The sequence below is a fragment of the Hemiscyllium ocellatum genome, chromosome 22 (assembly GCF_020745735.1).
Source record: "Hemiscyllium ocellatum isolate sHemOce1 chromosome 22, sHemOce1.pat.X.cur, whole genome shotgun sequence".
Classification (NCBI taxonomy): Eukaryota; Metazoa; Chordata; class Chondrichthyes; order Orectolobiformes; family Hemiscylliidae; genus Hemiscyllium; species Hemiscyllium ocellatum.
In genome coordinates this window covers 17,737,531-17,881,709 of record NC_083422.1, presented here as the reverse complement: position 1 = coordinate 17,881,709, position 144,179 = coordinate 17,737,531, and the positions used below count along the sequence as shown (strand labels likewise).

The following is a 144,179-nucleotide window of genomic DNA, read 5'->3' as shown; positions in this document are numbered from 1 at the left end:
TTCCCAGGATTCTTCCATCAACAACAAGATCTTCCACCCCCAACCTGATCTTCCGCCTAACTACTCACTTACCCATCTAACCACCTACCAACCCAGTCATCCATCATCCCTGCCACACTACCACACACCCTGCCACACACCCCACCACACCCCACCAACACACAACCCCCCACACGCACAACCCCCCACACGCACCACCACGCACCCACCACACACACACGCACACACACACAAAACCTTCAAAACTTAAACACACATGGAACGTTTCGCATTAAAAGTGAGCATTCCTTCTGTGCAGCTCAATATTAAATCTTGTTTTGATCATTATTCATAAGGGAAAAGGTCATTGGCAGTTGGCAAAAATGAGAAAGAAAAGCAAAAATAGAGCAAATAAATACATTTTAATAATGAGATGCGAGGAAGCCCCCACTATAAATGTATACAATAAGTGATGTGCAGGAGTAGGCTTGAGAAAGCTGTGTGAGCAGGGGAGGGAGGGGGGAAGTCAAGTTAGATACACATCAAGCTATACTTGAATATGCCATTCACTTTTCTTAATTGGGTCATTAAAGCTCTTCCAACAGAGTCTCAAAGACTTGGCACCACATTCTGATGCTCATTTCCTTGGGAATTGCAAACTTTGACTTGTTCTCCATGGTAGGATTCTTTCTCCTGTCAGCAGGCAATAGAATCTGCCTGTAGTCCTTTATAGCTGAGCATTATCACCAGGGAGACAGCAATGAAGCAAGGCACTGCCTTGCAACTGTGTAAGACTGCGGCAGAAAGTATTTGCTGTTTGAACACCTGTATAATCCTTTGAATTTTATCCAATCAGAATAATAACTATACTGACGAGGATTGTTTTCGTGTCTGCTTCAATTAATTATTTGAGAAGCTGGGAAATCTGAGATAAATGTAGTGGCTGAATTAAATGGGTCCCTGTGAGTAAAGTAGTTACCCTGCTGTGAGCATGTTGGACAGTTAAAATCCAGACCACATGCTTTAATAACTACATAGCTGGCAAAATGTTTTTCACTTCAGAAATAAAATTTGGCAAAATTTGGACAACTTACTAACACAGTTTTGAATGTCATTGCGCAATTAACCTCGGAATGTGTATGGGCTAGTCCACATGATACAGGCCCCATTTCAGTCAAGCTTCTGGCAAATTTAAAACTTTTTTCTAAATGGAGGGGAAATCGGAAACAAACATTGTTCTGTACCATTTTCATTCAGTGTTTAATTGTACGTTGCAGATTGGGTGTGATCTAAGCATCATTCACCTTCCCACATAATATTATATCATGAATGTATAATGAATAAACGTTTCAATTTGACTGTCCAACAGCATGATAACACCACTTTAAGACATTGTGGTGTATTTTTGCTGCAAATTATATTTTTTTCAACTGAAGAACAAATCATGGAACTAAAGCCCGTGGTGCAGGATATCAGTTAAATTGGAAACAATAAACGAGCAACAAACATCGGCAACATGTAACATAGCCACGTGATGGCGCTATCTTCCTCGCCGAGCAACAGTCCCATGGAGGAATTTACATAATGTTTTATATGAGAAAAAAGTATCCCAAATTTGTGTTGAGTTTATGCTATTTTTACTCCCTCATTTGCATACATTAATCAGGCGTTGAAGTGTTTGCATACTAAAAGTAATTCCAATGTTAAGTGTGAAAATGGAATTTAATTTGTCTGAGTTTAATCATAAAATGATTGAAAATGTAAATGTCATCTGCATTTAAGAATGACTGAAATTAAATTAAATGCTGATTTCCAATTAAACATTACATTGACTTTAAAATAATATTTATAGGATAATCTGAAGCCGCTTAGTTGGACAGTGTATCCAGTATTTATCTTGACAGGACTGACCACCCCTGAGACAGGTTGCTCAATTTGGGAAATTTGTGAACACAGCAAAATAACCTAATTTAAAAGACCCCATCATGCCCAATCTTTGCTCTTGGGAGCTGCGGGTACAGGACAGAGTTGGGCTCTGGCTTTCAGGAGCAGAATGTAAGTGGTCAGGCGATTGCTGATGTGACCTGGTCATAAGATTCGGTTCTCTGGGACTTTGTCACAGTTGTTTTGGAAGTTGTTCACCCCCTTTAGCCCTCATTCTCCCACCCACTGGCTCTTCTATGTCCTTCATACATCTTCCAAGTCAACCGATGCTCTGCCCCTATGCCACCTCATACACCTGCACACTGGCTCCACAGGCACTCATAAGGGAAGGCTATGGCCCAGTACTGCTATCACTAGACAATTAATCCAGACACCCAGGTCAGGTTCAGGGGACATGGCTTTGAAAAGCACCGTGGCATTTTGAATTCAATAAAATTCTGGAATAAAAAATCTAATGACGACCATGAATTGCTGTTAATTGTTGGAAGATCCCATGTTATTCACTCATGTCCTTTCAGTAAGGAAACTACCATCCTTCCTTGGTCTGGCCAACAATGACTTCAGACCCACAGCAATATAGTTGACTTGTAACTGCCTTCTGGGCAATTAGGGTTGGGCAATAAATGCTGGCCCAGCTCCATCCTATAAATGAATATAAAACCTCACCCAGCACAGACCATGGAAAGTCTTCAAGAGCCATTCAGAAATGAAACCAATAATGAAACTTCTGAAAATGTAATACAGGCCTTGTTTATGCCCTTAGCTTTCCCCACTAAGATTTTGAAACTCAGTAAAACATTCCTAATCGTCTCAATTATAAACAGCCTTTGGAAAATGCTTACAAAGAACTCAGTTAAAACAGCAAGAACAATGTAACTTTTTTTTTCTACTTTACCCAGATGATCTGTTAATTAAAGAAATCCAGCAGAGGGTGCTTTTTAAACTGATAGTTTTAGCCAATTGTTTTTGTTAAAAGGCCAAGCAGTTTAATGACAAAAACGTCAGTTGGTAACACCAATCGGACCTTAGCCAGCCTCCAAGAGTAGTTACATCTCCATTCATAACTCCCCCGTTCCCAGTAATGAGCCTTCAAACAGTCAAAGTGGACCTGTTTGAACTCAGTGTTAATTTCAAATAGCCTTGTTGAATTCAGCTTCCCGCGATTCATGTCCTTCTCCCTGTGCCTCACCAGCAAAAATGAGACAAATCAGAAATGTAGGCAATCGTTGTACATACAGGTTCTGTGTGCTATTTTTAAAGGTCCATTGGATCTTCTCAACTCTGTAAAAATCCAGCCATTGATTCTAAGCACTCAATCTGATCATTCAGTCCGTCAAATCTATATCATATTGTTAGACTCCATAGGTAACCCCTCTTACTCTATTCCATTACCTCTCTATTCCCTTCACCCTCACAAGTGTATCCAGCTTCCCGTAACACATTAATACTGCCCACTTCAATTCCTCCATGTGCCAGTGAGTTCCACATTCTCATCACATTCATTGGAATTTCTCCAAAACATTATATTGGAACAATTGGTGGCTATCTCATACTTCTGCCAGTTGAATTCTGGGTCACTGACAAAGGGAAGCCCTTTTGAGGTATCCAGTCTATTGAGCACCTTCATTACTTTAAATATGATCAGTGACCATATGTTAGTCTTCCCTTTTCCAGAGAAAAGAATGGCGGCCTTTCAATTCTTCCTGATATCTGCATCCTCCCAATTTTGGTGACTTTTCTTTCTCTTTAAGCTTTTTCCATCACCCATGGAGTCTTGTCAATGCTGGTTAATCAACCTTCTTCATCAGCCATTATGTCCTGGATGATGCTGAGTGCCCTTCCTGTCACTAACCATTCCCCTTTGTTTGGGGCTTGGAACAACATACACAATGGCCTGATTGTAGCAGTGCCTGGGTAAAAACAATGACTGCAGATGCTGGAAACCAGAGTCTAGATTAGAGTGGTGCTGGAAAAGCACAGCAGTTCAGGCAGCATCCGAGGAGCAAAAGCCCTTCATCAGGAATGTTCTTGATGGCCAACAAGTCGTGGAGTGAGACCTGAGCCTGGAGTATTCTATCTTAAAGACAGAAGTGCTAGTACCTGAGCTGTGAGGCCTTCCCCTCGCAGTTCTAGCAGCAGTAGATTAGATTAGATTACTCACAGTGTGGAAACAGGCCCTTCAGCCCATCAAGTCCACACCGACCCGCTGAAGCGCAACCCACCCATACAATTGCCCCTTACCTAACACTACGGGCAATTTAGCATGGCCAATTCACCTGACCCGCACATCTTTGGACTGTGGGAGGAAACCGGAGCACCCGGAGGAAGCCCACGCAGACATAGGGAGAACGTGCAAACTCCACACAGTCACTCGCCTGAGGCGGGAATTGAACCCGGGTCTCTGGTGCTGTAAGGCAGCAGGGCTAACCACTGTGCCACGTATTGAGAAGCTTTTCCATTAGTAACCATTTGTACTGGTGTCACCTTGGAGACTTTTGATTCTCCTTATTCTTTGTACCAAACTCTAAATTACTGAGCTTGATCTACACTGGTGGACTCTATTATTCAAGCATGACCGCGTGATTATTCTCTTCTGTGGGTTTATCAGAGTCCGATACAGGATCAGTGTGGATGCCCACAGATCAGACAGTTCACATTATTGTTGGGGGGTTACTTGGGGAACTTCTGCAGCTGCCACTTCTGGCTTTCCTCTGAGTTCAAAGCTTACAAGGCAACTCTGATGTTGATTACCAGGTAGGCCCCAGCTAACGCCTCATCAGCAAAAAGGAGGCTGAATTCTGACAGTGAGTCTCCTGTTGATTTACAGCTTCTCACTTCACCTCCTATCCACTCCTTTTCACGGTGAACCCTGGTAACCTCGATCTCTACCACTACAGATTCTGAAAAGATGAAACAAAAGCTATTCGACCACGAAGAGTGTATTGTTACTTTCAGCGAAAAGGTCACAGTGGCAGTGTAATGTGAAGGGCTGCACATTTCAGCCAGCCTGAAGCAGTGTGTTCAGAATTGATACTTGTTTAAAGTAGATTTTCAAAATGTTACAGCTGGTCATCAGTTATAGAGCAGCAAACACTGAGCAGAATAAAATAAGACGAGGATAAAGAAAGATACCACTTGAAGACTTTTCACTTTCAGAGTTATGAAGTTTTCATGCTCACATTCTTGCCTGAGAAATTTAAGAGCTAAGGAAGGTGTTGGAATTTTCTGGAAAGACAGGGTGGAATGGAATGCCCCCATCCATTACCTTACTAGGCAGATTCCAAGGAAGGAGGTGGGGGCAAGGCTTGAGACGGAGCAAAGTGAAAAGCCTATGGCCTCCCTCCAATCAAGCCCAGAGAAGGAAAGCTTGCAGACAGCCCTGCTGGAGATGGGCACTCTGAGTCAAATCGAGGGACCCTGCACTACGAAGGGAATCCCCACAGGAAGACCCTGCCATGCCTTTAGACCCACGCTCTGCTCACGTTTGACACTGTCCCACAGCATCCCATTTGCTTACACTCACTTCTATCTAGGAATCCATGGTGACTTTTCCGCAAGGGTGGAGTTCCTAACCAAAACCTCCACTCACTCCTGGCAGCTCCCAGTCTTGGGATGCCTCACCTACCCAGGCAAAGGTCTGAATAGGAGAGGAGACCTGACTCTGCTGGTCTGAATGTAACAGCTTTGAGCTTTGTGGAGAAAAGTAACAGTGTTCCTACCAACTCTCCTACCAGTGAGTGAGACACCCCCACCCACACCCCTGTCAATACATCTTACCTTAATTTGTCATTATATCCTGCTATCATGTTTAAATGGACAGCTGTACTTTAGAAAGGTTTTAAGGATTTAAAATACTCTGAGTCCAAAACCTCTGCTGTAATTCAGCACTTGATGATTGGACACTTCATGTTGGAGCAGTACCGTGTGATCAGTGGAGCAGGAAAGTTCAAGGATTGTATCTTTTATTCAGAGTGCTCCCAGTTTTGTAGAAATAAAACATATTCTTCCCAAATATTTCTACCATCCTTAAAAAAAAAAGGTTTGATAGATGCGTTGAGTTGTGTCTATGGATTCTACAAACAGTCCCCGAAGTTTGGATAAACACTCAGCTTCCTTGTCACGTCTGGTGTTCCCTGAAACATCCTGCCTTCTGCTGTCCTCTGTCCCAGCAGCTTCAGCAGTGCACACAGCTCCCAGGGCATAACATCCACGAAGAAAGTCGAATTTCTGGTAAGACATATTTACATCTAAAACCAGAGGGACACAGAACGTACCCCGCTTAACACTCATTCAGCAATCAAGGCTTTTTGTTCAGTAATTAACAACAAATACTCTGTGTCCCATCTGTATATAACTGTGTACGCTAGTTCCCGTGCAGCTTGTGGTGGACAAGTGTCTATACAAAATTCGGGGTTTGTTTAAAACAAACAAAGCAAAGCAGAGATTGCTGGGATAACTCAGCAGGTCTGGCAGCATCTGTGGAGGAAAAGCTGATTCACCTTCCGGGCCAGTCACCCTTCCTCATGGACCCCAAACGTTAATTCTGATTTCTCTCGACAGATGCTGCCAGACCTGCTGAGTTTTCCCAGCTGTTTCTGTTCCTGATTTCCACCACTTTGGGTGGTTTTGTTCTTGTTTCGGGGTTAGCATGGTAGCACGGTGCCTGAAGTGAATATTTCAAATCAGCCCTCACGTTTATTGTTCCTCTTTGAATATGTTTTCAGAGGAATGTACAATGGCCCCATTGTATCTCCTCGCTTATAAAATTACACACTCCCTGCAGAAATGGAAGGTGAGAGAAAAATGACAACATGGCAACATTTTAGGAGACAAAATGTTTTCTCAGACTTGGGGAAGGACCACCGCAATGTGCACTCGAAAGGAGGGAGAGATGGGCGGCACATTGATTCCTTTGTAGCTCTTTCCAAAACTTTGACTCCTCTGTATTATACATTCGCGTTAGTATGTGGGTTAGTGCGTCTTTTATCACGAGCAGATATACGGGAGAGGAGTGACAACCCGGGATTTATATCCTGCAAGTGAACACCAGTTAATGGGGGCTGGCTCTTTTATGGAGAAAATTTTCTCAGGCATCAGTTTTGTTTCAGTTGGTGCGCAAAAAGATTGAGTGGCCGGGAGAATCTGATCAATGGGACCTAGTCATGATTATCGGGGTGTTCCATTATCAGCGGGTTTAAAGTGGCATTTTACCGCGGACTGTCAACAATTCCCGACTTTCACACGCTGTATCAGAGCCCGGGGCTTTGAAGATAAACGGGGAGATTTTGTTCTGTAGATGAAACAATAAATAGGATCGGGATGTTCAGCAATTTAGCGACAAGTGCTACTCGCTGGTTTATATTCTGCTGGGTTGCTTTCAAAGCGCGGCCAAGTACAACACTGTTAGAGTGATGCTTTGGAGAAAGACAGTAATTCTGCAAGAAAATAGTGAATGGAAAGAAGCCATTTGGCTCTCGCGGGATCTGCTGATCTGTGTGAAAATGTGTTAACCTGCAAAGCTGCCTCATATCATTTGCGCCTTAACATTTCAGTCGCTAAGGGTAAATTTGTATTTAACTTCCATATTTGACAAACTAACATTTTTGGATGTCTTCAGAGAGAGAGTGAGTGAGAGAGAGAGAAAACCACTTCGGGCTGAATTCTTTCAAATGCTCACCCTACGGGGGTAAATGGTGTTTAAACTCAGCAAATCGTCTCACACACCTTCCAGCATTTCTTTCCGTTGGGCAAAGCGTTGACTCTTGCATGTGGAGGTGGTGTGGGGAAGTTGAGGTTGACGGGTTTGGCTGAGGGGGTGGGGGGTGTGGGGAGGGGGTGGTGCGGCTGGTGTATTTTCACTGGAAAGTTGTCCTATCAGCAATGCATTGAGGGGCAGTTCTGATACCGCCTGCACTGAGTGGGAGCGTGACTCATTCACAGTCCCATTCACAGTCTCACCTCCTACCCAGCCGGGGGTAAGTGAACACACATCCGAAAGACCTCGTTTGCAAGGATTCCTTTCCAGATTGGCGATTGTCTGCGGGATTTTGCTTCAACCCTTCTCGCTGCTGAGGAAATAAAGTGGTCACTCCATTTGTGAGCCTGATCCTCACAGGGAAAAGTTGAGAGAGTTGGGTTTCTTTGGCAAATCCTCACCCGTTACTTTTCGGGATCGCTGATGGTGCCGGAATAGTTTCCCCTGAAGAATTGACTTGTTTTAATTGCAGGAGTTTTGATGGATTTTTTTCTGTTTGAACTTTCCTGAGAAGTAAGGCGCTGGGGTCAGAGACTCTAAGGTGATGTCTCCTAACACATTTACATGTGTCCGCTTTCAAACTGAAATGTACTTCTGGGTTCCGTGTACATTGTCCTGGATTGAGAGAGTGACAGTTTATGCAAAATTTGCCCTCCCCCTATACTTAAAAAAAAACAGTTCAAGAGGGGTTTGGGTGGGCAATGGAGTTCTTTCAGATCTTCAGGTAGCTAAGTGGAATATAACCAGTATACCGGAGCTAACTGGGCAGGTACAAAACCTTTACTCAATACTTTGTCAGCTCTGAAGAAGGGTCACTGTCCTCGAAATGTGAACTCCGCTTTCTCTCTCTCTCTCTGAAGAGATACTGCCAGACCTGATCAGTTTCTCCAGCTATTTCTGTGACATGCTGTTTAAAAATTGCCGCCACCCCAGACAGTAAATCACTTCGAAATAATCCCCGACTCAATTGGGAGACAGGTTAGATTGGAACTGAATAAATGTGCACTGGATTAACGATCTATCCTTTACATTTCAGGTTGAAGTACCGTTTTGTTTTGCTCGACTGCTTTTTGTGGGGGAGGGAAAGACCGTGAAATTCGCATTCGGGGCTCAGGAGATGAGATGCTTTTGGGAACTCGCTGTGTTGCTGTTGGTGCTCTACCTCATATACCCCCCAGGGGCAGGAGCCAAAGGTGGAGATGGGAAGGAGCAGGTCAGTCGCCCCCGGAGGAAGGGGAAAGGCAAGCCCGTGCCCAGCAAAGGAGCTCTGACCACCAGGCAGGGTCATGAGTGTTCCTGGGAGGTGCAGGGGCAGGAGGAGTTGACCCTCCAGCTGAGTTGCACCCACCAAGGCAGGAGCTACTGGTGTCAGTACAGCGGGGTGCCCCACAGCTGCCTGACCTATAACAGCAGGGCGGCTCAGTACTGGAAACAGGTCCTCAGCAAAGTCAAGAAGAAGAGACACGCCTGCCAGGGAGACTCCACCCTCAAGGCGAAGGTCTGCAAGCAGGGCCCGCCAGAGTCGCAGCTGAGACTGCAGGGCGAGGGCCAGGGAAGGCGCCGCCTCAGCGGGAGTGCCCGCCAGAAGGAGCCGCCCAGTGCGTCCCCAGAGCGGGCTGTGCCCACACCGAGAGCCCGGGGAACGGCCGGCGACAAACCCAAAGGCTGGGATCCTGCGGGGAGCCAGGCACTGAGCGAGATGAACGACGACCGTCCCGGGTTACACGGGGACCTGGCTCAGGTTTACTGCACCGAGAAGTGGCATTCTCTCTGCTCCTTCTTCGTCGGCTTGTGGAATGGCTAGGTGTGCACTCTTTCCACCTTCCACCGAAATAGTCTTAGGTACAGCCATGCGACCCCCCACCCAGCTCCCCTCCCCTTTCCCGCTTCTGTGATCTCCATTAACACAGCCTCTGCCGAGTTAGAACTGACTCACATACTAAAGTCTCACATTTGCCAAGGGAGACGCTGTGAACGCTATCTCTGTTAATTTAACATTTCAATAACTTGTTTGTTAGTGCTTTGTATTTTTGTTTAACCCGACCCTGTAAGACGTGACATTAAAGTCAGTGAAACTTGTTTTGAGTTGTGCCGTTTGTCTTATGTTGCCCGGAGCAGTTACTGTGAGAGAGAGTGTAATCCCCCCACCCCCGGGTTAATCAGTAACTGAGATGGGTTGGATTGGGGGAGGTAGGGGTGGGGGTGGGGGTGAGATAGTTTGGATGGGGGGAGGGGTTCTCATTTGTTAAATCACATTCCGCCCCTGTCCATTTACACATTTGATGATTGTGCTCAGTGCCGTATTGGAAAATCTCCACTGATAGTTAGTCCACGGCTGGGAGAAAGTGAGGTCTGCAGATGCTGGGGATCAGAGCTGAAAAATGTGTTGCTGGAAAAGCGCAGCAGGTCAGGCAGCATCCAAGGAGCAGGAGAGTCGACGTTTCGGGCCAGAGCCCTTCATCAGGAATGAGGAGAGTGTGCCAGGCAGGCTAAGATAAAAGGAAGGGAGGAGGGACTTGGGGGAGGGGCGATGGAGATGTGATAGGTGGAAGGAGGTCAAGGTGAGGGTGATAGGCCGGAGTGGGGTGGGGGCGGAGAGGTCGGGAAGAAGATTGCAGGTCAAGAGGGCGGTGCTGAGTCTAGGGTTAGGACTGAGATAAGGTGGGGGGGAGGGGAAATGAGGAAGCTGGAGAAATCTGAGTTCATCCCTTGTGGTTGGAGGGTTCCTAGGCGGAAGATGAGGCGTTCATCCTCCAGGCGTCGTGTTGCTATGGTCTGGCGATGGAGGAGGCCAAGGACCTGCATGTCCTTGGTGGAGTGGGAGGGGGAGTTAAAGTGTTCCGCCACGGGGTGGTTGGGTTGGTTGGTCCGGGTGTCCCAGAGGTGTTCTCTGAAACTTTCTGCAAGTAGGCAGCCTGTCTCCCCGTGTCACGGCTGACTGAGTGCGCAGCTCAGATGACTGGTTGCTGTGTTGGAGAGCTGTCACTGTGGCACCATTAGCACTGGAGGATCAGCAACCGAGCAGAAACATGGCAAGATGTCCCCTCGCCCAGCCTGAGCACTCGCTGCCTAGATAGACAGTGGCTGCACATTTAACCCCAAGTCAGCAGGGCAGTTGGGAACTGAGGTCAATTCATTCTGACAGAAAACCTGTCCTGGATCAAATGTAACTCCCCACTTTAAAGTGATCAGAATGCAGTATTCCTTATGACAGCTAAAAAAAACCTTCTCAATATTCCTGTGGAACATTTGGAAATCTTACAAGGCGCTATCTGAGAGGGAGCAGGGAATCATTTCTTACCCGCAAACATCAGCAAATCATCAACCTGAAACATGAACTCGGTTTGTCTGATTGTCCTAGGTTTAATATTTTCAATTATTTTTGTTTCAGATTTCTAGCATCGTTCTTATTTTTTAAAAATTGTTTAGGTGTTCTGAGAGTGGCTAGGGAGGCCTACATTTATTGGCCATCCCTAATTTTGTATTCAAGATGTCCCTTGATAAAAGGAAGAGACAGGAAAAAGAAAACAAACCTCTTTACAGTCAACAAGTGTTTTTGAGAGCTATCATTGATGTAAGGCGGGGGTAGGGAGACACCCAATTTGTACACAGAAAGCTCTCGCAAGCAGCAGTTGAATAAATAACCAAAAATCTGTTTAAACTGATGACTGCACGGTAAACATTAGCTCAGATACAGGAAGAGGGTCTTGCTCTTCTTCAGAGAGTGCGATGGGATCTTTTACATACACCCAAAAGGGTCTTGGTTAAACCAGGAGAGTGTGTGAGAGACTAAAGCACGGAGTATAGGCACAGCCCTGTGTGCGGGCAGCAGCTTTATCAGCAAATATGCAATTGGTAATGTAATTCAGACCTCAGAGTTACTCATCCCTCTGGTACAGATCAACAAGCAAAGCAATGTATAAATAATCTGCAAATAATCTTCAAAAACACCTTGACAAACTCCATACTCAGCATCTACACCTTGAGGATATTTTGGCAGTGACACTAGGAATGTGCATTATAAATAGCACGCCTGCTTTCATCGCTCAATTCTTTGAGTATAGGAGTTGGGATGTTATGTTGAGGTTGTACAGAACATCGGTGAGGTCTATTCTGGAATGCTGGTTCCAGTTCTGATCTCCCTCTTAAAGGAAGGATATTATTAAGCTTGAGAGGGTTCAGAAGAAATTAACTTGGGTGTTGCCGGGCTTGGAAAGTTTGAGTTATAAAGAAAGGCTGGATAGGCTGGGACTTCTTTCATTGGAACATAGAAGGACCTTATAGAGGCTTATAACATCATGAGGGATATAGATAGGATTAATGGTAGGTGTGTCTTCTCCCTGGGATGGGGTATTTCAAGATTACAGGGCATAATTTTAAGGTGCAAGGAAAGAGATTTAAAAGAGACATGAGAGGCAAATGTTTTACAGAGGATAGTTCAAGTGTGGAATGAATGGCCTGAAGAAGTGTTGAATGCGGGTACTGTTACAACATTGAAAAGACACTTAGATAAGTACATGAATAGGAAAGGTTTGGAGGGATAAGGGCCAGGAGCAGGCAGGTGGCACTAGTTTAGTTTGGGACCATGGTCAGCATGGATTGGTTTTACTGAAGGTGTGGTTCCATGCTGAATGACTCTAGAAGGTAATAACAAGCAGCTTTATATCCCTTAGGTGGACTGTGTTTCCTAACGGTCACCTTTTGTACCATGGAGCAAAACAGAGGCTATGGTCAGACTTAGTTGGAAATTTAATACATTGTTATCAAACACAAATTGGCCCACATCATTACCACACAAATTGCAAGCCACAACTAGCTGTTGCTCCACCTTTAGTTTTGTCAAAGTGACACTTCACCCATAACTTTCGCATCCTTTCATGTCTAATAATTATCAGCACAAGTACCCTTTTTATTTGATAATTGTTAATGACAGCTAGTCTATAACAATCTTTAATATTAACAAAACATCCCAGAAGTGCAAGCAGGCAGTTTGACACCTACTGAGGTTTCAGGTCAGGTGAGTACTGGTGTAGGTTTGAAGAAATATTTTTAAGGGCAAAAAGAAGAAGTAAAGTATAGAAGCTTACGGAAGTAATTCTCGAACCTAGTGCCTGACAGCTAAAGCATGCTTGCCTTTGGTTGAATTATTATAATGAGGAATTCACAAAAGATCAGAATTGTAATATAGCACATTTTGAAAACCTGGGTGAGAATTTGAAAGTCAAAGAGATGCCAGAATATATCAGTGATAGGTGGACAAGCTTAGTGCAAATTAACATGCCATCAACTAATGCATAGAGTTTATGGAAGGTTGAAGGCTGGAGGATGGGTAGGAAATTGGAACAGTCAAGTCTGAAGGGAACAAAGGCATAGAGATAGATTTCTGCAGCAGATGCACTGAGGCAGAGATGGAGATAGATAATGGCTGAATCTTCACTGGATCACAATTTTAATTAGACAATATCTAATATATTTATGTACCCAAAATAAAACAAAGATCTGTGGATGCTGGAGAGCTGAACCAAACAAAAATAAGAATGGCTGGAGAAACTCAGCAGGTCTGGCAGCATCTGTGAAGAGAGAAACAGAGTTAATGTTTCAAGTTCAGTACGTCTTTTCTTCTTATTTGCTTGACCCCAATCTTCCATTGTCCACTGGAGGATCTTGCAAAACTCAACAAGCACAGGAATCATCACAAACATAAATGGAAATACAAAATTTTAACTCAGGCCAGGAAAAAACTAATCAATTACTATAATCAACCTGCTCAGACACATTGCAATACATATCCAAGATAGATGGGACTTGAACCCTTGACAATCTGGTTCAGAGACAGGAACACTACCTTTGCACCACAAGGCTCTGACTACATGCTAATACATATCTCACAAGAGAGAAGCATGAGTTCATTATCAGCATTGCCACATCGTTGTTATGTGGTCTCAAAGGATCACAGAGAAGAATGGTGGACTAGATAGAGAGCAAATTAATGGCAGCACCACAGCTGTTCAACACAACAGTGAATCTGAGAAACATTATTTGAAATTGGAACCAGACATTTGGCTTTATAAAAGTCCCACCTAAGAAAAACCAGTCTTATGCTGTACATACAAATGTGTCACAATTCCGCTGAATAGTGTAGTAGTTATTGTAGCTGAAAATGTGTTGGAAAAGCGCAGCAGGTTAGGCAGCATCCAAGGAACAGGAAATTCGACGTTTTGGGCATAAGCCCTTCTTCAGGAATAGGAAATTCGACGTTTCAGGCATAAGCCTGAAGAAGGGCTTATGCCCGAAACGTCGAATTTCCTGTACCTTGGATGCTGCCTGACCTGCTGCGCTTTTCCAGCAACACATTTTCAGCTCTGATCTCCAGCATCTGCAGTCCTCACTTTCTCCTCCTAGTAGTTATTGTACACAGGACTGACACATAAGTTAAAGGGCCACTATGTGTGAGATAGCAGCTTTTCTGTTAAATGACATTCTACATGTGAGTGACATTGAAGGACAAAAAACTGAAACCATTGCCCAATGATATTGAGACACAGATTAGAGCTGCGCAAAAAGTTAAACAGACTCCTACTAAAGAAAACAAAAACCTATAACAGTGCTGACCAAAATGTTCATAATAGACAGAAAATCTGAGAGGGTACAAAGTTAACTTTTAATATTGCTTTGTTTCCAGGCTTTATGACATTATGCGATTCATTCAGAAAAACTGAATTGCATTTATTGCCTTAGCGTGAAAGGTACATTTAATATTTGTATTACAGTTATTTTTGGGAAGCAAAAATAAAGACAATGCAAATTTTCAATACTCATTCACTGGTTTTGATAAAAATTTAAATAAAACTTAACTACCAAATTAAAGGAAGAATTTCCATTTACATGGTAACCATTATCAGGATGTTCTGAAACACTTTGCAACCTGTATTAATTAATTAGTTTTGAAATGCCAAGAGATTTTGCACATTAACTTGAACAAGCTGGCAAATTCTTGGTTTAAAATCTCATCTAAAATACACCTCTAACAGCACATCTATCTCTCAATATTCCACTGAAGTGTCAGTTTAGATTATGCACTCAAGTCCTGCAATGGGAGTTCTGACTTAACTGGGTAAAGTTGTAAATTGTTTTACATTTATTAATCTAAAGGCATTCATTGTACAGTGCATAAACACCTTTCATTTATGCCATGGTTTTAAGTAGAAAAAGTCCCATATTTCAGATTGGAGATTGTTATCATGGACAGAACCTTGAAGGACTGCTTTCCATAAACATACAGATGTAAGGATCAGGGGTGGGTGTTGGCCCATCTGCCCCTTCAATCCACCTCCACCATTCAATAAGATTGTGGCTGATCTGCTAACTCCACATTCCCACCCACCCCCGATAAGCTTTCACCCCTTGTTTATCATGAATCTATCTACCCCTGCCTTAAACCACCAACCAACAGAGTTCCAAAGACTCACATTCCTCTGTGAGAAAAAAAAACTCTGTATCTTAAATGGGTGACCTCATTCTTATACAGTGTTTTTTTTATTTCAAAAATTAACTTTATTCATAAAATTATTTGGATCTCTATACATTTGGTCGTGCCATTCTTATGCACACATTACATTGCTTTACATACAGACATCAAATTTATTTTTCCTATATACAAGTCTGTACATTTACTATCCAGCTCCTCTGCTGAGGTGTCAGCGGAGCCCAAATGACTGGGTGAGCCCCCTGTTCTTCTTAGGCAGGCAGATGTTACACGGTGGTCTTTCCCCACTGGGCCTTGGCGGCAGCTGCCACAAGCTTCAACACATCCCTCAGCACGTAGTCCTGGATTTTGGAATGTGCCATTCTGCAACACTCAGTCGGGGTCAACTCCTTCACAGCTGGAAGATCAACAGGTTTCGGACCGCCCAGAGAGCGTCCTTCACCGAGTTGATGATCCTCCAGGCACAGCTGATGTTTGTCTCGGTGTGCGTCCCGGGGAACAGGCCGTAGAGCACGGAGTCCGGCGTCACGGCGCCGCTCGGGATGAACCTCGACAAACACCACTGCATTCCTCTCCAGACTTCTTCTGCATAGGCACATTCCAGAAGGAGGTGTGTGACAGTCTCGTACCCCCCGCAGCTGCTTCAAGGGCAGCGTGCGGTGCGGCAAAGAGTCCGGGCGTGCATAAAGGATCTCACAGGCAGAGCCCTTCTCACCACCAGCCAAGCCATGTCTTGGTGCTTGTTGGAAAGTTCTAGCGATGAGGCATTCTGCCAAATTGCTTTGACAGTCTGCTCAGGGAACCCGCCCTCTCCTTTTCCCGAAGGGTTTCAAGGACACTACGTGCTGACAACTTCCTGATGGACTTGTGCTCAAAGGTGTTTTTCTGCATAAACCTCTCCACGAAGGACAGGTGGTACGGAATGGTCCAACTACTCGGAGCGTTCCGCGGCAGCGAGGCCAGGCCCATCCTTCGCAACACCGGGGACAGATAGAACCTCAGTACGTAGTGACACTTGGTGTTTGGGTACTAGAGATCCATGCACAACTAGATGCAGCCACACACAAAGGTGGCCATCAGGGTGAGGGTGGCATTGGGTGTGTTTTTCTCCCGGTTGCCCAGATCTTTATACACCGAATCCCTTCAGACCCGATCCATCTTTGATCTCCATATAAACTGGAAGATGGCCCGGGTGACTGCAGCAGCACAGGTTCTGGGAATAGGCCAGACCTGTGCCATGTATAACAGCAATGACAGTGCCTCACGCCTGATGAGCAGGTTTTTTTCCCGCGATGGAGAGCGACCGTAGCTTCCATCTGCCCAGTTTCTGCCTCACTTTGCTAATACGCTCCTCCCAACACTTGGTGCATGCCCCAGCCCCCCCGAACCAAATACCCAGCACCTTCAGGTGGTCGGTCCTGACGGTGAAGGGGATCGAGGATTGGTCACCCCAGTTCCCGAAGAGCATGGCCTCGCTCTTGCCTCAGTTTACCTTGGCCCCTGAGGTCCATTCGAACTGGTCACAAATGCACATGAGTCTGTGCATGGACAGCGGATCTGAGCAGAAAACGGTGACGTCATCCATGTACAGGGAGGCCTTAACTTGTAGGCCCCTGCTGCCAGGAATAGTCACCCCTCTCAAGCTCGCATCCTTCCTGATGGACTCGGCAAATGGCTCTATGCAGCACACAAACAAGGCAGGAGAGAGAGGGCAGCCCTGCCTGACTCCAGATCTGACTGGGAAGCTATCTGATTCCCACCCATTGATTAAGACTGCACTGACAATGTTGGGGTAGAGCAGTCTAATCCAATTGCAGATTCCCTCCCCAAAGCCCATTTCGGAGAGAACATCTCTCATATACCTGTGTGATATCCTGTCAAAGGCTTTGTCCTGGTCCAGGCTGATCAGGCAGGTGTCCAACCCTCTGTCCTGCACGTAGGTGATCGTATCCCTGAGGAGTGCAAGACTCTCAGCGATCTTCCTGCCTGATACAGCACAGGTTTGGTCAGGGTGACTCACCGACCCCAGAGCAGACCTTACCGGTTTGGTGATAACCTTTGACAAAATTTTGTAATCCACATTCAACAGTGAGATTAGTCTCCAATTTCTGATTTCTTCCCTCTCCCCCTTCCGCTTGTAGATGAGGGCAATGATGCCTTTCCTCATGGATTCACTCATGGTACCTGCCCGAAGCATACTGACATACACCTCCAGCAGGTCCTGGCCAATCAAGTCCCACAGAGCAGAATAGAGCTTGACCGGTAAGCCGTCACTTCCGGGAGTTTTATTCTTTTCGAAGGACTCGAGGGCCTTGGTCAGCTCGTCCAGAGATAGCAGCTGGTCCAGCCTCTCCCCTGTTCTGTCGTCTAAGACCTCCGTGATAGAGGACAGGAACAACTGGGAGGCCACGCTGTCGGTTGGCTTCACATCATACAGACTGGCATAGAAGAATTTGCTGATCCTCATGATGTCAGCCTGAGGTGACGTTATCGAACCATCTTCTTCCTTCAGGCTGCTGAGCACGGAGCTCTCTTTGTGCACCTTCTGGAAAAATAAACGTGAGCACGTCTCATCCTGCTCCACGGACCGGACCCTGGACTGAAACATTATCTTGGAGGCCTCCGAGGCAAAGAGTGAGGCTTGTTGGCCCTTCACCTCCTGGAGGTCCTCCGTGACATTGACCCCCATCGTCTGCAGCAGGAGCAGGTTCTGCATACTTTCCTGGAGCTGGGACAGTTTTCCCCACCTCTCTCTTGCCTCCTGAACACCTTTGAGGATGAAGAACCTCTTGATGTTCCCTTTTACTGTTTCCCACCAGTCCGCTGGGGACTCAAAGAGGGGCTTCATAGTTCTCCTACCTGCGTAGTCCCTCTTGAGCTCCTCAATGTTTCCCAGGCTCAACAGCTTTGTGTTCATCCTTACGCAGTGATACCTTAATCTAGAATGTCCCATAAGACAGAACATCTTTTCCGCTTGCAGCCTGTCAAGGTACCGCTGGATCTTATAGATTCCAATCAAATCACTTATTACTCTTCTACACTCCAGCAGATACAAGTCCAGATTGTTAACGCTGTCTCACAAGGCAACCTGCCTACTCCAGGTTTTATCCTTCTCTGAACTGCTTCCAAGACATTTATGTCCTTTCCCAAATAAGAGCCCAACACTGTATGCAGTACATGCAGATGTGATCTCACTAATGCCCAGTAAAACTGAACCATAGACTCCAGAATTCTGTATTCAATTTCTCTCATTATAAATTACAACACTCTATTAACTTTCCCAGTTGTTGTATCTGCATGCTAACCTTTTGCAACTTATGCACCAGGACACTCTGATCCCATTATATCGGAGCTCTGCAATCTCCTACTATTTAGATAATGTGTACTGATCAGTAAGGGACTGCAAAGAAGGAACAGTAAAGAGTAGAAAAGCAGTTGTTAGAGATTCCATAATTAAGGTGTCAGAATGGTATTTCTGAAACCATCATCCTAAGATCAACATGGTGTGCTGCGTCCCTGGTACCAGGGTAAAGAATATCATGAAGAAAGTACAAAATATTTTGCTAGGGAAAGAAGGAAGCAATAAGTTGTGACACATATCAGTACCAATCAAATAGAGAGAGTAGAAATTGATCTCCTTCAGACTGAAGACGTTGAGAACTAGAAATTCATAAGTAGTAGCCTCTGAATCATTTCCAGTGCCATACATGAATGAATATAAATATAGGAAGATAGGGAGGATACAACGTGAAGCAGGATCCAAGAGGGAGGGCTTGAAATTTTGGGAGTATTTGGATTGGGGAAGTTCTGGGGAAGAAAGCACCTACTCAAAGAGACAAGTTTTACCTCAACTGAATTAGGAGCAATGTCCTTGCAGTTATATTCATTTGTACGGTTGGAGAGGGTTTATGCTAAATTGGTAGGAGAGATACTAATTTAGACAAAGAAGTAGAAAAAAGAAAGTAAGTGCATCAGATGAGAATGTTGGATAGCACTAGAGAAGGAACTCATACCATTTTAGATAGGAACAACTAAACAGCAGCATGGAGAATAGACACACAGGTTTAGAATGCATGCGTGTCAAAATAGAGATTGTGGTGAATAAAGTTAGTGAGCTCCAAAGACTAAATACCATGTGGGAATATGAGATAGTAATAACAATGAAAATCTGACTTAAAAACAAAGGGAACTAGGTGCTTATTCTTTAAGGATGCAAAACATTTATAAGGATAGGAAGGGTTGAAGGAAGGCGGGTAAGGGAGGATGGTGGTACTGAAATGAGGAAATATTGTAGCTTTGGAAGGAAGGGATGTCCTTGAGATGGAAAGGCAGAATCCACTGGATTAGAGTTGACATGCAAGGAAGGTATGACCATGCTATAGGGAAGGATTCTACAGGCCTCCAAATAGTGAGTAAATGAGAGACATGGAGCAGTCGATCAGTACAATAGGGAAATTATAGAGATATGCATGAACTATCGGGTGGTGATATTGGGACACTTTAATTACACAAATATCAGTTAGGATAATTAGAATAGAGAGTAAAAATTGGGTGTAACCTCTGAAAAGTGTTGAAGAGATCTTCCATGGAAAGTATGTTCTCTGCCTAAATAGGAAGTAGGTGTTGCTGGAACTGATGCTGTGGAATGAGGTCAACCAAGTGTCTGTGAGGGAGCTGTAGAGTAAGTGAAGTTATCATAATGTTAGGTTTATATTAGAGATGGAGAAGAACAAGAACTAATCTAAACTAGAACTTCTACATTAGAGGATGGATAACTTCAATGGGATGGAAGAGGATCCAGCCAGGGTGAAATGGAACCAATATTTCACATGAGATACATATCAAAACAATGAGTGAACTTTAAGGAGAGTATGTTATAGATACTGGCTAGGTACATTCCAACAAGACTGAAAGATAGGGAACCAAAGCCAGAGTTTACATAGACTCAGAGTCACACAGCATGGAAACAGACTCTTTGGTCTAACCTCCTGACCATTCTGACCATAATCCTGAACTAAACTAGTCCCATCTGCCTGTACCTGGGCCATATCCCTCCAAACATTTCTTATTCATGTACTTATCCAAATATTTTTTATTGTAAATGTACCTGCAACCACCATTTCCTTAGGAAGTCCATTCCACACGCAAACCGCGCTCTGTGTAAAAAGGTTGCCACTTATGTCTTTTTAAAATCTTCCTCATCTCACATTAAAAATATGCCCCCAGACTTGAAATCCCCCACCCTAGGGAAAGGATACCTGCCATTCACCTTATTTCTACCCCTCATGATTTTATAAACCTCTTTAAGATCACCCCTCAACCTCCTACGCTCCAGTGAAAAAAGCCCCAGCCTGTCCAGCCTCTCCCTATAAGTCAAGCCCTCCATTCTAATATCCTAATAAATCTTTTCTGAATACTTTCTAGCTAAGTGATATCCTTTTTATGACAGCGAGACCAGAACTGGACACAATATTCCAGAAGAGGCCTCACCAACATCTTATATATCCTCAACATGACACCCCAACTCCAAACTCAAAGGTCTGAGCAATGAAGGCAAGTATGTACTTGAAAATTATGTACATGAAGCCCTAGGTCTCTTCGTTTGACAGCACTTTCCAAGGCCATACCTTTAATTGAATAGGTCCTTGCCTGGTTTGCATTTATCTAAATTAAACTCCTTTAGCCACTCCTCAGCCCATTGACCCAAATGATCAAGATCTCTTTGCAATCTTAGATATCCTCCTTCACAGTCCACTAAACCACCAACTTTGTTGTCAGTCACAAACTTATTAACCATGCCTTCTATTTTCTTTGTAAATGAAAAAGGAATAAAAAATATTATTAAAGCAGCCAGTGCAGTGCCAGAAGGCTAAAACAGTCTATTCCTGACATTTAATATAGGAGTTCCTGGATTAGTGGTGCTGGAAGAGCACAGCAGTTCAGGCAGCATCCAAAGTGCAGCGAAATCGACGTTTCAGGCAAAAGCCCTTCATCAGGAATAAAGGCAGTGAGCCTGAAGCGTGGAGAGATAAGCTAGAGGAGGGTGGGGGTGGGGAGAAAGTAGCATAGAGTACAATGGGTGAGTGGGGGAGGGGATGAAGGTGATAGGTCAGGGAGGAGAGGGTGGAGTGGATAGGTGGAAATGACCTGGGAGTTGCAGTGGGAGAGGGACTCCCTGAGATTCTTGTAGAGAGAGGAGGAAAACTTCTTCAAGGCAGGCATCCTTGCAAGAGGATTCACAGTAAGGTTAAAATCAACAAGGTAAAAACAATGACTGCAGATGCTGGAAACCAGATTCTGGATTAGTGGTGCTGGAAGAGCACAGCAGTTCAGGCAGCATCCAACGAGCAGCGAAATCGACGTTTCGGGCAAAAGCCCTTCATCAGGAATAAAGGCAGTGAGCCTGAAGCGTGGAGAGATAAGCTAGAGGAGGGTGGGGGTGAGGAGAGAGTAGCATAGAGGCTAGAGGAGAGTCAAAACTAAGTCAGAGGCACAAGGCTTTAGGTAGTACACTATAACGTTTTTTTAAAGTAAAATAGAGTCATAGATAACCAAAGCTTTATAATGGATATGGCATCCAGTGGCAATCTTTCTGAATTGCAACTGTTCAAACAACCTACGTAGTTCTATTTTACAGATCAAGTTATAGATAATCCAAAGAAAATAGCCTAAAAAATCCGGCTTGCCATTGGCAAGGAGGGTCTTCACAGGACTAACATATCTAGCCTTTCCATGGTTGATCAGAAAGACCAAGAAAAGAACTAGAAAATTCTCAAATATCAGCTCAAGCTAAAAATTGAATTGAGGATGAACAGAGTCCAGGTTATGTCATACGGACAACAACTCCAAGAGCCGAATGATCAGTTTTTTGGAAGATTCTGCTGCAAAAAGCAGGAGTGTGAATTTTCTGAACTGTCGTAGAGAGTCATTGAGTTAGTGATTGCTTCTACATCAATTAAAAGCTGTCGGAAATAGTTTTGGGCAAGACAAAGACCACACCATTGATGCATTACCTGAGGATGAATGCAAATATGATGCCACAAAGGCAGGTCAACAACTACATACTTTAGGGGAACCCACGCTATTGTTACAATCAGAAAAGTACATCAAATTAACAAAATCTGTGACAGATGTGAATTGCCTTATCTATGCAAATGATGGCCAGTTTTTATTGAGACCTGCATAGCATGTGGCACAAGCATGTGGACTTGTTGGGCTGAATGGCCTGTTTCCACACTGGAGGGATTCAATGGATTCTATTGGAAGGGGAATTGGACAGCTCTGTGCTAGAAATCTGGCTCCAAAGGCCAGCCCAGATGCAAGAACAAGCCATGGGTGACCAACAACATCATACACCACACTATTGGCAATTAGGAAAGTGTTAAGAAGGCGCACAATTGCAAGTTTCAGAGTCAACCAAACAGAAGGCAAATCTCAGCAGGTGAACAAGCTGTTAACAACATGGGAGTGCTGTTAATCTCACACACCACCTAGAGGTACATTTACAACATGAATATTATATGTCCTGAAAGGACAAGACAACACAGACTAAAAGCCAAAATCGACATGGGATCTAGTGTCAAAATATTACTGCAGTGCACTCTGAAAGAAATGTACATCAGTAATTGTGCTTCCATGAAAGGGCTACCAATATGCGCAGACCTCGGTATAATCACAATTCACAATAGTGAAAAAATACCCACTGTGGTAGAACAGACCCTATACAATGTAAATGAATTAGTTAATGATGTCAAACACTATACACAGATGGATTTGATGTGATTAAGAACTTTAGCATGTATTGTATCTTAAGGATGATTCAATCTCGTTTATTGATCTTCATTCATAGAATCCCGAAAGTGTGGAAATAGGCTCTTTGGCCCACCATGTCTACACAGACCCTCCGAAGAGTAACTCACCCAGATCCATTTCCCTACCCTATTACTCTACATTTGCACCTAATGCACCTAACCTACACATCCCTGAACACGATGGGCAATTTAGCATGATCAATTCACCTAACCTGCACATCTTTGGATTGTGGGAGGAAACCAGAGAACCCAGAGGAAATCCACGCAGACATGGAGAGAATATGCAAACTCCACACAGGTTGGAATTAAACCCAGGTTCCTGGCACGGTGAGGCAATTGTGCTAACCACTGAGCCACCTTGCTGCCCACAGGAGGTGCCCTGTGTACATTGTGGAGTAGCTTTGAGCAGAGCAGAATGAGATGGAGCAAAATGGTATAATTCAGCAGACTGACCACCCAAAAATTGCTATTGCTTTTTGAAAATAAGTTGGGACCATAAGAGCGTGCCTCAGTATTTCATTTAAAAGATGTCCACATAAAACACCAATGCTAGAAGATTTCAACCCTAAATTTTCCAAAGCAATTTTTTCCAAGTTGTACAAGCAACATTGATACTAGTCTTTTCATTTACCAGAAGAGTCACAAGAACTTACGACATTTAGGAAGCCATTTTGATGACACCTTTTCTGACAGTTACCATTTGAACTATCATTTATCCTGAGATGAGGTTAAACTCAGATCAGCCACAATCTTATTGAAAGGCAAAGCAAGCTTGAAGGGCTGAGTGGTCTCCTCTTGTTCCTTGTTCACATCCTCACAGGCCCTTTGGTCCCCACAAGGGAATGATTGCATGGTAATTACAGTTGCAGATAGATAGGTAGGAAAGTATATTCTGAAGACGACGTAAGGAAGTGCAAGGAAAAAAATGGGTATTGGGGTTTAATGTGAGTTGTTCACTCTTTGGGAAGAATATAAAAAGGGAGTATTATTCAAATAGAGAATAACTGCAGAATTCTGAGGAGCAAAAGGATTTAAATGTTGTCGTACTGACTCCCAAAAAAAAATCTGTATGCAGGTACAGACTATAATCAAGAACATAAGATGCTATTCTTTATTGCAGGAAGAATCAAACATAAAAGTAAAGATGTATGATTCAGTTATACAGAGCATTGGTGAGATCATACTTTGAATATTGTGTGCTATTTTGGTTTTGTTATTTAAGGGTAGATGTGAATGCAACAGAAGTGGTTTAGAACATAGAACATAGAACAACACAGCGCAGAACAGGCCCTTCGGCCCTCAATGTTGCACCAACCTGTGAACTATTCTTAGCTCATCCCCTTACTCTATCCCATTATCATCCATGTGCTTATCCAAGGATTGTTTAAATCTCCCTAATGTGGCTGAGTTAACTACACTGGTACATAGGGCATTCCACACCCTTACCACTCTCTGAGTAAAGAACCCACCTGTGACATCTGTAATAAATTTATCACCCTCCAATTTGTAGTTATGCCTCCTCATACACGCTGACGTCATCATCCTAGGAAAAAGACTTTCACTGCCTACCCGATCTAATCCTCTGACCATCTTGTATGTCTCTATCAAATCCCCTTTTAGCCTTCTTCTTTCCAATGAGAACAGACCCAAGTCTCTCAGCCTTTCCTCATAATAGCTTCCCTGCAGACCAGGCAATATCCTGGTAAATCTCCTCTGCACCTTTCCAAGGAAATTTTCTCAATTTAAAACTGAAATGAATGGCTTGCCTCTCAAGAATAGATTGAATGGACTGGGATTGGTTCTCCTGGAGGTTAGAACAGCGAAGAGTGGCTTGGTTAAACTGTATAAGAACGTTTCTTTCTGTGGGCAAGTCCAGAACTAGGGGAACTGTTTAAAATTAGAATCACCCTTTCAGGACAGAAATGGGAACTTTTTTTTCTCTCAGAGGACTGTACAACTTCGGAAGTCTCAACCTCAGAAGGCAATGAAGGCAGGGTCATTGAATATTTTTAGGAAAGGATGGGCAGATTCTTGTTAGGCAAAGGGTTATTAAGGGTTAGATGAGAATGTGGAATTAGAAACACCATCAGATCAGCCATGGACTTACTGAATAGCAGAGCAAGTTAAATGGTTTACTGCTGCTCTTATTTTGCATAATTGTACACTCATGAATGTGAACACCATACTTTAGACAAGTCTAGTATCCCGAATCTTCAGAGAGTTCATACTTTTACTTATGGTTTGCTACAGAACTTTTAAAGAACTGAAACAGCCACACAAGTTTTTTTTGTGGGAACCCAAAACCTTGAACCACTGCATTTTCTTTGCTCTAGAACCCCTGAATATTGTTAGCTCTGTAACTCCTCCCACTCCATCCCCACCCACACTCAAAATGACAAAAGCAGTGTATCATCCAGAGTATGTAGCTAAGAAAACCATATTGGCTGAGCGGACATAAGTGAATACTTTATACAGTCTTCAAACCAACTTAATAAATATTCATTTCTAGACAATTTGGCTAAGATGCAGTTGCAGCTCCAATGTCCCTTATATTTGGCAGCAGCTTTTAAAATTAATCTCCAAAGATTTTCACATTTATTTTGTAATCATGCCACTAAACTCATTTGGGGTTTCCTTCTGCCTATTTATAGTGAGTTGATTGACTAGGGTTTCAGCAGTTACTGCGGAACCTTACAATACCTTCCATTTTCCTGCATTATTTATTCAAATGGACATATCCCTTTATCTGAATTATCTGTCAGATCAACACAAATATTATCCCACTTCCATTCAGATCAGTTTCGAATTAACGTTTTGCAATTAATGCAGGAGCTTTAGGATTTCATTTAAGTTATTAATCAAATTTACAAACACTTTAAACAAAAGTGCAAACTTGAAAATGTGATGGAAATTTGTCTAAAGCGACACAGCAACTCATTTTGTTTAAGATCTTGCCAATTTTCTTCTTTCCCTCCTTTGTTTATGGAATGGTGCCATGGAGACTGACTGTTTTCTGGTCACACTTGGTCAATCGGCCATTATTTATGAAGACTAACAGCAATGTCAAATATTCACTCAAATATTGCTGGCCCTGCTCCTTGCCAGTAGCTCTGATTCTTACCACCTATTGCCATTGATCTTTTCGTTTGAGTTACTTGGAAGGCAGCTGGAGAATTAATATAATACTGTCACCTTATTTTTCTCACAGGTTTTGAACTAAATGCTTAATTTTCACTTGAGACATGACAAGCTAATTCTCAAGATCTTTAGTGTGCGAGTTTCATTCCTTTACAGTATAACAAAAGAACATGAAACAAATTATTTTATTTTCTGTGTAATCCCCTAAAATAACTGACTTCAGAGTTGTTTTTAGAGATCAATGATCAGTGGAGGAAATTTCTAGAAACTACCAGTCAAACAGCTATTCTGATTCTTCCGGGAAACAAACTGCATAATTAATTTTAAAGATCCTTCAGATCAAACTCGAAACAATACCAAATGTCTAACTTCTATTTCTGAGAGAATGCTTAGCTGTTTTATTTCGAATGCTGTTGGTATGTTATTCTTTTTACTTTTCCAGAAATAAAATTCATTTAAATTTGGAAGCTTTTTCAGAAAAACCAGATTACTATCACAGTCTTTTGGTAATTAAAACAAGTATTTTAATCACAAATGTATTGAAGAAAGAATGAGAGACAGAGATAGTGGGAGAAAGAGAGTAAGAATGACAAAGGAAGAGAGAGAGAAGACAGAGACAGAGAGGGACAGAAAGAGCCAAAGTCTATAATCTCGTAGACAGCGAGGAAGTGATGTGGGCAGGAGTTGAAGGGGGTGTATCCTTGGCTCCTGCCCAATCCCATTTCACATGCTAATCAAACACAGGCTGCCCAGAAATCCAGCAGTTGAGGGATCCCGAGAGCACTTAGAGATGGTGACAGGGACGGATTCAAGATCAGGATAAACTGCAGGCAGGAGGCTGGCAATGAGATTCTGCTCAAGGAGGATATCTGAAACAGAAGTAGTGCAGAGATAACTAGTGATGGGCAGTTGTAGGTAGACGGGCTTCGCCAGTCTTGTCAGCTGTGTTGCTCTTGATTCATTGCGAACCCACCAGAAATTGCAGCCAAAAGCTCACACACCTTCATAAGGGCTTACAGAGAATCAAACACAACCTTCATCCCCCAGAAATGGTAGATGAGTGTTCACAGATGGTGCCCATCATTCAATGATGGCTCCCTAATGTGATAATTAGCCTGAATTAGAAGGTACATGGGCTTTGCTCTTTTTGAATACTGCCACTGTACAAAGGCCTGACCCAATCTCATCATAATGTATTTTCCACTGGACTGGGAAGAACATCTACGCCAATCTTAAAATGCTGCCCAAAGAAAGATAACCAACTAGACAGATGAAACAGCCAGACAGCAAGAGTTAGAGAGGTAGACGGAAGAATTTTATGTCTTCCCCAGTGATGCATTTGACAAAGGTTGGAAGGGGACCATTTAATAGCACAGAATGATGGCAGGTGGACTCTGTCACTTAGCCATCTGTACTCCGATTAAATCTGTGGTAGGCATGCTCAAGGCCTTCTATTCTACTACCAATCGAGGCCTTTACACTGCAATTAAAGCTCAGATAAAGGCACCATAGTCCAAATTGATCATAGGGCTCGCCTCTCATGAGAGAGAGAGATGACTCATAATGGTTGAACCTGAGGACCACTATGCCTCAGCCAGGAGGGCAGTTTGAGAAGAAGTCCTTAATGGTAACCATTGGCAGCCTGGGATTTGAACCCATGTTTTTGGCATCACTTTGCATCAAGAGTCAGCCATCCAGCCAACTGAGCTAACTGACTCCCTGTGCAGCAATTATAGAGCCCAATTAAGGGCAGGTTCAGGATAGGGTGTATGTGCTACATCATTCAAACACACACACTGCCTGATAAAAGAGATGGAAGAGATGATGGACAGCCTGCTGACAGACACCCTTTGCTCCACCTTTACAAAACCCCTCCCAAATTTCTCACCTCTGGCCCAGGTCACCTTGTCATTCTTTATGGTGATTTGGTAGCAGCCATCTCCACCCTAGTGGTATTACTGAACAACAAGGCTGCTGGCCTCTAGTTATCTGACTGCTCTTGGCGGGTGTAACATCCTACCCCAGGGTTGTGATCCCATGGAAGGCCAACTGGTGATCTCTCAACTACCTGATTGGTGTATAAGAGCACCAGGACTTTTCAGAGGAGTGCAGGCCTCTCACTAGCTCTTGAGCTGTTAGCAGGGCACCTTGCTGCCTCCATAAATACCTCCCAAAGTCTGAGACAGAGAAAGACAGACAGAGACATGTAGACAAAAACCGATGGATAGATTCAGACAGAGACAAAGATACAGAGATTGAAAAGTCAATTTTAATCCCGATCATTCCATGAGAATGTGACATAAGTGATAATGAACAGACCACATCCACTTATTGTACTGAGTCTGAATTGTTGCCTCCTGGAAACATCTTTCCTGCATTGGTTTTGAAGTCTATTGAAGGCAACTATCGACTTGAAGGTCATGCTTAATGATGCTCTGGTGCCATAATGACAGTATTCACAGTGAAATGGAAAGGCCTGTCACAAAGTGCCCTTGAAGCCAAGTGTCCCCTTCGTCACATGCCTTGCAAATATACAGCCACACAGAAATCTTGTATATAATGTTGAACACAATTTGACTTGCTCATTGTTGATTGCATGTTGAAACTCAAATTTAACTTTGAAGATTTTTTTGAGTGGGCATGCTTTGTCTTATAATGGTTCAAACCTAGTTAATAATATCCTCATTCTAAATAATTTAGCTTTTCCAAAAAAGATCTCAGGATAGTGTGGAGATAAAAATGTTCCTCAAACTATCCAGTTCACTCAGCCTAGTATGTCATTCTCCAATGCCCATATTACCTCCATTCTAATTGCCCAATGACTTTACCAACAGCTAACAGATTATATTATCACTGCACACCCTGCCCACCGATCATTCACCTCCTTGATAGTGAACCATTAGATAACACTAGCATCCGATTTGTCATAAAGGTAGTGGAACTAATCAAATTGCTCCAATTTGTGAAGTTTACTGAGTTACCTTGGAATTGTACATTACAAATGTACCAAAATTATAATTGTGAATAACATCTTTCATAATGTTGCCATTTACAGTTTGAATCCCTGGAAAATATTTTTTTGCACAAACCTACATCTATGTCATTCCCTCGGCACAATTTGAAGCTTAAGTTGCTCTTTGTAATACCCTTAGTTCTTCATTATTAACTTCTCTTTATATCAATGATTCCTTCACTTCATTTGCCTTAATACAGACTGAGGTTCTTTCTGATCTCAATGGCTACTCACGCACTATTTCAAGATTGCTTTCTCTAATTCAGCAGTGGAGCAATAATAGAAACATGAGAGATGTCTGATAATATGTCTTCGTATAATAATCTAAATTCAGATGTGAACAGCAGGATTGAATACTGTTAAAAATGAAGAACTGACATTAATATTGCATATTTCATGCCTCAGGACATTCCAATTTGCTTTACAGCCAACATAAATGTAGTAAAGATTGCAATAGTAGACATGTGGTGTGGTACAATGAGAATCTGGTCAATAATAATGATGATATTGCAACTGATCACGTGACTGTGACATCTGTAAGAGAGAAGACGCCATTCTAGAATGAGTATGTGAAGAGGGAGTTCTTAGACTCTAAACCAGAGAGCTTTGTTTGAGCATCTACAATGTACAAATGTAAACAAAAAATCAAATGTGGCACAGATGCAAATACAGGAGTGTTACAGGATATAAAGAGGTGAAAAGTCTGACTTAGTGATAAGAAGCAAGCAGGGTCAGGGAGAGTCTGTAGGCAGACGGCCACATAAAGATTAACCAGACCAGTATCATAATGAGCAATTGGCAATGTTGGCCCAATACAAATCATATGGTACAACAAACTCCCACAAGTTAAAAACATAAGCAGATTGTCTATCTTTAATGCTGCTGTTGGCCATATGCTGCCAGGACATTGATAAAACTACTATTCTTTTCTTCAAAGAGCACCAAAGAATTTTTTCTTAATAGGGTAGATGAGATCTTGATTTAACATCACATATTTTTCTTTTGTCTATTTGCTGTTTGCTTAATTGAAAATTAACTAAATAATGTCTATGTATCATGACAAGTTGTCAGTTCAATTGTTAAATTGTAAATAAGCTGTTTTGCACAATTTACCATTATTTCTCAAGAATTTTAATATTGTTTTACAAATCCAGGAGAAAAGAGATTGAATTTAAAATGCAGCCTCTTCAGGGACACTAAAAGTAATGTGACAGATTTTAATGCAAAATGTGTTAACAGATGTTGCTGAGTGACCATAAGTGTTTGAGTGGCTTGTAATTTGACAGTGACAAATTTTGAGATTGGTAGTCATGTGATATTGACTGGTCTGTAGAACACCCACCTTTGATCAATGTGCTGTTTTGTTCTTGATTACAATAATCACAAAGAGTATTATTCCTCTCTGAAGCTAGCAGTGACTACATTTCAGATTCAATTTATTCAGTCAAATACAAGTGAAGTGGAGGATGCAGTTAAGATTGTTTTGTCTGTTTTAACGGTGCAGAAAGCTTCTTGAGGGTGACAATCATTGTTAGGCTTCTGTCACATATGTGCCTCTGTATTCAAAAAGGAAACTGGAATTTTAAGTAATCAATTAGGCTGGTGTCACAAGCTGGAAATAGTTGGTCAGACGCTAAACAAACAAATTACATTGAGGTTTTGTTATTTTCAACAAATGTATTTGGTCTCTATGTAGGAATTTTGGCTCTGGATGAAACTCTTGATGTAGCAGTTTTGCATAATTGTGTTCTACAGTCGCACTTTTTAAAACTATTATTTTCTGTATGTCACAATATGATAGAAATAAGAATACTTCAAATATTGCTCAGAGTTTATTCACCATTAAAATAACAAAATTACTGTTACAATTTATTCATCTTGAAGCATAAAGATATTTCGTAACTTTTCTTGCACATCTGTTGAAATAATATTTTAAATCATACTAGATTATAACCAGTGGTTTACAATTGTTTAGTCTACCAGTACAATGCAGTTTTAATTTCAGTGCCATAACCTCCTGATTTTGTTGATAACTGAAATTTTCTAACTGATTTTATTTTTAAAGGGTATAACATTTTGAAGAGGAATATTTGTCAATTACAAGAAGTTAGCAAAATAAGTTGAATATACAATGTACAGAATAGGATCTGGCTCCTGTAGCATTACTCAAAAGAATAAAATATTTGATTTCTTGAATGTCAATGGCTGCTTGTTCATTTTAAATATTTTTGAGGTGTGAAAAATGGACTAAAACTAAAATATTCTTAATGATTAAAATTACTGATTCGATTATTTCAGCAAATAAAAGAGTGAATTTGATTGCTTTTAGAATCTGAGTTTTAATGTTATTAAGGAGGTAATTTTGAGGGTACCACAGAACTGTGTATTCATGGAAGAGGGGATGAAATTTGGTACCGCCTACAACAAAGTTACTGAATAGAGGATATCGCCTGATGGTTGTGGTGTGATTTTATTCATTGAGCTCCTCCCTTCTCCGTCCATGAATACTCCAGTCACATCAACACAAAGTTTGGCACACACATTCTCTGTTAATTGGGAAAGTTCAATCCAAAGTAGTATTCCTATTTCTGGTGCACAAAATTAATTAGATTGCTAACTTTGGGACATTGACTATTTTCAATCTGTAAGTTATTTCGAGATTAGATCTCCATTCTATAAATAAGCTAAATTCCTGTCAGATGTTAGATTCACAATGTTACAAAGTAATGGCACTGTTTAGTTTACATGTATTAAATTTAAAATGCCTGGGTGCACGATTTAAAATATATTGAACAGCCTTTCTGTTCTTTGCAACATGCATATGAAACAAGTGGGGATTATAATCAAGAAATAAATATGGATTAAACATGATCATGACCACAGGGGAAGATGTTCTGATATCGGTATTCAGTAATTAAAAATGTCAATTAATTGGTTGTTTTAATGGTCTGAGTGAGATCAACTCTCCTTTTGCTAAAGTTATGAACTCCATTTTTCACCTGTGGTCCATTTTATTGCAATGCTTATTATACTTTATATTGTATCCAAGTCATTATTCAGTTTCACGCTGTGTTTGCATATTTACGTTAAAAAAAAACCAAGTAATATTTTGATTGCTTTCTTGATTTACAGACTTGCTGTTTAAATACATTTATGGGTTAGTTTTCCCTTTGCAATCTATTATTGCACTGCTGGTTGGAGACTCAAATTCCAGTATGACTGGTTGAGCTATGTTTCACTTATTAATTCTGTATTAATATACTACAGAATATTTATATTCTGTAGTAGTAATATTGCCTTTAAGTTAGTGGTTTATGGACATATGCTGTGTCTGTGGAGTAGTCAAAGGAATTCTATACTTTTGCAGGCCCTTTTTCTGGTACGGACTAAATAGCCTTCTCCATGATTCATAACCCTCTATTCCCTTCTTCCCCATATACTTATCCAGCTTTCCCTTGAATTCTAGATAATCTGGTTTGCCTTAATTTTACAATTGCATGTGCTTACACAATGCACCAATGAATATAATAATTTATCATTAGAGAGGTTTTTCATTAGGGCACAAAGATATATGGTTGAAATGTACATGAAAGGAATATAAATACACCATTAGTAAAACAAAAGTATCTGGAGTCAAAACCTAAGCAGGTTATTTGGATAAAACTGAATTCATGTCAATCTGTCCAAAAGTTTCAAATTGCCTGTAGGTCAAAATCTATAGGAAACAGTGATCATGATGGGTTTTTGCTGTTTATTATTTATACATGAGAAAGCCACAGATGATTTGATAGATGTAAAGGAATGTTGATCACAAATCTGAAAAAAGTGATAATAACTTTCAGGAGAGAAGGAAACTAACGAGTCCAAATAAATGAGTGGAATATTAATGATGAATGGGTTAATATTTTCTTGTGAATAATCACATGCAATTGAAATGGATGAGGTAATACTATAGCTTGAGGGTGTCATTGGGAACTAATAAAGCAGATGTTTACTTGTAGAAGAAAAATATGGCTTTTAAAATATTATTTAAGGAAGCAGGAACAGGAGATGTAACAATATTAGAGAAGTTACTTAAGATACAGTAGTGAAGATAATTGCACTAATCAGTTATTTAGATCAAATAACAAAGAGCTAAGTCAAAAAGTATGGTGTTGGAAAAGCACAGCTGGTCAGGCAGCATCCAAAGAGCAGGAGAATCGACCTTTCGAACATAAGCTGTTCGTCAGGAATGTTGAAGTCAAGAGCTTATGCTCAAAACATGAACCCTCCTCCTCCTCCTCCTCAGATGCTGCCTGACTGGCTGTGCTTTTCCAGCACCATGCATTTCGTTTCTGATCTCCAGAATCTGCAGTCCTCACTTTCTCCACACAAAGGAGCTGGTCATGGCAATTGATGTGTAATTCAAAAATAGAAGAAATAGCATTTGTATTTTCATAAATCAAATGAAATATGCAAATAGGTGTGTGGAGCACACATGTAAACACAAATCATAGGGTCAGGAAACAGATCTTTTGGTTTAGTTCATCTAGCTGGGGATTAAGAAATTGTCCAACAAAAATCACAAATAAGCTGGATTAAAAATAAAAGAAAAACAGTAAACAATCAAAGATGAATATATAGCGGAAGCAGGTACCATTTACAAACAATGAGGGGAAAAGTTAAAATGAGAGACATGCATATACACCTGTAGTTGATTGATTTCAGCCTAACAATTCAATAAATCTGATGCTATATAGTACAAAATGGTGGTAGCGAATTTGACACATTCTACCCAATTTTATTCATTTGATTTCAGTCAATTAAGTGCTGAGGTCATGTTTTATAATGGTGTAGGAGATTCAAGGAGATACAATTCAAGCAAACCACAAGATGGTATCAGCTGAAGTATTATTCCACTGCCCTTGTTTAGGTTTCAGAGGCCACAAGAGGGCTTGGAGCACTTTAGAGATGGGGGTGGATGCATGATATCCTCCTCCCCAAATATGCCAGATGTGCAAACCTGTTCCTGGAGTAACTGTAATAAAAATCTGTTTTCGAATTCAGAGAACTTCATCATGCATAAGTTGACAAACATTGCTAAAATTTTTGTCTCTTCACTATTCTGCATGGGGCATAGTCTGTGTGTCCATGCTGTGCCTGTGGGATCATCACAACAGATTATTATAGAGCAGCAGGAAACCTTCACTTTCAAGATGTATTAGAAATGTATGAAAATCATATTATTTTCAAAATAATATTTTAATAATGTTGACCTACATGAGTAAATATAGAAACAAAACATTTTTATAATTACTGAACAAACTTTTAGCTGTGACATTTTTTTACTTTTGTTCAGCATTTTAAAGAAACTTTTTAAAATTTTAATCACTATATGGCATGCTAAATAGGCCACAAAGCACCATTTATATGAACATTGATGCAGACAAGATGTAAGGATTATGAGTTAATCTTTTGTTAATGTGTACTGACAATAAGTAATTGATTAGTATGCATATTTTTGTCTAGGCAGCAAGGATAGTCTTGAAGCTCTCTCTTGTTCAGGGCTAATAGCTGCTGGAGTTTCCAACACATATTCCCATATACAGCTTGCCTAACACCTTGGCATGAAATGGTCACTTATAATTCATCACCTCTCTGGATTCCAGCCCAAAGATATAGCACCATTGTAGGGGGGGAAAAAAAACTTTTTACGCACTTTAACAGCTTGCCAGCTGTTCTGCCTGGGACCACATAGTGTGAACAAATTCTTTGCTGGGAATGCTTAACAATCTTTAACAGTCTTTCAGACAAATTGAACAGCACATTCACAGAGGGGCCATGATGTCATACCACCCATACATTGCTGAAAGGATGAACGTAAAATAGAGTAAAACTCTGTTACCCTTCGCATTGTGTCATGAGGCCTGAACACGTGAGAATATTGTTAAATAGAAAACAGACTAGTAAATGCACATTTTGACTGATGATAATTCTCAGCAGTTCAAATGCAAGTAAAATTAGAGAAACAACAGTTTGCATGGATTATTTATGGTCTCTAAGTATGCTGGAGGTTTAAAAAAATGACAAGTAAAGGTTACATTTTGACAATCTATTAGTGGCACAGACCTTATTGGAAATTTTACAACTCTCATGAGCCTATTTACTGCATACACAATTATCTGACAGAGGGTAATGAATCAAGAATGAAATCCATATTGCACAAGCAGACAAGCCTCGTTTAAGTCGACAACTTCTACAGGTTGCATCATATACAGTTTCATGGCTTTGAGCAAAGCTTTTTCCACATCGTGCACATTATCCATGTGACTGACTTCAGCATGGTCAACTTTGCAGTGCTTTTTCTTGAAAGGCTATTGTTCAGTTACAATAAAGCAATTTCTTTGCAAATATACGTGTATTTACACATACATTGAACACTATGCACTTTTATTTGCATTGATATTTTTGTCTTTTTGCAGAAGCCTTCCACTAGTCTTGCTATCTTGGGGTGGTAGGCTGGCTCTGTGGTTAGCACTGCTGCATCACAGTACCAGGGACCAAGGTTCAATTCCACCCTCGGTCGAGAGAGAGAGAGTGTGTGTGTGTGTGTGTGTGTGTGTGTGTGTGTGTGTGTGTGTAAAGTTTGCATCTTCTTCCTGTGTCTGTGTGCGTTTCCTTCTACAGTCCAATGATATGCAGGTTAGTTGAATTGGCCATGGGAAATGTTGTGTTACAGGGATAGGATGGAGTCAGGTCTGAGCAGGATGCTCTTCAGAGAGTCAGTGTGGATTTGATGGGCCAAATGGCCTGCTTCCACACTGAAGGGACTCTATGAATTTCTGCGGCATTGTAAAAATTCTCTGCAAGAACAGTAAGCCTGTGCATAAAAGTTGATTAATCTACCTCAGAAATTATGATACCAACAAACAATTTTTGTTCTCAGATGCAACAAATGTCTGTTATATCCATCCATGTAGTTGCATCTCTATTTTAGCAAACTTTTGGCCTTCAGTCTCAAAAAGGAACTGCCCATTGTTGGGTCTCTTACACTTCAACTTCCAAGGAATTCAGGAAGATATTAATGCTACTCATTCCATTTAATGTGCAAATGTTAGTTAGGAAATAATACTTGATCTCTTTCTAAATACTTCATTACAATGCCAAGCTATGCATCTCTCTCAATATAGATTTCAGAACATAAATCCAGCATAATTTTAAAAACCTCCAGTTAATCTCATTGGACTACATACTTAGGAATAAAAGAACAATATATGATTAATTTACTTGTCATTCAGCTACATTTTGTGTCAACCACTGGAAACCACAACTGAGAATTCCATTACTCACCTACCAATCAATTAGAAGATGCTTGTAGGGGAGTGAGAGCTGGGAGGAGATACATTATCTGCTTATGTATGCAAAGACTTAAGTAACTTGCACCCATGTTTTTCCATTAAGATCAAAGATTTAAAATGACCAAGCCTTTTCAATTAAAATGTATTCTGAAATTTGAGAGTGCATTAGGAACTGCAAACCGTGATTCTGCACATCATATATTCCTTTAGCACTAGAGAGCCATTGAAGCATATTGTTACACTGGGATAGGTTAACATGTGACATTTACAGCGGGGCCTCGGAATCAGACTTTAATTCATTCCAGGAGGCTGTTCAGATTGCAAAATGTTTGGATTCCGAAACTATTTTCCGCATAAGAAATAATGGACAGTGAATTAATCAGTTTCTGGACCCAAAAAAAAACATTTTCAAGACACTTTTAACTGCAAATACACAAGGTTAAGGTAAAATGAGTAATGACTTAAATATCAGGTAATAAGAATAATAAAAACAAGAAATAAATGTACTAACATGAAAATAACTTCATTTACCTTAGTGAGAAGTGCTAATGGTGCATGTGGAAGCTGGAGAGGAGGAAGGAGGGAGAGGGTTTACTGCTTAATTAATTTAAAGAACCAGCACAAATCAAGGTGAAAACACGAGATAAACTAGTGATGGACACACGAGAGATGCTTTCACGACTACTTCCCAGGACGAACTGAACAATGTGCGACCTGAACGGTACGTGATGTTCAAACTCTGAAAACGTGTTCAGATTTTAGGGCAAAACTTCCTTGAAATAATTGTTCGGATTCCAATTTGTTCGAACAATAGGGCATTCGGATTCCCGGGACAGCACTGTACTTTGTAACAGTGGCAGACCAGAGCTGAAATAGCAGTCCCGGAGTTCAGCAACACTGACACAGAATGACTGATGACTGACTTGATGGTTTCTTGATTCCCATATCTCTATTACAATAACGATGAATGTGGGTCATAGGTCACTGGAGGATTGGTGCTCCTACTGAGAGGAGGGGAATGGCATGGGCCTAATAATACTTTTGCATGGCATTGATTTAAAGAGGACATGAACATTTTTATAGGCCTGTTGGTCTATCTCTGTCCTTGGTCAAGCTGCTTTGTTAACCTTTGTTATAAGTTCCAGTAAATTGATGAATTTCTTCTTTGAATCTTAGATTTTAAGTTTCAATCCCTTTAACCATCATTCACACACATTAGGCCCTGCAGTTGTAGGAATTTTACATACTTTTCCACAAAGATGATTAATATTGAGCAGGTCTCAGTTCATTTTATAAAAAACAATAAGATGAAAAACGAAGATTAGAAAATAATTTCCTGCTGCATCTGAAAATCTACTCCTGTAGTGGCACTAACACCCATACAATCAACAAGCACAATTTGAACATACATGCATTTGACTCTGGGTTGTGGTCAATCTGTGAGCGATCATCAGTTTGGGCAGGAGGCTTAATGGTTAGACTTAAACAATCAAGATGGCTTAGCCATATAATTCAATTGCAATCAAGAGCAGATGGAGATATGCAATAAATGCTCGCCTATCCCACGAAGTAAAGAAAGAAGTGTCTAGTGTGTTATGCCCAATATTGTTTAAATACCATGATTCACTTTTCAGTACATCGTTGCGCAAACAGAATAAAATCTTAGACAATTTACAAAACAAGTTATTTGATCTGTGCCAGTTCTCCAGTCCTACTGCCTGTACAAATGTACCCCATTTCATTTATCCTTTTGAAAATAACCTGGTTTGCCTTTCAGGCATGACCACTTGCTGCTTAAAAAATGCTTTTACTTAAGTCACCTTTCTTGCCAATCAAGATAAATCAGCTTCTGTTGGTTTTCAACCTATCTTTGAATGGGAAGTTTCCATCTATTCGAACTAGATTTTTCAATGACTTTGAATATTTCATCATATTGCCTCTCGACCCTTTTTTCTCAAAGGGCAAAGTCAGGAATTTTGTTCACAAGGGATACTGATTATCCCGCAATGAGGTAACTAAGTTTCCAGTTTAGAAGAAACCACTGTATCAATTCTGTGAAGCATCCAGGTTATGAAAGTATTTGGTGTTCCAGTTATCCAAACTGGAGGAGTTTAGGACCGAGTTGAAAACACCTACGTCAACAGAATGCTAACCCTAATCGCAGAATCTCAGCTTCATAACCGTGCTGGAGGTGTGGTTAAAGATGATAAAATCTGGAATATAAAGGTAGACATGCAGAATGCTGGAAGAACACAGCAAGGCAGGCAGCATCAGGAGATGGAGACGTCAATGTTTCAGGTGTAACCCTTCTTCAGGATTTGGGGGTGTGTGTAAGGGGAACTGCAAATAAAGGGAGTGATGGGAGGCAGCGTGGTGAAGTGGGGATACGTGAAGACAGGTAGAGAGTACGACTTGGTTGGTCAAGGGGAGGAATGAATCTACTACGGGGCTGGGAGGAGTGGAGAGGGGGAAGGGCTGAGAAGGGAGGCTATTTGAAATTGGACAACTCAATGTTGAGTCTTCTGGGCTGTAGGCTGCCCAGACAGATGAGGTGTTATTCCTCTAATTTGTGGTTTGGCTCGTTGTGGCAATGGAGGAGGTCAAGGACGGTCATGTCAGGAAGGGAATGGGAAGGGGAATTAAAATGGGTAGTGACTGGTATGTCCGGTTGGCATCTGCAGGTGCAGCGGAGATGATTGGTAAACCGTTCCCTAAGTTTACACTTGGTCTCCCCGACGTAGAAAAGAGGAGACCCTCAGCTTAAACTCACTAGTTGTTTCCATTTCTTTGGGACCTTGGTAACTTTACGTGACACAGGTAAACAGGACATTAAAAGGCAACATTTTGCATCACAAACAATGAGAATGACATTTGAACAGTCTCTAATAAGCATATGACTGTTCATTTCTAAATGTAAGGTTTTAAGGGAAATAGAATAAGGAATAGATGACAAATTCATGAAGAAATGCTGTATTTGTGTATGCAAGGACCACCTCCTTTAATTTTTCATTATTTTGGATTATGGATCAAAATGGGAAGTGGATAGCACTTCAAGAAAACTATGGAAGGAGATGTTGCCATTTTAAAACAAGTTACTAGAACTCAATGTGAGCTGCAATTACATTGTTGCTTGGTTCAAACAGTGGGGGAGGATTTGCTGGACTCATCACTGCAGGCACCTGCCTAGTGCAGCTGTCAGGGACATGCTGCTGAGTGATTTTTCCAAACTGAAGCAGTTGTGTGGTTCAGGAAAACTCAACATGACAACTCCTCGCTAGTCTGCTCACTTGCCTAGGAAGCAGAGAGCAACAATACACCAGAATTCACTTGTCGAGAAGAATTTTGAAATTAGCTATGCATTCTCATTCACCATTTGTCCATAAGCTATTGCCAATAACCAGCGATTGAACAATTAAGTGTGCCAACTGCTCCGGAACTGCAGTAAAGAATTAAAAGGATCTGAAAAGAAGATTGGAGATCATAAGGATGTGGAAAATGCAAAGCAACTTTCTTGCCTCCACCCATAACTAAATTTTTGTTTCTCAATGTCTGTCTACGTATGTGCTGGGTTTTAGGAAAGGATAGAGTTTAAATTAGAGTGAAGATGATAAATTCTTTTTTTGTCTATCTGTGGTTCGAACTGATTTAAGTGTAATAAATAGTAACATCTCAAGTACAGAAACCTGATGAGTGTTTTCTGGCAGCTTGAGCTGATCAGAGGAAAAGTGAGGACCCTGATTTGTGATCAGCTCAAGTGTAGTGATGATAGGGCATTAGCACACTTTCTCAAGTGGGTCATGACATGGATCAAGCTGTAATACATTGACATCTTTATGGAAATTATGCACCAAAGGATTGGGTAGAAATAGATATTTAAAAAATTGTGGGAAATAATGCACAGAACTGTCCAAATGTTTTATACAGATCACATGACCAGCAGTAAGCACCTGGAAAGCAAAAATCTAGGTGTAGTAGCGTTTTTAGATAAAAATAATTTTTAATGAATAAGTTTCATTGACTAAACTATGATTCTGTTAAACGATAGTACAAAGACTACTTCAACTGAGGTACGAGTCCTAGGATATCAACAAACCTCAATCAAGACTTATTTTACTCAATTGAAACAGAACGCTGATACCTTCAACCAAGTCGATGATGACTTAACTATAGGTGCCATTTCATTTTAAGAATAAAAGTGTAAATAAGTTACTGAGCTAGTACAAAATTCTTATTTACAACAGCTTTACAATAAAAACATGTCACAGTACACTTATGCGGAGCAGCAGTTAACCTTTTCTAGATTCTATAGAGACCATACTTTACCATGATGTATATTGACAAAACAAAAATCAGTATTCTGGTGTATCAATACAATTATTTCAGCTACCTACATTAATTTACTAACAGAAAATACAGACTTTCTTTTGGAATGGATTCTGCTGCAATATGGGAAGGCAAATTTCAGAAATTATTCAGTTTGGACACTATTTAAAGCTATGTGGATTACACAATTTAAAAATCAATGATGAAACATTTTCACTGATAAAACATGTGCATTGGATCCAATGTGCAGGATATCCTCCATAAGTACCAAATCTGATCATATGCACACTCCTGTATCAATCAGTTGAATTCTCTGGTTTCACAATTTGATACGTTATCAAATATTCTGGGTAAGCCTGGTAGGAGAAAAAAATAAACCTGAAATCAATTTTAAAGATAGACTCAAAAGCTTTAGCATAAACTATTAAAATTGATCATGGTTAACATTTTGAATTTTAAATAGGTTTCACAGGATCAAACACATGCAGGAATAAAAAAAACTCAAGAAATCTAATAACCCTAAATACATGCAAACAAGCATAAAAAGCTGCCAGGAGCAGGAAAGCAAGTTTCTGGATTTATATTTAAAGCATAAGCCGACACCCTAAAGAAATGTAATATTTAAAATTTTAATATTATATTCATTTCATAGGATTATAGTTAGTATCATTCCAAGAAAACAATTCAATTTACGTTTGCTGAATGCTCGTAGACAAGCTGTTTCCCTTAGGTTAGATACTTGGATTTATGGACAAATGCACATATTAGAGACATCATGTCAAAGTCTCAAATGAATCTGAAGCAAACTGGAGGCAAATTCCCTCTTAGGATTAGAGCTACATAGTTGCAATATCTTCCATTAATTTTTTTTCATTTCCTCTTAATTTATGCTTGCTTCATAATAAATGTTAAAAGTCACACAATGCCAGGTTATAGTCTAACTGGGTTATTTGGAGGCATCGGCTTTCAAAGCACTGCTTCTTCATCAGATTTTTAAGATTAGAATCCCTACAGTGTGGAAACAGGCCCTTCGGCCCACACTGACCCTCTGAAGAGTAACTCCCCCAGACCCATTTCCTTCTGACTAATGTACTTAACACTATGGGCAGTTTAGCACGGCCAATTCACCTAATCTGCACATCTTTGGACTGTGGGAGGAAACCGGAGCGCCTGGAGGAAACCCACGCAGACAAAGGGAGAATGTGCAAACTCCAGAGTCACCTGAGGCCAGAATCAAGCCTGGAACCCGGGTGCTGTGAGGCAGCAGTGCTAACACTGAGCCACCGTGCCGACCAAACTGTTTCCTCATCTGTGAGGACCCTTTACTATAAATTCGGTGTCTTATGATTCTGCTTCACAACCACCTGATGAAGAAGCAGCGCTTCAAAAGCTAGTGCCTCCAAATAACCCAGTTGGACTATAAGCTGGTGTTGTGATTTTTAACTTTGTCCACCACAGTCCAACACCAGCTCCTCCAAATAATTCATAATACAGTACTACACATTCTTGATTCAAGCCTAGCTTCCCTTATCTCCCCCATTCCCAAAAGTGGATATCTAATTAAACTAAATCTCACTGAAAATAATGTTATGATACAGTTCACAAAAATACAAGTATTTCTTAAACGCACCTGTTCACCTCTATAAATGACATATTCAGCCAATGCTAATCCATTCACACTAGGTCGGCCAGTAACAGAATGATGACCAGGAGGGGCATGAGCCATTTTCATTGCACTGAACTGCAAAAATGACTTGCCTAGTGTAACTCGGCAGAATACCATTTGTCTGGTAAATGTAAGGAGAACAAACCAAAATGAATTATTAATAGCCACTTCACATAAATAATGGAAATTATTTCCAAATATTGTATCACTTCATATTTATGAAATCAAGATAAAACAGTAGGTAATTGGAAAATGGTGGACCTTCATACTCATGACTTTTAAACAGGTATTCACCCAATAGGTGAATATTGCAGAAAATTGTACTTCAAGGAAAAAAAATACAAAATATCACAGACTAAGCATTTTGCTAACTCCTAGCTGGGAAGTATGTGAAATGCTGTTTTGCCCTCTGAATTAAGAGAAGACTTGCCTTTGCAAAGCACCTTTCACCAAGAAAATATCGAAAGCATTTTGCAACCAACTTTCAAAATATAGTCAAATCTGCAATGTAGGAATATATATATTGGTAAGGACAATGGAAATAACTCCCCTGTTGTCAAAATGTTACTGTAGGATATTCTGCATGCTAAGAGAGCAGACAGTCCTTTCACCCAAAAAGTTTACAGATGAATGCAACCTCCATTCAAACAAGGTGGCACAGTATCATTGACGATACTGATTTGTCAACATTTAACTTTAGACTTAACAGGTGTCTTGAAAGTTTTTTCAAAATTAATCATGTGATGAGGGCATTGCTGGCTAAATCAGCACTTACTGCTCATCTTTAACTACTCTCATAAGGATGGTAAGTCACCTCTTTGAATTACTGCAGTTCACTTTTTTTTGGTAGGGGTAGTAGAGGGAGAGAGGAGGAAGAAGAGGAGTGAAGTTAGCCTCATCCATATAGTGGTAATAGTCAATACTAGTTACACATTAGCTTTTGTTTCAATGTGATCTTTGGTTAATGGGGAGGAACGTTTAAACCACTAATGAAATCAAGAGTAGCAAAATAAATATAGGATTAATAACCACATAATAAATTAGTTTTCCAAATCAAAACCCTGGTAGTACCTGATATTTGTATACTCAAGATTGCGTGACACAAACTAATTCATTAAGTGTCCAAGATTGTTCTATCAAGTGGAAATGTGAAAACAGATAATGGACCTTACCTATGACAAATGTAACAGGACCTATCTTTATGTATCGGACAGCCAGTACCACCACCTATTCCGTAGACATACTGGTTACTTTTAGACGAATTTTCAGCAAAGTATATGCCGGCTCCAAACATTCCACCAATGTAAGCATGCCTCTCATCAAAACCCTTGTGAATTATAGCATTTACAAAGGGGGAGCCTATTGAGGACAAAAATTCCATTTACAACTCATATCAGAATCTGTTATAAACTCCACAGAGAAACAGTTATACCAAGAATCTTCTGATCATTATCTTTCAAACGAATGTAATGAGACAGTTCTATACTTTTTTTTAAATAAGGAAGGAATTCAAAGCTACAGAATTAATGTTATATTGCAAGTAAATATGTATGGTTTCAGAAGCATCAAAAGTTAACACCTGCCAAAAAACATTTATTGCAAATTATACTATTGTACAGTCAAGTTTGGAGAAAACCATTAGTATACAAAACTATAGGAGTCAGGAATTCAACTATCAGTATACAAGATAAAAGTGTGTTAGGTTGTACATGAAGTTTGCTGGTTTCACTTTGTAGGTTATTTTAAGTATATAGTATGTCAAGCAAAGAAAATAAAGAAGCACTTTAAGATCAGTGAGGCAGCAATTGCTCATGTTTACTGAGCGAAAAAAAGAAAAGGCTTTTTAGCATGGTGTTGATGTCAAGAGGATTAGGAAAAGCATTTTGAGAATGAACTTTTGTCAATCCCTATAACTGCCCAAAAGTACTTAGTATTAGGCAGGGTAAGAAATCCCAGAAGACATGCAGCACTGGCCATTCACAGTAGTCCTTCGATATGTTTGATGCAAGGCCCAAAGAGATCTTAGATCCTAGAGGGTTGTCAGTGAATCAAAAAAGTTGCCAGTCAAGGTAACTTTATCATCCCACAACAAAACGTCCCACAAGCCAGACATCAAAAAAACGAAAGAAAATGTTATCATTCATTATTCTTCTCATTACCTTCCAGGCAGATGTCTCAAATGCTCAACAGAGAAGTTCTTGAGGGCTGTGGTCACTATTGTATTATGGAAATATAGCAGCTAATTTATATACAGCAAGGCAACACAAACTGCACTGAAACAAGGGAGCAAATTCATTTTTTAAAAATATTATGCATTCAATAATGGAATGTGGCCAGGCTAATGAAAGGGAACACTTGCATTTCTTAGAACAAAGGGATATTTTAAATCCCCACAAAGCTACATACTGGTTCAGTTTAAAAGCAACAGCCAAAGATTGTAACTGACTAGGTTATCAATTCCTCACTAACTGAATGAAGTGTTAATCTATATTACATGGCCAGGTCATTGTGACTTGAACCCACAACCAGCTCTGACAATGACTGCAATCATGGAGGAAAAGAGCAACACCATACTAACTTAAGCTATCAGCATCACGAATTAAACAGACTACTTATACATCAGTTCCAACCAAATTGCCATGGAGGGAGATTCAGCTGATGTGACTAATGACTCCACGTCATTACTTCCAAAACTCCATTTGGGAACCCCTTCAATTAGATTACCACTCTATTCACAGTACTGAGAAAACTCTTACCCAAGTCACACATGGCATTCAACATGACAGTGATAAAGGTAAACCACTCCTCATTACCTTCTCAACCTGAGTTTTCCTGAAAAGTTTCAGCTTTTGCCTGCAATGTTGATTCTCCTGCTCCTGATGCTGCCTGACCTGCTGTGCTCTTCCAGCACCACACTCTCAACTCTGATCTCCAGCATCTGCAGTCCTCAATTTCACCTAACTTCCCAAGTTGCCTGCAGCCTTTTGACATAACTGACGACACCATCTCCTCCAACACTATGCTGTCATCCGAAAGACTGAGACTACACCAGCTTGGTGACATCCTTAACCAATTTCACCAGAAAGGTGGTTGCTGCTTCCATTTCTGTGCTCCCGATTAATACTGGAAAATACCAATGATTTATGTTCGAGACCCTCCTAGTTCTGAATCCCACCATGGCAGATTGTGAGATTTGGGGATTCAATAAAATTTTGAATTAAAAGCTAACTAAATGACTACCGTGCAACCATTGTTGATTTTTAAAGAAAACCAGCTGGTTCACTAAATCCCTTTAGGAAAGGAAAATCTGTTGTCCTTACCTGGTTTGGTTTGCATATGACTCCAGAGCCACAACAATGTGGTTGACTCTTAAATGGCCTATCACAGAACTCAGTACAAGGGAAATTAGGAATAGACAACAAATAAAGTTATTCAAACCTACAGTGTGCACGTTTTCAATAGCACCACATCTCATTTCCTGATCATATTTATGCTCACTGACCAACTACAATGGCTCCCAGTCAAATAATGTTTTGACTTTAAGATTTTCACCCTTGCTTTCAACTCGCTGTACGGCATTCCTCCATCCGTGAATCTCTCCAACCCCACTACCCTCCACAATATCGGTGGACCTCCAATTCTGATTTTTTTTTCCCTCCCATAGGATCCATGTGGAAACAGGCTATTTGGCCCAAGTCTACACGGACTCTGAAGAACATCCTATCCAGACTCACCCCCCTATCCTACCCTTGTAACCCTGCATTTCCCATGGCTAATCCACCTAACTTGCACATCCCTGGACACTATAGGTAATGTGACATGGCCAATCAACATAACCTGCACAACTTTGGACTGTGGGTGGAAACTGGAGTACCAAAGGAAACCCATGCAGACATGGGGAGAATATGCAAACTCCACACAGACACAGTCAGCAGAGACTGGAATAAAGCCAGGTTTCTGGTGCCATGAGGCAGCGGTGCTAACTACTGAGCCACCATGCTGACTCTTATGCTTTTGAAATTGCAAATGGTTCACTATAGGTGGCCTTACATTCAGCTGTCGAGGTTCCTGGCTCTAGAATACCCTCCCCACAACTTCCTACTTTGTATTTCATCTACAGGTATTAAGAAACTTTGCATCTTTGACCTAGTCTTTTTGTCAAGTGCCCTGATGTAATGCTTGTGGCTCAACGTCAAACCTTCACCCATAAAACATCTGGGTGTTTTATTGTGGTAATGATGTAATATAAACAAATTTATTGCTGCTGTCAGCTCTAAATCCACCAAATGACAGTTGATGCAGACTGCAATTCATAGAGTCACTTCAATGAGGACAATGGATTAATTTGATATTAATCTCTTTGTACAGTCTGAAAGATTTGCACAAATGTAAAGATATTTTTCTAGGAAAATTCCATTCGTCAACATATTTTGTGAGACCACATTTCAAATGTAAGTACTGTTGATAAATCATTTACAATCAGTGTGTTGCAAGAAATCAGTGAACATAGAAAAGGTATTAAATCATGAAATGTTGTCAGGACGTGGTCGAAATGCGCACAGCATCTGGAGTTTCGTGTATTAAAAAATGCACTTTGCTCATCACAAATTGATTCAACATATGTACTCAAAATGTGACTTTGGAACACTGAACTTGCTTAAGTACAAATAATTTTTGAAAATTGAAAAGAAAGCTACATTTTATTAAAAGAACTTGCAAAGAGGATCTGCTGACTGATACAATTTAAAGCATTATGAACCAATAATACCAAAAATAGCAATTCAGGCAACTTATGGGCTAGAAAAAATTAACATCAATCTGAAAAGTTGTGCGATTCCCTTTTCACAGATTCTGCCTGGCTAACTGAATATTACCAGTACTTTGTTATGTTTCAGATTTCCAACACCTACCTTTTTTTTGCTTTTTGGAATATCAAACATTTGTTTTAAGTTGTGCTGAATAACAATATAGCATTACTTTAAATTAAAACAATGATATGAGGATCAGAGTTATATACAGCAATTAAAGCTAGAGAGATAGGGTCCCATACATTTCCATATTTACATGTGGATTTTGATTTTCTTGTGGAGAAATATAAAATACTTTGTTTGGAGAAACAGAAAATATTTTTAAAAGGGGACAAACTATAGAGAGAAAGGAGAACATAAAAATGTGACCTCAAGTTAAATGCACCGTATATACTCGTGCACAAGTCGATCTCATGTAAACTTTGATCCCTTATTTTTGGCCAAAAAAATCTTGTATTTTCCATATATCTCTTGTAAAAGTCGACCCTATTAAATTGCATTATAAACCTCATATTAACCCACTTAAATGAAACTGTATTCATTCATTCATACCAGTAAGTCTACTCATCACTCTGTTTACTATATTATATCTCCATTCATTCATTCACAACTCTATTTAGTCCAGTTGGTTAACCACAGCACATTTTGATTGATTCATTCACTGATTCAGACCAGTACTAAGTCTATCGGTACTGACCGCACTTTGTTCACTATACAACCAAAAGTCAATATCGTTAAAAAACTAAATTTTAAATGTGCCATGATATCTGAATAAAAATGAGATATATTAGCTACACATATCTTTAATTCTTTAAAAAATTTATTAACGTTGCTGAGGTTCATAACATACAAGAGTAAGTGGGAGGGAAATGGAAGAATTTGGCAAGAGAGTTCAAGATGCTTATACATTCAGAATTTAATAATTGTTTCATTTCAAGTGTGCCATTATACCAGTCCATGATGATGTTGAACAGTGTGATTTTGTAGGAGTACAATGAATCTTTGACATGTTAAATTTTCGTACCGTTATAAATGAAATTTCCCTACAGGTAATCCATTTTGGTTTCTCTTGTTTTCATCCAGTAATTACCTTACCATAATTCAGTGTGTTTTTTTCTTTACCCGGGATTAGTCATGTGATCAAATGGACCTCTGCTAATAATACGTATTTTGAACTGCAGCATGAATTTCAGCCCCTCAAAACTCGGATCTGTTTATTAGTCAACCCTATAAATTGAACCTTTGAAAAGTCTAAAAAATTCAACTTTTACACTAGTATATAAGGTACTTCATGAGCTTTTGGTATTCATTGCTTACCATGAAACAGCATTCTTTCGTTTGAATGGTTGTGATTTTCTTCCGACACTTCTTTCCTTCTGTGTGTATATCTCTCCCAGAGTCTTTTATTACATACCCTTTGAATCTGAAATTATATTCCGGTGTGTTACCAATTCCAGTTTGACATTATGGCAAAAATTAAAATGAGAGGAAAAATACAATTACAAAACATAGTACCTTCAATAAGCTATATTTATTAAAGACTCCTCCAGCATGACCACCATCCCGGTGTTCTCTCACTGTACTCTGCATCTGTAAAACGTTCATAACATTTAACCAAGACAGGCACTATAAATAAAGCACACTGCATATTTTTATTGGCATATAAAAATGCATGATCACCTCTTCCTCAACAGATTGGAATTCCTTATCTTCTGGTAGCAAATCAATCAGAATTGTACCACTGCTGGAAGTGTTTAAAGTTAGATATGGGTTGATGCCTGTTTTATAAAGAAAAGGAATTCATTACTTTTGATGTCTTTTGCATTTGAATTTTGACTTCAAACTCAATTCCTCCTAATATTGCAGCCTATTCCCTTTATTTCAATGCCACTTAGCACAATTTGTCTTAAATTAATTTTTCCAAAAAAATTCTCACTATTATGCTTTTTATATATTTCAAGGGCAGACATTCTCATCTGACCTCTGGAATTCAGCCCTTTTGTCCAGGTTTGGACTAAGGCTGTAATGAGGAGTTGGATTGGCCCAAGTGGAATTTGAACTGAATATTGTTTGCAGGCTGTTGCCAACTAAGTATTGCTCGATAGAATGTCAAAGAAGGCTTCCATTACTTAAACACATTCAAAGTGGGCTCATGAAGTTTAATTCAAATTTAGTGGATAACCCTAATTTGTTTCTATAGAATTTGTTGATTAATGTTGGATCATAATAATATCTATCTTTTCAACATTTTTAATAGAATACAAGTAGCATAAACAGTAACATAACTAAAACAATCGAAAGAACATATATTAGAATATAGTGATCATGTTGTGCAAGGAGAAGAGATGGAAGCACAAGTTAAGTATCTTACATTCTCTACACACTTTATTTTTGTAATACTTCTAAAATTAGATATGGATTAAATGCAAAATAGCAGCAAAATTCAAACAATGAACAGTAGGAAGGGTTAAAAATAGTGCTCAGTTTGTTTGCACATAATCATTTGTTTTTGTAAATGCTTCAATCTACCATTGCCCGAGCAATTGCCAGTTTTGGGTATGTAAAAATTAATGACAAGTCTTTTGAAAGGTGACAGTCAATTTCATATTTTCCTGGAAAATTACAAGCATATACATTATTGAATTTACATATCAGGAACCTCAGTAAGTTACCTTAATAACTGAAGCAATAATATTTTTTTCATGAATATGGTAGAAATAAATACTTTACCTTGCTGCCCAGCTATTAAATGTTCAACTCTTTTAATGATTTTATGCCTGTGGCCATAAGCACTTATTCCAATTTCTTTGAGCTCTTTATGTCCCATTTCAACCAATACATCTAATGTGATCTACAACAAAATAAGAATCACAACCACACATCGGTGAGTGCTTTTACAAGCTACAGCTATCAATTCAATAGCAATACCAGACTAAACTATTTAAAACAGCACAATCTGAAATCAACTGGTCCCAAGATACATCAAATTAATTAGAAATCAAGAGGCAAATGGGACTAGATCAGTTTAGGATAACTGACAAGTTGGACCGAAGAGTCTGTTTCCATGCTTAGAATTCTATCACTCTATGTCTCTTAGATGGAGGGCAGAAATTAAACATTCAATTGAAGTATTAGAACGGATGCAAGTTCCACTGCCAAGACTAACAACGTAAATGAGATGAAGGCTAATCTCTGATGGCTGGTAAAATTAAAGTTAAAAATCTGCAGTTTTGTAGTGCAAGGTTTCAGGTTGTTCAAGAATCAATCTTGAGTGTACTGCACAATGAAAATTAAACCACCATGCAGTTGGTGAAAGTTCAAAAATATTAGTCTGCTTTATGCAGGCAAGTTTTTTTTAAAAATGGGTCTGTGCTATATCTGACTCAATTACCATGTTTTAAATGGGAAAATACACAAACTCCAAATCTCGAGGGAAAAAACAACACGCTTACAAAAGAAGAGAAATGGATACAAAGTGTTGAGAAAATAAATAATGCCACAGTTTACCTGTTCTCTTTCAAATATTTCACATAGATCTTCAAGGCCTAAATTCCTCAAAAACTGATCAATAGTCATATCTATTCCTGGAACTGAAACAGAGGAGAGAAAAAAAAAACACCCAATCATAAATGTCAAAGTAAGCATTTTTTTCAAATATTTACATCAGGTTCAAAGTTTGTGAGAAGATTTGTAGCTCGGGTGCTCATTGTTGTGGTTCTATTCGCCGAGCTGGGAATTTGTGTTGCAGATGTTTCGTCCCCTGTCTAGGTGACATCCTCAGTGCTTGGGAGCCTCCCAAGCACTGAGGATGTCACCTAGACAGGGGACGAAACGTCTGCAACACAAATTCCCAGCTCGGCGAACAGAACCACAACATTTACATCAGGTCCTCAAATTTGTAAAACAACCAATGTTGCTTAAGATTTTTTTTGGTTGCTGCGTGGCCACAAAAGTTCCAGCCCTGTCTGTGCATAAATCATACCTCACCTTTTGAATTGTGCAGCTGATCAAAATGATTTAAAAGGAGCCAGGCATGGAAATAAAAGAAAAAATACATTTTACAAATGAGGAATAATGATCTGAAACTCACATTCCTCACTTAATTGCATGAGAAAATATTCATCAATTTTCAGTGTTGGGAGAACTTTTCTAAACAATCTCCTAAAGTATTTTCTTGATAGGAAGTACCATTTATTATCACACACTATAATTGATGGAAAATAGGTCATGACAACAGGAAGCCTGGATAATTAGAGTTCCAAAGTACTAAAGACTTTTTAAAATTAAGTTCAAAAGGAAAAAGGTTAGTATCAAGGAGTTCAACACAGCTGTTAATATTTTTATACAAACAATATCTATCAGTAGTTCTTAAAATTCAAATGTGAAACAGCTCCACAAACATGATGCATTGTGCAAGATCCTATTAATTTAATTTTAAGTAATTTGTTAGAATGAAATTTCTTTACCTTTTTTTTCTAAACTAGCAATTCCTTCTGCACCACACACATTAGTACTGGAAGCCTGTTCAGAGAAACTAGCTTTAAGGTGGTCAAGGCTATTTGCAGCAGACAGGTTTGCTGGAGTTGATGGAACAGAGGGCAGTGAAGAAGTTGCAGATCCTATTGGTTGGGATGCATTGATGACAACAGCTTGAGGCTTGTAGCAAGATGGCAGCGCAGAAGGAGGCATCGCAGCAATCAGCAAGGCTCGGACATCATCTGCCTGTGGGTGATGGCAATTTACAAGAAACATCAGTTCAAACTATTCTTCAGTTGAAATGATAAACTGTCCCAGCTTAAAGCTCAGACTTTGATAAAGAGGGCTATAATTGGTTACAGCAATAAATTCATATCTTCAAACAAGTGAAAGGGACAAAGTCATTTCAAGAAAACTCTTCTAGGAAATTAGTCTTATCCTGATGAATAACTGCAAATCAAGTTATAACTGTTAAAGAATATATTGAAAACACCTTTCTGCGGTATGTTGTTACAATAAAACTTCAAATGTTAGGTGGATATCATTAAATTACACAATGAAATAGTAATGGTCATTTCTTTCTAAGCCAAAAAAATTATTTTCCAGTGTGTTATTGCATCATTGTTCTAAGATTAGTAGGAAGATACAATTGTACTGATATCATGTGCACAAATCATCTGAACTAATACTTTCATGCAGATCCAGCTTGTCAAGAAAAAAAACACCGTAATACTCTGCTTTATCCACAAAACAAATGTAAATATCTAATTATTTCATTTTTATTCACTTTTAATATAAATGACAATTTATAAATGATCACATCACAAGAATTATAAAATATGTTTAAAAACTTTTACCTTAATTGAATACTTACAGTGACTAGGTCTAATGGAGTTTGCCCTTCCTGATTTTTCATTGTGGGGTCAGCTCCATGTGCTAGCAATAGCGCACACAGTTGCGTCCGTCCTTTCTGGGCTGCTTCATGAAGGGGAGTAAAAGCCCATTTGTCTGTTGCATTGACGCAAGCATTATATTTTATTAACATTGCTGCTACATCTACATGCTGGAAGAAAACAAAAAGCATGTTAGTTACAGTTTTGTTCAAAATTAAGTAAAATAAATAGTGCATGTACTTGATAGACATTCACATTATCTACAATAGACAACAGCAAGTATGAAAGCTCTACATGAAGAAAGACTCCAAGAACAGCGCACAGAAAATTATTTCAGGGTATTAAATTCCAACAACAGATATACATGATCATCACACTTGCCACTTTTAATATCCATGATCTATAAGGTAGCCCCACTTAAAATCTTGCTTTCAATTAATGGATATTTGTAATACAGAGTAACTAATTGAACAATCCCAGAAGAACAACTCCTGAGTGCTGATATAAAACAATGATTTTAGGTTGACTCACCTAACTTTAATTATTTACTGGATTCCCATTTTTAAGCAAACATATTCATCTTTGTTGGATTAGATTTATCTCCCAATAGAATTACTGTCAACAAGAGTGTAAGATACCAAAATACATTTTTGCCCAGGTCAACACCAAGCAAGGAAAAAAAAAAGAGTTGATGAGAGAACCCCACATTAGAGATTTAATAATATTACTTTTTATTTCTTTCCAACCATTAATAATTAAAGTAGTTAATAATATGAGATGGATTCGTCATAGAGTGGCAAACACACTCAGATTGGCACTTTGGGTTTTAACATTAACAGTGAGCTTCACATTTTGGAAAGTGGATTCTGACGAGGGATCCTTCAGGAATGGGGAAAGCAAACCTGACAGATCCCTTGTAATGCAGGATAGTTGTGGAAGGCAAACCATGCCTCCTTTTCACAGCAGTTAGTTGTTGTATTATTATTAGATTTAAATATCCAACATCACAAGAACAGTCAAAGTAGCTTTATATGAAGTACGTAAGGCAAGTGTGAAGGTAGGGTGCAGTGGTGCAAGTTGAAAGGGAACCAGGGAACTGACAGTGTTTAAGGACAGGGAGAACACTGGAGCCCAGGCCTGAAATCCTACGAAGGGGAGGCAAGTATAACTGGCAATATTTTGGGCTGTAGGAAGGGGATGGGGTGGGTTTAGGAATTAAGGCATGGTCAAGGGGTGAAGCAGCGGGAAAGTCGGTTTAAAAAGTTACCAAGGAGTTATGCTAGGTTTTCACCTGTTGAATATTTCTGGAATAACTAAGTGCAGCAGAACCGAACCATCTATCTGCAGAAATGACTAACTTGTCATTAGAAACTCTGGGCCAATACGTCGGAGTATTAACTAAACACAATTATCTCTATAGCTCTAGATGCATAAATGCCAAGTATTAACACATCATCATTGATGGTCACAATTTTTCTGATGCACAATTGTCAAAATTTGCTGACAAAACCACACTGGGCTTGAACTTTTGTTCAGTATGTCCTCTTCTCAGACCATTGCACAAATCTCTTTTTCACTGCAGGAAGTGTATGAGACTCCACGTTTGCACAATTGCAGAAACTCAGATCTTCTAAGTAAATAGTAAAGCAATTTTGATCATGGCTCATTTGCTTCTCAAATCTACCTACCAACAATGGTAATTTAACTCTCAATATCCTTAGCAAAGAAAAGCAACCTTTTGAAACTTTTGACTGACATACCTTCAAGACCTTTTTGGAGGAAGACTGTTTCAGACTTCCATGCCTTTTTTGTGAAATAGTACTTCTCAAAATTACCCCTGTACCTCAGGGTCATGTCCCCTTATCAATCTGATCGAAACCCATTTATGATTTGAACCTTCAGTTATATTTACAATCAAGGAATTCAATTATGACACAGCTGAAATAACCTGTGTCATAATTTTGCCTTAAAGCCCTGGCACGATTCTGTTTAATTGGCAGTGCAACTTTTTCAAGGTCAATATATTTTTCCTGAAAATCATACCCCAAATTAGGCATAAGCGACTGTACAAATTGAACAATTTCCATTTATATGTATTCCAGCCCCTCCGGGGTATTAATTATTTGCACCACCAACTAACTTAGCGATGTGTATATTTAATTTGTTCATTGATAATTTGCCAGGCAAAGCTGGGAACTATTAGATCTATTTTTAAGTAAGAAGTGAATGACCTTTTACGTACTCAAATGTTCCACTCTAACATTTTTGCTTTCATCTACTAGATTACACAACTTAATAGCAAACTCAAGATTCTCCACTCCTTCACGCAGGTCATTTATAAAATATGAATCCCTATAATCGATCCCCTGAGGAAACCAGTAGTTATATTTCACCAGTCTGAGTAGGATTACACATTACTGCTTTTGTCTGCTGCCTCCTAATCAATTCCCTGTCCAAGCCAACAGGGAACTCTAATTTCAAGTGTGCTTGATTTTGCTTTCTCTCTTATTCGGAACCTTGTCAAATGTTCTGCAAGCACAGATAAATAACATCTACAGACAATCCTTTATCTATCAACTTTGGATCTCCTCCACAAAAAAATTCAACAGGTTTCACTGGACATAACTTAGCCATTACAACTATCAGTTCTCTCCAATCAGCTTGTATTTGTTTATATGTTCAATTATGCCTCTAATAACAGTATTTGTTAACTTCGCCACAAGTGATGACAGAATAATAGGCTGTACATTTTCTAGCTTCTCTTCTTTAACCCTCTTAGAAACAGAAGTGACATTGACTAGGTGGTTCTCAGGTTGGCACACAATGAAATAGTAGTTAGTGGCAGGTCAGTATCTCCAAATTTTCACAGGGCTAGTAATTGGAATAGATACCAAATGGTGATAAACAGTGAGATCATACAATGTGCACCATATTTGAAGTGACAAGAGGCAGAAGTTTTACTTTGCATGTTGGTGATACCAGAATTGGTGGGAAGCTAGCAGGTTGGGAACTATATGCAGTCTTGTCATGGCTCCTTCATTCACCCATGGCATTAGCTTCATACTTCTGGGTTTCTGCAATGATGACTTGTTTGTGCCAAAGGAAGGATTTCTAATCAAAGTATCCTTCACAACAATCAGGAAGACAGAGCTGTGCCTTGTTTTATCAACTAAATTCAGCAATCAACCAAACGAATGAAGATTAAACAAGGTAAGGATGCTCTCTAGGTTTCTACTCATCCCCAGATCTCCTGCTGTGGTTTCTGAGGGGCTAAAATAATGTGAAACTCCTTTGGAAAGAAATGAGAGACCAGCTTCTCAAAATCAGCAGGTGTGGTGAGAAGTGGCTAGGGAAGTTGGCGGAAGTGTGGACCCTTAAATCTGGCTACAGTGCCTCCAAAAGGTCTATGATCTCTCAATGTCATGAAAGGAAAGTAGCATAACACTTGTAGGCACTCAACTTCAACATCTATTTCCCCAGCATTAAGCTGTATAGAGTCATAGCTATGTAAAGCACAGAAACAACTCATCCATGCCAACTAAATATCCTAAATAAATCTAGTCCCATTTTCCAGCTTTTGGCCCATATCCCTCTCACCCTTCCTATTTGTGTACCCATCCAGATTAGTTTTAAATCTTGTAATTGTACCAGCCTACACCATTTCCTCGGCAGCTCATTCCACGCACGCACCACCCTCTACGTGAAGTTGTTGCCCTTCAGGTCCCTTTTATATCTTTTCCCCTCTCACCCTAAACCTTTGCCCTTTAGTTTTGGACTCCCCCACCCTAGGGAAAAGATGTTTTTCCACCCTATCCATACCCCTCATGATTTTCTAAACCACTAAAAGGTCACCCCTCAGCCTCGACACAAGAAAAAATAGCCCCAGCTTCTTTAGCCTCTCCCTATAACGCAAACCTTCCAAACCTGAAAACATCCTTGTAAATCTTTCCCGAACTTTTCAAATTTCACAACATCCTTCCTTAGGAAGGGACACTCTAATTGTATGCAATATTCTAAAAGTGATCTAACCAATGTCCTGTACAGCCGCAACATGACTCCCAACTGCTATACTCAATGCACTGATCTATAAAGGCAAACATACCAATGCTTTCTTCACTATTCTATCTACCTGCACCTCTAATTTCAAGGCATGGCACCCTTTAGATGAACACAGTTTTTCATCTCCAATCATTCCTATCTGAACAGCCAAAACTTGTACACTACTTCAGCTCATTAACATTTCCTATCCTTTGCTCATAATTGTAGTGGTTCTGTTCGCCGAGCTGGAAGTTTTTGTTGCAAACGTTTCGTCCCCTGGCTAGGAGACATCATCAGTGCTGTGGAGCCTCCTGCGAAGCGCTTCTTTGATGTTTCTTCCGGCATTTATAGTGGTCTGTCCTTGCCGCTTCCGGGTGTCAGTTTCAGTTCTCCGCTGTAGTGATTGGTATATTGGGTCCAGGTCGATGTGTCTGTTGATGGAATTTGTGGATGAATGCCATGCCTCTAGGAATTCCCTGGTTGTTCTCTGTCTGGCTTGCCCTATGATAGTAGTGTTTTCCCAGTCGAATTCATGTTGCTTGTTGTCTGAGTGTGTGGCTACTAGGGATAGCTGGTCGTGTCGTTTCGTGGCTAATTGGTGTTCATGGATGCGGATTGTTAGCTGTCTTCCTGTTTGTCCTATATAGTGTTTTGTGCAGTCCTTGCATGGTATTTTATAAACTACATTAGTTTTGCTCATGTTGGGTATTGGCTCCTTTGTTCTAGTAAGTTGTTGTCTGAGCGTGGCTGTTGGTTTGTGCGCCGTTATGAGTCCTAGGGGTCGCAGTAGTCTGGCTGTCAGTTCTGAAACGCTCCTGATGTATGGTAGTGTGGCTAGTCCTTTTGGTTGTGGCATGTCCTCGTTCCGTGGTCTATCTCTTAGGCATCTGTTGATAAAGTTGCGCGGGTATCCGTTTTTGGCGAATACCTTGTATAGGTGTTCCTCTTCCTCTTTTCGCAGTTCTGGTGTACTGAAGTGTGTTGTAGCTCTTTTGAATAGTGTCCTGATGCAGCTTCGTTTGTGTGTGTGTTGGGGTGGTTACTTTCATAGTTTAGGACTTGGTCTGTATGTGTTGTTTTCCTGTGTACCCTTGTGGTGAATTCTCCGTTTGGTGTTCTCTGTACTATCATGTCTAGGAATGGGAGTTGGCTATCCTTTTCTACTTCTCTCGTGAATCGGATGCCTGAGAGTGTGGCGTTGATGATCCGGTGTGTTTTTTCTATTTCCGTGTTTTTGATGATTACGAAAGTGTCATCGACATATCAGACCCAGAGTTTGGGTTGAATTTGTGGTGGGGCTGTTTGTTCTAACCTTTGCATAACTGCCTCTGCTATGAGTCCCGAGATTGGTGATCCCATGGGTGTTCCGTTGATTTGTTCGTATATCTGATTGTTGAATGTAAAGTGTGTAGTGAGGCATAAGTCCAGTAGTTTAAGTATGCCGTCTTTGTTGATAGGTTCCGCCTCCTGTTTTCTGTTCTGTATGTCCAGTAGGTTGGCTATTGTTTCTCTGGCTAGGGTTTTGTCAATCAAACTGAACAGTGCTGTCACGTCGAATGAGATCATGGTTTCTTCTTTGTCTATGTGTGTATTCCTGATGGCGTCCAAGAATTCCTCTGTTGATTGTATGGAGTGTTTGGATCCGCTGACCAGGTGTTTCAGTTTCTGTTGTAGTTCTTTGGCCAGATTGTATGCTGGTGTCCCTGGTAGTGATACTATGGGTCTGAGTGGGATGTCTGGTTTGTGTACTTTGGGTCGTCCTTAGAATCTGGGGTGTTGTTGCTTTCCGGTTTCATTCTTCGTAGGTCCGCTTTGGTTATCTGTCCATTTTTTTGTAGATTCCTTAGAGTGTTATTTATTCTATTGCTGAGTTGTGGTGTGGGGTCCGAATCCTTCGTTTGGTAGGTGTTGGTGTCTGCTAGTAGGTGTTGTGCTTTTTTGATGTAGTCTGATTTATCTAGGATGACAGTCATTCTGCCTTTATCTGCTGGTAGTATGATTATGTTCTTATCATTTCTTAGTGCTTTCAGTGCTTCCCTCTCCTTGGTGTTGAGGTTATGTGTTTTGTCTTTTTCTTATCATCATAGGTACGACCGTTTATGAAACTGACACCCGGAAGCGGCAAGGTCAGACCACTATAAATGCCGGAAGAAACATCAAAGAAGCGCTTCGCAGGAGGATCCACAGCACTGATGATGTCTCCTAGCCAGGGGACGAAACGTTTGCAACAAAAACTTCCAGCTCGGCGAACAGAACCACTACAACAAGCACCCGAGCTACAAATCTTCGCACAAACTTTGCTCATAATTACCATTCAAAATTGGAGTCACATTCTCCTCTCATGTTTCCTTTCTAACACTCAATGCTCTGCTGTGTCTCCCTGTAGAAGGGACCATAATTCAGGGACAGGCAGACAATTGGGAGTGGCCAAAAAACTGTTAGCTAGCGACAATGTAAGCCCTCTAGGTATTGTGATGGAGTCCTTGCTGACAAGATGGCTGCTATGAAAATTTGAGTCTAATGTTGCTCAGTCATTCTGAGAAAGCTGATCCTTTGTATTGCCTCCTCAAGCTGGATCTGTGTTCCTATGCTGCAAAGACTGACAACAAGTAAGATCAGTTGAATATGAGTAAAGTCCAAAGTAGGTGCAATGACTTCTTCGAAAGTGGCAAGTTACTGGAGATGTCGTGAAATTTTGTTCCGAGCATAAATTTCTGTATGTCAACATTTACTAGTCTCTCACCTTTTAAAAGATGCTCTGCTTTTCTGTTCATTCTAACAAAGTGGATGTTTTCATTTTTCCTGTATTATACTACAATCAGCCACCTTCCTTCCAACTTGTTTAGCTTGTCTATGTCCCTTTGCAGATAGTGCTGTCCTCAAAGCTTACTTTCCCTAGTTCTTTCACATCAGCAAATCTGGATACACTGCATCGCCTAAATTAGAGTGTGTAAACAGTTCAACCCCAAACACTGACCATTACAACATTTAGTCACAACTTGTCAACATGAAAATGACTCAATTACCCCAAATTATTTCTAATCTTAATCCTCACAAATATTAATATATCAGGCACAATCCCACAAGCTCCATATCTTCCCCAACAAGTGTTCTACCTTTAAAAATGGCTTAAGGAAAAAAAATCAATTTCCTTTTAGCTACCCTGCTCATTACACTCTAAAAAAAAAACTGTTAATTAATTTTTCACCAGCAAGACTTCCTTTCACAAAACCTGCACTGACTCTACTTGTTTATATAAAAGTTTGTAAATATCACATCATGACATCCATATAACAAACCCTACTACTCATTTCACACTAACTGGTCGATATTTCCACATTTCACGCTCCCTTCTCCCTTAATATAAGGACTTCATGTGCTATTTTCCATTTTAGAATCCAGGATATTTTCAAAGAGTGAAAGCAATGCACCCACTACTTCTTGGATATTTTCAACAAAATATAAATAGGAAAGCTTCAATCCAGCAGACAACCTTGCATTACAAACCTTCACAAACTTTGCAATATGCAATAGAAACTACGGCTAATACAGCACAACTGAACTGCTTGGTCACCCATGGAGTATTTATCCAAGTAGTATAACCAAAACCAAAGAAAAAAAATTCTACATAAAACATGTGAATGTCATAAATGAATACTTATAAATTTTTGCACTGAATCACTGAAGCAGATTAGCAGGCTCAGTAACTTAATTCTTTTCAAAATTACCAGGAAAACCAGTGAATTTAGTACAGTATGGTGTTTCATCTTACCCCATATGAAGCAGCATTATGTAAAGGAATCAGTCCACCTTTGTCTTGAGCATTCACATCAGCACCATGTTGTAGCAGATATTCTGCAACTTCAAGATTGTTGTACCCAGCTATTAGACACACAAAAGTGGATGACAATTGAAAACTTAGATTCACTCTAAAGTAACAACATATGGAGAATAAAACACAGCATTTCAAATTCCATGAGTTAACTAGACAAGATGTAATCTACAGCTTTCCCATCATTTCTGCAGTTTTGGGCAAAACAGTGCATTTTTCAGGTTTATCACAGTAGTTTAAAACTTGACAAATACAGAACTATGTAACCAAGTTTAGATGGCTAATTTAAATTTTTGAAATTTATACCTCACCTACATCACATTTACATCACTTATTTAGATATAGGCAAGGAAACCAATAAGTTTAGTCACTTATTTGTTAATTGTGTTTTAAAAATTTGATTCTACTTAAAAGCCAAACTATGAAATGTCACTTCAATATTATTTGCACTAAGAACAGTTAGCACAAGAAGCTAAAAAAAATCATACTTGCTCCTAATTAACTTCAGTCAGAAGGATAAAATCATGACATGACATTCATTCTAGATATATATGAGTTAGTATAATGGAAAATTGTTTTGAAAAAAATATTTATAATAGGCAAATATAAATGCAATAGTTAATTTTCTTGCTCTTGTATTTAATGTCATCTCAATGAAATATTCAAACATCTCATTGAAATGAGATGCTATATTTGCTATAATAGCATAGCTCATAATTAATCATTTCAATTAATGTAAAATTGCAGGCAAGACTCCACTTGCCCATATAAAGAAAACTGCTTCTCCAACACAAATACTTCACCCCATTAAGCAGCACCCACTATTGCAGGAATGAATCTGCGTGGTTCAGTTGGCAAGATGAACAACATCTAGCTAAAACCTGAATTAATTGGAAAATAGTTACAGTGACGTCAATAGAAAAAAAAGAACAAAAAAAAATGAAAAATTTGATGAAAATGATGAGTAACCTATAGGTTTAACAAATACAACCAGAAACAGTTGAAAACTAGCATCGAAGAATAGTTGCCCCACAAAAAGAGGCTATTTAGCTCATCACATTCAAGAGCAACTTGGCTAGTTCCATTACTTTGCACTTTCAACACAGGCGTCTATTGTCTCTTCAGACATTTACTCAAATTCCCTTCTGAAATTTGACTGAATCTGCTAAACATGCTTACTGGGAGTGCACATTCGTTCCTGACATTCACTGCACAGAACGTTTCCTCATGTTGCTGTTGATTCTTTGATCAATAACATTAAATCATATTCTTGCTCTTAAGCTTTTTGCAAATGGGAACAATTTCTCAATATATTTATTTATAGACCCTTCATAATTTTGAACACCTACGTATATTCTCAACTCGACCTTCTCCTCTACCTAAATTTCTCCAAACTATCAACATAATTGGAATTGCTTCACCTTAAAATCAACCTTACACTCTCTAAAGTTGCCACATCCATTTAGAAAGTTCTTTACCTAGAATTTCTTTTAAAAAAAAAAATCACTCTTGGGATGTGAGCATTGTTAGCTTGGCCAGCATTTACTATCCATTCATAGTCAACCCTCAGAAGGTGGTGGTGAACGTCTTAAACTGTTGCAGTACATATGCTGTAGAGAATCTGGTTCGAGTTAGAGAAAATGCAGAGGTCTGTATTAAAAATGCAAAGTAGTGATACTAGCTGAATTGCTCGTAAACATGAGCAAAATGGCCTTTGTGCTGCAACTATTCTTTCATTAGGGACAGAGGTACAGGATTTTGACCCAGACACTGAAGAAATGGCAATATATCTCCAAGACAGAACAACAAATGGCTTGGAGGGAACTTGCAGGTGGTGAAATTCTCATGTATCTGCAGCTCTTTTCCCTCTTGATGGTAGTGATCATGTATTTGGAAGGTGTTGTCTAGGAACCTTAGTGAATTTCTGCAGTGCATCTTGTAGATAGCAAAACCACAAGCTGACTACCTCCTCTATTAAAGCTCAGTAACAGCTGTGTGTACTGTCAGCTGGACCAATCTTCCATTTAGGGCCAAATCAGTATAACCATAGAAAGGTTCATCAGAACTTCTTCCTGTATGCACAACATCAATATTTAAAAAGCACATGATCAAAGTATGCCTTTTAATTTCTCTTTCTATTTGCCCTGTAATCTTCAATGATTTTGCACATTTAATGCCAGGTCTCACTTTGTTCCTGGAATTATAATTCATGGCTTAAATTGCCAATATCATTTTTGCACTTTGATTTTTTTTAAAAAAAAGTTTCTTTCTTCACACATATATTAGACAAATTGGTGCTTATCAAATGTATTGATTAGTACAAAATGGTTCAACTCTAACCAGATTAGTTTCTTGGTCCCTCCTGGACATCCACGTCTCCAGCAATGCAAGATTGGCTTCAATAAATAGTCTTTCTTTGATTACCTATTTTTCCTGAACAACTGACATCTGGAACTATTTAGTACCCAGTCCTGCCCATTTTTTAACCAAGTCTCCATTATTGCTACATCATATTCCAGTGTTGCTCTTTATAGCATTAACTTACTAATCTTATTTGTATTTCTGCTTATATTCATGTACTGTAAACCTAATTTAGACCTTATTGTATTTCTTTTTGGTCTAACACCACCTAATAAGTTACTTTTTCTTACTTTTGGTATCTCTCTCTCTCTCCCAAGTCTTTGTTCACTTGCCTCTCCTTTCCAAGGCTATACACCATGGTTCCCATTCCTCTTAATTTAATTTAAACCATTCCCAAAGCATAAGAAAACTGTCTATCATGTTCACTGGCCCCACTCCTGCTGAGTGAAACCTGAAAAGTACCCCATCCCCAGAATTCATCCAATGTTGCAGAAACCAAATGCCCTCTCACCCATATATTCATCTGCTCAATTTTCTGAATTTTACAGCCACTTATGCATGGCACCAGCACTAATCTGGAAATTGTTCCTTTGCAGTCTTGCTTGCAAATTTCTTTCCTAAACCTCTAAAATTTTCTTGTAGTAGCTCATCCCTCCGCAGGTCAGTAGAAAGACTGCATAATATTAAATTAAATTTTGTATTTTACGTGAAGGACAATCATGGATTTTAGCTTCATTTGTAAAGTTGTTCTTTTGAGCTCGTTAGCAAGACATCTGGAAGTTTGTTTGCAAGTATGCAGTTTTATTATCAAGTTTTATGATCCTTAGAACAAAGGACTGGGGATTAGTCCAATACACTGAAAAAAATAGGATAAACTGTGGTGTGACAGCATTTCAGGGACTCAAATATCTAGAAAGGAGTCAGTGGTGGTCTGCACCAAAGGATAGAGGCAAGATTGTTACACTCATTGATAAGAAATCATGCAAAATGGCTGAAAATGAAGTTTAAGAAACTCAAAATAATAGCGAGTTTAGTCAGCAGTTTGTTGTAGGTGTTTCGTGGAGAGAGACCATCTGAAGAAAAAGCATTTGATGAATGCTCCAAAATTTGCCGGACAGAAACGGATTACAATTGTGCTCACCTGAGCAAGAAGCCTTGGTGAGAAGATAAATCTTCACCAGGATTTAATGTTTGTAAGGATATTAATAGGATAAAATGCATATAGCGAGTCGGAATTCTTTTCTGTTGCTTATCATGAATTTGTCTCAATCTTTCTGTCTCGTGTAATATTAGTTCATGTTCTTATTTAATAAATGTTTTAGTCTTTGTGATGAAAGTACACAGGCAGACTCTTGACTGTGTGTACAAGAACTGATTTCCACAACTTAAAAAACAAAGTTGGAAAGCCAGGTTTCACATTGTAATCTGACTTGTCAAATATTCGCATCAGACATGATAACACTTTACATTGCTGATATTATCAAACTGAGTTAATGATTGTGAAGGTACTACTTTGATATGAAATTGCTAATTTTGCCCCAGGCTTCAATTGGCTGCATTTCTCCATATTACACATAAAGCAAAGTTCAGAATTGATATAAAAAGACCTGCTAAATGCAAAGGTGTTGAATGTCTGCCCTGGGTGTCTCTACAATTAACATTGTCTGCTGTACACAATTTTTTCACCCTGGTCATGCAACCCTTCTTTGCAGCATCAAGTAAAGCAGCATCTCCACTCAGGAGGTCTTGAATGTCAGTGTCTCCATCCTTTATCAGATCAAGGGCAGTATTTCCATCTCGATTCTTCTTGGTTGGATCAGCACCATGCTAGCAATTTAAACAAAATTTGACACTGAATATTTGGGAAAACACTGCTCAAAAGACAGATGAATTCACTAAAGTCATCCATAGAACTGGTTCTATATTTTCTCAATTTGGCCCCCATTTAAGTCTTATTTGCATAAGCACAAACTGCATCTGCAAAAACAGCAGTGACATCAAAACTACAATCAACAAACATACCGCCAAAAGTCATTTCATAGAACAGAACCTGCATCATGGAAAAAAAAATGATAAGCAGTCAGAACTTTTTAGCTTGTGTTCATCAGTATAGAAGCAAGAATGCTTATTGTTCAAAGCACCCTTTTCTCATTCAGCACAGATTGTTGCTCCCTTTGAAATTTGGCTGCTTACATCTGTCCTGAGTCCAAGATGAAAAACTTCAACAGCATGATCCATTTTTCAGCATAAAGTGAGAGGGCAAAGATTTAAAAGGGACCTAAGGTGCAATTTTTTTCATGCAGAGATTGGTGTATATGGAATGAGCTGCCAGAGGAAGTGGTGGAGGCTGGTACAATTACAACATTTAAAAGGCATCTAGATGGGTACATGTATAGGAAGAATTTAAGAGGAATATGGGCCAAGTGCTGACAAATGGGACTAGATTAGGTTAGGATATTTAGTTGGCATGGATGAGTTGGAGCAAAGGATCTGTTTCTGTGCTGTACACCTCTATGAATCTATAGCACAAATACAATGAAGAAACAGATGGTGCAATCAACCTAAAGGATGACAAACTCTTTGTCCCAAATAAAATCAAAAAGGAAACTGTGCCAACTAAATTAGAAAGTTACTAACATTTAATCAAACGTACAAGCAATAGGCACTGAAGTCCTCCAGCATAGCAGCGGAAATTGTGTGTGCCCTCTTCAAAGACATCCAAATATCTCCCTGAGCGAGATCTGGAGTAAACTCTAGAATCAGAAGAGGAATATGGCTGCCTGCATAACGCACTTGCTTTATTATAGGAAAAAATGGTTGCTTGATGGTGTGTTTCCTTTGAAGTGGGGAAATAATAGGATGCGTGGGAAGTTCTCCCTCTAGTGTTCTGGTGTCAATTCATGTAGCCATTCTCTCCCACTTGTCATTATGGCAATGATCACTTACTGGAGTATGCTCCCTCAGTAATATACTCTATTGTCAGCCTCAAATCGCTCATGCCCTGGAGCAGGATTCAAACCCACAACCTTCTCATTCACAGGGGAGATTTCTGTCAGTTCAGTTGCAGATAACAGACAATCCTGCAAGTGATAATTAAGGAGAATGTTCTGTATTGATACATATAACTCACTCCACCAACACTAGGTTATTTGGTCATTCATTGTGCAAGCTGCAAGGTCCAATTCACATTCATTCTGCATTTACCTTTAAGTGAAGGCAACTGAAAACAATTAATTGATAGTGGAGCACTAGATGTCATCTGAAACAGTTATTTCTTTGATATTTTTCTTTGATTTTTGTTATTACAGCCTGTATGTCATTAGTCTTACACTTACCCATAAACTTACAGGCCTTTGCACTGGGACACCAGTTTAGCAAAAGTTGTAAACACAGTTATAAACTAACTCTTTACAGGGGACCAGGCATTGTATGAACAGGGCAAGCAATTGCACATCCCCTTAACTATAGATTCATTACTGAAATAGTGAGAGTGAGGAAATCCAAGTAAGAGTAGTTCATTTAATGCCAAATTATGAAGAACACAAAATAACAGCACATAGTATAAACATTTTAAATTTGCCAGCATTAGTTAAAACCTTAAGGAATGATATTGCTCATGTAAAGTTAATTTTCAACAAGAACTGGTGCATCTCAATAATTCAGACACATACCACCATTGAAAATTCAAACAACAGTTAAATAGACAAGTTTTTCCAATACATTTAGTAGGTGTGCAGTGGGTATCACAACTTCATACTTATGATTTGTAATAAATACTCCAATCCTTCATGGTAATAGGAATAATATTCCAATTTATGAGTGAGCAGAGGAACTTGGGACAGCAACATCTTAGTTTTCAGGCTTATAATGCATCCAAAGTCAGTAGAAGTCACTTTCAGGTCTGCACCTTTAAAGTGAATAGTGAGCACTGATAATTTCACCAATTTCTACTGCAAGATCTAGGCTCACTTACCAGTAATAAAAGCTTACAAATGTCATACTTTCCCTTTGCTGCAGCCTCATGCAAAGGAGTAAACCTCCACAAATCAGCTACGTTGACCACTGCACCATTTTTGACTAGGAGTTCTGCTACTTCATAATGTCCATAGGAACACGCATTGTGCAATGGAACCAATCCCCTAGGAGAAAGATTAAAAAGGGATGCCAAATAGTGAGGTCTCATTAAGTTTAAAAAAAATCATGCTACTCTTGGAACTATTACAACAATATCCTGATTGACTATAAACTTATGTAAATTGAAAAACTTCCTGTAAAAATTCTATAATCACTACTCAGCTACAGTACTGGCTTTTAGTCATTCCTAGAACCAGAAAGTGGATATCCTAAAGAATCTCCCTTCAATGTATAGCCTTATTTTCTACCAAAACTCTAACAAGAGAGTGGTGAATGCATGTGTGGGTATACATGGCATGTAGGTGTCAGGGCAGTCTGCAAACATCACTGCGTATGGGGTGAAGATGGGAAGTAGTAGTGGAGAAAGAGGTGAAGAAAAGAACTGCCACATAGCTGTTTCCTAATAAAATAATTGAAACTATTACATTCAGTATTTAATTTGTAACTAACAATGGTAAAACTCCTAAGCATTAAAATGGCAATCTCATCAAGTTTTAACCCAACACTAGGCAACAGTAACAGTTTAGAACTTTCAAAAAAGCGGAAAGAGTTAGGAAGTAAATAAACATTACCCTTTATCTTTGGCATGAACATCGGCACCATTTTGCAACAAATATTCCACAACGGATACTCTGTTGTAGCCAGCTGCAAAGTGGAGAGGAGTAGATTGGCGACCTTCGACATCTCTGCAATTTACATTCTGAAGAGTGCAGAGTTTCTGAAAGAATACCATTAGATAACATTTTTAAATACACTCTCCAGTTGTAGTTCTTTAAGGGCAGAACTAAAAGATTAAAAAACGGTACATCTCAACTTTTGGATATCAGTGCAGCTGATTTCAGAATGGGAATTTCAGAAATATGCAGGTGATACTACAATATAAATGAACAACTTACCTTCATAAATGTGTCACGGACATGACCATCATACCTATTAAATATTGACTAATTTTGATCCACTCAACTGTTTTCAATCATAGAAATATATCATAAGGAGCTAAAAAACACTTAAAACAGTAAATTGCCATTTTTTTTGACCTAACTTTCTACCTTTAGTTCTAATGTTGTACAGGAGATCTGAAAAAAGCTCTATGTTCTCTCACCCACCTCAATACTAAATGCATTATTTCACAAAATGACCAAAACTGCATGAACTACTATCATACTTCAAAGATTTAGTTTATTATTCATTTTACCTCAGGTCATTATATCAGAACTAATATGGCTACATTTCTGTTGAAACCCCCAATGCAGCTAGTAATTTTTTTTCATTACATTGAAGCATGGGAGCTTCCTCCAAGTGCATATATCCAGGACAAACTTAAATTTCTTCTTCAAGGTTCATGTAAAGATCTGTAGCTTGGGTGCTATAGTCATAATTGCAGGTATGTTCACAGAGTTGGGAAGTTGATTGGCAGACATTTTGTCCTCTGTTGACATCTTCAGTTCTTTGGAGCCTTATATGAACCACTGCTGTACTGTCTCTTCTGGAATTTATCTGGTTCCCTTCCTGCTGCTTCCTGTAGTTTGTTGTCGTGGCCGGTATATTAGGTCTAGATCCACGTGCTTGTTGATGGAGTCCTTGGATGAGCTTCTGGAAAAGCTCTGGCTGTCCAGCGTTTGGCTTATTCTGTGATCATTGTGTTGTTCCAGTCAAATCTGTGGTTCTTGTCATCTGTGTGTAGAGCTACCAGGGACTGCTGGTTACAGCACTTAGTGGCTAATTGGTGTTCGTGGATGCTGTTTGTTAGTTGTCTGTCCTATACAGTATTTCATGCAATCTTTGCATGGAATCTTATAAATTACATTTGTCTTGCATGTAATGGGTGTAGGGTTGTTTGTCCTGGTGAGTTGTTGTCAGAGCGCGGCTGTTGGCAGACAAACTGACAGACAACTAGCATTCACGAACACCAACTAGCCACTAAACATTATGACCAGTTGTCCCTAGTATCCATACACACAGATGACAAGGACCACAAATTCGACTGGACAACACAACAATCATAAGACAAGCCAAACAGAGGAGAGCCAGAGCATTTCCAGAAGCATGGCACTCAACCACACACTCCATCAATAAGCAAGTGGACCTAGACCCATTATACCGGCCACTACAACAAACTGCTGGAAGCAGCAGGAAGGGAACCAGATGAATTTCAGAAGAGACAGTACAGTAGTGGTTCACAGGACGCTCCAAAGCACTGAAGATGTCACCTAGACAGAGGACGAAACGTCTGCCAATCAACCTCCCAACTCGGTGAACATACCCGCAACTTAAATTTCTTCTTCCATCAACAGACTGAAGGACTACAGTTAAAAAGAAAAAGTTTATCTTTATTTAGTTCTTTGCTCCTTTATTAACTTCATAGTTAACCAGATTGAAGTACACTGTTCACTTATTGAGCAAGTTGTAATAATACGGATTTTCAAATGTAAAAGTTAAAGGTCCGTGAATCTTGACATTTTATTCTGAAAAACATTACCTTGACCATACTCAAGTCTCCAGCTTTGGCTGCTTCCAATAACTGCCGATCAGTGTCAAAGTTTCCAAACATGACACCTTCTACAGAGTGGATTTGCAAGAAGAAAGGAAAACAGATTTTAAATAAGGCAACAGAAGCTTAAGTTCAATACTAATGAAAAGATGCAATTAGAAAACGAATTTTCCTAAAATAAAATTGCAAGTTCAGTAAAAAAACAAAACACTGCCTTCAAGTTTTGCTTCACTCATGATAAAAACATAACTAAATGCAGTCATTATTTAACTAAGATTTAATTAATGTTTATTTCGTAATGTGCACTTGTAGAGGAATTATTGTATGTTGTACGAAGTATCCCTTGATACTTCATAGTCATGATGGATGGAATAAAAACACAAAATAGCAGAGAAGGAAGAGTTAAGATGTGTGCAAAGACTTCATAATTGAAGGTTCTAGCACAGCAGAAGATCGGGAAAAGAAAGCAAGCATTGTTCAATAGATCAAACTTGATGGCATACGTTAGTACAAAGGGGTTTGAGGGACCGTCGACTTCAAGACCATTGAGAAATCTCTAAAAGGCAGAAGGATTTTGCAGGCAATGCAGTGGGCAAATGTGAGCACAGATCCAAGAGAACAAGGTACAGTTTGGGAGGATGGCAATGTAAGCTTATGCAATATTAAGTCCAGAGGAGATACAGGCACGAAGAAGAGTTTCAGCAAATTTGCGGTGCAAGAGAAACGGACTGATAAGGAGAACAACACATAATAATCACTGCTTGATGGTGGGACCTGAAACTCAGTTCTGACTAAAGCCAATAAAATGTGATCTGGGTACTTTGGCATGGAAGGAAGGACTGAAATTTTGTATTTTTACCCTGGGATGTGGGAGCGTGAGAGAAAGCAGAGGGGTGGGGAAGTGGGGAGACAGAGCAAGCAAGAGAGTAAGAGCAATGGAGGAAGTAAGAAAGAAAATGCTGGAACAAAATAGAACTACCTATGCGAAAAACAAAGAATGATTAAGGAGACATAACTTGTCAAGGACTGAAAGAGAAGGTATGGTATGTTAAACTAAGGAAACACCATTGTTGCAGGTAGGACAGAAACAAAAGTATTTGACAGAAGAGCCACATCAGCACTAAAATATTAATGAAAAGAACAGCATCCATTTCATTAACCAGCTCTCTTTACCTTGTAAAATCTGCTGCACACTTTCATTTCCCATCTGTAATGCAGTTAAACCCTGCATGGAGAGTATTGATGAGTCAGATCCAGAATTCAGCAACAAACGACATGTGTGATGGTGGCCATACTGTGCAGCCTTATGTAAAGGTGTCTGACCAAGTCTGTCCAAGGCATTCACCTATTAATCATAACACATTATATGTGATTCAAGAACTACTATACATTGCTTTGGCAACACACAAAGAAGAATAGTAACAGTACTATAAATATTTAACAGCACATTTCAGTGATGGACGAATGCACTACATGTACTCAATATATAGTCTTGTTTAGAATAAAATTGCGTACCTTTGTATCATTTTTTATAAGCACTTCAATAATATCATTGTGGGCTTTTTCTGATGCCACATGGAGGGGTGTCAAAAAGCTAGAGGAAAATAATCAGAGAGGGGGAGAGAGAGAGAGACACGTTGAGGAAAATCTAAATAAATACAAACAACGCGAAAACATGTTTAAAAGGGAAAATAAAAAAACTTTCCAAATCATCTTACTCTTTTGTCTTTTCATCGACATTAGCTCCTTTTCTTAATAATAACTCAGCCACCTGTTTTCGTTTTGGGTATGGAGAAGCAGCAGCACAATGCTATAAAGATAAACAAGTTTAAACAAGTTCTATTCACAGGCTTTACAGAAACGTACATAAGTCAATTAAAATATTCAAGAATGACAAAGTCGTAAATTGCAAATACATTCCAAGCACAAATATTAATACTGTAAACAGCTAAAAAATTCAATCTACACAATTTACACATATAAGAAATGAATTGCCGATTGCAAACTGGATAGCAGAAATTTAGGAATACTCAACCAATCCATTGGAGTTAAAATGGTCAGCCATCTGGGAAGTGTTTTATTTAACATTATCAAAAAAATTCTAATATCATAAAGGCTACATTTGGTGGGAAAGTTTTGATGTCATAAAGTTGTATCAAAAATGCTATCTGCTTTATTCTACACAAAGCATATTTAAAAATAACTAGATGGTAATGACTAAACTGAAATATACACATAGTTGTGTAAATAAAAATTTGGTAAACGTTATAAAGCTGCCTGAAAATTGGTTGCCAATTTATTTAATAACTTGTGCATTAGCTTGGCAGTGTATTCAGGGGATTTAATGATCATCTTTGAGCACACACTCACATTTGGTAGCCTATAATATAAATGTTGCTGAAAAGGGAGACGGGTTGCAAAAGATTTCCATCGTCATCAGGATAGGCGCAAGAATGCCAAATTTCAAATGAACACAGTAATTTGTATTACAGAAGACAAGGGTATTGATTGGTGGACCAGCCTACCCTGAATGGCCAAGGCATTTCCATTGAGAAAACCATGGGCAACAATAGGCTGCCCAAACTTTATTTCATAATAAACCGGCAAGGCTTGCACATAATTCTGGAGAGAATAGGTCCCTATGTATAAAAGCCACAAATTTTAAGCTTATATATTAATTCACATTCACAGTAAACCACTAAAGCAAAACTGTGGCTCATTTTAAAAACAAAACAGCAGAAAAGACGCAGAAAGTAAAGCATCACAGTAAGAACAGGTACAATTCTTACCAATGCAGTCTCACGAGTCCTCGGATGCTTGAAATTCACATTCTCTAAACACAGATGTTTTTTCACACAGATCACATCTGCTTCTTTTGCAGCTTGTAATAATGAATGTCCTTTGAACTCATCTAGAATGGCAATTTAAACGAAGCACTAAAAACTAACTTTGTAGAAAATTTAAACATAAGATGAGCACTTGCTTCAATTTTCCATGTTTCATATCAACTATTAAGGGTTATTTTTATTAAGCTTATAATGTTTCAATAAAATTCACCTATCAGAATCCATTACATGTGTAAACTTACAAAACTCTGCAAATCATCTGGTTTGCCATTTTGAGCAATAACATGCAGTAGGCATTACATGAATAGATTTTCAAAGATTTCTAAAGACATTACAAGCATGAAAAGCTTTAAGTTTCAAAATATTAATTTTTCCTTGGCATTGCTATCTTGTATTCCTATAAGTTTTTTTCATTGTATAAGTAACTACCTTTTTGTTTACAAGGGGAGGGGGAACATGGCAGCTGAATTCCTTACAAATCAATGTAGAATGTTTAGTTGTTGTGGTTCTGTTCGCCGAGCTGGGAGTTTTTCTTGCAAACGTTTTGTCCCCTTTCTAGGTGACATCTTCAGTGCTTGGGAGCCTCCTGTGAAGCGCTTCTGTGCTGATTCCTCCGGCATTTATACTAGTTTGAATCTGCCGCTTCCGGTTGTCAGTAGCTGTCCGCTGCAGTGGCCGGTATATAGGGTCTAGGTCGATGTGTCTGTTGATCGAATTCGTGGATGAGTGCCATGCTTCTAGGAATTCCCTGGCTGTTCTCTGTTTGACCTGTCCTATAATAGCGGTGTTGTCGCAATCGAATTCGCGTTGTTTGTCATCTGAGTGTATGGCTACTAGGGATAGCTGATCGTGTCGTTTCGTGGCCAGTTGGTGTTCATGGATGCGGGTTGTTAGCTGTCTTCCTGTTTGTCCTATGTAGTGTTTTGTGCAGTCCTTGCATGGGATTTTGTAAACTACGGTGGTTTTGCTGCTGCTGGGTATCGGGTCCTTTGTCCTGGTGAGTTGTTGTCTGAGAGTGGCTGTTGGCTTGTGTGCTGTTATGAGTCCTAGTGGTCGCAGCAGTCTGGCTGTCAGTTCAGAAATGCTCCTGATGTATGGGAGTATGGCCAGTCCTTTGGGTTGTGGCATGTCCTCATTTCGTTGTCTTTCCCTGAGGCATCTGTTGATGAAATTGCACGGGTATCCATTTTTGTTGAATACCTTGTATAGGTGTTCTTCTTCGTCTTTTTGTAGTTCTGGTGTGCTGCAGTGTGTTGTGGCCCTTTTGAATAATGTCCTGATGCAACTTCGTTTGTGTGTTGGGGTGGTTGCTTTCATAGTTCAGGACTTGGTCTGTGTGTGTGGCTTTTCTGTATACCTTCGTGGTGAATTCTCCCTTCGGTGTTCTTTGTACCATCACATCCAGGATGGGAGCTGGTTGTCCTTTTCTTCTTCTCTGGTGAATCGGATTCCTGTCAGTGTGGCGTTGATGATCCGGTGTGTGTTCTCTATTTCTGTGTTTTTAATGATTACAAAGGTGTCGTCCACGTATCTGACCCATAGTTTGGGTTGTAGTTGCGTTAAAACTGTTTTTTCTAACCTTTGCATTACTGCTTCTGCTATCAGTCCGGAGATCGGTGAGCCCATGGGTGTTCCGTTAATTTGTTCATATATCTGGTTGTCGAATGTGAAGTGTGTTGTGAGGCACAGGTCTAGTAGTTTAAGTATGCCGTTTTTGTTACTAGGTTCAGCGTCCTGTTGTCTGTTATGTATGTCCAGCAGGTTGGATATTGTTTCTCTGGCTAGGGTTTTGTCAATAGAAGTGAACAGTGCCGTTACATCGAATGAGACCATGGTTTCTTCCTTGTCTATGTGTATATTTCTAACGATGTCCAAAAATTCTTGTGTTGACTGTATAGAGTGTCTGGATCCGTTAACCAGGTGTTTCAGTTTCTGTTGTAGCTCTTTAGCCAGTTTGTGTGTTGGTGTTCCTGGTAGTGATACTATGGGTCCGAGTGGGATGTCTGGTTTGTGTACTTTAGGTAGTCCATAGAATCTGGGGGTGTTGTTGCTTTCCGGTTTCATTCTTTGTAGGTCAGACCTGGTTATCTGTCTTTTCTTTGTAGGTTTCTCAGTGTTGTTTATCCTATTGGTGAGCTGTGGAGTGGGGTCAAACTCCCTCTTTTGGTAGGTGTTGGTGTCTGCAAGTAGTTGTTCTGCTTTGTAGATATAATCTGACTTCTCCAGTATAACAGTCATTCTGCCTTTGTCTGCTGGTAGTATGATTATGGTCTTATTGTTTCTTAGTGATTTCAGTGCTTCTTTCTCCTTAGTGTTGAGGTTGTGTGTTTGTCTTTTCCTTGTTATCATAGGTACGATACTTTGTCTCACTGTTTGTTGTGTCTCTTCTGTTAATCCATTGTTCCTGAGTGTGCATTCTAGTGCTGCTAGGAAGTCTGCTGTCTTGGCGTCACTGTGGTTGTAGTTAAGTCCCTTGGCCAGTATTGTTCTTTCCGTGTCTGTGGGAAAGGTTTTTAACCCAGGTTTGTGTTGTGGTGCCCTTTTCATTGTGTTAGTTTGGCCATTTTTTCTTTTAGTGCCGTTTTTTTGCGGTGTGTGGTCCTATTCTGTACTATGGTGATAGCCTGTTCTATGGTCCGGGTCCATTCCTGATTGGTAGTTTTTAAAATTAACGATTTTTGGCACGCAATTTCTTGTCTGTATTTGTGAAGTCTGTTGTGAGCGCCTGTAATCATTACCTGGATCATCCTGAGTCCATTCTGTCTGGCTGTGTCCCTGGCTTGTGGATTGTTGACTGGTGGTCTGTATCTGACACATTGTGGAAGGATTCGATTCTTCCGGCATTCATGCAGGAATCGGAGTTGTTCATATGTGGCGCTTAGGCGGTTAGCACAGGATTCCCATTTCCTGGCTTGTCTTAGCGTCTCTCGCCCATAGGTGTTCAAAGTTTGTGAGAAGATTTGTAGCTCGGGTGCTCGTTGTTGTGGTTCTGTTCGCTGAGCTGGGAGTTTTTCTTGCAAACGTTTCGTCCCCTTTCTAGGTGACATCTTCAGTGCTTGGGAGCCTCCTGTGAAGCGCTTCTGTGCTGATTCCTCCGGCATTTATACTGGTTTGAATCTGCCACGTCTGGTTGTCAGTAGCTGTCCGCTGCAGTGGCCGGTATATAGGGTCTAGGTCGATGTGTCTGTTGATTGAATCTGTGGATGAGTGCCATGCTTCTAGGAATTCCCTGGCTGTTCTCTGTTTGACCTGTCCTATAATAGTGGTGTTGTCCCAATTGAATTCATGTTGTTTGATATCTGAATGTATGGCTACTAGGGATAGCTGGTCGTGTCGTTTCGTGGCCAGTTGGTGTTTATGGATGCAGGTTGTTAGCTGTCTTCCTGTTTTCCTCAACAGATTTCATCAACAGATGCCTCAGGGAAAGACAACGAAATGAGGACATGCCACAACCCAAGGGGCTGGCCATACTCCCATACATCAGGAGCATTTCTGAACTGACAGCCAGACTGCTGCGACCACTAGGACTCATAACAGCACACAAACCAACAGCCACTCTCAGACAACAACTCACCAGGACAAAGGACCCGATACCCAGCAGCAGCAAAACCAACGTAGTTTACAAAATCCCATGCAAGGACTGCACAAAACACTACATAGGACAAACAGGAAGACAGCTAACAACCCGCATCCATGAACACCAACTGGCCACGAAACGACACGATCAGCTATCCCTAGTAGCCATACACTCAGATGACAAACAACACAAATTCGATTGGGACAACACCACTATTATAGGACAGGCCAAACAGAGAACAGCCAGGGAATTCCTAGAAGCATCCACGAATTCGATCAACAGACACATCGACCTAGACCCTATATACCGGCCACTGCAGCGGACAGCTACTGACAACCGGAAGCGGCAGATTCAAACCAGTATAAATGCCGGAGGAATCAGCACAGAAGTGCTTCACAGGAGGCTCCCAAGCACTGAAGATGTCACCTAGAAAGGGGACAAAACGTTTGCAAGAAAAACTCCCAGCTCGGCGAACAGAACCACAACAACGAACACCCGAGCTACAAATCTTCTCACAAACTTAGAATGTTTAGTTCATGGTTGGATAAGTTCAAGACCTACTACGTTTGAGCATTATGGAGCATTGTTCTGAATTATACTATAATGAACGCAGTTGCACTAGTATGATTAAAATGATCCAGCTTTGTACATGTTAAGTAAATGCATTCGCTATGATTTCACCAGTCTGCAGGCGTATTTAAGGTAATGACTGTGTAGAAATGCATCAGTTATTTTGAAAAAAATACTTATTAACTTATACCTGTTTTCTTATACCAATTTAAATATTGAGACACATAGGAAATTCATGTTTTCCTCATAAGCTGTGCATCTACGTTTAATGGAGAGTTGATAATTTAGGGAATTGATGAATTAACTTGCCCAAGAGCCCAAATACCTCGGTCTTAACAGCAACCTCTACTCACCCACACTGCAGGCCCTAGCTTTTGGCCCTCTTGACCTCTGCTCCTCCTGTAAACACCAAGTTCCCCCAACAGCTCAATGCTTCTCCAATCAGACTGTTTTTATCCCATGCTTGCAAGGTAGGGGATCCTACCTGCAACTGGAGGAACTGTTTCTCACCATTTACTTGCATCCTATTTACAGGAGTGCATTTTCTCAGGTGGTTTGAGGGCTTTGAGATTAATCTGCCTCCTGCCCCGTGTATTTTTTTTGAGTGATGGAGCAAAACCAACTCATTAGTTTCTAATCTAGACAAGAGGTAAGAGAGATTCTGTATAATATATTGGCGTGAAGGGAGGATTGGTGAATAGACAGGAAGTGAGCAGAAACAAATGGTACATTTTTAGGCTGGCAGACTATAGCTGAGGGTGTGCCAAAACGATCAGCGCTGGAAGCCCAGTTACCCAAGATCTATATTAATGACTAAGACAAAGAGACAGATTTGTCACATAAGTTGCTGAAGAAACATAGCTAGGTGGAAATGTAAGTTGATGGACAGCAAGGTTACAAGGAGATACAGGCAAGTTCGATGGGGAAAAAATGATGGCTGATGGTGAGAAAACAGGGAAGAATGAAGTTATTTACTTTGGCCTTAAGAATAGAAAGGTAATCTTTGAAAACAGAAGTGAAAATGTTGATTTTGAAAGTGTTGAGAATATGCATGCAAGGAACACAATTACCACGCAGTCTCAGCAAGCAATGACGAAGGCAAAATCATGTTGGCATTTATTGCAAGGGGATTAGATTACAGGTATAAAGGCACAATACATTCCCTTTAATTTCTTCAGCCATTGTGTAGACGTCTAAGGTCAGATCTGGAGAAACCAGAAATCAATGCATCAACACGCCCATCAGTATGCACGGACCTTCAAAGCAGCTGCGCAGCCATGCAGCTTAGAAGGCACACTGACATCATAATTGCATAGTGTTATTGAGCGCGCACCTGGAATACTTGGCACTGTTTTAGTCTTCAGACCCAATGAGGGGCACACTTACACACTAAAAGGAAGTACAACAAAAGGTTAACAAAGGTCACTAAATTGACTCCTGAGATGAAGGATTATTCAATAAATTGGGCCCATGACTTCTGGAGTTTAGAAGAATGAGAGAGTACCTAACATATTGACAGGGTAGACACAGATCATTTTCCCTGTATGTGGAATCTAGAACAGGGCAGCACAACTCCAGAGAAAGGATATTTAAGACTAAGACGAGAGTAAATTTTAACCATCAGTACTGTGAATCTTGGGGATCTGGTTTTAACCCAAAGAGCTATGAATGTTGAATACATTCAAAGTGAAAATGGGCAGACTTTCAGTATCATTGGAAATTGAGGATTATGAACAGCAAGTGGGCAAATAGAGTTTAGATCAACGATCATATGAATGACAGTGCAGGATCTAGGGAAAATATGGCCTACTCTTTTTCCCATTATTCTTTCCAAGATGAAATGGGCAACAGTGAATAAACAGTATCTGCCGTTCAATTGATCCACTGAAACATCTGTATAACACAAAAGCTGCATATTATAAACACGGAGTTACACACAGTGAATCCTTGGTGTCCACAAGTTCACAATCCGTGAATTCACCTATCTGTACCAAAAGTAGCAGCATAATTCAGCTACAAAACTCACGTATGTGCAATTTTTAACAGGTTCTTCAGTCACGAATTTAATCATTCAGGAGTTTCTCAAACAGAATTTTTGCGAATATGGAGGAATGAATACGTAGTTATTTCAGTAATGGTTGTATTGATCTAAATATTAGAATTCTTTGCATTGCACAAGACCATGACGGCTAAATAAAAATCAGCAAGAAACACAATTTACAAATATACAAACAACTAGGAGGCACGTACAAGTCAACTAAAATAAGAACGCTACTTTCTTGCTGACACCTTAGAGCCCAATGTTCAACTAGCAAACCATAAAAGGTGCATCACCAGCACCACAACTGCTAGCATTTTTAACAATCAGCTCGTTGTTACATAATTCTACACATACAATATTGTATTTTCATTGTGACATGGCAATGCTGGTGTCAGTATTACCCTAGCCAACAAGCACCAAAATTAAATTCATAAAGTTAACAAACTGTTGAAAAAATCAGACTTAACATGGTAGTGTAGTTATACTATGGTCTGCAAACTAAAGGGGATACGCGACTTGCTACTTGTGAAGGAGTCAGGTTACTAACATTGCTAATTCCAGAATCACATTTGAAATCAACAGATGTGGAAACACTTCACAAGCATGCAAAAGTATCAGCATACACACATTCAAAAGCATTAGGCTACATAAAATGTCACTAAACAAGAAAAATAGGAGTAGGACCTTTGAATATGCTCCAGCATTCAAAATGATTGTGGCTTATCATTTAGCCACAGGAGCTATATCTAACTCCTTTTTGAAAACATTCGATATTTTGGCCTCAAATGCTTTATGACAGTGAGTTCAAATTCAGATTGCTAAGAAGTGCATTTGTTAACTCACGTTTGTGGGAAAATGCGCATAAAAGACCAAATCTAAATCTATTATTTGATAAACTGTTTGGGTGGGGGGGGGGGGAAAGGGGGGAAATCGCAAGTTAAATAGATACCTAACCCAAGATCTTCACATCTTGGGACAAATCTGGACCAGTCACTTAGAAAAAGGACTACACAATTAGGCAACATTGAAGCACAATCAATCAAAGAGAAGATGACTCTCTAGAGTACATGAGTCAAAATATATTCTGAACTACCATTAAACAATTAACACAGAAAATTGAATGGATAGTTCTACCTTATGTGCATAAATGGCTCAGGGGTTCCCCAAAACGCAACAGTAATAAGCATTTAAAAGCATGCAATTGGCTGCAAATACCTTGGAACAACCCAGTACTTGAGGGGTACTAGATAAGCTGAAGTCCTTTTGCTTATTGATAAACAAAACACTTTTTTTTAAAACCAAAAAAAAACTCTTTGAGATGCCCATTACCATAGAATCTAAATAGAAAAAATAAGCTAGGTTCATTTATGCATTTTCTTTTCTAGGTCAGCAGTGTTCAGCATCCTTTACTCAAGAAGTTATAAATTTTTGAGAAAATATACCCATTATAATCATTATGCACCAATACTCAACAGTCACAGAACATTTAATGCTTAAATTAAAGTAACAATAAAACAGAGAAAGGTTTGCGAAAAACTTACATGCTAACCGTTCTTTTAGTTGTGGTGTAGGGGCCAAATCAATAGCATTTTTTGAATGGCAGTTCAGTAATGTCGGATCAGCACTATAGCTCAGTAATAGGGAACATACTTGTACCCGGTTCTTGGAGGCTGCCTCATGCAAAGGAGTAAACTGCCAGAGGTCCATAGCATTCACATGTGCACCATGCTGTGAATAGAAATCAGTTTTCAAAAAATCAAATATAAAAATAATTTTAAATTTCTTCAAAGTGCACTGTTCAAGTATTCAGAAACACACATTAACAATTCAGAAACACGTTAAGAAATTTGCACCATTTAGAAGTGGGGACAAGTGATAACAACAATATTTCTTATTTCACTCAATTTCTAAAGTTAAATAGGAAGTCAACTACATAGCATCAAGAAAAAAAGGGATGGTAAGATAGAGCAAAAAACTTTATTTCAGTTTCAGTATACGAATACAAATACATTGGGTATCTTTACAGCACCATATAGATCTAAGCTAGGTTTTACACTCTCAGGCACAAGATATTAACCCTGGGAAATGCTCTATTTTAACCACAATGCCAAGTACATATCTATCATACAGTTAGGTACAAGGTCGAGCCCCGTCCTCTGTCCCAACTCTATCAGTGGAACATTTTCAATTTTCCACAAGCCACCTTTTGTCATTTTGATCTGAGACTGTCAATTTAGTGTTGAGTTAGTGAATTTTTGTACTATGGGCCTATGACCATCAACTGGATTTAAATGTTCAAGTTCCTGTACAAGACAGAGATTTTGATCCCATTAGCCTAGGTTGAATCTGATTGTTGGTTCAAGATAGAATGCTAGTGAGTTCCAGAGCATTATTTCTTCTTTAATATATTTAGCTCTATACAAATTATCCACACGGGGTATAGCTAACCAATAACGCACAAATTCAGAACAAGGTTTAAATACTAACCTCAACTAAGAGCTCCGTAACTTCATAATGACCATAGGAACAGGCATTGTGAAGAGGTACTAAGTCTCTAAAATACAAAACAAATTTATATAAAATATTCAGAATAATTCCAATAAATTACTAACAAAGACTTTGGATATTTCTCTTGATCCCCTACCTTGATCCCCTCTTTGCATTTTACACCAGGTAATCATGGTGCATGAAGTGCAAATTAAACATCTTTAATGCATTTAACTCTGTCAGCAATTTCTGGAACTCCTTCAAAGCTAAAGATAGCACTTTACTTTTGACATTTTTCCATTATCTATAATGAGTAATCGGATATGGATTGTTGCAGTGTACTCTGGATTTTTTATTTCACAGCTGACAAATGAAAATTACACTTTCCACCATGTTCCCTACACAGATTTCCACCATTTCTAAATAGCTGTTGGAGTTTCCCAGCAGTCAAAAGCTGAGAAGAAAATGCAGGCTGTGCAAATAGACCAGAACAAATCCTTCAGAGAAGGGGAGGGGAAATCATTTCAAGGATTTCAAATTTGCATTCTACAGATAAATTGTTCAAAATTCTTTACTTTTACTGCTGTTATTATTGCTAATGTATTTATATTAGTTTATGAGCAAATATTGGGTAGGCAGGAAAAGCAATACAGTTTTGCAGCAATAGGTCAATTGCACATAATGGCTTGTGTTTTTCTGAATAAGAGTTTGAATTATTGATGTCATTCTAGTTCCAATAGTGATTTTTGACTTTCATTTTCTTTAACAGGCTATTTAAAAAACACATACGCTCACCATTCAGCAATGTATTCCACTTGTTAGTGTAATTTCTGCACTTTGGATGTTTTCCACTTTATAGACTTTCAGATATAGGATCTGCAGAATCTCTTGTAATGTTACTCATGGTAAGACTCAGGATATGCTGTTTTAAGATTACCAAAGTTTACAACATAATCTATTATTTTGTTCCTAAACATGTGGTTGTATTCACCTTTAAATGCTACAAGAACAAATTAGTAATGATAAGTACACAATGAAAATACTCAAAAAGGATGGAAACATGTGGCTAAGCATCTTCTATTTCTGTGCTTTGCAAAGTTTTGTTACACTAAAAAGCATAAAGAGGTTTCCTCCCACATTCCAAACATTTGCAGGTCAGGTAAATTGGCTATGCTAAATTGTCCATAGTTGTTAGGTGCATTAGTCAGAGGGGAGGGGGGTGAGTTATTCTTCGGGGGTCAGTGTGGACTTGTTGGGCTGAAGGGCCTGTTTCCACACTGTAGGGAATCTAATCTAATCGACATTCATTTGCATTAAACAATATACAACATGTAAAGTATCTCAGACAAAAAATGCACACAAAAAAAACAGGTTTTGACAACCAAACAATTGTTTCTTCTGTGACATTGTTGTCAATGAATTTGATGTTCTACAGCAGGCACCAGCAATTTTTTTTTTAAGAAACCTTAACAGCCTTAAATAAATTTACCTCACCTCCCCAAATGTGATTATTGATGAAAATAAAAAACAGACTAGCTGTCAGAATTTTCACCTTGATTTGTGGGTACCAACTTGTCTGTCAGAATGAGTGTAAGATGAAAAGCTTCAAAAACACATTTCTCCAGAAGTATTCAGATTCGAGATTGTTAAGTGATGATAAAATACAAGAGTTTGAAGTTACAGAACCAAAAAAAAGAGTTAAACGTTGATTTGCTATTCTGAATAAGCCAGTACAAATTCACTTATAGAAATGACATTTTTTTAACAATAGATTTTATAACAATTAACTTCCATTTTCTATTTACATTTAATTAAATTTTGTCTTTATTGACAATTTTAAGGTCTGTTTAAAACTATTTCAATTTAAAACGTTCAGGACAATTTTCTCGCCCATGAACTCTCATGATCTAAAATAACAAAGTAACATTTAGTAATTTGAACGTACAACCATAAAATCTGATCCTTGTCCTCAAGGACTTATATAAAATCAGTATGCAGACTATCAACTTAAATAGGTTTAATTCAAGCATGATGCTACTTATTATTTAAAGATCAATGTACTTTGAAATTGTAAATGTATCAAAACGATTAACCATTGATTCCCAAGGGAAAACTGGCCCAGATATTCAAGTTTCTCGATCTTCACAGATCATCAGTGACATTAACTGACTACCTTCCACAGTCCTCACCTGGACAGTTAGCCAGAAATGTCCAACAGAAACAAAAAATTGGTCTTATGCCTGAGTAACAGAACAGACCCATTAATCACACCAGCCATTCATTTACCCTCCTAAACAATGCCACAAACTCCCCATGCTGACCTCCAAACTAACTTCTCTGACCATACCAATCATTCCCCACAATCTCTCAGAGCCTCCAAAGGTCTTGCTGGACCTTTAAATTTACCAAACAGAAGCCATTATTCTAAGTATGACATGTGCCCTACCTCCCCCTGCCACTTCATTGCAACTGAACCCCTTAATGGGCATGGTGCTCTGCATCTCTCTGAGAAAGCTGGGTTCAGAAGACGCAGTGAGAAATGCATTTCTTTGGCCCCCCAATGCCTCATTTTTACCATGGATATCCAGTTCCTTTACACGCCCATCCGCTGTGGCAAAGGCCTCCAAGTCCTCAGTTTCTTCCTCTCCCACCAACTCAACCAGTACACAATATAGCAGATTTGCGACAGGTATGTGAAGTCTAATAGTCAAGGAGCAGATTTACTGCAAGGTTTAGACTAATGTTGACTGAACTATCACATTCAAACCTCTGCACCACAGGACAGGCATTAAAGCAAATACTCACCCTTTATCCTTTGCATGAACATCAGCACCATGCTGAAGCAGCAGCTGTACAATCTTAACACGATTATATCCTGCTGCTAGATGAAGTGGTGTAGACTGTACAGATATAAGGAAAATACTTCATTAGGAAAATTATAGTCTATTTAAAAAAAGAGATTTGAAAAGTTAAATGCTTCAGCTGTCTCTACACAATTGAAGTCTGATCCACTATCACACAGATTAAAATCCATATAAAACACTGAAGTCCACAATGCTGCTTGATTTTAGTGTTACAGTTCTCATTGTTGCTAATCAAGCCCAACCCAATCAATGCTTCATATTGCCCCTATTCTCATCATGATGGGACTCAAAAGCATTACAAATTCATAAGGTATATGTACAAGTTTGTTAAGTTTCAATTTAAAAACTAAACTAAACTATTTTGGGTTTCCGTGTAATCCCACGAAGAGCCTTAGGCAATTAAGTTTCTAACAACATTGTTAATTTTTCTGGTGACTGAAGAGTCACCCTGTATTTAGCAATTCATATGGTCATTTTTATATCATACTGCAGAAGTTCTTTCAAATAATTATTCCAGACCTTAACACCAGATCTTTGAAGCAAGAACAAATTCTATTCTGCTTTCAATAGAGTAGTTACTCCATTCCTGGACAGAATACAAGTGAAAGCGTGTCTGATATTAGATCATTTTAAACTATTGTTATTCCTTATTGTACAAATATTATGATCATTGCCTATTTTGCCATTATGATTAATATCCCTCAGAATTTCTCTTACTGTTAAGATATTTTGTTTCACATACAATTTCCTGCTTTAACTAAGATGCAGTACATCTTACTTTCCACTATTTCCATTTCTTGTACCATACAAAAGGTTTCAAAACTTTTTATACATTTTACTTTTCAAAAATTATTGCTATCCAATTCTATGGTGGTGTCCATTCTGGTCAATTTTCCACAAGGTAACGATTCCACAACCAAATTGCCCAAGTCCATTCAATAACTTGATATTTGTAACTATTTGGCTAACAGTATCATTGCAATTCTTACCTTTCTACCATCACTTGCATGGCAGTTTACATTCAATGGTGTAAGAAGGGACATCAACTTTTCTTCATTTCCATTCCTAGAAATAAATCTTTTAAAATTATACATCCCTACATGCCACTTAAAGAAATGGATTTTTATAAAATCAAAATTACTTTGCATTAATGTTTTAAAATTTCAATTTTCAGAACTGTAGTTATTTTAATCAAACGACTGACAATATTTATATATCAATAAATTAAATATTAACAAATAACTGTTGAATTACAGCATTCTCTACAAGTGTTTAGTACAAAGTCTTTCATCATATTTACATAATAGAAACGCAATAAAAATGTTGCGGCTCACCATTAATGAACTGTAGTAATCTGATGACACCATGTGGAGAAGTATAACACAGCACCACTTTTACAATAAAATGTTCTCAGAATTTAGTGTAAATTTAGGTTGACAAAAGGTAATTGCTTTATTGCTTTAAATCAATTAAAGCAAGCCCATAACATTTGAAGTTTAAAGCTTAAATTCTAGAATACACAATTTAGGATAGTTAAGACATGGTGATTAAGTTCAAATAAACTATGGAGATTAATAAAATTGTATTTTACAGATTGTCAGTTAGTATTGTTACCCATCTTGATAGGAAAACAGCAATATTAAGCTAGTTTTCATAAAGTGTGCCCATACCTTGCAGTTTCCAGCAGTTCGTCTTTTTTGTATTCACCTGTAAAATGTAATTTAACTAGTTAAGAGTTTTAAAAATTAAAACTATAGCAAATAAACCTGATTTATCACAATTCAAATTTCACTTCCTTGGGTTCCAAATCAGAAAGAGATGCTACTGAATTTACTTGAAAGTACTATTTCTAGATATCCACACAGATCCATTTGATCAGTACTATTCCAAATAATTGTGTACATCAACTTTCCCTTTTGTTTCTTTTACAATTTTTAAAATTTCTTTCCTACTTCTGTACCATTCATTTCATGCAAGATGAACTACTTTATGCATTTTCCTGCTTTCAGTCTATACCAAAGTCAGTCATCAAGAGGCCAACAAGAAATATATACAACAACAGTTTAGCAGCAAATTTAGTTACTGGAAATTCCACATCTCGTCTTATTGCTTCCATTTCCATTAACATGTACAAACAAAATTAAAAATATTAAATTAATTCAAAGCTCACCTGTCAATACAGCTTTAGCAGACGGGTCCGCCAAGTCTAATGCTGTTCTTCCATCGGTATTCCGAATATGAGGGTCAGCTCCATGTTGCAGCAACACTGTAACCAAAACAATGAAAATAAGATTGGCATATGAAGTAACTTGCATTAAACAGCAATAACAATATTAAATTAATACATGAAACAATTCAAAATACATTGAAAATTCTATGCCAATGAGTCCACAAATTTACCTATTAAGCTGGAGTATGTTGCTTCTTTAGGGGTTTCCAATGTTAAACATTGTTATGTCTGTAACTATCATAAAGCATCTCGGGAACAAATCTGAAGAAATTGGTTCTGTTGAAAGTTAAAAGAAAATACTAGCACAGAAAAGCAGCTCAACCTTATAAGAATAAAATCTCAAGACCCATTGTCCTTCCTGTTCCCATTTAAATTTTAGAATATCAGATATTCCTCTCAATGATAGCTCCTCATTCTTACCTTCACTAGAATCATTTTAACTTGTATACTGTCACCCGTTTTAACTAGCAATCCCTGTCTCTCATATACTTCCAAGAAGCTACGTTTATTTATTTGCAGGGCCATGTCTTCTGCAATCAGAAAAAAAAAGTCCAGGCATTGTCCTTTTATCAATTAAACAAAAGTTTGGGGATAACTGCTCCTTGTGCAGTTATTGTGGTGATGCTTTGACCAGAGATGATCTGTCCATTAAAAAAAATTAAATAAAAGCTTGGGAATAACTGTCAGCTGGTACATCTCACACGGAAATACTTTAGAATCCATTTAATCAATCAGTAATTTTTTTTCATGCAGTATAAACTGATGTTTCTTTTGAGATTTGGTAGTCTTACATCTGTCCTGACATGTGCAAGATGAAAAGCTTTGACTGCGTGTCACTTTTCTCAGCAGGATTAAAAAGATGAAAGGGCAAGAGAAAGGAAAATGGCTTTCTGTGTAAGCAAGTGAGTGGTTAACTATTAAATGCCCTCTGGAATTAGGGACGTGCAAAAAAATGCTGACCTTGTCAGCGATGCATACATCTCAAAACAATTTTTTACAAAGCACCACGGTTCAGCCAGATATGAATTATTGCGAGCAGTGACAAATCTCACAGCATAAGAAGTATAAATTGTCCTTGAAAGAAAACAATGGTTTATCAGAATAACTGGACTCCAAAAGATTTAGGCTAGTGCTGACTACAGACAAAGGCAATATGCTCTGGAATTTAAAAAAGTTAAGGAACAATTTACTCAAGCTGTAAGATTTTAAGAGAAAACTGAAAGAAAAAATGTACCCCATTTTCACTAATTGCGGGACTTTTGGGTAGGACTAAGGGCACAGCTTAGAGAAAGAGCCGGACCATGCAGGAATGAAATTAGCAAATACCTCTTCACAAAGGGAGAGAGAAATTTGGAACAGACTTCTACAAATAGCCAATAAAGTTAGATCATACGGAAATTTTAGAATGTATTTAGGTATTTGGCCATTTACATGAGGCAAAGGCAGGCATTTGGAGATAAGTCACAAATCAGATACGATCTAATTGAAAGCTAACTATCTTGTGGGCTAAATGGTCATCACTAACTTCTGTTTAAATTCAAAGAGGATTAAAGTACTATCATAATTGCTTATGTTGCTACCTGAAAATTCAAATGAGTGAAGGTTATGAAGTGCCTTAATTTTCTTATTTGAAGTATGAACATGTCTGCTTCCCTGTTTACTGACACTGCTGCTGAGTACCAAAAGATTAGCATCAAACTGAAGTTGCTGTCAGAAAGATTAAAGCAACATGCAATAATTTTTTTTGTGGGCAGCTTTGAGGACAGGTAAAAGTGCTGACAAACTAGCCCAAAAACAAGTTCTTCCAAACCACAGGCCATATTTAAATGTCTTAAATATTAGAAACAGCAAGATGTATTTAAGAGAAAACTGACCAAAGAAGAGCAAAAAAGGAATGGAAGAATATGTTGATATAGTTAGAGTATGAATGAAAGGAGGCTCACTTGGGGCCTATATACTGGTATGGACCAGTTGGGCTCAGTGGATTATTTCTGTTGGATTTGTATGAAAAATCTCAAATTACTACAGCTTTGAAGATCTGCCAGTATTAGGTATAATACAGATTGCTGTGCATGGCTTTGTACAAAGTCATTGAATTTACAGGAGATGGACCTAATTTGTCTTTAGAACTCATGCAAATGTTTGTCTCTCTTGCCACTGGCATACACTCTTTGTACAGTCTATATGAATGGCAGTCTGAGCTAACAGAACCATATAGGAAGGCGAAATAGGTTGAAGTAAATAGTGTGGTACAGAAGAGAAGTGAAATATACATTACTGAAATGGAGAATAGGAGAAAGTGAGGTCTGCAGATGCTGAAGATCAGAGCTGAAAATGTGTTGCTGGAAAAGCACAGCAAGTCAGGCAGCATCCAAGGAACAGGAGATTCGACGTTTCTACAGGATTCCTGAAGAAGGGCTTATCCCAAAACGTCGAATCTCCCGTTCCTTGGATGCTGCCTGACCTGCTGCGCTTTTCCAGCAAAACATTTTCAGCTCAGAAATGGAGAATACTAAAGCCTGCAAATACCATTGGTTGTTATGAATTTTTAGACAAAATTTCCTCTGAAATTGGTATAAAAAATGAGGTCTGCAGATGCTGGAGATCACAGCTGCAAATGTGTTGCTGGTCAAAGCACAGCAGGTTAGGCAGCATCTCAGGAATAGAGAATTCGACGTTTCGAGCATAAGCCCTTCATCAGGAATAAGAGAGAGAGAGCCAAGCCGGCTGAGATAAAAGGTAGGGAGGAGGGACTAGGGGGAGGGGCGATGGAGGTGGGATAGGTGGAAGGAGGTCAAGGTGAGGGTGATAGGCCGGAGTGGGGTGGGGGCGGAGAGGTCAGGAAGAGGATTGCAGGTTAGGAGGGCGGTGCTGAGTTGAGGGAACCGACTGAGACAAGGTGGGGGGAGGGGAAATGAGGAAGCTGGAGAAATCTGAATTCATACCTTGTGGTTGGAGGGTTCCCAGGCGGAAGATGAGGTCTGAAATTGGTATATCAGCTCAAAACAAATCACTAAATTTTAAGTCAAATTGCATTCCAAACACCTGAATATATTTTATGCTTGTTTTGAAATATGTTAATTTCAAAGCTGACCCAATCCACATAACATACACAAACTCCTGGGATGAGTTATCCCTCACTCGTTTTCTATTAATTGTTTTATTAGACAGCCTTTCCTTTGGACAAAAACACCATTCAGAAAATTTTAAAAAGTTCTTGATTATGATTTGTCTGAGCTTGCTGAGAAACTGACACCATTCAATAACATAATATCTCTTATATTTGACACCAAGTGCATAATGTATTAAAGGGATATTTGAATAGCAGAGAAAGTGCTCAGTCAAGCACGCAGTTTCAAGCAACAACTTAAGTAATTTCTGGTGTTTAGGGAATGTGTTTATTTAAATTTTGGTACAATTTCTAATGATGGAAGGATTACACTGAATGAGTCAAGAGGCCACAACTCCAGCAGCACAGATTTAAATATGAAAGCTATTTTTAAAGTAAATCATTTAAAACCAGGTTACACGCAGATGCTGGAATACTGATTAATTTATATCTCTGTAATATGTTTTTAATATTCAAATAGAACCTACTAACCACTAAAAATACATGGTTAAATTACATTGTAAAGTGCTGTTCAATTGCATTGGCTAATAGCATATTTTGCTTTTAGCAATATGTAAATGATTTCAAGTTGAAAGACTAAAGACAATTTATCTCCATTACAGCAATTATACTCAAAAGTAGAAATTGGCACCCTTAAATGTTTAAAGAACAAGTAACTATCCCAAAATACTGGAAAACATATAGAATATGAAATATACTTTTGTAAATCAAAAGATAAATTTCTAAATCCTCTCAGAAATCAAGTTTTGTGCCTTTGGTACATCTAATCTGCCAGGGCGAAGAAAACTGAATTCTTTTTATATTTTAAAAGGCAACTTAAAAATAATTAGAGACATCGGTTTAAGTTTTCTGCAGCAATCAAAACATTACATTTTTAAAGTACATCAGCATTTCTAGACAGCATAGTATACTATCTAAATTAAAGCAGCTTAATAGTGAATGGATTGATTGATCTTGCATTGCCATGAGCAACCAACGTAACCAGGATGTTGAAAATACTGCTTAATTTTCTCTTATGCATCTTAAATCTTTGAAATTATATACTGATTTATTGATAAGACCTTTTAGTGATCTATCCTGATGAAATCTTAGACAATTAATCTCAATTTTATTTATACCATTGAACCTAAAAAGTCAAGTCTTCAGAGTTCTCACTGTCGAGATTGATTGCATCATATATTTATAGATGGTCCTCCTGTTTGGAGAACACTTGCATCTTTGAATTCCTGAAATGTTTGCACCATGTCATAGTGCCAGCACTGGACAAGTCAGATACCGGAATGAAATCATTTAACATGGTCATTCACTGAAATGAAGAACTCACAGCCTTGTGTCCATAACAAGAAAGCACAACTTTAATATACAATAATCCGGTATTGGAACAGGCCTTTTGGCCCACCATGCCTGAACTGATTCTTAATGCTCATTTAGACCTGCTCCTTATTGCCCATGTGCTGCTTCTATCCCTTTGTTCACCTCCTATTCTTGCGTCTATCAAGGAATGCGTTAAATGTTGCTAACGTGTCTGCGTCCAACACCTCCACTGGCAGTGCGTTCCAGGCACCTATCACCCATTGAGAAAAACTTTCACTGTACTCCCCCGCTAAAAACTTTTCCCCTCACCTTGAACCTATGCCATTTTGTAGTTGACCTTTCTACTCTGGGAAAAAGCCTCTGACTATCCATCCTATCTCTGCCTCTCAATTTTGTAGACCTCTAGTCAGGTCGGCCCTCAGCTCCATCTTTCCAGTGAAAGACGAGTTTATCCAACCTCTCCTCATAACTAAAACTCTCCAAGACAAGCAACATCCTGGTAAGCCTTCTCTGTCCCCTCTCTAAAGTATCCATTTCCTTCCGGCAGTGTGATGACCAGAGCTGTGCACAAAATTTCAAATGTGGCCCTAAAGCTCAGTACAGCTATAACATAGCTTGCTGACCTTTACGTCTGATGTCCCACCCAATGGAGGCAAGCATGTTGTATGCCTCTTTGGCCATTGTATCCACCAGTGTTGCCACTTTCAGGGACCTGTATGCCCAGATGCCTCTGCATAGCTATGCTCTGAAGGGTTCTGCCATATATTGTATAATTATGCAAAAGACAAAAACACAAGGTATTCAAATCTAGAAGAGTTTGAAAAATCTTAAAACACACAAGAACCAAAGGCTCATCTATTCCCCAATACCATCACTTTGTAGTTTCGCACTCAAAGTATAGAATCATAAACACAGCACATTAACAATTTACATGGCAGGTCCCTGCCCCCTGATACATATCAGATTAGGTCAATATTTTACAAAGATTTCTCTCTGACTTTGTTTTTTTTTTCAAATCTTTCATAATAGTAACCAACACCTTTATGCCACCAATTTGAAATCCAAACTTGAAAAAAGGTTTCAGACACCTTTCATCACACTTGATTTGAAACTTAAACAATGCATAAAGTTTCTTGTTGCTATAATTTAGTTTATTTGATTCAAAGTAAATTAAACATGTAAAATGGCTGTATGTATTGATCATTTAGAAATCACCAAGTTACACTATGCTTTCGTTTTTAAAGCAGGTAAAAGATTAAAGCAGAACACCTTTAGACAAGAATTTAGGGCACTGTTTTTCTATGAAATCAATTCTACAAGGGATGAAAAAGGTTTTCTTGATTATGAAATTCCAATATTATACTTCACTATGGTTCTATTTGCACTGAGTCCACATTTAATGATTGCAAGAAAAAGGAGCAATAAATCTGAAATCAAAGAGAAATATATTTTCTCAGTGGATAAAACAGAGAACTCAATGTTACGTTGCTCACTTGAGTTGAATACTACAGATGCATTAAAAGGGCTTAATTAACTATAAATAAGCACCATAGCAATTAATATGGTCTAAAGTACTGAAGAGAAAAATCAAACTATTATGTGAAGGCAGGGGTAAGCATTTATGGAGGAACTGCAGTCACAAATCTCCATAGACAAGATACCAGAGTATATAACACTCATATTGGGCTTGTTTTGCCATTGTGTTTGTGTGGCCTGCAAACACTTGCTCTACTAATGTTTGATTTTGTCAACAGTTTGCTGTAATTATATGAAAGTCATGCACATGTGCAATAAATCAACAAATACCAATACTTTTACTCACCTATGCAGCCTGTAAGCTGTAGCACAGAGCTTTACAAAAGAACAAGTATCTAGATAAACCCATTTTTTGAAAGAAATAAAATGAAAATTCCACGACAAAATGTCCAACTTTTACAGCAACCCATAACACAGTCACCTGGATAAACCCATTACTTAGAAAAATATAACTTTTGAAGAAACATTACTATCATAAAAAAATGCTAATTATATCACAGAACAGGTCATCTGACCAAGATGGCAGTGCATATGCTCCTTTGAGTGAATCTCCTATTCATTTCAAACGCGTCTCAATTCAAATGTTGATTGTCCATTCATTTAAAGATTGGAAGCCCGTCTATATCCAGGAATGTACTGCCTCAACTCAAACAATCAGTGAAATGAAAAGGAACTTTAAAGCACAGCAGCTAGATAAAAATCAGCATTTATTTTCCCTTCTGTAGTGAGTCAGATATTGATTTTTTTTGCAGCCTAATATAATCTTCCTCGCATCATTACCTTATCTCCAAAGAAATAAATGAGAAATTGTTTTTAAGTTTGGTCATTGCTTTATATACTGCTTTTGCTTTGCATTAGAATGTTCACAAGCAGATCTTGCACCACCAACAGCAATTGCCTAACAAAGTGCTCAGCCTCATTAATCCATTACCTTAGCAGTGAGGCTCTAGTGAGCCAGTGGTTATTATTGCATGCAGAGTTAGAAGACTTCAAATCCAAAAGATATTTACCAGTTTATTATAAAACTGACAACCAAATATAAAAGTTCAACAGCATATGAGGTAGGGTTTTTGCAGGATCTGATGTTAAGAATATATGCAAATAGACTATTGTACAAACAAAAGTTCATGCTCAACATTAGTAAACACAATTGTGTGTGCTTGCTGTTTAGAAAATTAAATACTTCAAAACGCTTAATTGACATAAGTTGATGTTGCTGCATGAAAATTGCGTATCAAGAACATCCTCTTATTGCTGATATAAAACAATCCAATTCCAATGACTTTCTCCTGTTCCTACAAAGTGTAATAGGTTTTATGAAGTGACTGTTAATTTATAAAAAAAGAAACAAAATTATTTTTTCAAGTTTAGGAACGCTTACCTATGCATACGTCAATTTTGCCTTTGATGGCAGCCTCATGGAGAGGTGTGTAGTTCCAATTATCCCGAGCATTAGAATCAGCACCATGACACAGCAACAGATTGACAACTTCTGCATGCCCAAATGAACAGGCATTATGCAGAGGAATAAGGCCTCCATCATCTCTTGCATGGACATTGGCACCACTCTGTAGCAAAAATTCAACTACATCCTTCCGTCCAAATCCTAGAGGGATTGATGTATAGTCATTTAAGTAATCACTAATCACAATATAAGGCATTCTGAAGTAATTAGCTAACAACTCCTTCTTTAGACTTTTGATTATTTTTCACTGAATGCTTCTTTGACAATTTCTCAAATAACCATATGCCAAAAGCAATTTTTCAGGGAGAAATTTCTAAAAGTACATTTTGGCCAACTAATAATGAGGTTAAGGCATTTCAAAATAAGTGTGAACTGAAATGTAAAACCTCACCACGATGGTGAATGCAAATTAAAACTTAAGTTAAACAACAAATGAATTATGCTTGATGATTTTATTTAAATTGTTGAAATATTTAAACCAAAACATCCATGTAGGATGCAGGAAAACTTATGGCAACTGTCTCCAGAAACAGTGTATTTGAAATTGATATCTACAGTAACTTCCAATACAATTATTGCACTTAGATTCTCGTACAAAAGAATTGCCAAACTTCATTTATTCCCTCTTTATTAAGGTCAGAGTTACTTTTTGAAGGAAACAACATTGGAAGACCATTTTCAAAGCAGCAAATAAATTCTCTAATGTAGCTTACCCTGTAATTTAAAAGCGGATTCACAATTAAGATCAGGTTAAAACAGAAGCTATGACTAGAGGGCCATGAGTATGACACAGAAGAGAGCCTTAACACCAGTGACTGGGACAAGAGAACATGTGAGAAGGTAGCAGTGGCTCCACTGGAATGGGAAATGTCTAGCTATCAGGAAGCTAAGACATGGCTGACATTAGTGAAAAATAGCTATCAAAGATGCAACAGTCACAGAAAATGGAGCCTAAAGCAGTGAAAGCAGGAAAGAATGGTCAGTCAGATTGGCAGTAAAATGAAGTTGGATCTCAGATGATCGACAGGAAACGAGATTCAGAAGAATGTCATTTGAGCAGGTAAGATTAGCTATTTTAAACAAGAGGTAATGTAAGTAATTGGCACAACATACATCACTACTTATTTGACAAAGACTGGAATAATGCTAACAGGCTGCAGTCTTCATAGAAAAATAGAAAGTTGACAGTCAGCAGATGGTTTTAAGCAACATCCAGAATTACTACATCATTTGAATTTAGTTTCACTGGCATGTCTTGCTGTTCCTTATTCCTCCGTCATTTTTGCTCTCTCACTATGCAAGCTGTTATATTGTAGGAAATGGTATGTGGAACATGCCAATTTCATGCCATCCCACTGGGACTTTTCCTTCACCCTTGCACCCACGTTCAACATCTTTTTTCTATCTTCCCTCAGCTCCAATCACTGTCCCAATCTCTTCAATATCTAACAAACCCAGTCATCCTCTCAACATCATTCACTCCATCATTTATTTTAGCTTGCACAAGGGCTAGCAGGTTATAAGAGCGTTACTGGCTGGGATAGCATTTATTGCCTATTTATAATTCCTCAAGGTATTGGTTCTGAGCTACTTTGAATCACTGCAGTCCATGTGGTATGTTTTGGCACTTTATAACGCTTAAGAATAATTAATTGTAAAATACAGGATGAGATCAAAGTTACTGCAGCAGAGACACTTCTCTCAAAAATGACATGGTACTAACATTATGTAGCATTACTGGTAGAACCACTTTTGCTTTGTTTGTTCTAGTCACATGTAATATTGCATCCAACACCCAGCCCAGAGAATAAATATAATTATATGTGGCAGTCAATTCTTCACCAACCTGAAAAACACATTCCTCAGCTGCAATTGTGCCCAGGTTTGAGCCCAAAACCCCACGGTTTCATTTCTCTGCAGTTCTAGGGCATAGATTTCAGTTTTACCTTAGAGAATCAACAAAATTGTAAACTTTAAATTTTCCAAACACTTGCACTGTTGTTCCACAAATATTTGCTGCTTTAGTACCTAAAGCAATGTGCATCATATGCAACAAGACCCGGTCCAACATTCAGGCTTAGGCTGATAAGTGGCAAGTAACATTTATGGCATACAAGTAGTAAGAAATCTCCTCTTGATATTCCTAAACCAAAACTACCTCACTACTAATGTCCTAAGGATTACCACTGACCAGAAACTGAACTGAGCCAGCCATATAAATACTGCAGCTACGTCAGGTCAGAGGTTGTGAATTCTGCAGCAACTACTGCACCACCCGATTCCTCAAAGCAGACCCACCAACGCAGAAGTCATGAACTTGATTGAATTGTCTTCACACTGGTCTGGATGAGTGCAGCTCCAACATTTAACAAGTTTGATATAATCCAGAACAAACCAGCCTATTTGACTGACATCATATCTATGTTAATGATTCAGTTCCTTAACAAGTGTACATTGGCAGTGTGCACCAACTACCAGGTGCACTGTAGCAACTCACCAAAATCACCAAGTCCCCATAAAAGTACAAGGCAGCAGATGTACGCAAAACCATCACCTAAAACTTCTCCTCCATGTCATCCATCATAACTTGGAACTCTCTCATGTTCCTGGTCATCGTTCCTGGGGCGGCACAGTGGCTCAGAAGTTAGCACTGCTACCTCACAGCACCAGGGTCCAGGGTTCTGTGTGGAGTTTGCACATTCTCCCTGTGTCTGTGTGGGTTTCCTCTGGGTGCTCCAGTTTCCCCCCACAATCCAAAATCCAAAATAATGTGCAGGTCACGTGAATTGGCCATACTAAATTGCCTAGTGTTAGGTGTGTTAGTCAGGGGTAAATATAGGCTAGGGGAATGGGTTTGGATGGGCTTTTCTTCAGAGGGGCGGTGTGGACTTGTTGGGCCGAAGAGCCAGTTTCCACATTGTGGAGAATCTGATCTAATCTAATCTCAAAACCCTGGAACTTCCTCTGTATCAGAACTGTAGGTATACCCACATAAAATTGACTGCAGTGTTTCAAGGCGGCAACTTACCAGCAATCTCGTAAGGGCTCAATCCAACAACAAATTTAAAAGATACTGCAAACTTGCAGTTAACACCACTTATTTTCCCCCGGTGCAGACATCCTCAATAGTTGTATCAGTGAATAAATCTTCATAAGATTTGAAATGTTGAAGCAAAAAAATTGTCACAACTTTGTCATTTGTTAAAATATACAATTAGATTGCTGCTAAAGCAATGTTTAATGTATTGAATTGCTAGTTTTATGTCAATTTTTGATTTGCTGTCTTGTTACCAAGTGGGGAAAAATATAGTACAATTACCAGATTGCTGATCTAAGAAGAAACCACAAAATTTTCTCATGGCATTTAAGCAGGCATGAACTGCGATTGATCAAAAACAGCACAAGTTGACCGGTGATTAAACATTTAAACCACACAAGAAAAAAACTAAAGGAAATATCAGTCTGTATAAATAGGGAATTTGTTTCTGAATTAGAACAGGTGAAGAGTTTTTTGAACTTGGACATAAAATTCTTAAGGAGTGAGTAAATACAGATAAATGGTCCACTTTTTGACCATAAATGGTTTCCCGAGCATAAATGAACAAATTAGGGGTGGGAGATCAGAAATTGGTGGATAGACAAAGCACTCAGTTAACCACTGATGAGACAACAAATACTGAACCTGGATGAGGCTGGCCGATTAATCACTGAAATGACCATGGAGGTGGATAAGTGGTGAGAATGACCATGCAGTTTAAAGCTTGCTCCCCACTGTCAATCATGCCAGAAACGTGCTTTGATGAACAAAATAATGGAGAAACTCAGACCTATGGAGAGTGAAAGAGCTAACATTTCAGGTCAAACGTACCTCTTCTACAGAATACAAAGCGGAGAGCTACTTATATTGAAACAACTGAGGGAGGGTCACCTGACCCGAAACATTAACTGATTTTTCTTTACAGATGTTGCCAGTCCTCCTGAGCTTTTCCAGCAACTTGTTTTTGTTACCAAGGTACATATATCTGACAACCCTGACCCATGCAAATACTCTATCACTGATCCACAACTTATCAGCTTGGCCATCCTTTCAGTCCTCACTTTCTCTCATCTTTTCACAAACCCAACTTAAAATCTGCGACCTTCCAGTAAAAGCACAAGACAGCAACCAACTAAGGTACTCAACATGTGAATACATCAAGGGAATGGTGAAGTTTAATCCTTACCACTACTACTTCACTGTTGCCAGAAAAAAGGGGAGGTAGCCTGACAGGAAGATTGCCACCATCCAATCCTACGACTTTAATGTAGTACGTTTCTCATCCCTTGGCTCTGCCAAGCTAGGCTATGCAAACAATTGTTAATTCACCTGCTACAGCATTACCTCCATGTGTTATGTTGCACAAAATAATTCTCAGACTATTCCAGGTATCTGAAATCACTATCATCTGATGAGCCTGTGCAACACCTCTCTCGTTTTCACACTCAACTGATTTTCTCTTCCGGTAATCTGTTACATTCCTTTTTCATCCTTTTATGGGCTTCAATCGCCATGTACAATGTGGAAAGACGCATATTGAGTCAGATTCTGCACTTTCACACATAGGACAGGCAGCCAGCCTGAACACCAAGGGAGTGTAGCCTTTTCTGGTTATGTTGTTTTAAATACTATGGGTATTGTGCTACTGACTACTGCCAGATGCAAAATATTTATTCATTTCTGAAGTCATGCCCCCTGCTTCAATTGGAAATCTACTTCTTGTCTGTAATTAGTCCTATTCTTCCTTTTACCACCCTCAGAGTATTTAAGTTCCTAGGTGTATCCCTATTCTTAGCTGCCAGTCTTTTATTTTAAAAAAAATCCTTTCTTCGCTTCTCTTATTTGTTTTCCACACTCCCTTCCGAACATTCAGTATTCAGCTTGGTTCTCAATAATATTTTCTACCAGACACCTATTGGAAGCTCACTTTCTTTATCTTAATCTCCAACTTCTTTTTCAGTCAGGGAGCTCTGGTTTGTTTGCCTCACCTGTCACTTTTGAGGGAAGATATCTAAACTGTATTCAAACCATCCCTTCTTCGAAGGTCTTATTGTTCAACTACTGCTTTTCCCATGAACCTTCAGTTCCCATGACCAAACTTTATTCTTGCCCTCTTGAAGTTTGCTCTTCCCAAATGCAATTTTACACTGCATTGTTCTTTTTTTACTATCATCCTAAAGATTATGGACATAATAATCTCTGTCTCCTAGATGTTCCCAATTGACACTTATTTGCCTAATCATCTTGTTCCCAGGTCTGGCAATGCCTCCTTTTCATTGGATCGGACAGAGTGCTGTAGAAAATTCTCCTGAACATAATTCTCTGCCCTAAACATCATCGTTATCCTCTTCTCTATTTGGGTTAAGTTCCCATGATAACTACCCGACAATCCTACACCTTTATGGAAGTTCTTTGCAGATATGTTCCTTCCCACTAGTTGGTTCATATACTACACCTAGCTATATAACTGCAACCTTCTTGTTCCTTAGCTCTAGACAAATCGATACTATTCTTGAACCCAGAGATATCCTCTTTCTCCAGTATGCACCATTATCTCCACCCCTCCTCATTTATCTTTCTTGAACACCCTAAAACCAGGAATATTTAAGTCAGTCCTACCCTTCCTTCACAGGTCTCTCTTATTGCCATATCTTAATGCTACAAGACAATGTGCGTGTGGAACTCACTAATCTAATCCTTACATTCACATTCATGCACTGTAATCCTGATTTAGAGTGCTTTAATTTCTCCTTGCACCAATTTCACCTTATAACTTAATATTCTCAATTCTGATGCTGTTTCTCCAAGCATTTTGTGCACTCTGATATTACTCCCAAATATTCTCTCCTGGTTCCCACACACTAATAAAAGTTCTGGATACAGGTTTGCTCACTGTGCTGCAAGGTTCATTTCCAGACGTTTCGTCACCATACTAGGTAACATCTTCAGTGAGCCTACGAATGAAGCAGTGGTGGTATAGCCCGCTTTCTATTTAGGAGTTTGAATTTCTTTGGGTTGGCGACATCATTTCCTATGGTGATGCCATTTCCTGTCTCCTCCTCCCCCCCCCCCAAACAGAAGGGATGGAAAATGGAATCCAAGTCAATGTATTTGTTGAGAGTTCTGCTTGGAATGCCACGCTTCTAGGAATTCTCGTGTCTCTATCTGTTTGGCTTGTCCTAGGATGGACGTGTTGTCCCAGATAATGTGGCGTCTTCCCTCATCCGTACGCAAGGATACTAGTGAGAGTGGGTCATGTCATTTTGGGGCTAGTTGATGTTCATGTATTCTGGTGGCTAGTTTTCTGCCCGTTTGTCCAATGTAGTGTTTTTTACAGTTCTTGAACGGTATTTTGTAAATGACATTAGTTTTGCTTGTTGTCTGTATAGGGTCCTTCAAGTTCCTTAGCTGCTGTTTTAGTGTGCTGGTATGTTTGTGGGCTACCATGATGCCAAGGGGTCTGAGTTGTCTGGCAGTCATTTCCGAGATGTTCTCCCCAACAAAGACATCTCGGAAATGACTGCCAGACTACTCAGACCCCTTGGCAGCATTGTAGCCCACGAACATAGCAGCACACTAAAACAACAGCTAAGGAACGTGAAAGACCCTATATAGACAATAGGCAACGAGTTGAGAAGATTTGTAGCTCAGGTTGAGCTTTTGGTTTGCTCAGTGAGCTTGAAGGTTCATTTCCAGACATTTCGTCACCCTTCAGTGGGCCTCAAGCAAAGCACTGATGAAAATTCCTGCTTTCTATTTATTAAATAGAATATTAAATAGAAAGCAGAAATTTTCAAGGGTGCTTCACCTGAGGCCCACTAAAGATGTTACCTAGTAGGGTGACAAAACGTCTGGAAATGAACCTTCAAGCTCATCAAGCAAACCCACATCCAGACAACTAGCAAAACTCATGTAATTTACAAAATACCTTGCAAGAACTGAAGCTACTACTACATTGGACAAACAGGCAGAAAACTAGCCACCAGGATACAAGAACATTAACTAGAAAATGACATTCCTGATTAAGGGCTTTTGTCCAAAACGTCAATTTTTCCTGCTCCTCAGATGCTGCCTGACCTGCTGTGCTTTTCCAGCACCACCCTAATCTTAAAAACGACATAGCCCATTCTCACTAGTATCCTTACACACAGATGAGGAAGGACATCACATTGACTGGGACAACATATCCATCCGAGGACAAGGCAAACAGAGACATGCACGAGAATTCCTAGATGCATGGCATTCCAACCGGAACTCTATCAACAAACACACTGGGGGAGTGGTGGTGGTAAATGGGATCCCAATTAAAGAAAAACAGGAAGTGCCAAAGGAAAGGAAATAATATCACCACAAAAATGACATCACAAACCCAAGGAAACTCAAACACATAAATAGAAAGTGGGCTACACCACCAGTGCTTCATTCAGAGGCTCATTGAAGATGTTACCTGGTATGGTGAAGAAACATCCGAGAGTGAACCTTCCAGCTCAGTGAGCAAATATGCATCCAGACCCTCAGCAACAAATCTTCTCAAAACTCACTAACTGATGGGAGTTAATTTAAAGCCTCCCCAAAAGACTAGCAAAACACCCAGTTCTTGTACTGTCCAGGTGTCATCTACTTCAGACACAGTCTGAGCCACTGGAAGCTCTCCAATCCATGTCATCTTTCTAGCCTCTTATTTCTGTACTAAATGGCATGCAGGACGTAAAACACAATATTATCTGCTTGCTTATGTTATAACTGACTCCTGACTGCAGGCATACATCCCTTCCTGACTGTACACCATTCTGTTCCTTTAACCAATGAATTCCTCCCATCAGGGCCAGTCATCTTTCCCTCTTGGACAGATGGCCCTGATGTTGGTACTTGGTCTGACGCTTGCCGAACTCTTGAGGAACCATCGCCCTCACTTGTATCCGGAATGGTAAGCCGATTTTGGAGTGGGATCTTGGGACTACTGCATGAGGTGTCTGATAGTCTTGGGACTGTCTGGTGGTCAATCAACCTCTACCTGTCTGTATGACCTGCAATGTAGCGGGCTTAATGGAGTGGTAGTGAAACAAGAAACAAATAAAAAAACAAATCTTTGGAAGAGGTGTGAATAGTAAAACAGTTGCAGACCAACACTGACAATATTTCCTTTCCGAATATATTCTGAAACTTCTGCAGTTGCGGAGGGGGGCTGAATGGACAACATCTGATCGACTTGCAAAAAAAATAAAAGAGCAAACAATAGCAACTTCATGTCGGAGAGAATGAAGAAGGGCCTCGAGCGAGGCCGCTATACCGTGTTACCCAGGCGGAGGGAGGGGGTGCACAGCACGGTTTTAACTTGCCTGCAGCGAAATGTAAAGGGGTCGACCTGCGTCCTGCCGTGTCCCTGGCGTTCACATTGTCGGCCCTGAGCAGTCTCCTCACCCGGGCCACATCCCCGTTCCTGCAACCCTCGAACAGCTCCCGCGTCGGGTCACGATGGGCAGACATCGCGGTCGACAAATGCTCCCCCGAGCTGGAGGCCACTCCGGGGCAGAAACGGGGCGGGTGGGGGAGCGGGGAAGGTGAGATGAGGTTGCTGGCACCCCACCCCCGTCCGCCCACCTGGCGGCCTCCAAACCGCCGGCAGGAGCCGCTCGAGCGCCGCCCGATCCTTTGTCCCGCGCGCCGGCCCCCGCCCAACCACCCGCGTCACGTGAGCACGGCCGGCCCCGAAAGACGCATGTGCGCTATTGTCATGCTTTGGAGGGAGAGGGGAGGCTGGGGTTATCTTCTGGCAAGAGTTTCCTCTCCTTGTCAGAAGTAGAAACTAAGCCAATTGTAACTCACTCCTATTGGTAGCCTTATTCAAAAATGATATACCGACCCATGATTTTAAGGGCACACCTGAGAGTTTAGGCTGTAGATAGAAAGGTGGAGGAAAGCAAAGTTAATTCTTCATTCTGACTGATTAAAGATTTAAAAGTCGCCTTATGTGTGTTCATTTCGTTTGCATGAGTTGTATGATCCTTTGATCTTTTCCTCATTAATGATGTGTTTAAGATCTTCCTCTCTCACTAACACCTGATGAAGGAGCAGTGCTCCAAAAGTTAGTGTTTTCAAATAATCCCATTGGACGATAACTTTCTACAAGCTTAGGATTCATCCTTTGATCCCTCTTGATCAGATGGACAAATGGGCTGAGAAGTGGCAAATGGAGTTTAATTCAGATAACTATGAGGTGCTGCATTTTGGGAAAGCAAATCTTAGCAGGACTTATACACTTAATGATAAAGTCCTAGGGAGTGTTGCTGAACAAAGAGACCTTGGAGTCCAGGTTCATAGCTCCTTGAAAGTGGAGTCACAGCTAGATAGGATAGTGAAGAAGGCATTTGGTATGCTTTCCTTTATTGGTCAGAGTATTGAGTACAGGAGTTGGGAGGTCATGTTGCAGCTGTACGGGGCATTGGTTAGGCCACTTGGAATATTATGTGCAGTTCTGGTCTCCTTCCTATCAGAAAGATGTTGTAAAGCTCGAAAGGGTTCATAAAATATTTACAAGGACGTTGCCAGGGTTAGAGGATTTGAGCTATAGGGAGAGGTTGACTAGGCTAAGGCTGTTTTCCCTGGAGCGTTGGAGGCTGAGGGGTTACCTTACAGAAGTTTATAAAATCATGAGGGGCATCGATAGGATAAATAGACAAAGTCTTTTCCCTGAGGTGAGGGAGTCCAGAAGTGTAGGGTGTAGATTTAGAGTGAGAGGGGAAAGACGAAAGAGACCCAAGAGGCAACTTTTTCCCACAGAGGATGGTATGTGTAGGAATGAGCTGCCAGAGGAAATGATGGAGGCTGGTATAATTGCAACATTTAAAAGGCATCTGGATGGGTATATGAATAGAAAGGGTTTGGACGGATATGGGCCAGGTGCTGGTAGGTGGGACTAGATTGGGTTTGGATATCTGGTTGGCATGGACGAGTTGGACCGAAGGGTCTGTTTCCATGCTGTACATCTCTATGACTCTTTATTTCCTGGTCATACTATGTATAATTATACCTGGTAAACAAAGACACACCAGGCAGGGTTCTAATCTTTTTTGTTAAGCAACTTTTCCCTGAACTCTAATGAGTTTATATGAGAAACCATGATCGTATCAAATGGCAAAGCAGGCTCAAGAGGCTGAATTGCCTACTCCTAGTTCTTATGTTTCTTCCACCATTAGTATTTACTTTCTGTTTTAACAAATTCCTCCTATATTGTGCTGTTTACGTTATTATAGGAAATAGCTCCATGACATGCATTATAACTGATGATTAGTGAGGGGGAATATTCAAGGTTATGAGGAATTAAGATGGAGGAGAACAGCACGTAGTCGTAACACTCATTCAGAGAGTAGGTGTAGACATGATGAGGCAAATAATTAGCTTTCTTCAGCACCACAATTGTTTGATTTATTGAAAGCTATGGTCTTGATGAAAAGTATTTGGCGACTGTCTTCGAAAGAAGAGTCAGATTGGACTCAAAACATTAGTCATGTTTCATATTCCAAAGTTGCTGCTGGACCTATGGAGTTTTTCTAGTCCCATTTGCCAGCATTTGGCCCATATTCCTCTAAACACTTCCGCGGCACGGTGGCTCAGTGGTTAGCACTGCTGTCTCTCAGCACCAGGTTCCCAGAGCTGATTTCAGCCTCGGGTGACTGTCTGTGTGGAGTTTGCACATTCTCCCCATGTCTGCATGGATTTCCTCCAGGTGCTCGGGTTTCCTCCCACAGTCCAAAGATGTGCAGGCCAGGTGAATTGGCTATGCTAAATTGCCCACAGTGTTAGGTGCATTAGTCAGAGGGAAATGGGTCTGGGTGGGTTACTCTTCGGAGGGTCGGTGTGGACTGGTTGGGCCAAAGGGGCTGTTTCCACACTGTAGGGAATCTAATCTAATCTATTCATATATCCATCCAGATGTCTTTTAAATGTTGTACCAGCCTCCACTACTTCCTCTGGCAGCTTGTTCCATACATGCACTACCCTCGGTGTGAAAAAGTTGCCCCTTAGTCCCTTTTAAATATTTCCCCCTCACCTTAAACCTATGCCTCTTTTGTTTTGGAGTCACCCACCTCAGGGAAAAGACCTTGACTGTTCACCCTATCCTTGTCCCTCATGTTTTATAAACTTATATAAAGTCACCCCTCAGCCTCCGATGCTCCAGGGTAAATAGCCCCAGTCTATTCAACCTTTCCCCATCGCACAAACCTGAGAGTGTTTGGTAAGCTGTGATGATGCTGCTCCTTCAACAAGATTATGTTGTCCTTGGTTTTTTCAGGAGGTCATAAAAAACACAGGTTCCGAAAAGTCTGGGCTTGGATGGGTTTTAGGGCCAATTTTATTATAGCTAACAGACACTGCCTCGGCAAAAAGGTTTTAAGTTTAAAAAACACACTTGTACAACGAAAGGGGGGGATGTCAGTTTTCCCAGCTTAGCTTTTCTCTGATTTAATTTGATTTTTGCAGGCTGGCTATACACTGAAAGTAGTTGGGCAGATTTTAGAGCTGATCTTCCTCTCTCTCTCTCTGACATCTCTCCTGTAAGATCCTGTGTTTGATTTTACCTTTTGTACCAAGGGGAGTTTAAGGGTATTGTTCTCAGTATTGAGAACAGCATTATTAAGTTGGAATAATCTGTTGAGTTTTTGGATAGGTTAAGTTATTCAGTATACTGTTCACTTTTTTGTTTGTGTTTCATTCGGTAACCTCGTAAATATATTCTGGGCTTTGTTTAAAATAAAGTGGTTTGACCAGCTACATCTCTCCTGGGATGTTCACTGTACACCTGCTTAAAACAACTAGCAATGTTAGAGTCCAAGCTACAATCTTGAAATGTTTTGGGGGGTCTGGCCTGGTCCATAACAACGGATACTGTAGAGGGAACTTTCCTCTAACCCTGTGCTATCCTGTCCTGGGAGTGTTTGATGGAGGACAGTGTAGAGGGAAGCTTTACTGTGTATCTAACCCCGTGCTGTCCCCAGTATATTGGAGACAGCGGGGAAAAAAGTCGACTGTTATCCTGTTGAATGGGGAGTAGGCTTAAAGGGCCGAATGGTCATCTGCTGTTCCTGTTTTGTGTTTCTGTGGAGGAAGGCAAGTGGTGAGGGTGACACCAAGAGTCTGAAAAGGGATATGGACAGATTAAGTTTGTGGGTAAAACCTTGACAGATAGAATATAATGTGGGGAAATGTGAGGTTATGCATTTTGCCAGGGAGAATAAAAGTATGTGAATAAAATTTAAATGGAGAAAGACTGCAAAAAGCTAAAGAACAGAGGGATCTAGGACACCTCATCCATGGACCACAAAGAGCTAGCAGTCAAGTTTAGCAAATAATAGGGAAGGCAAGTGGAATGTTGGCCTTTATTTCACAGGGAATGGAGTACATCAGGAAGGAGGGTTTTGCTAAAACTGTACAAGTCATCGTGAGGCTATAGCTAAAATACTGGAAACAGTTTTGGGTCCCTGCATCTATGGAAAGATATACTGACATTCGAGGCAGTCCAGAGAAGGTTTACTCGACTAATCCCAGGTAAGGCCTGTCTTATGAGGAGAGGTTGAGTCAATTGGGCCTGCACTTATTGAGAGAAAATCTATAGCCTTAAAACTTGCCTTTAAACATTTAGACTAAAATATAATGCTGAATTATAGAACACATTTGCTGCACACTAGAAAATAGACAGGACCGGCAGGGAGGCTCAGAAAAAGGGTGGGAGCCCAAGGTTTGCAGAAGATTAGGGTGGCACGGTGGCTCAGTGGTTAGCACTGCTGCCTCACAGCACCACGGTTCCAGCCTTGGGTAACTGTGTGGAGTTTGCACATTCTCCCCGTGTCTGCGTGGGTTTCCTCCGGGTGCTCTGGTTTCCTCCCACAGTCCAAAGATGTGCAGGCCAGGTGAGTTGGCTATGCTAAATTGCCCATAGTGTTAAGTGCATTAGTCAGAGGGAAATGGGTCTGGGTGGGTACTCTTCGGAGGGTCGGTGTGGACTGGTTGGGCAAAAGGGGCTGTTTCCTCACTGCAGGGAATCTAATCTAATCTGTGCTCACCAAGTGTTAACAGGATGCTGTAAGGCAATTAATAACATTTGCCTTAAATTCAGTGAACCTGTGTAAACAGAACACCAAGTGATAATATTCATGGCTGTTCTTTGTGAAATTAATGAAAGTATTTTATTCTGATCCTGAAACAAAACTCAGTACTATCAAAAGCCTTGTAATTGACGGTCAGGTCCTATCAATTATAGTGGATTCTTAGTACCCTTGCAAGCTGGGCAGACACAGAGAGAAAAACATCTTTACTGTTACAAGACCCTGACTTGAGAGTTCAAAAGGACACTATAGAAAGAAAGAGACCATTTTAGTGATGAGGCTGCTGAAGCCAGTAGAAAATTAACTCTTAGTGTTTACCTGCTATAGATTGAACTTAATTGCATTTTTGAGGCTTTATGATGATATTGAGTAACCATTACTGGTTATTAAATACAAACTCTGTGAAAGGTAATATTGATGAAGCTTTAACTTACTCGCTGTTCTTGCAGACTACTCTGCAGACCTTACAGACTGCCCCACTGTCAATTCTAACTAATCAGATCTTATGTCTTATTGAATTTGAATCACAACCCTGAAAAGAAAGCATGGTTAATTCAAAGACTAATGAATCAGTTTAAATCCAACCTTTATGGTAATATCTCAGCCTCAGGTACAGAATGATTCAGGGCTTAAAAAGCAGGAGTCTGTTCCTAGCTTAGAAATTATTCTATGCCTAACATTGAAGAGATTCTGGCACAGTGTGTCAGGAAGTCATTTTATGTTCAAAATATTTGCCCTTCTTGCTAAGAAGCTATTTTGTAAAACATTTGTATCTCCCATGTGAGCTGTGCAAGATTATCTTATGAACTCACCAATTAGCTCAGACTGGTACCTCTTTATGATAGGAGTTTATCTCACTAAAAACATAATCGGCTGGTTATGTTTTTTCCACCTGATGAATGGCTTAGGGCCTCTGGAGAGATGAGTCAAGTGGACACAGACCTGTCAGTAAACGTTTCTTCCTTACGAATTATTGTCTTTCCCTGTTATCTGTCTAATTAAGAACACGCAATGTTTTTGTAAACTTGTATAAAGAAAGCCACTTTATATCAGTACATCGGAGTAGCCTGCTAGGGCTCTTGAAGAGCTGGTGCCCTACCTACCTGGGTTATTAGAACTTAGTTTAGCTTATAGGTATCAGTGTTATGTTGTAACAGTGATGCTTTTGATAAGTAAAGGGATGCCTAATATTAAACTAATCTGTCTGTATGAGATTTTTTATTCCAGACTTCCAAAGAGTATGATCTCCGGCTAACCAAGAGAGGCTTACAGGTCTGCGTCCACAAGAGATTCCCTGGGCTGTCTCAAATCTGTACTTTAACAATTGGTGTTTAGAAGATTGAGAGCTGACTCTCTCAAAACAGACAATATTCTTATGTGTATTTGATAAGGAAGATGTGAAGAATGTTTCCCCTTTGGGAGAGTCTAGGACCAGAGGGCATCATACCAGAGTAAGGGGTTGTCCTTTTGAAGATAGAGATGAGAAGGAATTTCTTCTGTCCTCGAGGAGTGATTTGATAGAATTCCCTATCACAGAGGGCTGTCAGGGCTGTGTAATTAAGTATATTCAAGGCTGAGTTAGAGATTTTTAATTAGTAAGGGGGAATCGTTCTTTTAATTAAAACACAAAACTGTTATGTCAGTCACTTGGATGATTTTCACTTACACTTCACTTACATTTCATTTACAAGTCATTTCATTCTGATAAAATTTCTCAATTGAAATTTCACACTTTTGCGTAGCATTTTGCATGTTAGTCACAAATTATCCTAAATTATGCTAAATCTATCGACAAAATGTCACGTGAACAAGTAATTTGATTTCTTGAAGAATTAAAGAATAAAATTATAGCAACCCCGCTCCCTCTGAAATTACAGTGCAGGCTGTACTGTAATTATTATATGAGAGTTTGAGAACACTGTGCCTGACCTAGAAAGCGAAATCTGTAGTAAATATCACTGATTTGATGTACCCCAGCTGAAAATCATTTGAGTTCAAGATGTTTTAGCATGTAAGAGGCTGGGAATTTCTGAGTAGATTTTGCCAGGAATACAGTCGCAACTTTGATATTAGCACAAGCAAAGGAAGGCAAGAGTCTGACTGTTACAAAAATAGAAATTGCTGGAGAAACTCAGCAGGCCTGGTAGCATCTGTAGAGAAAAAGCAGAGTTAACATTTTGGATCCAGTGACCATTCTTCAGAAAGATACTCCTGCAGCAGTTTTGATTTTTTTTTAATGAGACTTCCAGCATCTGCAGTTCTTTGTTTTATTTGAGAGACTGACTATTAGCAGGGTAAGGATTAGTGGTGCTGGAAGAGCACAGCAGTTCAGGCAGCATCCGAGGAGCAGAAAAATCGATGTTTCAGGCAAAAGTTCTTCATCAGGAATAAAGGCAGAGAGCCTGAAGGGTGGAGAGATAAGCTAGAGGAGGGTGGGGGTTGTGGAGAAAGTAGCATAGAGTACAATGGGTGAGTGGGGGAGGGGATGAAGGTGATAGGTCAGGGAGGAGGGTGGAGTGGATAGGTGGGAAAGAAGATAGGCAGGTAGGACAAGTCATGGGTACAGTGCTGAGCTGGAAGTTTGGAACTAGGGTGAGGTGGGGAAGGGGAATTGAGGAAACTGTAGAAGTCCACATTGATGCCCTGGGGTAAGGTAAACCAAGGGGGCAATAGAGTCGATCCTGAAGAACTGTCCTTTTCAACAGGTACAAGTACTTGATATTTGTCAGGGTAAGCAAGAAGATTGTGGGGGAAAGAAGTCACAATGCTGACCTCAACATCATGAAGCAGCAGGGTGCCCAAGATGGGGTTTGGTGGAGTCAAGAGAGGATGAACAAAACAGAAAATAGTATTTCTAGAGGATTCCATCATTCGTGAGATGGTTGGCATTTTCAGTAGCTATGACTGAGAGCCTCAGCAAGGGATATGTCAATGTGGCTGGAAAGTAATTTGAAAAACCAGAGCAATATTAAATTTTTTGTCAGATCTAATAATGATAATGGAATAAATTGAGTAATTTATCTTGATGGAATATCAGAAGTTAGGAGAGAAATTAGAAAGCGAAATCGCAACAGTGTGGTCTCAGAATTAGTACACAAGTTATTTGCTAGTTGTCATAGGGCATAAAAGATTTGGAAGATAATCATTTGACGAAAAGCAGTGCTACACTGAGCACAAAGCAAAATAATTGTAGTGATTGGCGGCCAATCATCACAGCCCCAGTGACCGTTTCTAACAAGAGAAAGTTCAACCATACTGTTGACTTTCAATGGCATTGCCATTGCTAAATTGCCATGATCAACAATGTGGGGATTATCATTGACCAGAAACTGAACTTGATGGTCACAGCAGTGTGTATCATTGACAAGGTGCAATGTAACTGCAACAACTCATCAAGGCTGTTTTCATTACACCTCCCAACTGCATAACCATTACCATCTAGAAGGACGAGAGCAGCAGATACACAGAAACAACATCGCCCACATGTTCCAGAGTAGTTAGAAATGGGCAATAAATACTGGTTGAGCCAATGACACCCATATCTTGTGATTAAATGTAAAATAAACTAAAACATCGTGTGAGGTGGGGTTGAATTTCAGAGTTCTGGCAGCATTACAAAGACAGCGGTGATATATCACTGAGATCAGTTCCAAAGAGAAAAGAGAGTTAGTGTGAGAAAGGGACTTTGTTATAATAATAAGTGTGGGAAGGCACAGTAAGAGCCAATGATAAAAATGATAATTTTGAAAAAGGAATAATATCATAGTTCAAGAGACAAAAACGATATAGTGAAGGGAATACTGAACTCACTAAAATTGTTACAGCAGAAGTATCATATAGGAAACCTGTTACAATGTGAGAAAGGCAGAATTAGAGTGAAATCACAATTCAGGGTCCCTTGTCAAAACAATAGTTTGATATACTAATGCATGGAGTATGAGAATATGGTTGCATTAGAGACTCGAATAAAGCTTAACAGATTGAAGACCCAATAGTTTAACATCTGCCTTGGGAGAATTTTTGGAATTTATAATTCAGGACAATGATACACAAAAATTTAAGCTGATTAGAGTGAGCCAACTCGAATTAAAGGTACATCATATGCAACAAAATCAGTTTAATGTTTTGAGAAAGTAACAAATAGTAAATAAAACAATATCTATGAAAGTAACTTTTAATAGGCTTCCTGAAGGCAATAAATGAGATTTACACAAGTGTTTAAAGGGAAACAGGTTTTGCTCCAGCTATAAATAGTCATAATTAGATCATAAGTGGAGTATGGCATGCAATTCTGGACATCATACTTTAGATAGGATATATTGGGCCAGAAAACTGAAAAATAAAACTGCTGAAGCTGTGGATCAGAAAGGAAAACAGAAGTTGCTGAAAAAGTTCAGCAGGTCCTGCTGCATCTGTGAAGAGAATTCAGTGTTAACGTTTCAGGTTCGTGACTCTTCCTCAGAACTCTGACGAAGGGTCACCAAACCCAAAACATTAACTCTGATTTCTCTTCACGCATGTTACTAGACCTGCTGAGCTTTTCTAGTAACTTCTGTTGTATGAGATGAAAATTGGTGGTCAGTGTTTAGTAGAAGGACAGGTGATCTCATTAAAATACATAATATCCTTGCTAGGTTGGATATTGGCTGGATGTTACTCTTTGTGGATGAGATTTACAACTAGGGGACACACTTTAAAAATAAGAGGTATCCCTGTAAAGGCAGACATGAGAACAACCTCCCCACCCACCCATGTCCATGTCCCCATACTCTTTCCGTTCCTCCTCACATCCCATATACCCTCCCCATGCCCCAAATGCTCCCATATATCCTCTCCACCAACTCTCCTAATATCCACTTTGTAGGGAACTGATGAGTTGTTGGTAACTCTGGCAAATTCATGAAATCACCCTGAAACTAACACAAAAAAAAACTTTGTTTTTGTGAAGGATAATTTCAATAATTCAAGGTATTGCAAGGTAATATCATGCAAGGCATCAAGTTTTCACTGCTCAAAGCAGCTGTAAAACCAAGTGTATGAACAAAATAGACTTAATAGGTAGTCTCATTATGAATGTTTGACTGAGTTCTGATAATAACTCATGCACCGAAGTCATTATACAATTGCAGAGGGGAAGAAATTTGTTGCTTGATTAATTTTTTTTGCTGAAAATGTGTTGCTGGTTAAAGCACAGCAGGTTAGGCAGCATCCAAGGAACAGGAAATTTGACGTTTTGGGCCAGAGCCCTTCATCAGGCTTCATTCCTGATGAAGGGCTTTGTCCCGAAACGTCAAATTTCCTGTTCCTTGGATGCTGCCTAACCTGCTGTGCTTTAACCAGCAACACATTGTCAGCTCTGATCTCCAGCATCTGCAGACCTCACTTTTTACTCTAATTTTTTTTTTACCTTCTAAATGCTTGTTGTTACTTTGAAGAGTATTTTTACTGTCTGTATTTTTAAAAATCCAGTATTATACATATGCAGAATTCAAGGGTAAGGGTGAATAAAAACATCTGACTTTGAAGCTATATAGGGCTGTGATTGATTACAGTTTCATTAGAAGAGGTCAATATATTTCTTGAATGCTTTTTTTTCTGTTTTTATGACTTGAATCTGTTGTTCCCACTGGTTCACAATTCCTCTGACAGGCTGTAACCCATGTCTATATATCAGAGGGGCTCAACTCCACTGAAATTGTGGTTGCGGAGTTAAACGGCACCCAATGAAGCCACCAAGGGGAGGTGTTGCTGGACAGAGGATGGCTACTGCATCCTTGTGCCACACTGATGAAAACAGCTGGAAATGGGAATGGGGGTAGGAATCTCAGAATCATATCCTGCCCACCATATTTGCATAGTTCTCAAATCACTCCAGCTTGGTAAAGATCCATGCTGATGCTGTGCAACCAAGTTCTGAATGTGGCGTGATTGTTCTTTATCTCAATACATGCACTCTGTTCACGTAATAATCACTTTCTGAACCTGCCCTGTCATCATGAAGTTTGTTTGCTGATAACGTGAAATTTGAAAATGCCTGAAATTAGAATCCCATTATATGTGGATGTAAGGGGTTTCAATAGTCATGGAGCCAATAGGTATTATCTTAGGAAGCAGAAAAAAAGAGAAAGAAAATGACTCTTAAACTAGAAATCTACAATCATTCTACTTTATTTTATTGAAAAGGTCTCTGACACAATTGACCAGCATCAGGAGGAAGGAATAAAAAAATTCTCAAAAATCAGGTTTGAAATAAAACCTTCCATAATTGTTATTGTCCTTGCGAGAAGGCATTCTATTTCTGTTACATTAATGGCTTTCAATAGAAGAGACTGTTCTTCTGTAGAATATACCTTAATAAGTGCCACCTTTTCAATAAATATAGTATAGAAACAATGGTAGATTGTATTCAATGATTTCAACTTTCCAGTGATAGATATCATATTCTAACTTTGTGCTTCTAGACTTTTACACCAAGGATACATTCTCAGTGATTTTATGACAACTTATTCAGGAATGTGATTGTTTGCTTGGTAATGATTGTTGATTGCTGATTTTTCAATGGATAGAGTTGTACTTTAGAAAAAAAGCTGGAATGTTTTGAGATGATAAGGATAATTTTAGTCCCATTTTACCTCAAACTGGGTTATGTCAGAAGGGCTGTTCTGATGAACAGTCACCAGACTTGAATCACTGACTTTGCTTTCTCCATACGGATGCTGCCAGTCCTGCTGAGTTGTGTCAGCAATTTCTGTTTTTGTTTCAGATAGTCATAGAGTCATACAGCATGGAAGCAGATCCTTCATCCAACTCATCCTTGCCGACCAGATAATTCAAACTGACCTACTCCCATTTGCCAGCATTTGGCCTACATCCCTCTAAACCCTTTCTATTTTTATACTCCTCCAAATGCCTTACAAATGTCGTAATTTTATCCAACTTCCCCACTTTCTCTGGCAGCTTGTTCCATACAGGCACCAGTCTTTGTGTTAAAAGGTTACCCTTGAGGTTCTTTTTAAATTTATCCCTCCTCGCCTTAAAACTATTGTCTTCTAGGTTTGAACTCCTGTACCCTTGGAAAAAGACCCTTGACTATTCATCCTATCTACACTGCTCATGATTTTATAAACCTCTGTAAGATCATCCTTCTGTCTTCAACACTCCAGAGAAAAATTGCCCCAGTCTATTCAGCCTCTCCTTATAACTCAAACCCTCCAGTTCCAGCAACATCCTTGTAAGTATTTTCTGTACCCTGTCAAGTTTAACAACATCCTTCCTCTGGAAGGGTGACCAGAATTGTCCACAGTATTCTAGAAGTGGCCTTATCAACATCCTGTACAGCTGCAACATGATGCCCTAACTCCAATATGTAATGTTCTGACCAATGACTGCCTGCGTGCCAAGCACCTCCTTTACCACCCTGTCTACTGCGACTCAATTTTCACCGAACTATGCAACAGCATCCCTAGGTCTCTTTGTTCGGCAATACTCCTCAGGGCTCTACCATTAACTGTACAAATCCTGCCCTGGCTTGCCCCACCAAAATGCAATACCTCACATTTACCTAAATTAGACTCCATCTGCCACTTGTCAGCCACTTGGCCCATCTAATCATGGTCCCATTGTACTCTGAGATAATCTTCTTCACTGTCCATTACACTACCTATCTTGGTGTCACCTGTAAACTTACTAACCCGTGGATCAATGATCAACTAGTGGACACAGCATCAATTCTTGTGGCACACCATTGGTCACAGGCTTCCAGTCCAAAAAGTATCCTTCTACTTTTTCTTAAAGAAAAGACAAAATAAAACACCAAAGGTCCTCTGATACAGCCCCCTATCACACATTGCTGAGATATGGACAGCACTGGGTAAAATATGGCATAAAACGTAGCAACTCTTTTGAAACAAAAAGCAAGTTTTCTTGAATGAAAATGGAAACGAAGTCCTTGTTACTTGGGGAAAATAAAAATAAACCAAAAAAAAGACTCTCCCCTAATTCCATCCCCACTTTCCACTCCTGGGAAAGGGACCATAAGGGGCCAAAACGTAAAATAAACTTTGCTTAACTTGACTCGATCAAAATAAAATCTCTCCCTGTCCCCATGGAATGCAATGGAACAGAGACAAGGTTTCAAAATCCAGAGGAAAGTTCCTCTACTCATTTTAACTAAAAATAAAACTTCCCTCACACCTACCCAAACAAGCACCCCATGGCAGGGATGGTATGGATTTTAAATAAAATTCCCCTTAAAGCAGCCCTCTACCATCACCCGCTGTCTCCTATCTTCAAGCCAATTTTGTATCCAATTGGCTAGCTCCACCATATCCCATGTAATCTAACTATACTAACCAGTCCACCATGTGGGACGTTGTCAAACGTTTTGCTGAAGTCCATATAGACAACGTCTACAGTTCTGCCTTCATCTATCTACTTTCTCACCTCTTCAAAAAACTCAATCAAGTTAATGTGACATGATTTCCCAAGTGCAAAGCCATGTTGACTACCCCTAATCAGTCCTTACCTTCCAAATGCCAGTAAATCCTGTCCCTCAATCCCTTCCAAAAACCTACCACCATTGACATAAGGCGCACCTGTCCATAGTTCCCTGGCTTTTCCTTACCACCTTCCTTAAATAATGGCACCACATTAGCCAACCTCCCATCTTTTGGTACTTCACCCATTACTGTCAATGATACAAATATCTCAGTAAAGGGCACGGCAATCCCTTCCTTAGCTTCCCACAATCTCCAGCATCCAAAGTTCTTTGCTTTATTTCAATTGAGGAAGGAGATGGTTTGGTAAAGGTAAAAAAACATAAAAAATCCAATCAACCTACCCTGACCATTCCTTGTTTTAATAAATCAATCAAGGATGGGAAGCCAATCCGTTCTTGTGGGTCAGTAGACTGAGTCTCCCCACCCCACTCTCCATTTTGTGATGTCCAATTTCCTGCTCCACCCCACAATGTCCAATTTAACTACAGCCCTCCCATTCAAGGTATTCAATCTCACCCTGACCTCAGACCCTGGCTATGAAATGTATCTATATTCCAATTATTTCCCCACTGAACTAACAGCTAACTTATGAATCTAGCTAGCTATAGGGGAGAAAACTGATTGAGATATTTAAAAACACTCTATTATGGTAAATGTGACAGGGCCTACAGAAAGCTCTTTATATGTGGACTTCCAATCTGCAAATCCCTCCCTGCTTTCTTCTCAGCTCCATCAAATTCAATGGTCTTAATTAGTTCTTGATGAATATAACTTGATTAGTTCTTGATGAATATAACTTTAGTATTTTAGTCTGGTTATATTTTTAATAAACTTTTTCTTGCATCCTAGATTCAACATCCTAAATTCTGTCCATTGTAGATTCGACATTTGGACAGTCAGTCTCTAAGTTTTCAATACAAACATCTCACAGTCTTTTTGTTGACCAGTAGGGTGCAGTTACGTACTGTATCTAAGTTTCATTTGAATAAAAAGTAATATAATGTTAATGTCAGTTTACTTTCCTTTCATGTTTTATGGCATTATTAGTTTTTAACTCTTAATTCCATAAAATATTATTTAAGTGCAGGGCTTTCTTCAGCTCCTTTTATTTCACTTCTTTGTGTTTAGCTTTTTTTGGTGTTCTTATCTGATTGTCGTGAAACTTTATTGATCAAGAAAACAATACAAACTCACAAGTGGCTACGTGTTATCCTCCAACCACTAAGGTGAATTGTACATTTTTAAAGAAAGTTTTCGTGTTCTGACAAAAGGTGATTGACCTGAAGCATTAACACTGTCTTTCTCTTCATATGTGCTATGTAACTTAATCATAGTCGTGGAGTCATACAGCACGGAAACAGACCTTTCCACCCAACCAATCCATGCCAAACATAATCCCAAAATAAACTAGTCCCACTTGCCTGCTCCTGGTCCATATCTCTCCAAACCTTTCCTATTCGTGTTTCCCTCCAAGTCTTTTAAACGTTGTAATTGTACCTGTATCCACCACTTCCTCACAAAAGCATCTGGGTCATTGGGCTGAAAAATGGCAGATGCGCTTCAATCTGGATAAATGTGAGGTATTGCACTTTGGTACAACAAACAAAGGTAGGGCTTGAATAACTAATGGTAGGGCCTTGGATAGTGTTGTAGAACAGAGGGACCTAGGGATGGGGTATATGATTCTTTAAAGTTTGTATCACATACAGACAGGATGGTTAAAAAGATGCTTGCCTTCATTGCTCAGTCATTTGGATATAGGAGTTGAGATGTTATATTGAGGTTGTAAAGGACATTGGTGAGGCCTCTTCTGGGATACTGTGTCCAGTTCTGGTTGCCCAGCTATTAGAAGGATATTATCAGGCTGGAGAGGGTTCAGAAGAGTTTTATCAGGATATTGCCAGGTATGGAAGGTATGAGTTATAAAGAAAGGCGGATTTCTTTTTAATGGAACATAGAAGGTTGATAGGTGACCTGATAGAAGTTTATAAAATAATGAGTGGTACAGATTCTTGCTGACTATTTCCAGCATTTTCTGGTTTGTATTTCAGATTTCCGGCATGCACAGTATTTTAGTTTTGTATTGAGGTTCTGTCTCAGTTTGTTTAAAATGACCTTGAACTTTAAATGGAGTTGGTCTGTCAGTCAGCCAGTCCAGTGGACCATAATGATTAACAATCTTTTCTGGTACTCGTCACTGGAGACTCTACAGTGTAATGTTCCTTCAGTACACTGCACACAGACAGCGGCTCTGATGGAGCTAAAAATAAATGCTTTACACAATAAAATAACAAGAAATGCATGATTTTGGGAAGCTCATTTTGTAAATTCCTTCATAAATAGGACTACAAATATCACGTCAGTGAAATGCTGTATCTTTCTAGATCACCCTGGATAAATTGCTGTAGTGGTTTTAAAATGTTTGTTCTGTAATGCCAGCACAATCAAATATTCCTCATTCACTTTAAGGAAGTGGTGATAGGCTTTCCTTCTGATAGCCTGTAGCCCATGTGGTGAAGGTATTCTTTCAGTAGAAATCTCAAGGGCAGTTGGGCTTGAAGTGGAGCCATTATTCTCCTATAAAAAACATAACAAGATGTAGTCAATTTTAAAAGATTTCTCTGGTGAATAACCTTTCTTATACCATTTTTTACCCCTTGATAATATATTTTATTGATAAAGTTTTGCAGCAATGTATGAAATAACAGTTCAAATTTGATGTTACATTAAGTACAGTATCATTTAGTCTCATTCAATGCAGTGTGTGATGCTGTAAAGTGCTTTGGAGCACTTATAATTACAGGTTCTAGGAAAATTCCATAGACAATAACACAAATTAAGAGAAACTTGAAATTGTAAGACAAAAATGACTCTTTAAAGAGTGACATCCAGAAAAGAAATACACAAATATTTTGGTCACTTGATTTGAGCTGGCAAGCTACAGAAATCACTTCTGGAGTGCAAAGTGGAGAGCAACAGAGAAAAGCATTGGATATTGTGTGATTGGATGTTACATATTATTTGTGGATGAATTATAATGGATGTGTGAATGTGACACAACACCAGACTCTCATTTCTAATTTGACACTGTTTCAGTAGTGTTACATTGACTAGGTGATGGCTGTTTTCAATTAGATTAGATTCCTTACAGTGTGGAAACAGGCCCTTCGGCCCAACAAATCCACACCGATCCTCCAAAGAGTCACCCACCCAGACCCATTTCCTTCTGACTGATTCAACTAACACAGGGAGAGAACAGGCTGGGGTTGTTTTCCCTGGAGCGTCGGGGGCTGAGGGGTGACCTTATTAGAGGTTTACAAAATTAAGAGGGGCATGGATAGGGTAAATAGGCAAAGTCTTTTCCCTGGGGTCAGGGAGTCCAGAACTAGAGGGCATAGGTTTAGGGTGAGAGGGGAAAGATATAAAAGAGACCTACGGGTCAACGTTTTCACGCAGAGGGTGGTACGTGTATGGAATGAGCTGCCAGAGGATGTGGTGGAGGCTGGTACAATTGCAACATTTGAGAGGCATTTGGATGGGTATATGAATAGGAAGGGTGTGGAGGGATATGGGCTGGGCTGGCAGGTTGGACTAGACTGTGTTGGGATATCTGGTCAGCATGGACAAGTTGGACCGAAGGGTCTGTTTCCATGCTGTACATCTCTATGACCATGGACAATTTATCATGCCCAATTCACCTGGCCCTGCACACCTTTGGACTGTGGGAGGAAACCAGAGGAAACCCACGTAGACATGGGGAGAATGTGCAAACATCACACAGTCACCCAAGGATGGAATTGAACCTGGGACCCTGGTGCTGTGAGGCAGCAGTGCTAACCACTGAGCCACCGTTTCTTGTATTTTTTCTATGGTGCCAACAATGATAGGTTATCTGCCAGCATCAGTTCTCTTTCTGATTTGTACTTCAGAGGGTAATCATAACTTTGAAGCTTCTTGTCTAAGTCTTGCTGTTGCCTTGCACAGATTTGTTTTGTGCATTGCTTGAATGGACAATAATTACACACCACTATTAACTGTTTCTCAGGGAGGTATGAATGGAATTTCTCACATCCATGCAGATCTGCTAAATGTTCTCCTTTTGACAGGCATTTCTGTTTTCGCTGAGATTAGAGCCTTGAATACAAATGCTATTGGCTTTCTTTCTTGTGCCAGAGTCACTCTTAGTCCTTTTGCAGATTTATATGTTTCTTTCTGCCATTTGACAATTCTTCTTGCTTATTATTGTTTGGAGTTGATTAAGCTCCTGTTATGTGACTTTGACTACCTTCTTTTATCATCTCCCACATATTTGATGAGTGGACAACATGATACAAAGCTCATGAATTTGGATAAAACTAAGGAATCTCCTATAATCTCTTACTCCTTGGAGCTTCTATCCCAGAGTTAGCAAACATTGTTCAAAAGCTTGGCTTAATTTCATCAGATGTATGCACCATCCTGAAGAACTGGCATTCTGTAAATTTCAGAATACATTTGATTGCATTTACCTTGATCCCAGCTTCTTGGTTGTCTCCATGGCTTTATGTGGCTGATTGTCTAAACCACATATCTGGATATATCCGTAATACTAACCACTTTTTGGTATTCCCCGCATGTTTTATCATCTTTCCGCTAGAACATAGAACATTACAGCGCAGTACAGGCCCTTTGGCCCTCGATGTTGTGTTGCCAATCTGAAGCCCATCTAACCTACACTATTCCATTCTCATCCATATGCCTGTCCAAAGACCATTTAAATGCTCGTAAAGTTGGCGAGTCTACAACTGTTGCAGGCAGTGTGTTCCACGCCCCTACCACTCTCTGAATAAAGAAACTACCTCTGACATCTGTCCTATATCTATCACCCCTCAATTTGAAGCTATGCCCCCTCATGCTATCCATCACCATCCTCGGAAAAAGGCTCTCACTGTCCAACTGATCTAACCCTCTGATTATCTTATATGTCTCAATTAAGTCACCTCTCAACCTTCTCTCTAATGAAAACAGCCTCAAGTCCGTCAACCTTTCCTTGTAAGACCTTCCCTCCATACCAGGCAATGTCCTAGTAAATCTCCTCCGAACCCCTTTCAAAGCTTCCACATCCTTCCCATGATGCAGTGACCAGAACTGCGCGCAATACTCCAAGTGTGGCTTCAACAGTGTTTTGTACAGCTGCAACATAACCTCATTGTTTCGAAATTCAATCCCTCTACTAATAAAAGCTTACACATGTATGCCTTCTTAACAGCCCTATCAACCTGTGTAGCAACTTTGAGGGATCTATGTACATGGACACTGAGATCTCTCTGCTCATCTACACTACTAAGAATCTTACCATTCGCCTAGAAATCTGCATTCCTGTTATTCCTTCCAAAGTGAATCACCTCACACTTTTCCACATTAAACTCCATTTGCCACCTCTGAGCCCAGCTCTGCAGCTTATCTATGTCCCTCTACTACCTACAACATCCTTAGACACTATCCACAACTGTACAAATCTTAGTGATATCCGCAAATTTACTAACACATCCTTCTACATCCTGATCCAGGTTGTTTTTATAAAAATGACAAGCAGCAGTAGCCCCAAAGCAGATCCTTGCGGTACTCCGCTGAACTCCAGGGTGAACATTTTCCATCATCCACCAAACTCTGTCTTTCAGCTAACCAATTTCTGATCCAAACTGCTAAATTGCCCTCAATCCCATGCCTCCATATTTTGTGCAGCTGCCTACCATGGGAAGCCTTATCAAACATCTTACTGACATCCATATACACCACATCAATGGTCACCTTCTCAAATAACTCAATAAGGTTTGTGGGGCACAATCTACCCTTCACAAAACAGTGTTGACTATCCCTAATCAACTTATTCCTGTTGAGGTGATTATAAATCCTATCTCTTTTAACCTTTTCCAACATTTTACCCACGAATGAAGTAAGGCTCACTAGTCTATAGTTAGCACAGTTGTCTCTACTCCCCTTCTTGAATCAGGGAACAACATTTGGTATCCTCCAGTCTTCTGATACTATTCCTGGAGACAATGAGGACTTAAAGATCAAAGCCAAAGGCTCGGCAATCTCCTACCTGGCTTCCCAGAGAATCAGAGGATAAATCCCATCCAGCCCAGGGGATTTATCTATTTTCACACTTTGCAGAATTTCTAACACCTCCTTGTGAACCTCAATCCTATCTAGTCCAGCAGCCTATTTCTCACTATTCTCTTTGACAACATTGTCTTTTTCCAATGTGAATACTGATGAAAAATATTCATTTAGTGCTTTCACCTATCTCCTCTGACTCCATGTACAACTTTCCATTACTATCCTTGATTGGCCCTAATCTCACTTTAGTCATTCTTATATACATATAGACAGCATTAGGGTTTTCTCTGATCCTATCCGCCAACAATTTCTCCTGTCCCCTCCGCGCTCGTCTTCGCGCTCTCTTTAGGTCTTTCCTGGCTACCTTGTAACTCTCAATCGCCCTAACTGAGCCTTCACATCTCATCCTAACATAACCTGCCTTCTTCCTCTTGACAAGAGATTCAACTTCCTTAGTAAACCACGGATCCTGCGCTCACCAACTTCTTTCCTGTCTGACAGGTGCATACTTATCAAGGACACACAATAACTGTTCCTTGAATAAATTCCACATTTGTATTGTGTCCATTCCCTGCAGTTTCCTTCCCCATCCTATGCATCCTAAATCTTGTCTAATCGCATTGTAATTGCCTTTTTCCCAGCTGTAGCTCTTTCCCTCCAGTGTATACCTATCCCTTTCCATCACTAAAGTAAACATAACTGAATTGTGGTCACGATCACCAAAGTGCTCACCTTCCTCCAAATCGAACACCTGGCCGGGTTCATTACCCAGTAACAAATCTAATGTGGCCTCGCCCCTTGTTGGCCTGTCAACATACTGTGACAGAAAACCTTCCTGCACACAATGGAAAAAAAATGACCCATCTAAAGTACTTGAACTATAATATTCCCAGTCAATATTGGGGAAGTTAAAATCCCCCATACCCTGTCACTCGTGCACCAATTGAGAATCATCTTTGCAATCCTTTCCTCTATATCTCTGAAACTATTCGGTAGCCTATAGAAAACTCCCAACAGGGTGACCTCTCCTTTTCTGTTTCTAATCTCAGCCCATACTACCTCAGTTAGACAAGTCTTCAAACATCCTTTCTGCAACCATAATGCCGTCCTTGACTAACAATGCCACACCCTTACCTCTTTTATGATCTTCTCTGTTCTTACTGAAACATCTAAATCCCGGAACTTGCAACAACCATTCCTATCCCTGCTCTACCCATGTCTCTGAAATGGCCACAACATTGAAATCCCAGGTGCCGACCCATGCTACAAAATCCCCCACCTTATTCCGAATGCTCCTGGCGTTGAAATAGACACACTTCAAACCAGTGTTTTGCTTACCGGTGCCCTCTTGCAACCCTGAAACCTTATTTTGGACCTCCCTACTTTCAACCTCTTCTATACTCGAACTACAGTTTAGGTTCCCATCCCCCTGATGAATTATTTTAACCTCACACAAAGAGCATTAGCAAATTCCACCCCACCTTCCCCAGGATATTGGTACCCCTCTGGTTCATGTGAAGACTATCCTGTTTGTAGAGGATGGTCTACCTACCTACCCCAGAACGAACCCCAATTATCCAGGAATGCAAAACCCTCCCTCCTGCACCATCCCTGTAGCCACGTGTTCAACTCCTCTCTCTCCCTATTCCTCACCTCGGTAGCAAGTGGCACGGGTAACAAACCAGAGTTAACAACTCTGTTTGTCCTAGCTCTTTCCATCCTAGCTCCCTGAATTTCTGCCTTAAATCCCCAGCTCTCTTCCTACCTATGTTGTTGGTGCCTATGTGGACCATGGGTAATTGCATAAATGGTGCCTGTATGAATATGGATAATTGCACAAATTTGTGCCATCCAAAAGATGTGTTGAATGCTGTCAACAGCCAAGATTCCGAGTCTAGCTTCATATTCCAGTAGCCATTTCTGGCATTGAGTTTGTTGAAAACCTATACCTTATGCCAGAGACTTTGCGATTTCTTCCCATGAGACAAATTCTTAGCCAGTCATTTGATTTCCCAGTCATCACAGTGGAATTTACTCAGTCTGTAAACTCTGATGATCACTTTTTCCTTCATTTCTTGGAGCTCTTTATGAAGCTTTTCTTTGGTTTTCTTGTAATTTACCCGGGAGATAAACCATTAGTTTCATTGCTAGGTCAACAGTGATGTGATATTCAAAATCATCAAAGCAACAAAATGTTTCATCTGAACATTGTGGGTAAGTAAAAATAAGTAAATCAAGACAGTCCAAGGGGACTGTAATGAGAGAGTCTGACCATTTTCTTTGCTAGCAAGTAGTTTCATCATTATACTTGAAGAGACAAAGCTACAGTCAAATTTGACTGCAAATATTTCAAAGTATTTTCCTCACGCTGTTCCTATCTGCTTCCAAGTATTCAAAGAATATTACTCCATTTGTACAGATACTATCTGGATATGGCATATAATCAAGGGAAGCATCTGCACATTGCAACTCTTGACAGCATGTATGCAAGGAAAGAAGTATGCTATGATGGATTGTGAAAACTTTCAGATCCAATGTGAAACAGCAGGTCCTCATGCTTATGCAATCATTAACAGAGTGGAGACATTTAACATATCAGACAAACTACTTATTCAACGGAGCCTACTACCCAATAAGATGCAACATTCCAAGTTTTGTAAGACGTTGTGATGAAAGGATGACACGAAAGCATCAAAGATGTACCTATTGCTATAAGTGTTTTGGGTATAGGGAGATAATTAACAGCCCAAGATGGTACAAAGGAAATAAAGTCTCTATCCCTAAGGAGTCAAGAAGAGAGATGCTAAAGTTCATAAGATATAGGAGCAGAATTAGGGCATTCAGCCCATCAAGTTTGCTCTGTCATTCAATCGTGGCTAAGATACTCTTCACCCCAATTTTCCTGCCTTCTCTCCATATCCCTTCAACCCGTTACCAATTAAAAATCTGTCTAACTTCTCCTTAAATTTACTCACTGTCCCAGCATTCACCTCACTTAGGGGTAGGGGTAGTGAATTCCATAGATTCACAACCCTTTGGGAGAAATAGTTTTTCCTTAACTCTATTTTAGATTTGCTACCCCTTAACTTAAGACTGTGACCTCTGATCCTAGAATACCCCACAAGAGGAGGCATCTGCTCCATGTGTATTTTATCCCCATTCTTTGTCGTCTTGAATACCTCAATTTACTCTCCCCTCATTCTTCTAAATTCCAGAGAGTATAGGCTTAAACTGTTCAATCTCTCTTCATACAACAAACCCCTCATCTCTAGGGTCAATCTAGTGATCTTCATCTGAACCGCCTTCAGTGCCACTACATCTTTCCTCAAGGGGACCAAAACTGCACAATACTCCAGGTGCAGTCTCACCAATACCTTGCATCGTTGCAACAATACTTCCTTATCTTTTATATTCCATTCCTTTAGCTATAAAGGCCAAAATTCCATTTGCTTTCTTTATTATCTGCTGCACCTGCATTCTAGTATTCTGTGACTCATAAACGAGTACATCTAGATCCCTCTGCACTGGAGCATCCTGAAGTCTATCCCCATTAAGATTATAGATCGCCTTCCTACTTTTTCGACCCAAATGCTTTGACCCTTTGCATGCAATGTTTATGCAGAAACTGAGAAGAATAATGAACTGCTACGTGCACTTATCCATGTTAAACTCCATCTGCTGTATTTTGGTCTATTCTCCTAACCTATATAAATCCATGCAAGGAACCAAGGAATTGAGTCAATATGGAAGAAGGCAAAAGATTGCACTATGAACAAACATAAGCAGCAAAATCAAGGGCCCTACCATCTGGTGCAGCATATGTTACGAGTACCAAGCTATGCAAGCTGTAGAGTCTTTGGTAACATCTAATATCCTGGAAGCAACATGAATGAAGTTGAAAATAGATCTTTTTGCACTCACAGCAAATGAGTGTCTTGTTATCTTAATTTATTTTGCTGAATATTGGTGGACCAGCTGACTTTGACAACTAGTGCTGAGGTTGTTCAATGACTATGAACACTTCAGCTGTGATGATGTTTCCAACAGCGTGATACATGACAATGGCCCTTGGTTCGTGAGCATAGTATTCACCCACTTTATCACAGATTGGTCAATTCAACACCAAACAACTCAAAACAAATCCTATAATGTTAAATAGTCTTTGGTCATGACACCAGCATTTGGTTTACTTTTGGGAGGTGAACTTCACCCTCTGTTTGTTTTGTTTTGTTTTGACTGGCTGTTGATAAAAGCTCATGTTTAGAATTGGTTAATTGCTGACCTATGTGACGTTCCCTATTAGTCAATGACAAGATGTGGGGCTATAGTAGTTGTTGTGGACAAAATAATGCTGACTTCTGGTGTGTTTAAATTGAAATGTGTGGCATGGTGGTTACACAGTCACTAGGATGTGAGATTGGAATTGTATGTCTGAAGTACTATCAAGCTCAATGCTATCAACAGCTTGGCTTTGTGGCTACTTGCACATTATGTTGCCTGTAAGGGGCAACATTGGATTGGCAGCTCTTATCAGGGTACTCAGCCTTTTAAAGTTGGCATAGGTGTCAGGGTTGCCAGTCTTTTGGCAGATACCTGCTGAGTGATGAGCTGTTCCAGGAACCGTGTGCCTTGAGATGGGATTGGAATCAGAGCAACACACACCATAGAAAGTGGGTAGATAGTTCATCAGGTATTTTTTTTAGTAAGAAATGGCAAGGAATCTCATAAGGCCCTAGTAGCTGGAATCCCTCCAAAAGACTTCATGCAACTCCTAATTATTCACAAAAATTTAAGCTTTGACCCTTTATATGCAATGTTTATGCAGAGACTGAGAAGAATAATGTAATGCTACTGCACAAGAACAGTTGTGTGTGTATATTGAATAGCTTGGGTTACTCAAAATATACTTGACAATACACACTCTTTGTTAGTATTTTTGCATATGTTTGCATTCAAGATGTATTTACATATGCTAATGTTCCTCCTGCTCTGTAGTCATCTGACCTCTACAATGAAGTGCGCACACTGCAGGCAGCCATCTTATTGGCACATTATAAAATCTTCATTCTGACCAGACTGCTTCTGCTGGGACAGTAAATAAGATTATACAGAGACAGAACAGTATGGTGGCATTACATGTAGTGCCACATGAACCCAAGATAGAGTTTGAGATCGTCTTCATGGATATGGAAATCTTCCTTACTGTCCTGTTTTAACACCATCCCCTTGATAACTTGGTATGATCTCTCTACCTTAATTAGTTTTGGATTATTTGTTACTTTGGTTAGTCCCTTAGCATGTGACTCTTATACTTATTATGTTATTCCAGCTGTTTGGTTTGTCTCCTGTATCACCTTATTTTTAATTTTTTTGTAATCATCTCTCTACCTGAACTAATTGCATTATAGATTATCCCTTCACTTACTATTAAGTTGTTGACATTCTACTCTCTGTGTCTGACGCTTTTGATCACCTGCAGAGACTTAAATTTTTGACAGTCCACTCGCACCATTTGTATGATCTTTTGATCTCACTGCCCATTAATCTCTCTGCCTGTAAATTCTGTGCCTGTATGCCTTTACTCACTTCACCTGAAAAAGGAGCAACGCTCTGAAAGCCTATGATTTCAAATAAACCTGTTGGACTATGACCTGGTGTGTTGTGACTTCTGACCTTGATTTAGAGGAAATTACACTACCTCTGGCATTCTTACTGTTGTTTCAGATATCCATATATTTTCTTATGTGATATCAGTAGTTCTTTAGGTGTTTGCTTTTTGAGCTATTACAGCTGCATGTCATGTGCTGCAGAAGCCCACATAGTAATCTCAAAGAAATACACTGCACTTTTTCTTGGCAAACGTGTATAGGGCAAGGTAAGACTGTGCTATGATAAGTAAATTGGTCCTATAATCTATGCAGTTTAGAAGACCAAGAGGTGACTTAATTGAAACTTGCAAGATTCGAAGGGTTGAAGCAAAGAGATTGTTTGCTTGGTCTGGAATCTAATATGCTGTTCTGTTGAATAAACATAAGGCTGACGTGTCTACATTAAGGACTATTGACAGTGGCCAGGAACTAAAGTTCATAATCAGTTGTAATTGAACTGAAAGGCAGAACAGACATGAAGGGTTAAAGGCTCTTCTCCTGCTTCAAATTCTTGTGTTCTAATGTATATTCCTGTCCCTGCACTGAAACCCAAGAGAAAGATAATGAGTAATATAATTAGAAAGGAAAATAACGCGTTTAAGCTCTAAGTCTACTAGGCTTCATCAATTTTGGACAGTATATATTTAATCTCTAGTTATATGTAGAAATTTAAAAATCAAACTTTTATATGCAGCCTCCTGGTTAACCTGTAATGAAGGGTAAGTCTCATGTGGCCTTCATTATTTCATTTATCTGAACCTTGCTGATGATACAATGTTTTGAATATCAAAGTTGTGTAAATATTACTGCAGGTTTAAGCAGTCACTGTGATTCTGTCTTTATTTATATGACCTCGTTTAGTTTGAAATTGATATTCATCAAAGGGAAATTGCATGGCTAGCCATAGAAATAATAAAAATTATTCCAATTTCAGTTGATTTTTGAATGCTAGGAGACTCTCTATTCTGTGTCATCAAGAAAAGCATTTGCACTCAGGAGACTTGCATTGCTCCATGTTTTGTAGATGCAACTTGAATATAGTCATTCAGGTTTAACATGACGGATGGAAAAGATGCATTACCAACTGAGAAAACTTGTCAAATTTGACACATCGCCATCAAAACTGACATCTCAAATAACAAAAACAAAAACAGAAATTGCTGGAAAAGTTTCAGATCTGGCAACATCTGTGAAGAGAAATCGCAGAGTTAATGTTTCGGGTCAAATGACTCTTCGCTAATCACCTACGCCATTCTCAGTTCTTTCGGTTTTTATCTCAAATAATAGTCCTTGATGTAGTTTTCGGCATAGTCATCTGCTCGAAGGAGGCTGAATAAGCTCAGGTTTGTTTCTGTTCTTCTTTATATTTAATTTAATTCATACCACACACATTGTCTAAAATATCACAAAATTATTTGGGAGTGCAGAATATTCTTTGTCTCCACAATTAGATATCTGGTAAAAAATATTCAGTGCCAAGTTACTACAGGTCAAATTCAGACTGGTCCATGGATCAATCAATTCTTTGGTGCCAATATCAATGAAGTTACATTGAACTCAATATTGGGGCAGAGTAGAAATGAAAGAATAGGCAGGATGAATGAGTGGCTTGAGAGATGATGCAGGAGGGAGGGGTTCAGATTTTTGGGACAGTGGGACCCGTTCTTGAGGAGATGGAACAATTACAGATTGGAGAGACTACACCTGGACAGACTGGAACCAATGTCCTAGGGGGTGCTTTTGCTAATGCTGTTGGGGAGGGTTTAAATTAATGTGGCAGGGGCCTGGGTTTCAAATGAGGAGATTAATAGACAGTAAGGAGGTACTAACTAAAGTCTGTAAGGAACTAGATAATGAAGTCAGTGTGACTAAAGATAAGGTAGACTGGAAGCAGATGATGTAGCAAAGGGACAGGTGGTCTGATGTGTATTTGTTTTAATGCGAGAAGTGTAGATGTACTTGGGGCTTGGATTGGTACCTATGATGATATTGCTGTTACTGAGACTTGGTTGAGGGAAGGGCATGATTGGCAATTAAATATCTCAGGATATAGATGACAGAGAGGGAGGTAAAGGGGATGTAGTAGTTGCATTACTGGTCAGAGAGGATATCACAGCTGAGCTGAAGGAACTCACTATGGAGGACTTGAGCAGAGGCAATATGGGCAGAGCTCTGAAATAGAAGGCTGCGGTAACAATATTAGGACGCTGCTACAGGCCTCCCTACAGCCAACATTAGAGAGAGGTACAAATATGTAAACAGATTATGGAAAGTTGTAGGAACGACAGGGTGGTAGTGATAGGAAATTTTAATTCTCCCAACATTGACAGGGATTCACTTAGTGTTAGAGGTCGAGGTGGAGCAGAATTTGTAAGGACTGTCCAGGAGGGTTTTATAAACCAGTATGTAAATAATGCAACTCAGGAAGGGGCCATACTGCAGCTGGTGTTGGGGAATGAGCCCAGTCAGGTGGTTGATGTTTTAGTTGGGGATTACTTTGGGAATAGTGATCACATTTCCACAAATTTTAGAATACTCCAGACAAAGGTGAGAGTGGTCAGAAAGGAAGGGTGCTATGTTGGGGCCAACTATAGCAAAATTTGGCAGGAGCTAGGGAATGTGGATTGGGAGCAGATGTTTGAAGGTAAATCCACATATGATATGTGGGAGATTTTTAAAGAGAAGTTGATTAGAGTGCAGGATAGGCATGTCCGTGTGAAAATGAAGGATAAAAATGGCAAGATTAGGCAACCATGCATGACAGGTGAAATTGTGAGCTGAAAATGTGTTGCTGGAAAAGCACAGGAGGTCAGGCAGCATCCAAGGAGCAGGAGAATCGATGTTTCGGGCATGAGCCCTTCTTCAGGAATCATGCCCGAAACGTTGATTCTCCTGCTCCTTGGATGCTGCCTGACCTGCTGTGCTTTTCCAGCAACACATTTTCAGCTCTAATCTCCAGCATCTGCAGTCCTCACTTTCTCCCAGATGAAATTGTGAGACTAGCTAAAAGGAAACAGGAAGCATACGTAAGGTCTAAGCAACTGAAAACAGACGAAGCTTTGAAGAATATTGGGAAAGTAGGACCAATCTGAAATGAGGAATTAGAGGGCTAAAAAGGGTCATGATATATCTTTGGCAAACAGGGTTAAGGAAAATCCCAAAGCTTTTTATTCATATATAAGGTGCAATAGGATAACTAGAGAAAGGGTTGGCCCACTCAATGACAAAGGAGGAAAGTTATGCATGGAGACAGAGAAAATGGGTGAGATTCTTAATGAGTACTTTGTATCGGTATTCATTGAGGAGAGAGACATGATGGATGTTGTTATGACACGGGGTAAACCGTTCTGCTAATTTAAACGTGAAACACAGAGAAGCTCACCTTGTGCCATAATCTGTTAAATTTCAAGAGGCAAAGAACTATCCCAGAGTTCATTATTTAAAGTAAAAAGTAACAATTTTATTCTTTAAGTTCAAAAGAAAACATTAAACAACTATTTACAACTCCTTTCTCTTAAACCTATCTTTTACCTCCCCTCTACAATACTGGTCTGATTTTTAAAAAAATTCTAATTAAAATTTACAAAAAGAACCCCAACTTTCAAAACCAGCCAGCTGTCAAATCTTGTCTTTGTATCTTCCTATACAGATATTCCTCTGTTGCCTTTTCTGCAGTATTCTGCTTCACAGGTCTTTCATATGAATAGGTACTCTATTGCTATTCACCTAGCAGTCAATACTTGTTGGCGCTTGGCAGTTCTCCCCCTAACTGTTCAAAATGTCCAGTTTCATACCCCAAAACATCGGATCATTTCAATGCTTTTGATGTCATCAAAAATATTACATTTTAAATTCGATTGCATTTTGGTATCTTGGGACGTAATTTAAACTGGCTGAATTTTAATTTGTTTTTGTTCCATAGCAACACAACTCCAGCTATTTGTTTCAACCTAGTGTTACATTTTTACCTTGTTCAGGACACTGTTTTCAGGAAGTTCTTTTCGACTCTCCAAAGGTTCAGTGTACACCTACGCCTTCATAACAATGTTGAGGCTAGGATAGATGTTTGATTACTCTAGGTCAAGTCGGCATAAGGAGGGAAGAAGTGTTGGGTATTAAGGTGTACTAGTTCCCCAGTCTGGATGGGATTTATCCCAGGTTACTGAGGGAAATAAGAGGGACTGGCTGGGGCATTAACAGATGTCTTTGTAACATCCTTGAACATGGATGAGGTCCCAGAGAACTGGAGAATTGCTAATGTTGTCCCCTTGTTTAAGAAGGGTGTCAGGGATAATCCAGGTAATTATAGACTGTTGAGCCTGAAGTCAGTGGTAGGGAAGCTACTGGAGATAGGATCTATTTACATTTGGAAGAAAATGGGCTTATCAGTGATAGGCAACATGGTTTTGTGCAGGGAAGGTCATGTCTTACCAACTTAATAGAATTCTTTGTGGAAGTGACAAAATTGGTTGATGAGAGAAAGGCTTGATATGTCATATACATGGACTTTAGTAAGGCATTTGATAAAGTTGCCCATGGTAGGCTGATGGAGAAATTGAAGTTGCATGGGGTCCAGGGTACACTAGCTAGATAGATAGAAAACTAGCTGGGCAGCTGGAGACAAAGAGTAGTAGTGGAAGGGAGTTTCTCAAAATGGTGAACTGTGACCATTGGTGTTCCACAGGGATCCGTGTTGGGACCACTGCTGTTTGTAATGTACATAAATGATCTGAAGGAAGGTATAGGTGGTCTGATTAGCAAGTTTGCAAGTGACACAAAGACTGATGGAGTAGCAGTGAAGGGGACTGTCAGAGAATGCAACAGAATATGGATAGATTGGACAGCTGGTCCGGGAAATGGCAGATGGATTTCAGTATGGGCAAATGCATGGTGATACATTTTGGAAGATCTAATTCTAAAGCAAACTATACAGTAAATGGAAAAGCCCTGGGGAAAATTGTACAGAGAGATCATCGGACAGGGTATTGAGTACAAGCATTGGCAGGTCATGTTACAGTTGTTTAGGACTTTGGTTCAGCCACATTTGGAATACTGCATACAGTTCTGGTTGCCACATTATCCAAAGGGAGTACAGGGTACAGGGAAAGTTCAACAGGATGTTGCCTGGTATGGAGGGCACGCTGTGAAGAAAGGTTGAGTAAATTAGGATTATTTTCATTAGAAAGATGGAAGTTGAGGGGAGATCTGATTGAGGTCTACAGAATCATGAGAGGTGTAGACAGGGTGGATATTAAGAAGATTTTTCCCAGAGTGGGGTCTCATTTTCTAGGGGTCACGAGCTCAAGGTGAAAGAGGAAATGTTCAAGGGAGGTTTGCGTGGAAAGCTCTTTACTCGGACGATGGTCAGTGCCTGGTATGCGTTGCCAGCAGAGGTGACAGAGGTGGGCATGATAGCGTTATTTAAGGTTTATTTAGACAGTTAGATGAATGGGCAGAGAGCTGAGGGATATAGATCTTAAGAAAATAGGCGACAGGTTTAGATAGAGGATCTGCTTGGTGTGGGCTTGGAGGGCTGAAGGGCCTGTTCCTGTGCTGTAGTTATTTTAACCAGTTTCCACCAGCAAGTTTTTGAAATGTGAAATAATTGACCCTCTAGAAACAATGGCCAACAGGTATATAGTTATTGAACCAAGGTCTTTTTCTTTAACTCTTCTGAGATTCCTATTCAGAAAACATTTTTAAAATATAACACACAAGGTAAACTCTTGATATGCTGAAATTTTCCAAGACAATAATAGCCTCAACTCTAACGACAGAATGACTTCTGAATTTGGACACATCTGCCATTTAAGGGTGCTTTTTAAATACAAGTGTTTCAAGATTTATTTTCGGCAATGATAAGTCTCTACACCCACCTGAGAAGTAAGCAAGCAATCCTCTGGGGATTCCCCTTGAAACACTTCCAGTCCCCTCTAGTTTGAGAAAGCAGAGAAACTTCCAAAGCTACAGCCCATTCTACCAGATTAGGATTGCAAAGTGAAATAATTATAAATGGTTGGTGATGAAAATAGAGGAAGTAAAATTGCAATATAAATCTAAAATGCATAAAAGCTTGAAGTGAATGCAATAAAAAGAAACCATTAGTGGAACAAAGTTCCAAAAAAAGCAAAACTTGCTGTTCTAAGTAGACTGACAAAAGTTGCATCATGGCATTAGCTTGGCCTTTAGGCCGAAACAAATGACTGGTGACATGGGCAGAATATTATTTGCTGAAGAGGTGTGGTTTCAAGTGTAGATATAGATTAAAGCTCTGAAAAGTGACACAAGTTGGAAAGCCAATAATCCTGTCCATTTCTGGCATTAATCGGTGCATTTGCAGGCAAGTGAAAAATGCCCTGTGAGGTTGCGGAATGTTGTGTAAATTATTAAGATATTTAAATCCCCCATTCAGTCAGGATTTAGTTCAGCCTTCTGGTACCCATTATATAGGTATCCTAAGCTCTGTGGAACACATCAGGGTCAAGACAATGAGTGCCAGATTGAATTAGAAAAGCTTAAAGGCTTTTAAGTAGTGAAATTGCATAGCTTCCAGACAGCTTGTATAGAGTCATAGAGTCACAGAGATGTACACCACAGAAACAGACCCTTCGGTCCAACTCGTCCATGCCGACCAGATATCGCAACCCAATCTAGTCCCACCTGCCAGCACCTGGCCCATATCCCTCCAAACCGTTCCGATTCATATACCCATCCAGATGCCTTTTAAATGTTGCAATTGTATCAGCCTCCACTTCCTCTGGCAGCTCATTCCATACATGTACCACTCTCTGAGTGAAAATGTTGCCTCTTAGGTCTCTTTTATATCTTTCCCCTCGCACCCTAAACCAATCCCCTCTAGTTCTGGACTCCTCCAGCCCAAGGAAAAGACTTTTGTCTATTTATCCTATCCATGCCCCTCATGATTTTATAAACCTCTATAAGTTCACCCCTCAGCCTCCGACACTCCAGGGAAAACGCCCTAGCCTACTCAACCTCTCCCTATAGCTCAAATCCTCCAACCCTTGCAACATTCTTGTGAATATTTTCTGAACCTTTTCAAGACTCACAACATCTTTCCGATAGGAAGGAGACCAGAATTGTACGCAATATTCCAACAGTGGCCTAACCAACACCCTGTACAGCCGCAACAGGACCTCCCAAATCCTGTACTCAATACTCTGACCAATAAAGTATGAAAGGTTTCTGCTTACAGTACTTCGTACAAGAGCCTACTTTCACTGCTTCATTGTTTTTTTTTAAAAAACCTTTTAGCAGTCATTTGACTTTCATTGAAGTTTACTTACCTTGGTTTGATCTTCCCTACTGTCAGTCTTCACTGTGGCATGGGAAAAGCTTATGTAACTGTAAACATCATTCTTTTTATGAGGAACATGAGAATCAGCAATACCAGTAAATTAACCAGCACTAAAGGCACCAGAAGCCTAACCAATACCAACAGCAGCAGAAGTCTGAACAATACAAACAACACCAGCACGCACAGTACCAGGAGTCTCACCAGCACCTGCAGGAGCAACAGTAGCTTACTTTTCTGTGTCCCAAGACAATACCTTGTTCAAAGTTCCTTCACCTGGAGAAGCAATCTTTACAGCCATGACTTCAATCTCAGCTGGGTGATTCAAATTCAGGCAGTTAAGTAGAGTTGGATTTTTTTTAAAAACGTTGACCTCCATCCTGTTCACTAATATCCTTTTGCAGAACAATCTGCCATTTTTACCAGGTATGCCCTATATGTAGCTCTTGATTAGCAGAAATATGTCAGGTCTATGAACTGGCCTAGTATTTATTCAGAGGGAAATTTGGGTGACAAGAAGTAGACAATTGGATTGGGCAATTGTGACCAGTCATGGATGCCAAGGTTCATCAACTGATGTGCACTCTGATTAGATCCTGGTTAGGTGAATAACTTCAGGTCTTTGGATTGCTGTAAGGGCTTTTGGGGCGGGGTGGGGGTGGTGGGTAGTGTTTTTGTCTCTGTGTGTGTGCGCACGCGGTAAACACAACTGAACTCTGAAGAAAAGTGAGTTATTTTCTCCTGGACATGTATCACAAAATATATGAGTAAGTTGATCAAAATAACTATCCAAATGGGGGGAGGGGTGGAGAGATGGTGGTCATAGAATCATGGAAGTGTACAAAACAGAAAAAGGCTGTTCAGTCCATTGAGTCTCTGTAGGCATATTGTGTGCAATTCTGGTCTCCTTCCTATTGGAAAAATGGTGTGAATCTTGGAAGGGTTCAGAAAAGATTTACAAGGATGTTGCCAGGGTTTGAGGATTTGAGCTATGGGAAGAGGTTGAATTGGCTAGGGCTGTTTTCTCTGGAGCGTTGGAGGCTAAGGGGTGACCTTATAGAGGTTTATAAAATTACGAGGGACATGGATAGGAAAAATAGACAAAGTCTTTTCCCTGGGGTGCGGGAGTCCAGAACTAGAGGGCATAAGTTTAGGCAGAGAAGGATATAGGCCAGCTGCTGGCAGGTTGGACTAGATTGGGTTGGGGTATTTAGTCGGCATGGATAAGTTGGACAGAAGGGTCTGTTTCCGTGCTGTACATCTCTATGACTCTAAGGTGACTAACCAGCCTTTCATGGGCAGTTAGTGATGGGCAATAACTGCTGGCTGTATAAGTGATAGCCACATACTGTGAACCAATTGAAAAAAAGCTGCATCTCTTGGAACTGTGTTTATTTATAGATAATGTATTTATAATTATTTATAGACGGTGAATTTGTAATGCTGGTCGAACCAACCCAGGGAAAAATATGGGGGTTCGCATATTTCACACCCTTCACCATTAACAAACAGTGTGACCCCCGTATCTGTGGAATCATATTCCACAGTTTCAGTTACCCGTGGTTTACCACAGCCTGAACATATTAAAAGGACCCTTCCAGAACCAGGGACCAGGGGGCTGCCAGAAAGGTAAATTTCCCATTTAAATGAATAGATTCTCTCCTGTCATGGTTTCGGACTTCTGCAGTAGGTCTTGGAACGTATCCCCTGTGAGTACAGGAGGACAACTGTACTTTTAAAAACTTAAAATGGTTTTGCAGCAAAATATGCCTACTGCTCCCTGAACATGTGTCTGTTAGAATGAGCAGGATGGTACATCCCTTGCATATATCTGCCATCTGGATGCTTGGCCACATATTCCCTGCCTAATGTGCACATGTACAATAGTGTACGAAAGTAGAAAATCTCCTTAGTACTTCGGATAACTTTCTAATGTTTTTCTGCTTTATACAAATCACAAACTGCTACTGTGTCTTTAAGCCATATAAATATATTTTAACAATAAAATCATTATTTAATTTACTAATAAATATATTTTATTCACTGTGATGTTTTCGTCTGTGTAATTCTAATCTCAATGTATTTTCATATATGTCCTGAACTTATGAGGAAAATATAAGGCAATGTGTCGTAAGTGGAGAAAAGGAATTTGTTTAGATTGTACTGACAAAGAGCCAGCAAATCCACGATGAGCTGTATTCCTCAGAACTCATAGCTGTAAATCTAGAAAAAATTCTCTTAAATGGTGGCAAAATATGTGCATGTTGTTTGCATAACCGAAGTGCGGTTTCTCTGGTTCTTTCTCATCTGCAAGTAAATCAAAAAAAGACAAAACTCCTTTTCAAGATGACAGTACCCCCTTTAAAACTATGACAGATCTATACAGTGGAATGAAAGCCGTGCAGTACGTGAGGAGACCAATTATCTGGCTTCAGTTCAGGAGAGCTTTGCCAGTTCAAGGAAACAGCATTTAGTCACACAACGGTGAACCGGAATTACAGGCAATTATTTGAAATAACTGCCTATGACTGGTTTGTCTGCAAATTCTCAGAACACATGTTCATAGAATGTTAGTTCTTTATATTTTCCATATTTGGAATACACAATGCAGATTAATATTTATTAATAATTATATAATCTAGCATACAAATATTTTCCTTTGTGATATTTTAAGAATTGTAGGTCAAAGAAGTACAGCAAGTAAAATATCAACATGGTTCAAATTGGTATATTATTAACCAGCTAGTATTCAATGTCCAAGAAAATAGAAAATCCTACTCCAATTTTAATTTATGAATACAAGAAGCTGAAGTGTTAGTGTTGGACGTGACTTTGTTTAACTTTGTGTGACTATCTTGTACTGACATGTTATTTGCATAATTTAAAAAGTATTTAATTGTCATTGCAGATTCAGATTTCAAGTGACATCAGATATGTTGACAATTGAACATGCAAACATAGGCATAGATCCACCAACACAGCAGCACTGAAATATTTCTCATGTTGTAAACTGAGCAATTTCTCCACTCATTTTGGGAATATGTATTATACTTGTTTTGGAATTTACTTTCTCCCTCATCTTTCACTGCCCTGGCAAGCAAGCAGACATCCAGACTACAATCATTTTGCACACAGCTGTTTGAATGAGTCCAAGAGCAGCATAAATTTGTCTTGTCTTCAGATATGGTCCTTTTTGCAGAGATAATTCCAAAGAGAATAACCCACTAATCATTGAATGATGACAAAAGAGGGTCATTTTGCTCAGAGTTGTCATTACAGACCCCAGTTCCACTCCTCCATCTTTTTCCCTAATCTTGCAAATGTTTTTGCTATCAATAAATATTAAATCATTTTTTGAAAACTTTAAATGATTGTACTTCCACCAGATGCTGACATGGTACTTTGGAAGTTTTAAACATTCACTGGTTTAAAGAGGTTTTCCTTATTTTCCAATTGCCTTAACGCTGTGTCTTCTAGTTCTTGATCCTTTCACCAATGGAACAGAGTCTCTAACATTACACTGGTTGGAGGGACCGGAATCAGGTCCGATCCTGCAAAGATGCCTTGCTGACTGAGTCAGAAATAATGTTCCTTGCAGTGCAACACCCACGTTAACATCACTCTCAATGTAGGTTTCACCTACCACAACACACAACAGTTAGCCATAACACCTCTTTACCCTCAGAGGAAGCACCAGCAAGGCCTCCTCATACACCCTTCACCAGCTCATTTACTGACATCAAGAGTTAGGGGAGTGCTACTTTACCTAGAATACAATAAGTTTCTGGTGAGCACTTCAAAGTAGCTATTGAAGAAGAGATACTCTAGATTGCTGGCGTTTGGAGGACTGCCAGAGACCAGGCACCTGCTCAGCCACAGTCAGAAGAGGACCCTGTGCTGTTGGCCACTTTGACTTCATAAAAATGCACAAGTGCATATAGGAACAGCAAACGGGTTTGAGTGGTCAATAACCATCATCACACAATGGCTGCAGAAACACTGCACACCATGGGGGACCTTGTTGCGTCGTCCACACGATTGACTGCCATGGAGTGTCAGGTCACTCAATCCATCATTCTAGCCGTTGGTCCTCATTACCCTAATAAAGAGAAGGAGGACCTGGGCCTGATCCTCAAGGTACCCTTTCTTCATAAGGCAACAGGGTGTTGTCACTTGGTACCTGGCTGAAGGAGGAACTGCACTCAGGCCTGTGGGAATCCAAGCTGGGGAGGGTGCAGTTTCCTCTGGCAGAATGTCTATGCCCTTTAGACAAAAATGCTTCCAGGATCAGCCAACTGAAGCTTCAAGGCCAATAGGTTACATTGTATGGTAGGCTTCCACCACCCCAGCTATGGACCCAGAAACTACACTGAGATATGATGATAAAGAATAACTTTTGAGGGCACATTAGTGTCACAGGTGACAGTTGACTGAAAGTAGTTTTCATGTTTATAAATTTATGTTCACTTCTGGCTATCATCTGTCTACGTGAGCATCCGTATAGCCAAAAATGCAAACTTGGATGTCTTGAGGCCATCCATGCGTAACCTTAAATGATGTTGCATGGACCAAGGTGTGTAGTGAGCGGCTGCTGCAGCATTAGCATGTGGAAGGTGAATCACAGATGCTTGCGGCTTTAGCAACTGGATACCATCTTTTCAGGTGCATCAAAATTACTATTACATCACAGCCAAAAATTAGGTTCAGCTGTCAGCCTGCATGAAATGGTCAGAAAGACTTGGGCGATGGAGTTGGACTGCACACTGTGGCTAATGCCTAAGAGTCAAAAGAAATCCTAAGCTCACAAGTGTGTTTCTATAGTGTTGCCCTTTGACGGACCTCACGTAGCTCTAACTTGGAGGCCCCTCAGTCAAGGATGGCAGGGGTATGCCAACTATTTTGAATGTAATTGCATCCATTTCGTTTCCATTCTGCAGTTGTGATTTACAGTCTGATGGAAGGCAATAGCACCTGTTCCTCTGGCCATGTGTTTCTGGTCCACTTGGCTGTGTAGGTGAAGCCCAAATGTCAACATTCCCTTCCTGGTAGCCTTTTATCTTCAAATCTGTGGACATTGTATCTCTGCAAGTCCTCAGCTGATTCTGCCTCTGCTCACAGCCCCAGGCATATAACGTGTTCACTGTGCTACTCTGCCAGCTCACAAAAAATTAACAAGGTGTCATCCCCACAGAACTCTTTATCCACCTTTGATCTATCATCACCACCCTATATGTTGTATTTCAACCCCAACAGCCACCCCTCCAATAATATTGTAATCCCCTCTACATCCAAGCATTCGTCCTCTACCCTCCACACTATTCTGTTCCTCAACCTCTCTCCTGCAACACCAGCTCCCTGAAAATTCTGTCCTTTCTTGATCTTTAGTGAATGGAACTGCCAGACTGACCATGGCTCATCCTCTTGAGCAACGTAACAGGACAGTCCTGTATGTTGAGTGACAAGACCCCTGATTTATATCTTTACAACTCCCCCAACCATGTTTCAGCAACTCCCTGGGCTGACTGCATTGATCCCACAGGGCTTTAAGCAGTACATGCCTCCTGATTATAAGCACCTTGACTGGACACATGACCAGTCCAATTTCCTAGACTGGTATCAGGTCCTTTTTTTTATTGTGCTAGGATTCCCTACTGACAGGTACCTTCCTTGATATCAGTAACGATCACACCCCTAATACTTTTAGACGTGTCTGTTTGTTTGTAACACATAAAGTACATTTGCAGTGAACCCGGATGACAATGGTGCAGTTGATATAACAATGTGCCATACAAAATATGTACACCCCTTGATTAATAATGATTAACAACTGTGACAAGTTACCTGGATTTCTGTTAGTACTCAACAACAAAGAAAGACATCACTACTGTGAGTTTGTAAGCTCTGGCTGAGGGAACAACGTATGTAAAGGCAAGGAAAGGCAGGGATGATATGAGCATCCAAATAGCGTTAAGTGAGAGTGCTAAGAAAACAAGTGAGCAGCCTGATGATGCTATCTGAACCAATCTATAAGGTGAATGCCTGGCCGTGCAAAGTGGCCTCAGAGCAGCTTATCAGTGATAGTTACCAGTATGCATTATGAAGTAATGCAGTATTGTGCAAGTGCGTCAGAGATGAGTATTGACAGCAGGGAGAGGCTGGCATGTGTTGGATGCCAGGGGCCATGGATGTGTGGTGAGTGCTCTGTGGTGAATGTAAGTCTGGGGAATTCTTGGCAAGCATCAGTGAGGGGAGTGAGGTTTTAGGGGCCTGGATTTAAAAGATTGAGAGGGTGGAAGGATTAAAGGAGTGTGAGGTATGAACTTGATGAGGGTATCTCTGATGGACAAAGGAGACTAACAATGGATATCCATAATTACACCTCCTTTTCTGACATCAGGCCATGCAGCTAAAACTGTGTTGCCTACCTAATTGGTATGCACACATCATTGTCACAGATAAAATAGCTGTTAGGGTGTGATGAGGCACTCAAATCAACAATTATTGACCACTTAGATGTATCTAATAGGCCTAAACAAGAACAGGCAGATGAGCAATTCCCTGAGTACCCACCACCACTCATCAAATTGGAGACAGATCAGGATGAGGTTGTAAGATTACAGGCAAGCTTTATGTTGTATTTTAAGGGACCCTGGCCTTCAAACTGACTGGCAAGGGCAAAAAACTTCTGCCCAATTCCTCCAGGTTTTGTAACATTTGCAAGTGTTAAAATTGTGCCTTGCACACTCAAATCTCGAATACTAACGTGCCTTTTACCAATCTTGACTGTATTGACTGTAACAGAAATGCGTTGGCATACCAATCCACTGCTCGTGATGAAAATGTGCAGCAGACAGTCATAGAGACGTATAGCACGGAATCAGACCCTTTGGTCCAACTCATCCATGTCAACCAGATATCCTAAATAAATCTAATCCCATTTGTTAGCATTTCGCCCATATCCCTCTAAACCTATCCTATTGATATACCCATCCAAATACTGTTTAAATGTTGTAAGCCTCAAGCGTCCACCACTTCCTCGGCAGCTCATTCCATACATGCACCATACTCTGTGTGAAAAAGTTTCCCCTTATGTCCCTTTTAAATTTTTGCCCTCTCACCTTGAATCTGTATTCTCTAGATTTGGACTTCCCCACCCTGGGGACAAGTCCTTGTCTATTTATCCAATCCATGCCTCTCATAATTTTATAAACCTCTATAAGGTCACCGCTCAGCCTCTGACTCTCCAGGGAAAATAGCCCCAGCCTATTCAGCCTCTCCCTGTACCCCAAAGCGTCCAATCCTGGCAAAATCCTTGTCAATCTTTTCTGAACCCTTTCAAGTTTCACAACATCTTCCTCTAGGAGGGAGACCAGAATTGCAGAAAATATTCCAAAAGTGGCCTAACCAATGTCCTGTACAGCCACAACATGAGTTCACAACTTCTGTGCTCAATGCATAGACCAACAAAGGCAAGCATACCAAACACCACCTTCACTATCCAAGATCTCTTTGTTCAGCAACACTCCCCAGGACCTTACTGTTCAAGTGTGTAAGTCCTGCCCTGATATGCCTTTCCAAAATGCAGCATTTCAGTTTTATCTAAATTAAACTCCATCTACCACTGCTCAATCCATTTACCCATCTGATCAAGATACTGTTGTACTCTGAAGTAACCTCCCTTAGCTGTCTACTACACCTTTAGTTTTGGTGTCATCTGCAAACTTACTGACTATATCTCCTATGTTCGCATCTAAATCATTTATATAAATGATGAAAAGAAGTGGACCCAGCATAAATCCTTGAGGCACACTGCTAGTCACAGGCTTCCTGTCTGAAAAGCAAGCCTCCACCACCACCCTCAGTCTTCTACCTTTGAGCCAATTCAGTATCCAGATAGCTAATTTTCCCTCTATTCCTGATGGAGGGTTTATGCTCGAAACATCGACTCTCCTCCTTGGATGCTGCCTGACTTGCTGTGCTTTTCCACCAACACACTTCTTGACTGTCCCTTTATTCAACGTGATCTAACCTTGCTAACCAGTCTACCGCGAGGAACCTTGTCGAATGCCTTATTGAAGACTGTGTAGATCAGATTTATCGCTCTGCTCGCACCAATCCTCTTTGTGAGACATGATTTCTCACGCACAAAGCCATATTGACTATCCCTAATCAGTCCTTACCATTCCAAATACATGTAAATCCTGTCCCTCAGGATTTCTTCCAACAACTTGCCCACCGATGTCAGACTCATTGGTCTATAGTTCCCTGCCTTTTCCTTACCACCTTTCTTAAATAGTGGCATCACATTAACCAAACTCCAGTCTTCTGGCACCTCACCTGTGGTTATCAATGATACAAATAGATCAGCAAGGGGCTCAGCAATCACCTCTTTGGCTTCCCACAGAGTTTGAGGATACATTTGATCAGGTCCCAGGGATTTATCCACTTTTATGCGTTTTAAGACATCCAACACCACCTGAAATATGTACATTTTTCAAGATATCACTATTTCCTCACATTCTCTATCTTCCTTATCCTTCTCCACAGTAAATACTGATGCAAAATACTTGTCTAATATCTCCCCTCACCTGCAGTTCCACTCATTGGTGGCCTTGCTGATCTTTAAGGGCTGCTATTCTCTCCCTAGTTACCCTTTTGTTCTTAATTTATTTCTAGAATCCTTTTGGATTCTTTTTTACTCTATTTGCCAAAAATATGTCATGTACCATTTTTGCCCTCCTGATTTACCTATGTTCCTATTTGCCTTTATCCTCTCCAAGGAAATCAATCAAATTCTGCTGTCAATTACTGACATTTGCTTCCTTCTTATTCTTGACCAAAACCTTAATTTCTCTAGTTATCCAGCATTCCCTATACTTCTAAGCCTTGCCCTTCACCCAAACAGGAACATACTGTCTCTGGATTCTCATTTTCCAATCATCCTTTTAGCTACAAACATCCATCCCCGATCAACTTTTGAAAGTCCTTGCCTAATCCTGTCAAAATTGACTTTCCCCCAATTTAGAACTTTAACTTTTGGATCTGGTCATTCCTTTACCGTCACTATTTTAAGACTAATCACTATTTTAAGACTAATAGAATTATGGTCACTGGCCTCAAAGTGCTCCCCCATTGACATCTCAGTCACTTGCCCTACCTTATTTCCCAAGAGCAGGTCAGGTTTTGACCTTCTGTTGTAGGTACATCCACATACTGAGTCAGAAAATGTTCTTGTACACACTTAACAAATTCCTCTTCATCCAAGGCTTTAACACTATGTCACAATCTATGTTTGGAAAGTTACAATGTTCAGCCATTACCACCCTATTATTCTTACAGATAACTGAGATCCCCTTACAAAAGTATTTGTCAGTTCCATTCAAATGACGTCCCTGAATGTATTATCAGGAATAGCCTCCCTAAATAAAGCCATAATGTTATCTTTAATCAAACATGTCATTCCTCCTCCTCTCTGGCTCCATTTTCAAACCTTCCTATAGTATCTACACCCTGAAACATTAAACTGTCTGTCCTGTCCATCTCTGAGCCATGTCTCTGTAGTTGCGATTGATCTCGAGTCCCATGTTCCTAACCATTCCCTGAGTTAAATGTCCTCACCTGTTAGGCTTCTTGCATTAAAATAAATACAGATTAATTTATCAGTTCTACCTTATTCTCTTCTTTGTTCCTACCTGTCCTATCTGTTTGACTTACTCCTTTTTCTACTGTAGCAGTCTCAGACTGATCTCTTTCCTCACAATATCCCTGGGTCCCTCCCATCCACCTTGTTAATTTGAATCTTCCAGAGCATCTCTAGCAAATCTCCCTGCCAGCATATTAGTCCCTTCCAATTTAGGTGCAATCCATCCTTCTTATACAGGTCACTTATACCCCAGAAGACATTCCAATATCCAAAAATATAATTCCTTCTCCC

At 39.7% G+C, this 144,179-nt stretch overlaps 2 protein-coding genes across 4 annotated transcripts; one reads left to right on the top strand and one right to left on the bottom strand.

Moving 5' to 3' along the window:
• Positions 1–8,142: 8,142 nt before the first annotated feature.
• On the top strand, positions 8,143–9,732 carry fgfbp3 (fibroblast growth factor binding protein 3). The gene is made up of 2 exons (XM_060842372.1): positions 8,143–8,219; positions 8,715–9,732. The coding sequence occupies exon 2, from the start codon at positions 8,796–8,798 to the stop codon at positions 9,480–9,482; it is 687 nt and encodes a 228-aa protein (XP_060698355.1). The 5' UTR covers positions 8,143–8,219; positions 8,715–8,795; the 3' UTR covers positions 9,483–9,732.
• Positions 9,733–40,486: 30,754 nt separating this feature from the next.
• LOC132826441 (poly [ADP-ribose] polymerase tankyrase-2) lies at positions 40,487–102,250 on the bottom strand. Of its 3 annotated transcripts, none has more exons than XM_060842369.1 (27): positions 101,922–102,250; positions 93,462–93,686; positions 86,041–86,136; positions 85,541–85,577; positions 84,860–84,947; positions 83,812–83,906; positions 81,007–81,073; positions 80,061–80,247; positions 72,275–72,396; positions 71,204–71,295; positions 71,001–71,079; positions 70,659–70,830; positions 69,474–69,553; positions 67,567–67,712; positions 66,834–66,999; positions 64,468–64,687; positions 60,440–60,549; positions 52,611–52,799; positions 51,727–51,982; positions 50,768–50,850; positions 49,991–50,111; positions 48,941–49,038; positions 48,776–48,850; positions 48,578–48,683; positions 43,625–43,811; positions 42,417–42,573; positions 40,487–41,142 (listed from the first exon to the last, which is right to left on the bottom strand). In XM_060842369.1, exons 1-27 carry the CDS (start codon positions 102,067–102,069, stop codon positions 41,083–41,085), a joined length of 3,462 nt encoding a protein of 1,153 aa, XP_060698352.1. In that variant the 5' UTR covers positions 102,070–102,250; the 3' UTR covers positions 40,487–41,082. The 3 variants fall into 3 exon arrangements, with proteins under 3 accessions (XP_060698352.1, XP_060698353.1, XP_060698354.1); XM_060842370.1 differs by having other exon boundaries at positions 84,860–84,935; XM_060842371.1 differs by lacking the exon at positions 93,462–93,686.
• Positions 102,251–144,179: the final 41,929 nt, after the last annotated feature.

Excerpts from the sequence above, each read along its gene's own strand:
- fgfbp3 (XM_060842372.1), top strand. The coding sequence starts at position 8,796 with ATGAGATGCTTTTGGGAACTCGCTGTGTTGCTGTTGGTGCTCTACCTC.
- LOC132826441 (XM_060842369.1), bottom strand. The coding sequence starts at position 102,069 with ATGTCTGCCCATCGTGACCCGACGCGGGAGCTGTTCGAGGGTTGCAGG. Across the intron at positions 48,851-48,940 it reads TCCAATCTGTTGAGGAAGAG|ATGCAGAGTACAGTGAGAGA; the intron begins GTGATCATGCAT and ends AACGTTTTACAG. Across the intron at positions 42,574-43,624 it reads TCCTGTTACATTTGTCATAG|ACAAATGGTATTCTGCCGAG; the intron begins GTAAGGTCCATT and ends TACATTTACCAG.